Raw genomic sequence first — 144,179 nt, 5'->3', positions numbered from 1 at the left:
GTTGCGGACCGACCAAAGAATTGTACAAGATAATCTGTGGTAGGTGGGGGAGCTCACCATCCACTCACTCGATGTAGTGCTGCCCTCGGATGATGGCCCATTCCTCTCTTCCTTCCTTGTTTCCCTCCTTCCTCATCTATGTTTCTTTCTTTGATTATTTCCTCTACACTGAATGACAAGCCAAATGTACCCCAGGAAACTATTTACTACGCTGGGTTGTATCCATAAAATCAAATTATGGCACCTGGTGGTTTAGTGGGTAATTAAGGCGCTCCAGCCTGATTGAGCCTGAGCAGGCTTATATTCAGTGGGTGGTTGGAGTTTATTGCCCATGTAATGCCACTCAGGGATAAGTGAGGCTGGTCACTGTCATCTTAAATGTCAAGACCAACTTGCCTAGCCCCGGGCTCCTACGTTTCTCTTAGGGCAACACTGGGTTAGATGATGATTATGATGATGATGATGTTGATGATGAATATTTTCTTATTTGAATTCGAACGCTATCCCGGGAAATCCGGCTGTACTCAGTATTTTAAATTAATGTGAAGATGCACATGACAGGTAGGTGATGGTTGGCTGAATGCAACATGTCCGAATAACATTTACTAACCCAAATTTCCCTCTCAGATATATGTTGTCAGTTAATAATGCTAACGAGGAAAGAGATTATGAAGTAATGTTTCGTTCAGCCAATCATCACCAACCTGTCAAGTGCATCTTCGCCTCGAAAAAAGAAGCGAGTGTAGTGTATTACCTCTTTTTTAACGCTTTGGTGCATGTCGACTCATTTTACATATTTTACAACTGTTGTTCATTTTTTTTGTGTGTGTGTGTATACATGAGAGTTGAGAATTATTCATCTCGTAACTAAAGTTTTAATTTTTACTCCCAGTGTTTAGAGATGGATAGACCGACGGTTATATAGATGGATGGATAGCTTGATGAACAGATTAATATACAGGACGGATAAAGGGATGGATGGATAGATGAATGGATGGAGATGGATGGAGAGATAAATGGATAGATGAGTGGATAGTTGATGGATAGGTGAATGTATGGAGATATGGATGGATGCCCCTATTTGCTTTCATTCTAAAATGTATTAAAGCAGTGGTAAGAAATAGGGAGGTGAGCACGGAAGTGAAAAGGTCGCTCCATGATAGTATTGTCATACCAACTCTAAAGTATGAAATCGAAGCTTGGACCTTTTTCGAGAAACACAAGTCAAGGGTGAGAGCAGTAGAAGTGACTTATTGGAGAGTAGCATGTGGAGTTACATGGAGAGACAGACTGACAAATGAGGAAATAAAGGTATATTGTGGTGTGAATGTGGATGTGATAGCACTTCTAGAAAATCAGTGAGGCGGTTTGGCCATAGGAAATCATGGAGAGTGAGAAACTAACGAGGTGAGTGTATGTGAGTGAGGTGGAGGGAAGAAGAGGGTGGGGGAGGCCAAGGATGAGATGGAGGGATGGAGTGGAGAGGTATATGAGAGAAGGGTGTATGGGTTAGGGGGAGGGCAATGAAGTGGCGGAGGACTGAACGACATTGAGGCGATTGCTATGTGGTCATCCATTACGGGAATAAGGCGTCTGGCAATATATATATATATATATATATATATATATATATATATATATATATATATATATATATATATATATATATATATATATATATATATATATATATATATATATATATATATATATATATATATATATATATATATAATTATATATATATATATATATATATATATATATATATATATATATATAAATAATGTGTGTGTGTGTGTGTGTGTGTGTGTGTGTGTTTGTGTGTGTGTGTGGCCTCTGTGGTACAGTCGTAAAGTGTGCTTTTTCGTACACTGAAGAAAGAGGGTTCGTGCCCCGTCAGGATTATCAACTTTGGAAGCGATATTCCGACCACGTACTGCTTTGGCAGACTTAAGGGGTGCTGTGGTTGAGCCAGTGTCGCATACTATAAAGTATGCTTGCACCCAGTCAGCTTGCGCGGGCCGATTACACTTCGTTCACAGATTACACACGCATCCAAAGCCACTCCAAAACTACAGTGACACTTAAAAGCACTTCTCACCCTACATACAATCTCTACCAGAAAGTCTAAGCCACTTGGTAGAGATACATAGGCTGTATCGTCCCCACTTCGGTCGGGATAGGCCGGTCCTGCAGTGGACACTCAAAAGGATGATGATGATGATATATATATATATATATATATATATATATATATATATATATATATATATATATATGTATATACGGTACTCCTTCAACATCCATGGGGGTCAGGTTCCTGAAAACCACCTTGGCTGGGAAAACCGTGATTGGTGAAGTTAATTTTATATGGAGATAATAGGGGAAGGGAAATTTTGGTCGAAGGTAAAAAGGGTATAACATAAAAAAATAAAATGTACTGTTTTTCTGGTCTTTACTGCACAATATTGCATTATACCAAATGTAATAATAAATAAGCAAAGTTATGGTGCAAAGTGATTTACTCTACTACTTTAGAATTACGAAGGTTATCAGCTAGCTAATGTGCCCTGACTGTGGAAGGCTAGGGCCCATTATCAGCTGACTCGGATGATGGCTTGAAGCAGCACAGGAGAGATGATTGCTTCATTATATTCTGGAGATTCTTCTGGACCTGTGTGTATGGATCCAATTACGTGTCCAAGCCATGCTTGAATATTAAACTCCATTCTATGAGGAGATCTATGTCAATGAAGAAATCAGCAAGACCGCTGGGCATGAGTACCCCTTTGCTAAGGCTAGCAAAAGTCATTTTCAATAATTGTAGCCTTTATTTAAGCAGGAGAAAAACCTTACTCAGTACATATTCCTCGAGTTTGTTTGTTTTTTATTCATGTTCCCTTAGCCCGTACTTACGATTGTTTCCAGCGGAATGGAAGAAACAACGTACTATGTGATCGATTTCGTTTCCTAATTTCTCAACTGGAGGTTAGGTTAGGTTAGGTTTTATTAGTAGGTAGTGTTAAACTAGGGTAGGTTAGTTTTAGATGAACACTTAGGTTAGGACAGTTTCTTCTTTTAGGTTAGGACAGTTTGACGAATCAAAGGAGTAGTCACAGCAGAACAGCTAAAAACAACTGGGAAACATATTTAACAAGAAAAGTTTATCTGCCAAACCAGATATAATCAGAAATATCTGAGACATTAGGAAGAAGAACTGATTCAGGAAGGTGCTTTTATTGCTTAAAGCATATGTTTACTTCATTTGTTACTCCCCTCGTCGCCGTCCTCGTCGTTATCCTCGTCCTCACTTAGTTTGGCGTTGTGGGCCCATGATGACAACGGAACAAATAATAAACTGATAGAGATACTGTAACAGCACACTTTCTCAGTCTGGTCCCAATAACAGCGGAGACTGAACTGGAAGGTGAGACAGCTGCTAGCATGGGAGAATCGTTGCTGCCACCTACTGGCAGCCACTGCAAACTGAGCGTACTTGAACCAAGGACCCGAGGTAGGTGATCTGGTATACTTCATTATGAAAGAAAAGCATTTGGGAACCGCATGCTTATTGCCCGCAAGAATGTGCTGTTGGCCAAGTATATTATTTTGACCTTATCTTGATACCCCGCAGATTTCTCAATAGTTCAAGCCGTTCATGAGATATAATGATCCTAAAGGCAGGCGATAATAACTATTTGACCTTTGACAGCCGTTTTGGTGACCTTTACCTTGACCCCGAGTACCCATTTTCGAACTCGGCCAAGATTTTGGCCATATCCTGATACCCTGAATGTTTCACATTGATAGCTCAAGCCGTTCGTCAAATAAAATGGGAACACACACACACACACACACACACACACACACACACACACACACACATACACACACACAAAAGGCGGGCAAAAACATTATCGTTCCGCCTTGTAAAGGCGGGCGATTACCGCGTATAAATGAATTCCGCGGTGGGTGAACCTCATGGCTGGAGGGGGATTAGTATATATATATATATATATATATATATATATATATATATATATATATATATATATATATATATATATATATATATATATATTGTTACGGAACAGAGAAAGATAATGTACACTTTAAGTGAGAAAACTAAAAATCACTACTGTCCCGTAAAGTTCCAGGTTCAAAACAAAGAGTTAGGTAAAATTACAAGTTAAAGTTTAATGCTCAAACTAACAACAAAACATTCAGAACTCATAAGGATAATGTAATGGCAAAAACAGGTTAAATATATGGTTAACTGCAATAGCCTCTATTAACACGAAATTAGCAAGAATAAATTTATCTAAGTCAGCCCTGATAAAATGAGATACCAGATAATACTCAGTGAATGCCAGATAAATAATTACAGATACAAACTATTATCAAAAATGACTGACATAAAGAACGCCACACGAATTACAAAAACCTCACTAGGCCTACAAATTAAACTTATGCTATACAGTACAAGAAAAAATGCAACAACAGTTATACTCAAATTACACACAGCTGCTAGATGGTTGGAGATTTCTTGAGCACTCACAATAATAATATCTGTACAGGGGAGGACAGAGATGTGAACAAAATGAGGAGCAGATCTAAGTGGCAATGATGCAGAGACTGAGCTCATTATATAGGGGCCAGCAGAGCCTGATACAACTTGTAAGCAGGACGCGCAAATGAAGCCATGGGGGCAAAGAGCTGATAATCCCGCTCTAAGCAACAGAGAGAACGACTTACTCTACTATAACGGTAGAAGGGGGGAACTGAGGCAGAACACGTTCGTGATCAAACATGCAGCATACTGAGTGTTAAAATTACACAAAGGATGATGAAATCATAGGCTATATATATATATATATATATATATATATATATATATATATATATATATATATATATATATATATATATATATATATATATATATATATTAGACTCTGTACCTACCTGGATGGTTTATGTATGGAGGAGGTGAGAATTATAGATCAAAGAGAGTGGGCCTTTTGAGCCAGCGGAAAGAGAGGGAGGGTGTGAGGAGAGAGGAGTGGTTATCAAAGAGGGTAAGAAGAGAAAGATGGATAAGAATTGGAGACAATATCGAGCACATACATACAGAGAGAAACATGGAGACACAAACAGAGAAACAGATGCCAGGGGAATCAGTGAACAACAAGAAGCGGTGCTTGGCACGGCAAACCTGTCCCCGGTAGTCATTTTTGTGATGATGTTTAAACACAACAAGATCTCTTATCAAATCTGGAGTATATCATGTGGAAATTTACTTTATGTCCACTTGAAATTTTAGGTCCGACCCACCTGACACTAACCCCCCTAACGCTAATTAGGGGGGAGAACCCCCCTAATATGTAATGAGGCATGATATAGGATGCACATTTGAAAGCTGGACCTTTAGGTTTGGGTTTCATGTTGATATGACGAATTTGAAAGGAATTATGACGAAAATACATTTTTACATTTTACAATTTTTTACCCTACAGCCTAATCCTTGACCTAATTTGACACAAAATTTTATTAAAGTGATCGGAAGGTGATAGCCCATAATCCCTGTAATTATGATCAAAATCGCACCAGTGGTTTTTCCACAAGTTGTTAACAGACAGACAGAGAAAAGACGGACACAAACAAACAGACAGACCAAGTGAAAACAATACCCGTCCCCGAGGCTCTCCGGACCGGGACGGGTAATGTGTAGTGGAATTGACAGAGTTGTTGAAGGAAGGCGAGATACAGACAGATAAACGGACAAACAGACCGAAGCAGTCAGACAGTGTTATGCATTTATTTCCGTATTTACTTATTAATTTGCCCACCTATCTGTCATCCTGTCTCTATCAGTCGTTAAATCAGTCAACCGATCTATCTCTCTTTCAGTTCGTCTATATCTTTATTTCTCTTTAACTACCTATTTCTGTCTATCTATCTAACTATCTATCTATCTAGCTACATCTATCAGTTTATCTCTTCCTCTTCCTTCCCCTCTCCCTCACACTCTCCTCCAACATCCTCTCTCCCCCAAACTACCCTCATTTCCTCCCTCCCTCCCTCTCTCCCTCTCTCTCTCTCTCTCTCTCTCTCTCTCTCTTTCAAGTATACATCTGGATGAATATGTCTGTACCCATGCTCAGTACCAGTGGTGCATGAATGAAGAGGAAAAAAACTTACAGTTTTAAATTATTGAACTGTATTCAGTATGCTGAACACGTTTAACTGGCCGATTAAAACAGAAAAAATGAAGTATTCCCGAATTCATTTTGACCCCCATAACTGTAATGGGACAGTGTTCGCTTGTGGAGTGTGTCTTTTCTTGACCACAGCTGGTTCATTGTGTAAAAATCATGTTTATATTTTCCATAGTTTTGTACGCAGGCTACATAAAAATTCACAAGATTTTCTAAATAACATGCCAAGGAATATTAGCATTAAGACTTAATTTCACCAGAATAATATAATATAATATATATATATATATATATATATATATATATATATATATATTTATATAGATATAGATATATATATATATATATATATATATATATAGATTTCTCTCTCTCTCTCTCTCTCTCTAGATATATATATATATATATATATATATATATATATATATATATATATATATATATATATATAAATATATATACATATATATATGTATTTGATGGCGCTGGAATAGAACCCTAATGTTTCCCCAACCACAAAAGGGATTATGGAGACAGTATCAACAGTCATAATCTCATATGAGTCTCTCAGCTGATCAAAGTTATATGTGGTTTGCTAAAAAAAAAAAATAATAATAATAATAAAAAAATACTACAGCTGTCCCAGACACAAGAAAGTTAACGTTTAAGATGCAAAGCAAATCACTAAAGAAGTGACTGAAAGCCCACCAAGCTATTACTGACGATAATCAAAATAGTAGAGACACCTTTATTCTGAAAATTGGTTAAGCTACAGTGCACCCTCACACAATGAGAGTTTATGGGAGGCAGAAACCCTCGAATTCTATGATTTCGCATTGTGTGAACCAAAAAACTTATGGGGAAAATAGTATATGGTGGACAGCCCATCCAGAGCTTGGTCTTCGGGTCCCCTTCCAGCCTACTCTACCTTGCTAATACTTTGTCTAATAGTACTTCTAGTTGAACCAACAAATAAAACAACAATAGAACATGATGTACCTTTATTTAAGTAACTTCTGGGCTTGTTGAGAAGGGAGGGGGGTGGGTAACTGAGGCTCGGGGCATCTACTCTTGCCCCGTGGGGCGAGGCCAAGGCCACAGAGAAAGACAGGCCTGTACTATTTTGGGGATTGACCCGATGACGTGGGCATGGGTAGTGCTACCCGAGCGTACCTTCACCCCTCAGTGTGATGTATGGAGAGGTCAGGGTCAGAGCGCGCTGCTTTCCACGCAAATTTTCCCTTCTGATCCTGTGTACAGTGATTTAGACTTCGCTATTTATCGGCACTGGGGATGCCTTACACATGTGCTGTCCCAAATTGCAAGGGAAATTACAGATCAGGACCCAAAGTGCACGTGTTTTCCTTCCCTAAGGATGAGGAACTTGCCAAGAAGTGGGTGAGAGCAATTAAGAGGAATGGATACACACCAAGCAAGAATAGCAGGGTGAGCGCTTTTCATCTTTTTAATTTCCTTTTCGTTCTATCACTGTTAGTAATTTTTTTTTTCTTATTTTTAGGAGCCTCTTAGTATTACGATTTTCATTACTACTAAGTACCTATAGTGGTACATATTTCCTTTATTACCGTTTCCTAGTTTTGGTGTTATTTTGTTCTATTTGATAGTTTTTTAGTGCATTTGAGTGTTTTGAGGCCTCATTTTTGTGCAAATGAATAATAACTATAATATGACTATGACAGTCTGGAAATATTAGTAATGGTGGAAGGGACTGGCCAAATCTAAGTGTTTAACTTAACCTACCCTAACCTAGCTTAGTTGTATCTAGGAATTTAATCTACCCTAATCTAACCTAACCTAACTCAACCCAGCCTAACCTAACCTAACCCAGCATCCAGTTCGGAAGTTGGAAAACGAAATCCACCTTTCAGTATGTTCAAGCATGATTCGGTAATATTCATTTGCACACAAAGAAACACATACAGGCATACACTATACGATAGAACAAATCCACTGGGTATGGTAAGATTGCCCGCTAAAGAAACAGCAATAAAGGAAATACCTCTACAGTTAGTTACATTTATTAGCACAATGTTTACAAATTAGCTAAAATTAGCCATCATCGCCTACAGGTCTGTGAGCTGCATTTTAGGCCCGAGGATATCAGGCGAGAAACATCAATCTTTGATGTAAATAATGGGAGGAAAATTGTTCCGAAATTAAAGTTTCCTTGCCTGTGTGGTGGTGTTGTCCCTTTGCAATTACCTAACTGCCCTGCTTATTTGTCTGGACTATCACATTTTAGTTAAGCCCCCGATATGAAGAGGACTCGACTGGAAGAGTCTGCCATACAACCTGCGATGGAAAAGGGCATTGTTGATGACCAAAATTATAGGAGAGATAGAATTTCATACATTAGAAAAACTTAGGGAAAAGTTAAAGTTTACTGATTCTATTTACTGGACTGTAATTGATAATGGTGAAGTTTTACATATTTGCCATATTATCCATTCTCCTCAGCCTAAAGTTATCGTGTCTGTGGTAATCAAGATAGACTGCTTTGTTAACGCTCATGCACAAGAAGATAATCAGCTGGGAGACTATAAAATTCCTACAGAGGTGACTGACACAAATGCACTTGAACAGTTACTCATTAACTTGCGTATGTGCGACACTGAACGTCATGCCTCCAATTCATGTGATGTAATTGTTTTGATAAAGCTAGTAATATCACTTCTGTCCATAATTGTTCAGGATGAAGGATTCAAGCATGCGTGTACGCTCAGATCTGTACGTGAACAACTACACTTAATGACCCTCAGTATGTATGAGTACTCTTCAGAAATCTTGATATTCTCCTCTCTTCTACACACTTGTTCACCTCAAGGATACAGACTATTAAGAGTTAGGACCTTTCTAATTTTGCCTCATTACTGTACTATTAAAAGAATATTTTTTCCGAGAACATTCAGCCCAGGTAGTGAACAACATAACAGCAACTTTCTTATGAACATCAAACTAAAGCTTAAGACACTAGCACATAATGACAAAACAGTTACACTCATGGTTGATGAGATTCATTTAAAACCGTGTCTAGATTACAAAGGCGGTAACACTGCTAGTTCTGCCTTTGACAGTGATGCAATTGCAACAAGTGCCTATATATACTTGGGGGAGGCGGTGGCTCAGATGGTAGAGAGGTGGATTGCAGTCCTACCGGACCCAGGTTCAAATCCCTGCAGGGACAGGGAACAGTTTAAGGATTTGAATGTCATAAAATCAGACTTTCCTGATCCACCAGAAGACCCACCGACATGTAAAAATACCCCCGCTAATACCAATTCACCAGTCCTGTATGAGACAGCCCTAGCATGCATTCATTATGGACGGTGAGTGTTAGCGCCGAAGTGGTGCCATGTAGAGGTGTATAGTATGTACAAGGACTATTGGGCCTTGGGAGCAGGCTGTGAAGCCTATGCCCAGAGTCAGACATATAAATAAAAAAAAATTATGGTAAGTAGTATACGTTAAAAATTTAAAGATGTCCATATAATTCCTGCTAAAATCATGAATGCTGAGACACTGCACGATATTATGAAGAAGGTAATATTAGGGCTGGAGAATATAGGCTTCAGTGTGATATGTATTGAAATGGACAATAATCCAATCAACGGAAATGCTGTATCTTTGCCAATCCACCCAAACTGTCGACAGTCTACCCACATCCAGCACAAAGTACCAGACCTCTCTTTTTCATCTATGATGCTGTGCATCTCTTAAATGCATAAGGAACAATTGGCTTGGACAGAAAGATAACCAAAAACAATGAGATTCCAACAGTTTTCAGATGAAAAATCTTATAACGAAATGAGGATAATGTATGCTCCTTTCAGTACTTTGAAAAGACTATATTCCTTAGAAAAAGATTCGTTACACAAACATTCATATAGGCTAACCCTGAAAGCTTTATCTCCCTCCAACCTAGAGAAACAAAATTTAAATTTGGTTCTTCAGATCATTAACGAATGTTATACAAACCCTGCTAACTGGTGGAAATCAGCCCTGCCTTTGGTGATGTTGCTGGCAATATAGAAGTCATTCAGGAATGGTGGAATATAATGCACGTAAAAACACCCTTTAAAGGTATTCGGCTGAATGACAAATTTTCTTGTCCATTATCTAACAGTACAGGTGAATGATGTCAGTTCCTAGACAGTTTCCTTTAGAAATGTGGGATGCACTGCCAGAATCTTCCGGAAAATTAACTAAAGAAACATTTAGAGCTCTGAAACATACGACTTTCGCAATCTTAGAAATAGCCAAGTACTGCAGAAATGAATTAAACATGAGCTACATTTTCACCGGAAAATTTCAAACAGACAATATGGAAGCAAGGTTTGTCCAGTATCGGCAGTCAGCAGGAGGGAATTATAATATTTCTGTACGTCATATATTCGCGTGCGAAAAGAAGATAAGAATGATGACTGCATTAAAGCAAGGTTTACCCATCCATAACCTGAATGTTCTCTTCAAGAACTTTGAAGAAACTGACTTGGAGGAAGTAAATACAACTCGAAACTGGCTTCTGCCATATGAATGTTGACGTAACTAAGGATGACATTGACAAGTGTAATGATCTCCCAGTTATAATTAATTAGCTGGCTATTGTTGTTATGCTGTCACAAAGAAAATAAATTGTAACACTTGTAAAAAATTGATTACATGCCCAGATATTAGCGAGGAAATCCCTGATAGTCACAGCTATGTTGCTGGGATTAACAGGGGCTCTGTTTTATAACCATCTAGTATAACTGCAAACATGGTTATGTATAGTTAAATTGTTATTATCAAGCTAATTGAGTTGCCGGTTTCGCAGTGCTACCAGCCAAAGAAATCAAGCAATGAAACTTATAGTTATTGCTTTGATAGATGATGATGCTCTCTTCCCCAGTGATTTTGGTGATAATGGACATGACACTGAAAAAAAAAATCCTGGTTTATGCCTCCACAAATGCAGTTTTCAATAATTATTGTGACAAAGAAAATAATATCGTGGCGTGTAACAAATCTAACAAAAATATAGTACAGTACAAACTTCAAGCACTGGATAAATAGCGAAATTGTGAAATATGAGTGTGTTTATGTATACATGTATATACACATAACATTCAGAAAATTATATATATAGAAATAAAAAACAAAAAAGTTTGTAAGTGTGCATGCATGGTTGTTTTCTTTATATCAGTGATTAATGTGTGTATTTTTATATAATCATTTATATACTTATTCATTAACATGCTGTTAAAGCAAAACTGGTTTTGAACGCATAGCTACTATTATTATCAGCTTCATTGAAAGGATACGTAGAAATGAAATCCTGAATAGGAAAACAGTATTGTGAAATTTGAGCAAGAAAGGTGAGCGTACGACTAGCCAGTGACCATGGTGAGGGAGAGGCAGGGAGCATCCACTCTCACTACTCTTGCTGACATTATGGATGATCCCACAGGCCTGTCTTTCTTGGTGGCCTTGGTGGGGCACCCTGTTGTCACTGTCACTGTCACTGCTGAGTCTCCTGGAGGTGCCATAAACCTTCAAAGTTGACAGCTGAGACCATGATGAATAGGTGGGTACTGCTATGATGCTAAAGTGGACCACAGGATGCGAGGTACATGTGTTCTTACGGCAATATGGAGGAGAGGTGTCTGTTTACCCAGGAAAGTTGGTAGATGGGATGCAGATAGTTGGCCAGCCGCCCGACATTATGATCTGGCTCGTTGCCAACCACCTGCCTTCATGTGACTGACTCGCATTGTTCAGCCAGACACTCGTACTAATGGTGGGAAGTCCATTTTTGCCTTGGAATCATACGGCAGATTCGCATGTTGGAAAGTTCAATTCTAAGATTTCGCATTTGATAAAAATAAGGATTTTCTGGGTTGACCTCGCATTGTAGGTGATTTGTACTGTATGAGTTTGCATTGTGTGGGGGTGCACTGTACATGATAAATACAAACCTACTGACCTTGGCCTCGATGTGACCTGCTGTGTAGACCCCCGCGGTGTTGTCACAGTGCAGTTCAGTGTTTGTGTAGGACGGTTGGACAGCACATTCACGTTGGGAAAGAATGACACGAATGTAGGCTCAGGAAACACATAGTGGGAGATGGTCCTGTAGTCTATAATTAATAAATTTTTACTGCTTTGCATTTCTTTTACATATTTACATACTGTCCTCTGAGCTGCCAATTCACATATAACTGCTTGAGGTTGTCGGATCATAAGCACAATTAAGTCGCCTTCTGGTGGGGCATGGGAAACTGGAAACCTCAGCTGGAATGCCCAGTTGGTGGTTGCCAACAGTAGTCAGTATGTCGCCTGCTGCAGTCACCACTAGCACCACCATTAAGGACCACAACACGAACTGTATATATCTAGTTTTGTTATCATTGCTTTCATTTTAAATGTTCGGATGGTATCTTGAATTTACATGTATTAACTTTTATTTATGAGAACAGTATTTCTCTGCTTTTAGGCAAATACATAACCCTGTAACCAGGAGTTTTTGTATTAATATCCCAGGATGAAGATTCTCAACCCTGAAACCAAACATAGCCCTTTGAACCGGATCCTACACCTGTGAACCTGAAGCTACAGATCTAAACTAGTGAACCACCATGTGGCCATTCACTGCAAACAGCCAGTCAACCCAGCACTCTGTGTGGTGTACAGTGTGTAGTGTATGGTGTTCTATTACTACAGTGCATCACCATGGCTAAGGATACTCCTAAAGCTTTGAAAAGTCGAAGAACTACTGCACGGACATGGGCCACCAAACTAGTAAACGACCTGAAAGCAATTTGGCACCAACGGGAACAAGCAGAGTCTGACAACCTTGCTTACCTTATTAACCTAGTGGAAAATCACGCCACCTTCATGCAGTCTTCAGGGTGAACTGAATCATTCATGACATCCCTGGTGAATTGCACCACCTTTAAGATTAAGACGAAATTATCTCCCTGTAAAACACCTGCTTGCTCATCTGGATAAAGCCACAGAGAGTCAACCTAATCCTGGTCTCACTCCACAGTCATTCTGCATCACCAGTAAGTTCAAGCTCGACTTCCACATTCCTACCTTTAAGGGTGACATCCTTGTCTGGCTAGAGTTCTGGGATCTTTTCACTGTAGCGTCCAGGACAAGAATTACTTCCCAGTAGAGAAATTTGTTCATCTTAACCCTTTAACCGCGGGTGTCATTCCAGAATGACAGTGACAAAACTGGACCAAACCGCGGGTGTCATTCTGGAATGATCGTGAATATTTTGAACACTGCGCGTTTTCCCGGCGTGCAAATAGTCTCACGCAAGAGTAGCTGTCAAGTTCTTTCACGCCAGCCATCCCACACCTCCCTCCTCCAACCCCGAGGGGGCCCCCCCCACCCCTGCCCTGACCCACGTCAGTCAGTATCTGTCCAGCTCTGTGCATGATAATGACGCTCCGTCCCGACTCATCGTCGCTCGCTTCCTCCTCTACAGTGATTAGTGCTAGTGTTCCCTCTACCTCGACACCGGTAAAGGAACTGCCGACGGCGAGGCAGAAGGGGTTGAGCACTCTTGAAATTAGAACTGAGCTGGACAAAACTGTAAGTACTACTCTTGATTGTGGCAGTGAAAGTGACACACTCACAGCAAGCAGTGATGATTTGGCAGTGATTGGTGGTGAACCATTTTCCATTGATAGTGACAGTGATGAAAGTGATCGTGTTGATTCCCCCCCACCGCCCCCAACTTACTCTGGGAAAGGAAAGGCTCCTATGGGCAAATCTGGTATTGCACGTGGGAAGGGAGTGAAGCGCAGGCTCACGTCTCCCATACCAGGCCCTAGTACGCATTTCCCATCAATTTCCTGTTCCCCTAGCCCTATTGCCCTCACATCATCATCATCATCATCTGTCGTGCCCTCTCCTCAGTCTACATCATCTGAGGAGTACGAATTACCAAAGCCTGCAAAACGAGGGAAGGCAGGCCGTGCAGGCCGTGCAGGCAGGCCTAGAACAAAAGGGATGCGTGGCAGTTGGAGGGCAAAGCTGGGCGATAAGCGAGGTGATAAGCGGGGTAGAAAGGGTCAAGTTTCACCACGCACCAGGTCAGAAACCCCCCCGCCTGCCCCCCGCTCAGTTCCCTCACCCGCGCCACCCCCACTCACCGCCCCCGCACTCACCCCCCTCCCCGTTGCCTCCTGCCTCACCCACCTCCCGCTTGCCTCCTGCCTCACCTCCTGCCTCACCCATTGCCTCCACATCAGCTCCTTCTCACGGGGAAACGAGTGGAATGCAACCTGCCCCTGCCACTGAACCACGCACAGGGCAAGTGGATGCATTTGTTTGGTCTGACGGTGGAGACTTCCAGCCACACAATCCACCGTTTGATATGACAAATGCTGGAATACAGCCTGCCTTCCCATGCAACGCAGGTGATGAGTTTGTTGATTACTTCCTGGCCTTCCTTGATGATGAAATTGTGCAGCATGTCAGCGATGAGACCAATAGGTATGCAGCTCAATGTGCAGCAGAAGGGCTGGGACCTACTGGCTCACCAAAGCAAGTGTCGTGGTTGCCTGTCGGGATCAGAGAGCTGTATGTGTTTTTTGCACTCATGTTTTTGATGCCCCATATAAAGAGACATGAGTTGGAGGAGTACTGGCTCGTGGATGACATAACCACTATCCCAATATTCGGGAAGTATATGTCACGGGATCAGTTCCGACAGCTGCTTGGATACCTGCACTTCGCTGACAATGACAACCCGTCCCAAACTGACCCTTTGTGGAAAGTGAGGGATTTTCTCAACAGGATTAGGGATCGATTTATGCGATTTTTCAGGCCTATTCAGAAAGTCGTCATAGACGAATCCCTGGTATTGTTCAGAGGACGTCTCAAATTCATGCAGTACATCCCCAGCAAACGCCACCGCTTTGGGATAAAGTTCTTTGTGCTGTGTGACTGTGAGACGGGGTATATACTGGATTTTGTCATTTACTCGGCTAGCACAATGGATGTGAACAGGAAAGACCCCCTTGGCTTCTATGGCTCCGTTGTAAAAGTGCTGATGGAGAGGTATTTTGGTGGTAATCATGTGCTGTACACAGACAATTATTACACAGCACCGAAACTCTCCAAATACCTTGCTGAACACGGCATTGGCACTGTTGGCACTGTACTGAGCTATAGGAAAGAGTGGCCTAGTTTCCCCGAAGCATCATCATCATCCAGGGGAGATGTTCACCTGAAGAAGTCAGACAGGCTTCTTGCGATCAGGTGGCATGACAAGAAGGTCGTGAATATGATCAGCACCATCCACAAGGGGGAATTGAAGAGAACTGGGAAGGTCAGCTACAGGACGGGAGAGCCAATCATGAAGCCTGATGCCGTCATTGATTATAATGTAAATATGAGACTTGTTGATAAGTCTGATATGATGATTGGCGAAATCGACTGTCTCAGGAGAAATACCCAATGGTACAGGAAGGCTTGCCTGCACATGCTCGATATGTGCATGCTCAACGCCTTCATTCTCTACAAGACACAAGTCGGGGGCATAAGGCAACCATCACTGAGACAGTTTTCCAAGACTGTCGTGCAGCAGCTACTTGCACGATTTGGTCAGGTGACGGCATTGATCCCGAGGCGACACTCTGACACACAACCTGACCATCTTGAGTGCCGCAGTTACATGAGCCGGCACCAGCTTGTGAAATTGCCTCCTACAGCAGGCGGCAGGTTGTCACAGGGCCGCTGCAGAGTATGTTCAACCACCACACGGAGGCCTAGGACGAGAAAAATGAGCACACACCAGTGCCTTGAATGCCACGTCGCTCTATGTGTAACTCCGTGCTTTGCCGAGTACCACTCTCTGAGTAAATACTGAAAGTGACAGTGATATATAGTGATGCGACAGTGACGTGCTTTGCCAATAATTGTATAATGGATAATGTAGTAATAAGGGATATTTTGCCTAGAAAATAAAGGAAATATTGGCCAGTATAATAAGTGATATTGTAATAAGAGAATCTGCAGCACTTGTGGAATTCTGCGGCACTTATGTAATTCTGTGATGCGCCAGTGTGCAATATAGTAATAAGTGCATTGTAAATATAATGTATATTGCCCATATTATATGTAAAATAATATTAGAAGTTAGAAAGAATGAAAAGATCGCATGAAACGTCAGTGAGCAGGTGCCGCCGCAGTGAAGTGAGGCGCAGCTGCAGTGAAGAGCGGGCGCAGCCGCAGGGAAGTGCCTTTTACCTACCTCAGTGAACACAGAGTGGGTGTTTATCGTATGTACGGTGTTCATATATGTTTATATTACTATTATGAGAGGGTGGTTGGCATTTGGTACTGGTGTGTGGGGCGTAAAATAGTTATTTCACACCCCTCACTTCTAACGGCTCTCCCCGTCTTGTGAAAGTCAACAAAGTCATGAAACCTACATCAATGGAAAGCTGAAGGTTAGTACTTTCTAATGGTACCTTATTTTTTTCTCTAGCTTTATTCTGTGCAGAGTTATTAAGGTTTAAAGGTTTGTTTACATTTGGCTGAAACCCCTGCGGGAGAGGACAGTCAGACCAAAACAATACCCGCGGTTAAAGGGTTAAGGGACATTTCAATGGAGAACCAGCTAGGTTCATCCAAGGCTTGGCTACAACCAGTGATAACTGTGCCATTGTTGTCAACATCCTTCAGGAGAAGTTTTGGAGAGAAAAACTCTGAAAAGGGTCTCTAACGGTCAGTCTCCTGAACAGTGAACATTCCTCGTGTCACTTAGGCTACAGCTACACCGAATGCGACGAGCGGGGCGACTTGAGAGGGGAGGGATGAGACGACATAATAAAACACTAAATCCTATGTGGGTGGCCACACTGAATGAGTGGGGAGGTTTGTCACCCCGCTTACCCTCCATGCTCGTCACTACGTGATGCGGCATGTTCCACAATGTCGCCACCACCTAGCGACATCCCCACTTCCCAGGCATTTGCATCATCATTCAGTCGTGCTGGTACTGCATGTTGGGGATGTTGGGTTTGGTAATTATGTCTACTGAATACCTTATTGGAGTTGTGTACTACAGGAGTGCTGTATAGGATATAAATGATCCACTCCACAAAAATACTGGAGTGTTGAAGAAACACTGGGAAGATATTTGTGAATAATTGCATACAAATGGTAAATTATAATCGAGCATTATTTTCTCATACGATTGCTTAAGTAATGTTTGTTCCACCATTGTTATAAAACCTATACAAGCATTTAGTGCTCTATACCCTTTGTTACACCATAGGTTTAAATCTAATAAACAGATAAGTGTATACACTATATGTATGTGTATATGTATTATGTAATAAACACGAACAATTTTAATATTTATCAGTATATAAATCTATGAAATATAATTCAGTAGATAGTGAATTGTCCAGCGGATATTCCACTATAGGCATGCTTCTGACTAGCTGTTACCCACGAGGTTGGCATTTCCTATTTGGACATGCATCGCATTAACGCTCACCTCGCCGCTCATCGCTTGACGCTATCTCCCTGCTCGTCGTGTTTGGTGTGGTCACAGCCTTATGGTGAGAACCTTACGGTGAGACCTCACTGCCAATGTCAGGGCTCTTGGAGTGTTCAAAGTCCCTGAAGAGAACTTTAGTCAGCTTCTCCTGCCTGTGTTGATGAGTAGGAGCCCTGGAACCTGGAAACTTCAGTGGGCACAGTACAAGAAGACCAACACCATTTCAGATTCATATCTTACAGGCTTTCTAAAGTTCTTGCGACAGGAGGTGTCCATCCACGAAGAAACTTCACTGCTGCCTGTTGGGACATTGACAAATCCTGGATCAGCAATGTCTGCAGCGTCAAGAAAGGCTGTTACCAGTAAGTTTAACCTTCAACGACACTGACCAGAATCACCGAAGAAAGAATATTGGATCTGCAAAGTTTGTAACTGCACCCAGCACAGTATATCCAAGTGCAGCCACTATCAGAAAATATCTGTGGATTATCAATGGACCATCATAAGAAAGGCAGGTGTATGTGTCCAGTGCTTAGGACCACATAACTACCATTCTTGCACCAGCAACACATGTCCGATATGCAACTGGCCTATCATTCGTCACTCTGGCACCACAACTCGAGATCTCAGCTCTCACCTTTTGCTGCTCTGTACCAGCCATCACAGTTTTCCGAGAGTCAGCTTCCTTGTCTTGACACCAAAGGACAAGAGTACAAAGGAGTACAAAGGAAAGTAAACAGCAACAGACCTTATGGTCCTTTCGAGGCTGTTTGTTACAGAGTAGACTATGACTACAAGATCTAACTCTACATGCTGAAAGATAGGGATAGTAAAGCAAGAAGGCTCTCCTAGCCTCCAAACCCTCCAGTTAAAACTGGTAAGAAAAAGTGAGAAAAACCACCATGCAGCATGGAAAAACTGACATGGAAATTTCATAGGAAAGACTGAAAAGGAAAAGCTACATTCTATAATACTTTATCCATAAGCTACCAGTATGAATAACCTGAAAGAGAAAGAGGTAATGTAAAATGAATAATTGAATAAATAAATAATTCATGACACTATGTACGGGTACATTGAGTTAACAGGGCATCTGGGGACCCAGTGTAGAAATTGCACAGTGCACAGTGTGGGTGTTCAGGGGGTGGTGCGGCAGCCTTGCCTGGCGCTATTAAGGTAGGCAGCAATCAATCAGGTCCCAGCTCTGTTCATTCCACTGAGACTAGGAACTTGCCCATGTGTGACAGGCATACAAGTCACCTCCTGAAGCAGTGACCCCTGGTACATTAAAGAAATCCTGATGGTCGTCACCTAATTATCCGGGACCCTCAGTGATCCACAGCCCATCACAGGTCGAAAGCATGAGTAGTGACTGCTAACTCATGGCTATCTGTGCAAATCTTAGTCTGTGCATATACTATATTTGCATTAAAAATATTTATCCAGGCCCAAAAAAAATAAAATAAAAAAAATTATACATATACAAGTGTTTTATTCAGGGGTAAAAATATTAAGCTGGGGGTTAAACGACAAATACTTTTCCAGGCGACCTTTAAAGGTCATTACTGTATCACAATTTACTACAATGGAGGGAAATTTATTCCATATATGTACAACTCTATTAAAGAAGAAATACTTAGCTTCATGCGACTGGAATCGTTTGCCAATTATTTTATGCCCATTCCCTCTAGTATAATTCAGGTGATCAACTGTGAAGTATTTATCAACAGCCATGTTATCATGTCCTTTGAATATTTTGAATACTTGAATTAGATCTCCTCATAACCTCCGTTTAGTTAGGATAAATAGATTCAGGGCTTCAAAACGTTCCTCGTATGGTTTATTTCTCGATCTAGGTATCATCTTTGTCATCCTTCGCTGCACTCTTTCAAGCTTTTCTGTATCTGTTTTATAATACGGTGACCAGAACTGAATGCAATACTCCAAGTGTAGGCTTACTAAGGAATTATACAAAGTGCGGACGATATTATTGGATTTATATTCAAATGCTCTACCTATGAATCCAGTCAGTTTATTGGCGTTTTTCACAGCCTGTGTGCATTGTTTGCATGGTTTCAAATCGTTTGTTACTATGACTCCTAAGTCTTTTTCGTGGTTTGTGCTACCAAGTTGGACATTATTCATGCTATAACTAGCCCTTACATTTTTACTGCCAATGTTTAGCACTTTGCATTTATTAATATTGGTGGCGACCATCATCCACTCACTTGATGTAGTGCTGCCTAGTTCTTCCTTAGCCCTTATCATTCTTTTTCTGCACCTGCTCTCCTCTGTTCCTATTTCTCTCATCTTTCCTGCTACTTCTTATTGCTTTTCTTTCCTTTACAGGTGGCTTTACATCGAGTGACAAGCCAGTGGTTTCCTGTAAGCCAAGAAACCATTTACAACGCTGGGTGGTAACCATATAACCAAACCATACGTGCTCCCTACGTGTCAGCAAGTGGGTTGGTGGAGGGTTAGTGCCCTTCCCCCTAAAACAAATAACTCAAAGTCAAATGATCACCCCTTACGGGATTGTGGCGTCTGGCAATAGACAGATTGATAGATTTGCCAAATTTGGGCCCAGTTAAATAGTCGATCAAGATCTCTCTGAAATGCCTGCCATTATAGTGCTGTGTCTGCTCTGTTACCTATTTTAGTATCGTGAGCAAATTTTGAAATTTTACAACATAATCCTTCATCAATATCATTAATATATATTAAGAAAAGAATAAGACCTAACACTGAACACTGCGGCACTCCACTTGTAATGTTTATCCAGTCTGACTCTTTTTCATTTACTACAACGCTTTGCTTTTGTCCTGTGAGCCAATCTTCTACCCACCCGAGAACACTGCCACTGAAACCATGTGCCTTTAGCTTTTGAAGGAGTCTTTCGTGCGGAACTTTTGAAAATCAAGGTAAACAACATCAACAGATTTAGTGGCGTCGTACATGCTCAGTATATCTTTGAAAAAGTCCAGCAGATTCGTGAGGCAAGAGCGATTATTACGAAAATCATGTTGCAATTCTTTGATGAGATTGTTTGATTCTAAGTGTTTCACAAACTTGTCTCTGATAATAGTTTCAAAGAATTTGAAAATCACCAATGTTAACCCGCCCCGTCCCGACGACGTATGGGTACGTCACCACGATTTGCATTTGCCAGTCCCGGCGACGTACCAGTACGTCGTGCAATTGCAATGTGCATAATTTCGACAATTTTCAAATTTCGCGCTTGATTTGCGGTACGTACCCTCGCCTGACCTTCCCCTACCTGCCACCAGGCAGGGACACTCGGCGACCCCGCGCGACCCGTGCTAGCCCGCCACTCGTCCACTCACCTGGTAGCCACGGTCCTGCTCAGATATGGCTAAGAGAGGTCTCTCAGAGAGCGAAATTCAAGTCGCCCTGGACACCTTTACCGGCGACAGTGATTCCCCACTGGATGACGAGGAGATGGACAAAGATTATGTGCAGCCAGACGAGGAAGAAACCACCAGCAGTGATGAGGAAGTTCCGTCACCAAGGAAGCGGCAATACGTGACTTACCGTGCTGCTAGAGAGGGGCAGGAGGCAAAGAAGGCACGTGGTATGTCATATCCCTATCCCCAGCGTGCCTTGGAAGCCGAATTCGAGGTCGAGGACGAGGACGAGGACGGAGACGTGGGACGTGCTGCCACGTGGTATGGGCGGGAGGTGATTACGCATCGTGGCCCAGAGCGCACACCACGTCGTCTAAGCAGGTATGGGCCTAGCATTCTGTTTGGGGCAGTAGGAAGTGAAGTGGAGGGAGTGGGGAGTGAAATGGACATTCCTGGGATTAGGGAAAGTGAGAGTGAGGTGGGTGAGTCATTGCTCTCCCTACGCAGTGTGAGGCGGCAGAGTGGATCACGTGGGCCAGTGCGGGTGCGTTCCTTATCACGTGGGGTTGTGAGGGAGGGGGAAGGTGGGGAGGAACCACTCCAAAGCACGTCTTATGCTCCCCAATATCCCCTAACACGTGGTCGAGCAAGGTTGCGTGAGAGAGCACGTGGTGTGGTAATGGAGGGGAAGGTGGGGAGGAACCACTCCCCAGCACGTCTTCTGCTCCCCAATATCAAACTATTTCATCCCCACAGCCCCCTAATGTTCCTCAAGGCCGTAAGGGTAAGGGAAAGGGAAAGGGTAAAGGCAGAGGGAAGAGGAGTGACAGTGGGGAAGCCCTCCGTACTCCTTCTCCCCAACCTCCCCAACCAGGATCTCCTCCCCACCCAGACGAAGGCGGTGATGGGGACGAGGGATTTGTGTCGTGGGATTGGGAGGATGGGAGTGATTTTTCTCCCTCATTCACCCCTTCACTGAGCAGGGGCGATCTGGCTGCATTGCACCAGGTATTCACTGTAATTCAAGCAGGTTGGATTTTTCCACCTGTTTTTCAGTGAGGCCTTCGTTGATCAGATCGTGCTTCAAACAAACCTGTTTGCAAGCGGCCAGCGGCTAGAAAGTGAAAGATTGGGAACAAGGAGTAGGCATTCAATGATTTATGATTACACTGTCTCCATTCCAGAAATGTTCTTATTTTTTGCCCTTGTCCTTTTGATGGGTATAATAAGAAAAAATAGAATTCCTGCTTACTGGACTAGGGACCCTGTTATGTTTACCCCCATATTTGGTCAAGTGATGAGCCGTAATCGGTTTCAACAAATTCTAAGTCGCCTCCATTTTTATGATGCTAATGACCCTGCAAATGCAAACAACACGGACAAAATGAGGCGAATTAGGCTGGTCTTTGATCACCTCAGGCAAACCTTTCGATCCTCATTCTATCCCTATAGAGATCTCGTCATAGACGAGAGTCTCGTGTTGTGGAGAGGCAATATTTCATTCAGACAGTATATACCCAGCAAAAGGCACCGTTTTGGGTTCAAGATCTTTGTTATGTGTGACTGTAGGACTGGATACGTGCAAGACATAGTCTTGTACACCGGTGCACAGACAGACATAATAGAAGATCGAAGTATAGGACTTTCTGGAGCAGTGGTAAAGACGATGATACAAGACTACCTTCATCGTGGTCACGTTCTCTATCTCGACAACTGGTACACTAGCCCTCTTCTCGCTCGTTATCTTCACAGACATGAAACGGGAGTCTGTGGAACCGTAAAGGTGAACCGGCGTCACATGGTCAAGGTAGGGCGGAAACTTGCAAGGAGTGAGGTTGTCTTCTTCAAAGCAAACAACATCCTTGCAACAATGTGGAACCACAACAGAGAAGTAAGCCTCTTGTCCACAGTTCACCGCCCCTTGATGCACCGTACTGATTCTGTTGATTACCATAGCGAGAGCAGGCGTCGTGTTTGGAAACCTGAATGTGTCATGGACTATAATATAAACATGCGCCTCGTGGACCAGTCAGACTCCATGATATCGACGGTAGAGTGTGCCAGGACCACGATGAAGTGGTATAAAAAACTGTTCTTTCACTTGCTAGATATCACTGCTCTGAATTGCCACCACCTTCACGCCATGACCACAGGAGTTCAGGAAACCTTTGAAGGGTTTGTGAGGGAGCTCACACGAGAAATCTTTGCAAAATATGCTGTTGAAAGGCCCCAACAGCGCCCCCGCACTGCCCCTATTACCCACACTCCCCAGAGAATATCCGCCCGCCATTTCCCCACTCCTATCCCGCCCCAGCCCAACAGACCTAGGCCCCAGCGCAGGTGTCACGTGTGCAGTCATTCCCAGGTGAGACTCGCGACACAGAGGAAGGACACCCGCTATGAGTGCGTGCATTGTGACGTGGGTCTGTGTATTCACCCATGTTTTAGTGAATATCACACGTTGCTGCAATTTTAGCATGGTGTGATTGCGAAAGGACGCAGAAATTATGATGTAAATGCGACGCTATGTCAAAATATCAGTCATGTGGATCGCCAAATATTAGTATAAAGTGCCTACGGGTAGAACATAAGTGAAAACATTGGGTGTAAGTATATAAATCTGCCCTAAGTTGAAACTTACATAGAGAGGGTTGTTTGATGCGATATTCTGTCGCTCAGTGCAATAAATACGGCCCCTTATTATAAATTTTCTATTATGTGACATTCTTACGGGTATAATATAAGTTCAAATTATTATATATGATGATGAATTTCCTAAGTCAAATATTCATAGCGTGTCTATAAAGATAAGATTTCCTGACGCTTAGTCGAATGAATAAGGCACGTATTAGTCAAAATAAAAGTCAGCAAGTGATAAAGTGAATAATTAGTATATAAGTGTGTGAGTGAATTAGTATATAAGTGTGTGAGTATTATGTATGACGTAACATTCCTTGCGAGGGTATTTTCAGGCGATATTCTCACGCTCACTTGAATAAATAATGGCAGTAAGTATGTACAGTGCATTGGAGGGGTGTAAACGTGTGTAATGTAAGTGGGAAAATATAATTGGAGTGAATAAATAAAGTAGATGATGAAACACGAGTGTTTGAGATCGTGGTTGCTACGTGAATAGGCGCTAGCATATCGCTAAATGCCCTCGTAATGAATGAAAATAATTGAAAACCTTCACAGTGGTGGGGGAAAGGTTCTATGTAAATGGGAAAATAATTGGAAAGTGATAAAACAATTTGGTATGTTGAAATACGAGTCATAGCGAAAGTAAACACTAAGGTGATGTGCGCTAAACTTATGCTGCATGTCATCAAAATGAATGAAAACATCTGAAATTACTTACAAACAGTTGTAATTGGTAAATTGTCATTGAAACAGAAGTATACAAGTAGAAAAAATGATAGGTTGACTCATACCAGAAACTTAGCATATAGCATGTTACGACTCGGACCAAACTCGCTATGCTCGCGCGATGGTACAATGCTTATTTTTCCTATATATGTGTCTGAAATACATTATATTGTTACTGTTATTGTTTATTAGTACAAATTCAATAAATGTAGAGGTGTTGTGTGTTGTTTGTCCCATTACTCCTTACCATAGAAAACGTTTACGCATATCCAGCCCATTACAGAATACGATACCTGCGGGGGGAAACCGCACCTGTATAGACCACTTATAGACCGCAGAGACCACTTTCTTCAAGATTTTCCATAGTTTCTCGACCTAAGCGGAAGTTTCATAAGAAAAAAAAATTTTCCAAAAAGGCTCGGGACTGGGGGATGTCATAGGTGCGGAAAGGCTCGGGACGTGACGGGTTAAACTAAGTTGGCGGTTGTTTTCTGGCTGTGCTCTGTTGCCCTTTTTGAATATTGTGGTTACGTTAGCAAGTTTCCATTCATGGGGCACCTTACTGCTCTTAAGTGATAAATTAAAAAGTTCAGATAAAGGCTTTGATATATCATTCTGTAGTTCCTTCAAAATACGTGGAGATATTTTGGTCTGTGGTGGTGTATTATTCTCTAATAATTTGCTGATTGCAAGTAGTACGTCGCAATCACTAACTATAATGTCAGTGATTATGCTATCCTCTCCTATAGGAATGGGGAAACAGCAGGAATCGTATGTATATTTTCTGTTGTAAATACTGAAGCGAAGAAAGTATTAAGAATTTTCGCCATCATACTTTCATCATCTGTGATTAAGGGACCGATTTTCGGGGGTATTACCTTTTTGCTTCTTATGTAACTGAAAAATTCTTTGGGATTTGATTTACTGATACTTGCAATATGTGCCTCAAGGTTTTTCTTACTGCATTTAATTAGTTTTTTGGCTTTCCGTCGAAGGGCATTGTATTTATTTTTAATACTTTGGCTCTTTGTGGTATTATAATTTTTATATGTAAGATGGTTTGCCTCCAGACAATGTTTAAATGTCGGACTTCCATCATTTGGGTTTAGAATTTTTGGCAGGCCTTCTGTTGCGCATTGGAATACATAACCTGACACCACTGTTGAGAGTTTCTGTAAGAAAAATTCCACGTGTCATTGATATCTTAAGTATCGGCAATAGGATGCCAGTCACCTGCACCAACAATTGACTTTAATTTCTTAAAATTTGCCTTCTTAAAGTCAGGCACTTTCTCGCAACTGGCCCTGACATTGTCTTCACTGATTTTAATGTTAAATGTAACTGTGCGATGATCACTTGTACTAAATTCTTCTCCGATAGTAACATTACTCACTACATTTTCTGATGTGGCTACGACCAAATCTAGGATGTTAGCTCCATGTGTTGGATAATTTACAAACTGATACAAAGAACTTTCCGGCAAGTTTGTATATAGGTCTAACCCTGTGTGTGAGGATAGTGCTTCTCCCCATTTTGGAACTGGTAAACTTAAATTACCAAATATTACAGTGCTTTGCGTACAAGATATTTCGGCAATTTGATTGTAGATTTCATTATCGATGTTGAGTGGCTGACCAGGTGGATGATAAATTAACCCAAGTGTGATTTTATGACAAGATTCATTTCTAGCTGAATATCAATAGTGTCAATGTTTTCAATACATGGCTTGGTATTTGTGACTGGATGAAATCCTGATTTAATACATAACAACACACCAACTCCTGCTCGATTCTTCCTTTTGCAACTGAAAATGTGATTGCCTGGTAAATGAAACTGTGCTAGAAAATCTCTTTGCTGAGTATTTAGCCACTATTTTGTTATACCAATTACGTCATAATCTTCAGTACAGACAAGGACCTCTAAATCAGAAAATTTATTATGTAGACTACACACATTTACAAGAAGAACTTTAGTGTGTTATCCTTTCTGATGTGGGGAGCTTCAATTATTTATTGATTCATCAGATCGAATGACATCTACGTTTGCCTTCCTTGATGCTTGTTTTTTCTCCGGGAAAAACTTACTGCGTCACTAAGTAAACGACCGAGACGGGCAGAACCAATGACATTCAAGCGTAGTCCATCATTCACAAATAGTGTTTGCTGCTCATAAAACTGGTTCCATGTGTTGATGAACTCAACTCCTTCCTGCAGGCAAAGTGACCTGACCTTAATATTTATAGTAAATGCTTTACTGAAGAAGGCATTCCCTGTACCAATCCTTGGGAGTATTCCTGAAATTAAGACGTTGTTAGTTTTCTCCTTGTAGTGTCGAATCATCCTCCTGTACCTCTCTATCAGCTCCTCTGATCGAGTTCGTACAACATCATTTGTACTTGTATGAATGAAAAGAGGCTGTCATTTCCGCATTCTCAGTAACGTCATCCACAGCCTCTGTTACGATATCTACTCCTGCACCTGGGATACAAAAACGCTTTCAATTAGAGGGTGCCCTGCTAGGACACCATAGATTTGAGATGCAGTTAGCAAAGACAAGCATCCCATATAGTAATGCTCAACAGTTTCAGTGGTACAGTGTCACCACCCAAGGATGTTGCTACAGCCCGACAGCACTGGTGGTTGCAGTGAACAGTCAGTACACCTTGGTATGTCTCCTCATCGATGGTTGATCCAATTTGTCCTATATATGTTATTTGGCTGCCAGTGACTTGAAGCTTCCAGTGGTGAACTCTGATACCTTCACTTGTATCGGCTTTTACTAGAAAATGGAGAAGGTTCAGATGTATGACTCTGAGGGGTTGGAAAGATGGTCCTTCATTAGAATTCTGCTTGTGGAAGACAAAACACCTCTGTGCTCACTTTCCACCAAGAAAGCCTCCTCCTTTTACTGCTTTGGAAGGAATTCCGCTAGCTGACAACTTCGGTGACGGATCCATAGACAAATTGATTGGGACAGATCAGATGTATGATATCCTCTGGAACCAGATCCCTATCTCAAAGGGTCTTGAAGCTGTGGGGACGATCTTTGGATGTGTCGTGCATGGAGGTTTCAGAGAAGCAATACCACATCACCACTCCTACTACCGAAATAGGGTTGATGCTCTTTGGGATCTAGACTGTCTCAGAGTCTCTTACTGAGAACTCACAGACATAAGGAACTACCTAGAACCGAAGTGGAATGAAGATGAGAAGCGCTACAAAATGAACCTTGTTTGAAACTCTAAAGATCGACCAGCATCTAACTTGAGATCTACGAGGGTAAGGACTGACCAGATGATGAATTGTCTAGACGTAGCGAACTTTCAGGAATGGGGAGCTAAGAGTAGTGTTTGACGGCTCAGCCAAGGACGGCATGGGGAGAAGTTTGAATTTCTACCTTGACCCTGGTATCAACCTTCTGTCTTGCTATCTGTCGGTCATCCTGTACTCCCATGCTGATCTTATGGGCTGTTACAGTAACATAAAGGCAGAGTTTCATCAGGTATTCATCAGAGAAGATCGCCAATACGTACAGTTTCTGTGGACAGATGCGTTCTCAGGTTCCACTGAATCCCGTTTGGTCTCTCCTGTTCTCCCTTCATGCTGCTTCAAACAATCACCACCCATCTCCATCAACACACTGGCACAGAACCAGATCTTCATCACCTGATCGAGTGTGGGACCTACATGAATGACCTGCGTTGGCCAGCTCCATGCTGCCCTTATTGTTAGTCGCATTTTCATTCTGTCTTGTATTCTTTCTTGTTAAATTGCGGCATGCTCTTCTACTCTTCAGACTTAACTCATTCTGACCAAACCTGAAAACACTGACCAGCCTATGACCCAGTTGTGTCCAAAGGTTTTTCGTTGCTAGGCAACTAGGCTACTCATTGCCTAGCAGTGGCTGAAAATCCGTTTTTTTTTTTTTTTAACTTGTCGCATTTTGAGCTGTAGGAACATTACTAATGGGTGTAGAAAGCTCTGACATCTTTAGGCATAATCTTGAGGTCAGTCCCTATCGGAAGTTTACCATTCATTTTTCCCCTTCCTTCTCTAGTTTTTGATGGCAACCCCGTGAAGAATGGTCTCAGCATCCCTAGAAGTCTTGTTCAGTTGTGGCAGGCACTTCTACCCTTCAGAATTGATCGATTCTGACAAAACTTGGACACAATGACCAGCCTACGACCTAGTTGTGTCTGCAAAGTTTTGGTTGCTAAGCAACTATTCGTTACACAGCAACGGCCTGCTTAGCCTCTTCATGGCTGTGGTACCAAAAATTGTCAGGACCCAGTGGTCAGTCCTGGCACCATTTTCTCAGATTTCGAAAATCAGTTTTTTTTTTTTTTTTTTTTTTTTTTTTTTACCAAATTGAAGAGAAACGTCTGATGAACTTGGCAGTGCAATTTTTAGCTTCCTAAACCCTTCCTGTGTTTCGCAATGAAGTGCAAAACATTTCCCAACTTGACTGCACACACACCAGTGAAAACTAACGAAAAAAGTGAAAAATCATCACAAATAAATAAATATCCATTTAAACTAACCATATTTTCACTCCCAAAAGATTTCATTGGTGCTGAAAAGATTTGAGATGACTAGATATGTGTATTATGACCAAAATCAGTAAATAATATGGGAGGTTTCATGAAAAAAAATATTTTTTTAACAGTTATTTGTTTATTGTGTTTATCATGTATTGAGTTACTTCTGTCGTCTGGATGGTTTTGTCTGTGTCCAAAGAGAGGAGAGAGATGGTATTTTTAGAATCTAACCAGATAAGGGTCCTCTTTGTGTGTACAGGCAGAACCGCAATGGCCTGCTTAGAGCTGGCCATCATTACCTCCTGGCTTGTGTTAATTTTTCATCAGCTGACGAAGCAGTTACCAGAATGGAAGATATAAGAAGCATTTTTGCCACTGCTAGCATGGAGCTCCACAAGATGTGTAGGACAGGAACACCTTCTGAGAATTCAAAGGTCCTCTGCATGGGATGGAATACAATGACAGATCATGTGGCTGTAGTCATACCACAGCAACAGTCGCTACCTAACTCAAAGAGTGGACTGCTCTCTCTGTAATCAAAGCCCTTCAATCTCCTTGGCGTGCAGACTCCTTGACTAATCTGGGGTAAAATACCCTTCCAAGACACCTGGAAGGATCCTGCCAAGCTGTCATGGGTGGCAGAACATTCCCAACCTGTCCAAGCAGCAATAAGAAGATGGTGGACAAAAGCCCTTGACACCAGAGAGGTGTCACTTCCCTGCTACGCTGGTGCACTGATAGTGCCAGATACTGTTTTTTGTGTTTTTTATGCTGCATCTCAGAAGGTACTGTATATTGTACTTTTGTTTATGCTGTCCAAGATAGGAAGTCACACTTGCTGTTAACCAAAGGGAGACTAGCACCACTCTCCCAGACACTGAGCATCCATCAACTTGAGCTCATGACGGCTTTGGAGGAAAACTAATGAGTAATGGCGGCTTTAGAGGAAAGCTAATGAGTACTGTCTACCATGTACTAAATCTACATCACCCAAAGATTCTATACTGGGTTAACTCCACGGATACACTACTGGATAAAGACTGAAAAAACCCTGTGTGAAGAGGTCACTCCCGCTGCATCAGTGTCATCTCTCCTTAGACAAACTCATTACCACTAGAAGGTGAACTCTTCCTCCACTTGGACCTTCACCCCCTGACAAAGGACGACAGAGACTGTGCTCTGATTCATGCACACTTCCTCTTTGGAGTCACATCTATTTGAGGAGTCATCTCGCCAACTGTTCACCCACCAGCCACTCTGGACCCTGTATGACGAAACAGGAGACGAATTTCAGACCTTCCTACCAGAAGATGGACCAGAGAGTACCTACAGACTATGAGGATGTGGAACAATAGACCCCGTGGGCATCCTGTCCATACACCTTGTGTTGGAGAGGTCGTCCTGGTACACGGAAAGTCTACCAGGGGTCAGTGGCTGATGACGAAAATTGCATCCCTGATCCCAGGATGTGATTGTCATCCCCACACTGCCATGCTTTCCCTGCAAGGTCATTTTACACGTCATCCACTTAGTAAACTTTATCATTTGGAAGCATCGCCAGACTCGACCCACAACAAAGATGCCTCGGGTACAGAAGATGCCGAATCTCCTGTGTATGCTGCAATTGACTCTAGTGAGGGAATGCAGACTGTAGACACGGGTTCTCAAGTGGATGTGGGCACTGCTTGGTTGATGCCTGCGGCTCTGACTCTGATATCGACCAAATTGGGCCATCAAACTCGTCTACCAAAATGGTGTGATATGTAAATACTCTGTACTGCAGGTACAGGATAGGACTGCAAAATCCATATGTGGATTTTGAGAGGGGAGAATGTTCTGCGAACTTACAATTCACATCTAATTGATTGAGGCTCTCGGGTCTTAAGCACATTTAAGTGTCCTGGTGGAGTGTAGGAAGCACTCCACTAAGGACCACAGCACAAATTGTAAATATCTAGTTATTGTTATTATTGCTTGTTTAAAATGTTAGGATTGTATCATAAATTTACATGTATTTACCTTTGTTTTAGAGAAGTGTATTTCTGTGCTTTCAGGCAAATGCAAAAATCTACAAACGGGAGTTCACATATAAATATCCCAAGATGAAGATTCTCAACCGTGAAACCAAACACATACTTACCTGGTTAAGGATTTGTTGGCATGATCACATGCATTTTACATAATTCTGTTTCTAATGCATACTCTTCATCGATAATAACTCCTTTGCAAGGTCGATTTTGTTGCGTGTAGATACTAAATATCATATGCCATTATGATGGGGTGTTATAGGATTTACTCCACAACCCCTTTCTAATGACATGACTTTCCCAAGCAGTATACATTCTTCTGCACTGAGCCATTATTAAAAATAAGAAATACCATCGTAATAAACAGACCAGCTCGAACATCACGACACAGGAGGAGGAAAGAAAATAGAATAAGAAAATGATATTTCTCTGACACTCAATATGCAGTGCTCTTGTGGGGTGTGGATACTATACTAGATTTTTTTCCAGCTGATGATCCACTTTCGTGAATGTGGCACATGCGCACACCTGCCGCGTGATTGGTTGGTTTCAGTTCCATACCTGAAGTATCATATTTACAAAAAACAGTCGTACCTTACTTTCCAATTCTCATAAATGCTGTTTTGCATTGTCACTGTAGTATACAAACAGACAAGAAACGAGTATGTATCTGTGCTTCACCCAAACGGACAATGAATTTGAGGAGGTTGAATTTGAACTGAAACATTTATTGTTGTAAATGGTACAGAGTTGTTGCATCTCCCTATATTAAAAAAATAAAAAATGATAAATGCATTTGGCAGGGTAAGTGCAAATAAAAGGTATCTTAATACTTAGGCACTTGTTACATTAGACAATAGTAACATTCTAAGTAAATTAGCGGTTTTGTCAGCGGTAAAGTGGTGAAAGTGGAAAGGCGAAAGGAATAGTCGCTACAGAGGAGGGGGGGGGGGACACGAGAAACGGGCAGGAGGGAAAAACAAGTTGCCTTGTCTCGCAAGACATTAATAAAAATAATAAAAATAAAACTACAAAAAAATAATAAAAAAAAAATTATTATATATATATGTACGTGTGCATGAAAGTGTGTATGTTCATATGCATGGATGTGTGTATGTATGTATGTATGTATATATATATATGTTTGTATATATATGTATATATGTGTCAATATATATACATATATATATCTGCCTTAATGACCAGAGGCTCCGGCCTCAATGGTCGATTGGCAAAAAAAAAAAAAAAAAAAAAAAAAAAAAAAAAAAAAACGCAAGACATCAGACTTTATTATGGATCTCAACTATTGCTTCGATACCTTCGCCCATATATATATATATATATATATATATATATATATATATATATATATATATATATATATATATATATATATATATATTTAATAATAATAATACAGGGGTATATGGAACCTCCGTGGGACAGTGGTAGAGTGTCCATTTCGAACACGGGTGAACCAGGGTTCAGGGTTCGCTCCCCGCCAGGGTAATTTAAACTTTGGAAATATTCACTCGGCCACATACTGCATTGGCGGACACAAGGGGTGCTGTGGTTGAACCAGTGTCGCTTACTATAAAGTATGCTTGCACCCAGTCTGCTTGCGCGGGCCAATTACACTTGGTTCACAGACTACACACACATATCCAAAGCCACTCCAACACTACAATTACACTTACAAGCACTTCTCACCCTACAGACAATCTCTACCAGACAGCCTAAGCCACTTGGTAGAGATACATTGGCTGTATCGTCCCGACTTCGGTCGGGATAGGCCAGTCCTGCAGAGGAAACTCAAACGGCTGCTGCTGCTGATATATATATATATATATATATATATATATATATATATATATATATATATATATATATGTGTGTGTGTGTGTGTGTGTGTGTGTGTGTATATAATATATCCTACATACTAAATACCTCTACATGTCACCACTTCGGCGCTAACACCCATCGTCTATATTGAATACATCTAGGGCTGGCTCTTACAGGACTGGTGTTTTGGTATTAGCTGTGGCATTTTTACATGTCATCGGGCGTTCCGATAGATAAGTTAAGTCTGGTGTAATGAAATGCAAATTCTTAAACTGTTTCCTGCCCCAACCGGGATTTGAACCTGGGTCCAACTGCAGATCACCCCTCTACCGACTCTAGCTAAGTCTGGATCCTCAACAGATCTTACACTATGTACCAACCAAATTTTATACCATCCAAAATTTGTAGTGGGTCAGCCCCATCAGGAAATTAAACATTTTCTGAAATTGTGAATGAAAGGCAGACTTGGTTTTGATATCTCTGTACAGTCGTGGCCATAAATAATCACCTATCCTCCTGTATCCCGTGCCTTAGGCTGGCTCCTTTATATGCGGCAAGTCACACAGCAGTAAGAGGGGCTGAGAGGGAGGGGCCAGAGAGAGAAGGAAAGGTGGGTGGGGGGACGAGCGGTGGTGCTTGGGTGGAGTGAGGGAGGGGAGGGAGGGTATGTAGGGGAGGGAGAATAAAATGCGAAGCTGTGGCCACATAATATCTTTTCTTCCATTCAGGGCATCATATAAAGGAGTTACTATTCGGTAGATAAAGCTGCATTACACCTTGTATAGCGGAGTCAGATAACGAGCTTTAGATAGGTGGTGATATCAAGGACTGGCTCGTGAGAGAATTATACTGACGTGACAGATCAAATATTATTGCAGAGCTATCGAGACTGTGTGGGCCCAGATTGTCAATGAGCGAAAACCAGAGAACGACAGGACTCAGGCCCGCCTCCTCCAGCAAACTAAGGACGAGTGGGAGCTGTTAAGGTGAAATCAGCAAATAGGATAGTGTTTGGAAACTCCCTGTACTGTTGTTTGCAGATGATACTGTGTTGTTGAGTGAAGACGAAGGGGAGCTGCAAGGCTTGGTGGATGAGTTTGAGAGAGTGTGTAAGAAACGGAACCTAAAGGTGAATGTAGGGAAGAGTAAAGTGATGGTCTTTGAGAGAGGTGAAGTTAGTGAATGTACAGCGAGGTTGGATGGTGAGGAATTGGAAAATGTGAGTACGTTTAAGTATTTGGGTAGTGTGATGAGTAAGGATGGAGGTTTGGAGGGTGAAGTGCTTGAAAGGGTACAGCAGGGAAGAAAGGTTGCTGGTTCCTTGAAAGAAGTGATAAGAAACAGGGAAGTGAGCATGGAAGTGAAAAAGTTACTACATGACAGTATTGTGATACCAACTCTAACGTACGGAAGTGAAGCTTGGACATTGTTGGAAGGACACAAGTCAAGAGTGAGAGCAGTGGAAATGAATTACTTAAAGGGGCCTGTGGAGTCACGTGGAGAGACAGGCTGACGAATGAGGATATAAAGGAGCGTTGTGGTGTGGATGTGGATGTGATAGGAAGCGTTATGAGGAACACACTGAGGTGGTTTGGCCATGTGGAGAGGATGGAGGGTGAAAGACTGACGAAGAGAGTGTATGTGAGTGAGGTGGAGGGGGGAAGAGGGAGGGGGAGGCCGAGGATGAGATGGAGGGATGGGGTGGAGAGGTATATGAGAGAGGGGGGTGTGAGTTGGGAGCGGGGCAGTGAAATGGCGGGGGACAGAGCGACTTGGAGGCGATTTGTTTGTGGCCACCCCAAACGGGATTGAGGCGTCTGGCAATAGATAGATAGATAGATCAACAACCTTGTTTCCCCGGTGCCGCGAAAACTGCATGAGGTTTTTAAGGCATGAGGCCACTGGACTACTTACCAAAGCGTTCCTGGTTGCTTTTGCTTGATCAGTGTCGGTAAACATTGACATAGCTATATTTGGGGAGTTTGGTTAGGATTTTGTTCCATTTTCCCTCTAACAGATTATGAGAGATACCTTTATCAAATCCATCCATGAGCACAGCCATCAAAAATATTTCCCTTTTCTGCACAGTTATTTCAAATAGCCTTTTCATATGGAGATGTCATTAAATAATTACTGAATTGACATGATGGTGACTGTATAGAAAATGTATACTGCAAGGGTGATCATATCTACTGTGGACACAGCCATATCAAAGGCTGCATATAGTACTTAGTCCCAAAAATTAATTACATGTGAGGGTAGAGGACGTTTCTTACACAAACATTACGGAAGTCAAAGCCACCCAGATTCCATTCTGCTTCTGGTCAAAATACATGGATAAACACAAATATCACACTAATCTTTGATCTGCCATGTCAGTATATTTCTCACGAGCCAGATCTTGATATCACCACCTATTTACACCTTGTTATCTGACACCGCTAGACAAGGTGTAATGCAGCTTTATTTACCGAATAGTAACTCCTTTATATCATGCCCTGAATGTAAGAAAATAGACAAATTATGTGGCCACAACTTCGCATTTCGTTCTCCCTCCCCTACCTACCCTCCATCCCCTCCCTCACTCCACCTCAACACCATCACTCGTCCCCCCACCCACCTTCCCTTCTCCCTCTGGCCCCTCGCTCTCAGCCCCTCTTACTCCAGTGTGACTTGCCGCGCATAAATGAGCCAGTCTGAGGCACGAGATACAGGAGGATAGGTGATTATTTATGGCCACGACTGTACATGTTATACACTGGACTCTCATCCATAATGCGATATTTGAGTTGCGTGACCCCCCTCCCCCACCAATGATTCTTGGGGACTCAAATCCTTCTCTATCTATCTATCTATTGCCAGACTCCTCAATCCCGTTTGGGGTGGCCACAAACAAATCGCCTCCAAGTCACCCTGTCTCCCGCCATTTCACTGCCATGCTCCCAACTCACACACCCCTCTCTCATATACCTTTCCACCCCATCCCTCCATCTCATCCTCGGCCTCCCCCTCCCTCTTCCCCCCTCCACCTCACTCACATACACTCTCTTCGTCAGTCTTTCACCCTCCATCCTCTCCACATGGCCAAACCACTTCAATGTGTTCCTCATAACGCTTCCTATCACATCCACATCAACACCACAACGCTCCTTTTTATTCTCATTCGTCAGCCTGTCTCTCCATGTGACTCCACAGGCTCCTCTTATATAACTCATTTCCACTGCTCTCACTCTTGACTTGTGTCCTTCCAACAACGTCCAAGCTTCACTTCCATACTTTAGAGTTGGTATCACAATACTATCATGTAGTAACTTTTTCACTTCCATGCTCACTTCCCTGTTTCTTATCACTGCTTTCAAGGAACCAGCAACTTTCTTCCCTGCTGTACCCTTTCAAGCACTTCACCCTCCAAACCTCCATCCTTACTCATCACACTACCCAAGTACTTAAACGTACTCACATTTTCCAATTTCTCACCATCCAACCTCGCTGTACATTCACTGACTTCACCTCTCTCAAAGACCATCACTTTACTCTTCCCTACATTCACCTTTAGATTCCGTTTCTTACACACTCTCCCAAACTCATCCACCAAGCCTTGCAGCTCCCCTTCGTCTTCACTCAACAACACAGTATCATCTGTAAACAACAGTACAGGGAGTTTCCAAACACTATCCTCTCTCACCAGGGACACTCCAACATCCACTACCCTACCTTGTACCTCTTTTATTACCCCATCCATGTACAGACTGAAGAAAATAAAAAAAAACGAAGAGATATAGAAGTGAATACATGGGTTTTAACGAAGATTCTCAGATCATTTTTATGGTCCTTTGACAAGTACTTCCACTGTGTAAAATTTTCTTCCCCTTTTAAATGGAAAAGGGTCAGTCTCCATCCAACCTTATAAAGAATAAAAACAGGAGAAGGTGGACCGATACCTCATTGGAATCTTACTATATGTTAAAGAACAGACTCTCATCCACCGACAGTTACAACTAATACGACTACTACTACAAATGCTGCTTTTGAGACTACTACTACTACTACCACTACTACTACTACTACTACTACTACAAGTACGACTACTGCTGCTGCTGCTGCTACTACTACTACTACTACTATAAGTACGACTACTGCTGCTGCTGCTGCTGCTACTACTACTACTACTACTACTACTACTACTACTACTACTGCTGCTGCTGCTGCTGCTGCTACGCACTGAATGCATTCTGGAATATCACCCATTCACGTGTGCCGCAATTTTGATCTTGTGGCTTTTACAATGGGACACTAGTTTCTTTTATAAGGCAGTAATTATACTTTGGAATTTTTTTCAAATCAGCATACAAATAGCAGGATTGATTATGCAGTTTCCACATTTTCTGTAAATACAGAGGAAGAAACTGCATGTCTACTGAACTGGATATTTCAAAGTATTGCACTCCCATCCAAAACTCTTTAGTACTAAGCACTCCAGAAGCTGAATAAAATCGTGCGTAGGCAGCCAGAGTAAAAATGAAAAGAAGTTGGTGCAATAACATGTAGGACGTCATCGTAGCAGAAGATCTACTAGCACTTCAAGAACAACCGGGAGATAAGAGGAGGAAACAAATACAAACAACACTCACTTATCGATAATGTCATACAAATTATCATCATCTTCATCATCTGTACGTATGAAGTCCACTGTAGGACCCTATCTTCTCCGTCACGTACTATATGTGACGTCCGTTAGAGTTCCTGCATTGTAATATTGCAAAACAAATCATATTACTCCTGTGTGAACGATGTATTATTTTTATTTACTGGCACAATTTGCTTATCGTACAAAATGATGCCAGACCTATGTAGACGACCGAAGTCTAAATTATTGGAATTATATTTTTTCATACTGCCAGATGATTAATCTCAAGAGTCGCATCTCTTTTAAGGGTTACCGTGCAGAGAGAGAGCGAGCAAGAGAGAGAGAGAGAGAGAGAGAGAGAGAGAGAGAGAGAGAGAGAATGATTGGCAAAGGCGCTAGGGAGACTCCCAATTCCACTACAAATATTGCCTATGTAGTCGTGACCAGAAGCCATAACAGTGATTTACAGCTTCTCTCGCAATTCCCTGAATTATTCAGGTCGATGGATAATAGCCATACATTCTTTCTGGTGGTTTGGTGGTAGAGAGCTCGGATCGATAAGGACTATGTCCAAGTGCTAAGGTTTGAATCCCATATATTAATGAAAGCATTTTTATCACTGAAACCCAGACTCGGCCCCCTGCTTTCCATTGGGGATAGTATGGGACTGTCACCGTTAATTTTTTGCTTAGCTGAGAGAAATTCTGGCAGTCACAAGGTTGAATGAAGTGGACAAGATCTTATGACTCAAACCGTGAATAGCGTACAGTATCCATTGTTCACTAACCACTGAAATGAGTCAGAGGCTTACAACATCCCGTGTTAACTCAGGCTTATCTAGAGGTACTGGGAGTCGCCTGCGCCCATGAGGATACATTCCTCAACATCTTTCACAAAGATGATGTCCTCTTAGCCATTCTGGATACCTCGGGGAGATTATGCCTGTCTTTTGGAGAAGCATTACATATTACAAAGAGTTATTAAAGGTTTTATTTATCCCTTCCAGTTAGATAAGTCTTTCCTTTCAATAGCCGCTGGTATTGAACGATGCTTTACCGTACCGGTGTCGATGACATCGAGATAGCGGGAAGTATAAAAAAAACTGTGGACAATTATGGGAGAGGAACGAAGGTCACTAGTATGTTTTCATGTTTTTGCCCATATGTTTACATGTTAATGGCACATGCACCATAATTTTATGAATTCTTCCGCGAATCACAGCGAATCACAGGATATATTTAAGAAGCTAAAAAACACACTGTCAGGTGCGCCAAACGATTCTCTTCACATATATAAGAAAAAGAAATTGATCTGATTTGGATAAATGGTCCTGGGTTCGGCCAGGGGAGCACGCAAATTTCTCAGGGCTCGGTCATTGAGAGGTTAAGCTCAAACAGACCGCCTGGAAGTAGCAAGAACAGGATATAGAATTGGTGACTTCACACTGAAAGTTTTATTAATTTACTTTATTCTCACAGAAACGCATCACAGGCTCATAAAACCCTGTACTGACTCCACATTATCAAGGTGGTGGTAATCCCGAGTTATATCTGGGATTACACGAACAAAAAATCAGTCGTAACGAGAAAAAAACCTTCACATGATGAACGTTAATTGCTGTAAACAAAGACATTAAAGACATTTATTCTACGTTATTCAGAGGAGTGTCAACAGGCTCATAACTTTTGGGTTCGTACTTTCGTTGGCTTAGAAAGCTTTCTCGACATTTCATCCTTCATGATATCGTAACAGTATGTGAATTTTGACACTGAGTTTGTGGTTCTAGCCAGGGGACCCTGATTGTCATGGAGCAGCATTTCGAGGCCACGAGGTATGGTGTGTGGAGTGTGTGAAAGGAGTTTCTACACAGCTGGGGTACTGAGCAGCCAACGCAACTCCCACCACCACCAAGTTTGACAGCCGATTTTATATGCTGGCCTCGCATCGCCGTCCCCTTTGCCTTTCCAGCTATGATACTGTACAAGCTGTGCTTGTATGGGACACCTGTATCCACGCCTCGACTACAGTAGACACGAGGTGGCTCTACCTGATCCTGTTGGGTGTTGCTTGTCAGTACGTACACTGCTTCGTCGGCACTGGTCACTTTGCCCCTCTCTGGAGCCACGTCTTGTGTTGCTGTGGTGAGCGCCGAGCACTAGCCACAGACTACTAGTATTGTTATTGTGTAAATACAGTATGTGTTAAGATGGTGACAGAACTTTGTTGCATAAATTACATTAGTAAAGTATTTATAATCAGTTGGTTGTTTTGTTTAGATGGAACATATTACATGGTGAAGTGTGGCGAACTTTTGTGTGCTTACTATCTGTCACAATGCTGGATACAGTACCTCGTCTGCCTCCTGCAGAACTTAGTGCTGAAGAATGGAAGAAGTTCAGGTTCGACTGAAACAATTATATGGTTGCTGCTGAGCTTGAGAAGATAACCCCAGCTGTGAAGGTGGCGTTAGTATTATTTGTGCGTGATCCAGCAACGCAGGATCGGTACAAGTCTTTTGTGTGGGGAGAAGGCTATGCCAATGATATTGATAAACTGATGCAAAGATTTGAACAGGAGTGTATGCCTTCTGAAAATACGACTGATTAAAGGTTAAATTTTACACACCAAAACCTGGACAATCGATCAAAGAATCTATGGCAGAGTTAAGACGACTTGTTGGAACCTGCAGATATGAACCTGTGCCAAGTGAGGAAATACTGAACCAGTTAATTTGAGAAAAGATTGTGGTTGATTTGCCTGACTCTAATTTAAGGACTAGATTGTTAGAAGAAGGCAGTGATCTAACTTTAGACAAGGTTATCAAAATGATTGCTTGTTCTGAGTAAATTCAGAGTCAGTGCAGTGTCCTGATTCTCACTTGTTTAAAAGCAGTGCTGCTGGTGTCGGTGGTGAAGTGTAAACAGCCTGACAAGAAAAAAGCCCAGGATCATAAGGCTGAGGAGGAAATGTGTCGGTATTGCGGTGGCGTGCGTCATAATAAATCTGAGTGTCCAGTTAAAGATAAGTAGTGCTATAATTATAAAAAGATTGGTCACTGGTAAAGTGTGTCAAATGGGAGATTATCGTTGCTAAGATGAAGTACTTTTAAAGCACAATATCTGCACGTTCAGATGCAGTTAGTAAATAGAACTGACAGAGATGACGCCGTGGTTTGTAAGTACACGATCAGTCAAATGGAGGTATCCTTTTTGGTGGGCTGCAATGCAAAGGTGAACGTGATGACGATGCTGTTATATAAGAAAGTGACAGGTGACAGCCTGTTGAAACAATTGAAAAGACGAGAGGAATGACTCTGAACATATTTGATGAGAATGAAATCTTGACTACAGGGACGGTGAACCTCGACTTTGAAGATTTGTCAGGGTCTCATAAAGTTTTACACTACATCAGAGGCAGAGGGTGATCCCATTCTCGGACTGTCATCATCTGTAAAGTTACAGCTGGTGACCTTGAGCGAAAAGGTGGAGGTAAGAAAATCACCCCACCTGGTTACAGCACTAGCACCCCATGCTCTGAGTACTAAGGAGGAAGTGTTGCAGAGCTACAAGGACGTGTTTGGTGACACTGTTAGTGATCTTCATGTAACTCATCACATCAAAGTGGACACAGATGTTTATCCTGTTGTTGATGCTCGAAGGAGAGTGACCGAACCCATTCAACCAGCAGTGAAGTGTAAGTTGGATGAGAAAATGACCAAGAAGGTGATCCAGCCAGTGTCGTAGGCTACAGACTGGGTCAATTCCTTAGTTGTGGTCCCCAAAAAAAGACGGTTAGTGAGCCTGTGCATGGATTGTAGAGATCTTGACGAAGCAGTGAGTTGTGAGTACTACACTGTACCTTCCTATGATGAAATCAGCTCACGTCTGTATGGTACCAAAATGATTACCTTAGAAAATACAAAGAAAGTTTTTTGGCATGTCAGATTTGGTAAGGAGTCGACAAATCTCTGCACAGTCAGTACACCATTTGGCGAGTTGGTTTGAAATCCTCACTAGAAGTATTTCACAAACATTTTAGTCAAGCTTTGGAGGGCCTGGATGGTGTGTTAGTGCGTGCAGACAGCATTTTAGTAGTGGGTGAAGAAGCCAGTCATGACAGAAACTTCTGTGCACAAATGATGAGGTGTCCCCATAACTAGATTAAATTGAATGGGAAAAGTTACAGTACCATGTACCTGAAGTTTCTTACACTGAACACTGACTGACGGCCTAAGGAGTGGGTCCTGATCAACAGAAGGTCGCGGTAATAGTGGATATATCAGCTCCACAGGATCTCTCACACTTAAGGGGATTCCTGTGTGCAGTTAACTTCATGGCAAGATACATTCATAAAGTGGCTACAGTATTGGTACCACTGCATCGGCTGTTGAAGATCGGAGTTCCATACACCTGGTCTGATGCTCAACAGTATGCCTTTGAGGGTGTAAAAGACTTAGTTACACGTGCATCTATCCTGAGATACTATAACTTGAGATGAAGTAGTACTTTTGTGTGATGCGAATATGGGTTGGGAGCAACACTATTACAAACTGGCTGTCCTGCTGCTTATACATTAACAGCAATGGCATACATGGTGAAAAATGTGCACAAATAGAAAATAAGTTGCTAGCCATAGTTTTTGCTACTCAGAAGTTTGATCAGCACATCTATGGCTTGTCAGCAGTAGAGGTTCACACGGGTCACAATCCTCTAGAAGGATTAATGAGGAAAAACATCAATGAACTGTCAAACAAGAGACTTCAAAGAATTATGCTGAAACCTCAGACTGTTCAAGATAAACTGAAAAATTTAGCTACCTCTTCAGTAGTGTTAGAATGTCTGGTGCTGCTTGCAAGACATGGTGTGCCCTTGAAGGCTGTGGCAGACAGTGGCACACAGGTCTGTCAGCAGAGTTTCAGACGTTTGCCGAAGTTGGAATTTTGAGGTGATAACCTCCGGTCCCCACTACCACTAGAGCAATGGAAAGGCTGGAACTGCTGTTGAAACCATAAAGAAAATCCTAAGAAAATGTAAGTTGAGTAACATTAACCCCCTCTTAGCCATACTGGAGTGGTGCAGCATGCCCAGTGAGTCGAATAGAATGCCCCTAGTGCATAAGCACTCTGGACGTCGTTGTTGCATTCCACAACCAGTGAGCATGGGTATGTTTATGCCATCCGTTCAAGGCCAAAGTGAAACAGGAGTACTACTAGAACAGAGGAACGAAGTTGCCAGGACAAAATAAAGGACAATTAGTGACATGACAGGTACCAGGGAGTATTAGTTGGGTACCAGGCACAGCTATTAAAGTCCTTCCTCATCATTCTATCTGATGCAGTCGGGTGGTCATACTTACAGGAGAAACAGACGTTGCATATGACAAGGTCATCGTTCACAGGTGACTAAATCTCCATGGAGACACAAGTTGCAGAAGTGTCACATCAAGTGAGGGATACTGATATTGCTCACAGTAATCAGACGCCTGTGAGGAGTCATTCTTTTACAGATTCTCACCCTATGAGGTAAGCCCATCACCGGGACTTCTCAGCTGATTGTGCATCTTCGTCATCGTCACCTGGGCAGCTGACTACCATGACATTACCTCCCCAGCCACTCCAGAGATCCCAGGGTCACTTGTCCCCCTGAGCGTTATGAACCATAGACATAACAGTTACTGTATATGAACTGATGTTTTCTGGATTACTTGAATAAGGTGATCTTCGATACCTTGGGGGAGATGTAACAATATGTGGATTTCGACACTGATTTTGTGATTCGAGCCAGGGGACCTAGAGAGTCTTGGAGTGGCTGTTTGAGGCAATGAGGTGTTGCATGTGGGGTGTGTGGCAGGAGTCTCTCCACACCTCGCGGACTGAGTAGCCAACGTGACTCCCATTGCCACTGTCTGACAGCCAGTTTTTATATGGTGGCCTCTCCTCGTCGTTCCCTTTGCCTCTCCAAGTGTGCCACAAACTGTTCTTGTGTGGGATACCAGCATCCATGCCTGGACTGGAGTTGAGGCGAGATGGCTCAACCTGATCCTGTTGGTTGTTCCTTGGCGGTACGGACAGTGCTTCATCAGAGCTGGACACCTCCCCTCTACGTGAAGTCAGGTCTGCTGTTGCTGTGGTGGATGCCGATCATGACCCATGAACTACAGCTATTGCTATTGTGGATATATGTGCTAAAATGGTGATCGAATTTTGTTACAGTAATTACAATAGTAAAGTATTTAACCCGAGACGTCCCATTGATGTATGGGTACATTGCAACATTTTGCATTTGCCAGTCCCGTCGACGTACTGGTACGTTTTGCAATTGCAAGGTCCCTAATTTGCACAATTTTCAATTTTTGCACGTGATTTTTCATACGTATACACGGGACACCTTCCTCTATTCCTCTACAAGATGCCAAGCAGGGACAATGCCTTACACCGCATAACCTCCCCCTCCCCACACATGCCATTGTCTCGGCAATTCACCTGTTACCAGTGACCTGGCCAATAAAGACATTCAGGGCCAGAGTGATTCCCCAATCAATGACAATGTGGAGGACAAAGTTTACATAGCATTAGAGGAAGAAACAGTCAGAAATGATGATCAGGTAATGTGGCAAAAGAAGGTCAGGAATGGTGATGAGTTAGTGAGTGAAACAATGCTTATAATGCCTATATTACTGTTTGAAAACCAATATACTCTCGTACTACATATAAATTCGTACCAAATATAAAAATAAATACCGTTTAGGAGTGGTGTGGAATAGTTATCCTCCCATAGAACTCGTTTTCTTTGCAGCCAGCCTGATAGAAAACCCTGTAAGGTAAGGAGGTACTCCTACCTGTATCGAGTATTTTAAACCTCAGGTGAGCGATTTCTCTATGAATTTTCGATGTTTCTCACCAAAAGCGGAGGTTTTAGCAAAAAAAAAAAAAAAATCCAAAAATGGTTGGGATTGGGGGGTGTAGGAGGTGCAAAAGTGGTCGGGACATGATGGGTTAAGATGTGCTGGCTGTTTTGTTTAGACACAACACTTTACAGATATAGTTTACACATTGTGGTAGGTGGGGGGGCCCATCATCCACCCACTTAGTATAGTGGTACTCTGTTTTTAGGGTAACTCTACACTGAGTGGCAAGCCAAATGATTTCCTGTAAACTAGGAAAGCATTTACAGCACTGAGTGGTAGCCTAACCTTATAATCAACCAACACATGTTCCCTATGTGGCATCAAGTAGGTTGACGGAGGGTTAGTGCCCCTCCACGGAAAACAACTAACTAAAAATACAGACAAGAAGCCTTGGACCGGGACTGACCAAAAGTGACGACTAAGGACCAAACAAAGGACATGGTACGGATAGTTACATGGAATGTAAGGGGTGCAAATGATGAGGTGAAAGAAAGAGAGATTGTCCAGGTGCTTGAGGGTGCTAAAGTGGATGTATGTGGATTAACTGAAACTAAATGAAGAGATAAGAGTGTAAGAGAATGGGAGTATGGATGGGGTATATGCACGCGAGTAGGTGAGAATGACAGGGCAAAAGAAGGAGTGTGTATTTTTGTGATTGACAGATGGATAGAGAATATAAGAGAGGATGGATCAGTTGGGTCAAGGATTGTGTAGGTAAGATTGAAAGCTGGACTACAAATGTGGGTGATCGTGTGCGTGTATGCGCCAACGCAAGATCGTGCAAGCAGAGTGAGAGAAGAGTTCTGGACAAATGTGGAAGCATGCATGGAAAAGTTAGAAAGGAATGAGACATGTTTTTGAATGGAGTTATGAACGGAAAAGTAGGGAATGTGAAGGTGGATGGAGTAGTTGGTGAGTGGCATGTGCTGGCAAAGATGGAAGAGAATGGCAGTGCTTTAGTGGACATTTGTGCCGGGAGGGGGTTGGTGATAGCCAATATCCTCTTCAGGACAAAATGGTCCATAGGAATATGTGGCGAGTGATGAGAAGGGTGGGTGGTGAACTGATTGAATGGAAGGCAGTGACTGATTATGTGTGTGTGGATGAGAGGATAAGAAGGTGCGTAATGGATGCAAGAGAATATAAAGGTTGGGGAAGTGGACTTTCTGACCACCACTTGGTGGTGGTCAGAATCAAACTCCAAATGAAATGGAGAAATAGAAGAGGGGAAGGACAGGAGGAAGTAGTTCATACAAGGAGGGTGGAAAGGTTACAAGAGGGAAGTGTAGGAGTGATTGGGTAAATAAGGATTTGAGGAGATGGGGGACTTGGAAGGTGTGTGCAAAATATTCACAGAAGAAATATGTGCAGCATGTGAGGTGGTGTGTGGGATGAAGAGAAGACGAAAACGGGTGCAGGGAACAGCATGGTGGAATGAGGAGGTGCGAGAGGCTGTGGCACAAAAGAAGAAAGCAGATAGTGAGTGGATGAGAAACAAGGACGTGAAAGAAGTTAAGAGAAGGAAGAGAGAGTTATATGTGGAGAGGAAGAAAGAGGTGAAAAGATTACTAAGAGAAAGAAGAGAGTGAATGAGGAATTTGGAAGGAATTTGAGTGCAAAGTGGAGGGAATGTAAGAAAATGTTCTGGAAAGAGGTAAAGAAAGTTACAAATAGAAAGGGTGCCAAAAAAAAGTTAGTTGGGGAGTGAAAGATAAAAATGGTAGATTTCTAGTGGATAAGGGAGGAAAAATTAGCAGATGCACAGAACGATTTAAGGAATTGTTGAAAATAGAGAATGAAAGTAATGCAAGTATAAGTGGCTGGGGAATGGCTGGGAGAAGAAGGGAGGTGAGAAGACAGGAAGAAATCAGTAAGATGGAAGTTGTGGAAGCAACAAAGAAAGTTAAAATAGGGTAAGCCTCAGGAATTGATGGAGTATGTTGTGAAATGCTGAAGCATGGGGGAGAGATAGCAGTAGAATGGATGTGGAAGATGTGCAAATTGGCCTGAAGGGAAGGTAGAGTCCCGGAGGAATGGAAGTCAGGTATAATTATTCCCCTGTACAAAGAGAAAGGAGAAAAAGAAGTGTGGTAATCATAGGGGCATTTGTCTTCTTAGTGTAATAGGAAAAGTATATCGTAGGATACTTATTGACAGAGTTAGGGAAATAACAGAGGAATTAGCTGGAGAAGAACTGGGAGGTTTTTGGAAGGGAAGAGGTTGTGTCGATCAGATATTCATTCTTAGATCTTTAGTGGAAAAGTTTCTAGAGAAGAGAAAGAAGTTGTATGCGGCCTTCATGGATTTGGAAAAAGCATATGACAGGGTGGATAGACAAGGATTGTGGAAAGTATTAAGAATTTATGGAGTAGATGGGAAGTTGTTGAAGGCAATGGAGAGTATTTCTGAGGGTGCTAAAGCTGCTGTGTGTGTGGATAGTGAACTGATTGAATTTTTCTATTTGAAGGTTGGGTTGAAACAAGGATGTGTCATGTCTCCATGTTTTTTCAATCTGTATATGGATGGGGTTATAAAGGAGATACAAGTAGGGCAGTGGATGTTGGAGTGGCCCTAATGAGAGAGGGCAGTGTCTGGAAACTCCCTGTACTGTTGTTTGCAGATGATACTGTGTTGTTAAGTGAAGACGAAAGGGAGCTGCAAGGCTTGGTGGAAGAGTTTGGGAGAGTGTGTACGAAACGGAATTTAAAGGTGAATGTAGGGAAGAGTGAAGTTATGGACTTCGAGAGAAGTGAAGTCAGTGAATGTACAGTGAGGTTGGATGAAGAGGAAATGAAAAAATGTTAGTGCGTTTTAGTACCTGGGTACTATGGTGAGCAAGGATGGAAGTTTAGAGGGAGAAGTGCTTGAAAGGGTATGACAGGGAAGAAAGGTTGCTGGTTCCTTGAAAGCAATGATAAGAAACAGAGCAAGTGTGCATGCAAGTGAAAAAGCTACTACATGATAGTACTGTGATACCAACTCTAACGTATGGGAGTGAAGCTTGGACCTTGTTGGAGGGACACAAGAGTGAGAGCAGTGGAAATGAGTTATTTGAGAGGAGCCTGTGGAGTCACATGGAGAGACAGACTGGCAAATGAGGAAGTGATGGAGCATTGTGGTGTGGATGTGGATATGATAGTTAGCGTTAGGAGAAATACACTGAGGTGGTTTGGCCATATGGAGCGAGAGACTGACGAGGAGAGTGTATGTGAGTGAGGTGGAGGGGGGGAGAGGGATGGGGAGGCCAAGGATGAGATGGAGGGATGGAGTGGAGAGGTATATGAGAGAGGGGTGTGTGAGCTAGGCTCAGGGCAGTGAAATGGCGGGAGACAGGGCGACATGGAGGCGATTTATTTGTGGCCACCCCTTACGGGATGAAGGTGTCTGCAATAGATAGACAGATAGATAATTTACACATTGCATATTACAATTCTCTTGTTTGTTATTGATACCCTTTAATATCGACTTATATTCTATACTGCACTGTTTTTACTCTAAGCCCGATTTTTCATCCCCTTGCAGCTTATTTCATGATGCTCAGCGATAGAAAGAGTTAATGTTACGGTTCTTCATCCTTTCCATTCTACTGTGCTTATTCGTGATAAGAATTATAATGTCGTTAGTTTATTGTAACATTTCAGGATTCATGGGCGAAGGGTTGCAGTGTTATACCAAGCTAGCATAAAGAGTATAACATACAAGTGACATTAACGAACCATACGCAGAAAAAAAGAAATGGTAAGGAAGAGGTGCTAAAGAATCCCCTTATCTAACGAGAATACAAGTCTTGATGAATATGGTGTTATCCATCAGAACCCTGTTAAACCTGGCTTGGGAATGGCTCCACAACGCATTACTCATGAAGGATATTGATATATGATTCTAATCTTACTTAAAGTTGTAAATTTATTTGCCCGTCTGGACTGGACCAAATACTGGGTACTGCAGTTGTTTTTTGCATTGTTTTGCTGCTGCTGCCGCAGCCACTGCTGCTGCTGCAGCTTTTGTTGCCTGAACGTGAACCCGGTGGACTGCAGAGTGAAGGTATCCTCCCGCAGTCTACCATCATCTTTTCGGAGAATAAGGTACGAAGTTGAGGGATGTTTGTATAACAGGGCAGCGGAGCCGCCCGGTTATAGACAACAGGTGGCACCACTTAATGTCGTCTCTATCACCAAGACAAAAGTAACACTGCTGAGATAGGAAGCCCTTAACTCATTCAGTGTAATGACATGTCTTTAAGGTTTATTCTTGCTACCTCCAGGCGATTTTACTGAGTTCAGGAAAAAGTCGATTACTGCAGAGGATAAGCAATCACCATTAACCTTTTCAGTTCAGTTCATTACTTTTGATATTAGTGTTGCTGCTTCAAGATTATCTTCTTCCACACAGGAAAGACGTCATAAGACAAGAGATTAAATGTATTTTTATCCCAAGTGCGTAAGCTACCATTATGATATCTATGCACCCGTATTCTGAGTAATAATATGTGATCGCAAATCTTATCCATATTTATCACAGCAAAACTTTCAAGTTGCTCTCTCTGCCCCATTGCTTCCGCTTCAGCCACTCCATTTTATTCAGCTTAGGGAAGACCTCCGGTAGGCAGGAAGAGGATTGATTCCCATGTGGTAAGTGTGTGTATTCAGAGAAGAGCAGCAGGGAAGAGGTAATAGCACATCCTGTGATGTAGGCCTTTAATTATGAAAGCATTTATCATCTGTGCAACGTTACTTCCACACGCAAACTACACACGAACCCCAGCTACTTTTCTTAATCTCTCTCTCTCTCTCTCTCTCTCTCTGTCCATACATTGCACAATTAATTCCATCAGTATTGCTTTCTACTGCCATATATAATTATCATTTACCCTCTTTTGCTGCTCTAGCTCTCGCCACCACAGAAATATATTGAGCTGTGGATGATTTTCAGCAGTCACGGGAATTAATCGCCTTCAGTCCGATGACGTTATTTTGCATTCAGTTGTTGATGGCTCTAGGGGTTTGTATTAATCTTTGGATGAGGTTTCTGAACCAGATATGTACAGTATGTAAATATCGTTCAGTTTTAATGTATCAGGGAGTCTCCACTAAGCTGGAAAAATCGTCGGCTGTTAGTAAAAAAATGTCATCTAACTGAAAGAATTGGTCGTCTCTTTAACCTAAAATCGTCTGAGGTTAGCATGAAGTTTTAAATGTTATCTATTGGGAGACTTAGATCATCTCCTTAACCTCATCAGTGCTATGAATTTGGCCAGTGTACCACAGCAAAAACGTGGAATTCATGCTTTTCCCACGATATCTCAGGACGCCACGTAACCTCTGAGCCAAGTCTGCTGTATTCTTCTCCATCTCTTATTGCTGTTCCAATGATCATAGCTCTCTTGAGCTGTTTGAATTTCTCCTCCATTACTGCGGCCATTTAACACCTATCTATCACCGTACTATATGCGTTTATTTGATTAATTCTCTGATGCAAGAATCAGCCGATACTCTCAGTTCTTGCATGCAAATGATAATCTTTGAAATTTGCCTAAGTCTGTGTTTCCCCCTACCTACGACCTCTATCCTTTAGAATGCAATGTTTGCAGGCATTTCAAAACGGACCTTTTTTTGTGCGTTTTAATTTTCCTGGAACAGAAACTTAATCTCATGCATTCATTTTTTGGTTATTTCTATTTTGGATAAATAATCCAAAACAGTGGGGTATTGTTTCTTTCATATGTCTGCATATGTTTACATTTTGTGTGTTAATACCAGTGTCACATACCGACTGACACATACCAAACCAGTAGATTACTTCACCTTTATCATGCATCCATCTGAGTGCATGCATACATTCTCCATTGTTACTTCGCCAGCAGGGGAAATGATTGCCTCTGGCGACCTCTCTTCCCCTAGAAAGAAGATCCGGATCTGTAGTGGACGTAATACGCACTGCTGCAGCTACAGTGAACCCCATCTGTCTAGAGCAGCGGTTCCCAACCTGGGAGCCATGGCCCCCAAGGGGGCCATGGGACATTGACTGGGGGGCCATGGGGACTTATTGGTAATATAAGATATTATAAGGTATTTGGTCTGGGTAAAACCTGACAGAAATCAAGTATGAAATATACCATACTGTGCTAGTTTAGCCTTAAGTATATTGGGGTAATTACTGTTTTCTGCACAATATCAAATATTAAAAATATATAAATATACGATCTGAGTTATATAGGGGCCATGGAGCTTCTCATAATTTTCTCGGGGGGCCACAGGACCAAAAAGGTTGGGAACCACTGGTCTAGAGGGTCTGTGCTGAACTGAACAGAGTCAGTGTCAGATAAATATTGGATGCTTTGAAGTAAAACCATCTGATTTTGGTTTGATTGAAAAACTAAGTGCAGTTTTGATGAGCATGAAAATGAGAGAGAGAGAGAGAGAGAGAGAGAGAGAGAGAGAGCCCAGTTTGCTCGCTCGCTGTTGTCATGGGGGGCTTCTGAGAAGTCGATCGGGTCGACGTGTGGGAGAGTTATGGCTGGGTCTCTTACTCTGCTCTGCCCTCTCCCCTCTCCTTGGGTTCCTGTCGCTGCCTGAACTAATTTTGCAGGGCTCTTTTTCTTAATCTATCACTTCTTCCTTCCTTTTCCCCTATCGTCAACAGATAGTGGAGGTTTTCTGGTGATGTTAATGGTCTCCATCCCTTTTGTTATGTCGAGCAGGACTGTTTCCTCCCCACGTGTTTGTCGTGCGTGGCGTCCCGTGTATTCTCTGTGCCCCTCTCTCTGGGAGTTGAGTCCGCCATGGGGCAGGATGCAGTTCCTTGTGGTGGGCAACACGCTCCTTTGGTGGGGGGGTTGGGGTAAGACGGGCGGTCCAGTGTGGCCACACTGGGCGAATCGGCTGGTCTTGTATTGGCTAAGTCAACCTTGGCTAGGGTCACGTGGGCACTGTTTGGTGGGCACCGCATTGGTCCGTGGCTGCCATCCCACAAAAAGCAATGTCTGCGTATACCTCTTCTGCTGTCCACGGGGCTGTTGGGTGAGTTTCGACCCAACGTAAGCCTCCCCTCGTTGGGTTCCGTGGTGGGTGGGGGAGTGTGGGGGGTGAAGTCTACCTGTTTTCAATTGCATGGAATGTATTAATGCTTCTGGCTCGATTACGGTGGCTACCCAGGACTCCATTTTGACGTGGCCTCGACTTCCTCCCCTCCTAGACGTTTGGTTCCATTAACCGACCCATCCTCCTTGCCTCCTGTGTCTTCCACTACTCTAGCTCCTGTTCTGTCTGCTTCAGTCGTCCTCATCTATCGTCACACTTCACCCTTACCTTCCTCTTTCATCTCCTGTCTCTGTTCCTTCTCTGTCCTCTGTTTCCCTGTCCCGACCTCGTCCTTCTTTCTATGTGCCTGCCCCTTCCCTCACCTCCTCTTTATTTGGTTCACAGACATGGACGAAATTTTTCAGTATTCTTGATACGGGTGACGATCTCTCACTCCACCTCTCTGTACTTCAACAGGAAGGCAGGGATGTCACCTTCTCGGCCCGTCTGAATGGTTTCTGCATCCTTGTCGTCCACATGCTGCCCAAGCCAAGATGGTGACATCCCTGGTCAACAGTTCGGGACAACCTATCTCCATGTTCAAAGACATCCAGCTTAATTCCGCCAGTGGCATCGTCTGTCTACCATTGTCAAAATCCTTCAGCAAGAGAGCTTTTGCAAAATGCCCTGGTGATACTGAGGTCATTCTTTCTGAGCAGCACCATCCAATATGCTCAGTGCAATGTTACACCATTCCTTCTCATGGACACCGATAGGAGCCAGACATTATCATCAAAATTGTCTTTGCCTCTCACCAGCTGCCCCCTATGGTCATCACTGGGGACACTGTTCTCCAGGGCCTTCAATCTATTTCATCTCCTCGCCAATGCACGTGATGGTGGCACTTTGGCCACCCTGCCAAATACTGCCGATCAACTGCAATCTGTGCCAACTGTGCACTGGCTGGTCACGCTTCCTTGGACTGCATTCCACCATGTGGTGCTGCCCTAACTGTCAGAGCAGCTATTTTACCACCTACTGACAATGTCCCATTTACAGTATCTCTCTGAGGCTGAAGTGTCTAGCATCCGCTGAAAAACTGGCCTCTCCCTTCGTGAGGCCCGTTGCGGAGTTTGCAGCCTTGGTCACCAACCAACCATTACCTATGCATGTGTAGTCTGTCCTCCTCCCATGGTGTCACCAGTCTCCAGCTCCTCCAATGTGTCGGCTTCTGTCCCTGTATCAATTCTTTCTCTGCTCTTACTTCTCTTCCTGATTCTTCCCCTTCCCTCCTTTGTTCCTCGCCTCCTCCCCCACCTCCTTCTACCTCTGTATCTTCTCAGTCCTCTCCTACATCACTGTCTTATCATGCAAACAAAAGTCAATGTGTTCGCACTTCCCCGTCTCACGTTCCTGGTTTCTCCTCCTCCAACTTTTCCTGTGCAACCTTCCAAACGTTCCTCTCATTCCACGTCACCCAATACCTCATCCTCTCTCTTGTCCACCTGTCAGCACTCTTGGGTCATCTCGTCAGTGACCCCCGGCCCTGTTTCGTCTCCCATGGATACAGAGACTATCCCTTCATAAGCTGATGGTGTTCCTGCAGACCCCAGCATGTTTTTTAAATGTTGCCATTAACCCGCCCAATCCCGACGTTTTCTGAGCTTTGGTCCGCCCCAGTCCCGGCTCTTTTGGACCATTTATTTTTTTGCTCAAACATTCGCTTTTGGTCAGAAACTAAGGAAAATCACAAAGAAAGGTGTCCCTTGGGTCCAGAAATGGCTTACCTGGAGCATGTAAGTTTGACAGGTATTGCCAAGCTCTATGAGTAGTCTTTTCGCCGTACGTTTTTCTATGGTGGCACGGGTACTCTGAACTGATGCAGTATACGTTTATTATCATGTATTCATATGTTGGAAATATGTATACCAGAAGTATATTGGGTTTTATACAGAAAAAAATTAGAAATAAGGTATGTACCATTGTGCGACCCTAGCGAAATCGGTCGATTATGTCACCGATGGATAACAAACATCGTTATTTCATCAGCTATTGTATTTTTTCATGTTCCATATTACTTCCACAATAACATCATACCATTTTCAACTTTACATAATTGTTTGTACATATCTTGAGGCATTATGACAAGAATTAGCATAAAAGTAGTGCTTATTTACCAAGTGAGATCATATTATTTCATGCTTTTTTCAACTCAGATTCTATTTTTTCACCTTTTAGATTACTTATAACGTAATATATAACCCACTTACATGTTATACAATTAGTTTTATAGATGTACTTGCTTTACCGAAAAGAATTAGCATAAGAATAGCGCTTATTTACAAAGTGACAACTTGGTCTTTCATGCTTTTTGCAACTCAGATTCCATTTTTTCACCTTTTTGATTACTTATAACATAAAATATTACCCATTTACATGTTAGACAATTGCTTTTAGAGAAGTACATGCTTTATGAAAAGAATTAGCATAGAAGTAGCGCTAATTTACATAGGTAAATCATGTCATGTCATTATTTTTTCACCTCTGAATTTATTTTCTCCCCCTTTATAGTACTTCTCACATTACATTCTGGCCTTTTCCATGTTAGACATTTGCTTTCACAGTAGTACACGATTTACAGTAAGCCTTATCCTAATATATATATATATATATATATATATATATATATATATATATATATATATATATATATATATACATACTATATATACATAGAGAGAGAGAGAGAGAGAGAGAGAGAGAGTGAGGTGGGATGGTGGTACACTGGGAGACAGCTTATCCCATAATTGGTGGCTAAATTTAGAGCCCTTGGGGAATTTCCCACTCCTCTTACACTGTGAACAGAATTCTTCCTAGCGCTTATTTACCTGCTGACTGTATGTTCTGTGACTCAACTTAGACTATTTTTCAACTTACATACTAACTTTACAGTAATTATACAACCTCCTATGATTAGTATCACATAAGATAACATGGCACTATTATGATACTGAACGACACTTTATCGCGTATGTACAGGCCTACACACACTTTCAATAGTGCCTGTTATTATGAAACTCACGGAAGCACGGTTGCAGGCAGAGAGCAATGTTGCACTCCACACACTCGTACCTAGTGTCCCTTCTGACCTAGGTAGGTCACTCGAAATCTAATTATTCACCTTTTATAATACTTCCAATATAACATATTACCCCTTTACATGTTATACAATTGCATTTATAGATGCACATGCTTTACGAAAAGAATGAGCATAGCAATAGCGTAACTACGTGAGTTCAGGTCACTCGAAATCTAATTATTCACCTTGTAATAATACTTCCAACATAACATATTACCCCTTTAAATGTTATACAATTGCTTTTATAGATGTACATGCTTTACGAAAAGAATGAGCATAGCAATAGCGCTACCACGTGACTTAAGGTACCGTCATTATTTTTTCAACTCAAAATCTAATTATTCACCTTTTATAATACTTCCAATATAACATATTACCCATTTACATGTTAGACAAGTGCTTTCACCTTCTGCTAACCCACACCACGCCTAACACGAACACCACGTGGACGTGTTGCCTCCCCCACACCACTCTCGCTTTCACGAATCTGTCTGCGCTCTCCCACCCCAACACTTTCACTTTCTGCTGCCATCCCCACACCACTACTTCCTGCCACAGAACACATAGAAGGAACATACCTGTGGAACAGTCGCGATGTGACGTCTGTCCCAGTCCCATGTGGCGATATCTTTTCCTTCCCCAGTCAGGAAAATACGCCACCATGTACTGCTTCCTCATCCTCGTCCTTGTCCTCGTCCTCATCTGATGGTATGTGTTGCTGCCTAGATGCAGCACGTGGTGCAGGCTGGCTGTCCCCTGCCCTCCTATATGTTATATATTTGACCTTCCTTGGGGAAGGGACCTCCTCATCACTGCTGCTGGTAACCTCATCAGGCTGCACGTAATCGACATCGAGGGTGTCGTCGTCCAGTGGGGAATCACTATCCCCTGTAAAGGTATCCAGGGCGACTTGTATCTCCTCGTCTGACAGCCCATGACGCGCCATGTCTGACCTGGGTGACTGCTGACAGGTAAGTGGATGATCACAGGGTCAGGTGGGGTTAATCTGGGTCTAGGGGATTATCCACCTGGCGGCGAGTAGGTGAGGCTTGCATAGGCGGGTGAAACAAAAATCAGGCGCGAATTTTGAAAAATGTGAAAATTATGCAACTTGCAATGTTGCCGCGTTAATTCACGTCGCAGGGACATGAGTGCACATCATGTGCAGATGTTAATTCACGTTGCCAGGACGGCGCGGGTTAAGCCTTTTTTTTTTTTTTTTTTCCACAACCTGGCCTCCCATGACTTTTATTGTAGATGGTTATTTTATATGCACATAAAATTTGAGCAGAAAATTTCACACCATTTAGGAGTGACATTGCAATAAATGTTAGTGGTGTCTGCCGGGACCCCACCTGGCCTTTCGTGTGACTAATTTTCGTGTAACTAATTTTATATTGTTGGAGATATGTAAGAGGGCATGGATGAGTGAAACTGCCTGCAAAGTGGAAAGAGGCTGTGATTGTACCCTTGTACAAAAATAAAGGTGAGCAATGTGAGTGCAAGAATTATTGTGGCATTAGTTTATTGAGTGTGGTAGGGAAGGTATATGGAAGAATTATTATAAAGTAAGAGAGATATCAGAAGCCCTAGTGAGTGATGAATAGGGTGGCATTAGGAGTGGCAGGGGATGTGTGGATCAAATATTTGCAGTGGGACAGCACAGAAGGCTTGTGAGAAGGACCAAAATGTGTTTATGGCTTTCATGGATCTGGAAAAAGCATACGACAAAGTGGACAGAGAAGGATTGTGGAAAGTTTTGCACATATATGGTGTAGATGGTAAGCTGCTAGGTGCTGTCAAGAGTTTTTATGATGGTAGAGAGGCATTTGTCAGGGTTAATGGACATCTAAGTAAATGGTTCATGATCGGTGTGGGCATGCGACAAGGTTGTGTGATGTCCCCATGGTTGTTCAACATATGTATGGATAGGGTGATGAGAGAAGTAAAAATATGAGTAATGGAGAGAGGGATGGCATTGGTAATGAATGATGATAGATGGAATATCTCAAATTTGTTGTATGCTGATGATGCAGTACTGCTTGCAAGTACCGGACAAGAACTTGGTAGGATTTTGCTGATGTCTGTGAGCATCGTGCCTTGTGAGAAATGTAGAAAAGAGTAAAATGATGGTTATTGAGAGAGAAGGTGACTTTCAATGTGATGTTAGAGAATGGTGAGAGAATGGAATTGGTGAGAGAGTTCAAGTACCTGGGTACAATGATAGAAAAGAGGGGAAAATGTGCAAAAGAAGTGGAAAGTAGAGTGACACAAGGAAGAAAAGTAGCTGGTGCAATGAAGAACTTGATAAGAAACAGAGGTCTGAGTGTTGCAGCTGCACGAGGCTTACATGAGGGAGTGTTAGTGCCAACTTTAACATATGGATGTGAGACTATGGTGTGGCATGAAAATGAAAAGTCAAGAGTAAGAGCAGTGGAGATGGGACTGCTGAGGAATGTATGTGGAGTACAGAGGGAGGATAGGATACGAAATAATGTGAATCATAAAATATGTGGAGTGAGGAAGTCGGTGGACACCAGAATCGAAGAGAGTGTACTGAGATGGTATGGTCATGTGGAGAGAATGGATTACAACTGAGTGGTCAAAAATGTATATCTGAGCAAATCTGAAGGCGGGAGGAGGCGAGGTAGGCCAAGGAGAAGGTGGAGAGATATGGTGAATGAGTGTGTGAGGAAGAAAGGCTTGGAAGTCGGTGAGGCTTGGGAACTGACAAGAGATCGAGCTGGCTGGATGAATGTTGTGAGAAGAAGTGCATGATCAAGGATTTTAGCACCCCTTTTTAATGTGGCAGAGTCCGGATTGACTCAATCGGATATGTGTATGTGAAGCTACAGAACGTGGTGAATGTTTTTGGCGTATACGATAGAGCCAAGATTCTGGGAGCTTGAATGATGAGTGAATGGGAGCGTGGCCCATTGGATTGGGCAAATTTGGACTGTCTGGACATTGCTATTCCTCACCCTGCCTTAGGGTGGGAAAGGAGGTCCGGATGACCAGATGATGATGATGATGATGATATAATTTTTTCAGATATAATGGATTATAAACATTAAGGACAATGTTAATACCAGTATCAAAGTTTTATTCCTTAATGGCGGTGGCAGAAGGTGACCAAGAAGAAGAAAATGATTCAGACAGTGATTTATCTGTATATGACGCTGATGCTTAACGATCAGTGAAATTAGTGTGAGTAGTACTGAGTCTCCTGTGAGTGCTGATGATAATGATACTAGTAATGCAAGTGATGGTAGTAATACATAAGATGCTGATCATGAGGATGAAACAGAATCTGTGTATCAAATCTGAACATTATAAGAATAGTTTTATTTTATGATCATGCTAATTTACTTTATACATGAACTTGTTATTATGTTCAAAACCTGTTCCAAGAATACTGACAATCAGACATTCAAATGAATGTAGGACCAGTACTTCCATACTCAAACTTTAATAAGATTCTGGTAAAAATAATTTTGCTAAAATAATAATAAAAAAACACAAAAACCAAATTGGACACTTTGTGGGTAGACTCCACCTGCCGTGTCCTGGGCAACATATGTACAAAGTTTAATAGATATAACTGTATGCATAAGGCAGAAATTCACCATTAAGTTTTGGGGTCCGCCAGGACCCCATCAGCCTGCCGTGTAACATGGTAACCTCTGGCCCACGAAGGGATATTCAAGATATTGCTTCTTGCATTTGCCATACTTCCTCCATATCCTCCCTTGCTTCTGTGGACGTCCATCCACCTCCCTCTTTCCTTCTTCCACTCCTATTCCTTCTCATTCTCCTGAACCTTCCCCTCCCCCCAACTCTACAGTATCTGTCCTCCCCTCTCTGTGACTTCTGTCTTCTATTCTTTCGATCCTTGATCTCCCTATGTCTCCCGGTCACCCCCGCCATGACTGCCATGGGCGTCCGTCACCCTCTTCCCAATCTTAATTCTTGTTACTTCTCGTGGCCTTTCTACAATAGAATATACGAGGTTTTGTTTCTCATCGTCCTTCCTTACAATACCTCATTATACGTTCATGATCCTCTGCTTCTAGCTCTGCAAGAAATTTTTCTCCCTGCTTTCCCTTTTCCTATTCCAGGTTTTACTTTCTCCGTTCTCATCCTCCTTTTTCTGCTGCTCTTCTTATCTGCAACACTGTTCCTTTTGAACCCCTTTCTGTTCCCCTATTCCTCATGCGTCTGCCTGTCTTTTTCTTCGTCGCTGGGTCACTGTCTGCTCCCTCTGTTTCTCTCCTTTTATTCCTTTTGATTTTTCTGCCTTTTCCTCTTTACTTTTTTCCCTTCCTCCTCCGATTCTCCTCCCTGGAGACTTCAATTGCCGTCATACCCTATGGGGTGACTCCTTTGTCTCCCCATGGTGTCGCCTCCTTGAACAATTTCTTTCCATCCTCTGGTCTGTTTTTGCTCAATACTGGCTCCCCTACTCACTTTGACCTTCGTACTCATTCCTTTTCCTGCATCGATGTGTCTCTTTGTTCTATTTCCTTTGACTTCCACTGGTCGGTTCACTCTATTTCCCTTGACTTCCACTGATTGGTTCTGGATGACTCATTTCAGTGACCACTTTCCTATAGAGCTTTCCCCTACCTCTTTCTGTCCGATTTCTTGTCCTCCCTGATGGCAGTTCGATGCTGCTAACTGGAGATTATTTTCCTCTTTTATAGTTCCCTCTTTACCTCCTCCCTCCTTTTCTTTTCCCCACAAGTTGCTTTCTTTCTTCTTTGTCCTGGTTTTAGGAGCTGCCCTTACTGTCATCCCTAGAAATACCATACCTCCTACAGCTAAAACTGTGCCGTGGTGGACTCCTGAATGCAAGCATGCCCTCCATATTAAATGTGCTGCCTGGAAATGCTTCCATCATTGACGTTTTACACCAGACTGTACCCTTGGTCTCTAATTTTAACGTGCATCTGCAGCCCTCCACTGTACTATCCGCCAAGCTAAACACCACAGCTGGACGTCCTTTGTTTCCAGCATTTCGGTGGGCACACCCGTTGCAGCACTTTAGTTTCACAGTATATCTGTAGAAACTCTGGTAAACATATCCTGCCTCAAGCCCTTGTTCTTTCTCTAGATGGTCGTTCTGTAGCTAATTCGTCCTTGGTTGCTGAAGCTTGGTAGTTATTTTAGGCTTGTAAGTACAAGGTCCCACCTTTCTCCAGATTTTCACTGTATGAAGTCTCTTTCAGAATCTGTCCCGATTTCGTTTACTTTATCTGCCAAGGGAAATACCAATGCTCCTTTCTCTCTCTGTGAATTGTTGTCCGCCCTTCAGTTGTGTAAAGATTTCATTGAAGGCCTAGAATCTAATGGTATTCATTATAGTGTGTTGAAACATCTTTTTTCCAGTGCCTTGTCTTTTCTTTTGGCCCTTTGCAACAGGATTTGGTCTGAGGGTTTCTTTCCTCCTGCCTGGTGTGTGGCAGTCATTCTACCACTTCTTAAACCTGGTAAAATAGGTCGTCTTCCTCAAGACTACCATCTCATTTCTCTGACCAGTTGCATATGCAAACTGCTTGAATGTTTAATCAATCATCGACATATGTGGCACCTTGGATCCTGTTGTCTTCTTTCCCCATTACAGTTCGGCTATCAAAAAGCTCGTAGAACTTTAGGTCCTCTCCTTCATTTGAAGTATTTTATCCGTTCTGCTTTTTCTCTTCACCGGTCTGTCATTGCTATAATTTTTTTCTTCAACAAGGCTTATGATACTATGTGGTGCTATCATTTTTACATTGTCTTTGTTCCCATGGTCTTCATGGCAACACTAGTGTTTTTCTTCAAAATTTCCTTTCTCTCCACACCTTCCATGTCTGTCTTGGTGCCCATCTTTCTCATGCCTTCTCCCAGCAAGAAGGCGTCCCCCAGGGCTGTGTCATCATTACTACTCTTTTTCTTATCACAATTAATGGTACAGAGTGACCCAGAAAAGCCTCCCACATTTCAAAGGTAAATGAAAAAAAAAGGCTAAAGATAATCAAAATATTATTTGCACACATGAAACTTCATTCAATACACTTTTTATTCATTATGTTTTAAAGATGACATCCTTCAAACGGTGGTCGTCATTGTCTATAGCTTGGAGACGATTTCTGAAGGCTGCCATGGCTTGACGGGTTATGTCAGGTGGAACAGCGGCTATCTCCTGCTGAATAACGACCTTAAGGGCTTCAAGAGTTTGAGGTCGATGAGTATACACTCGTGATTTAAGGTGGCCCCACAGTGGAAATCACAAGGGGCGAGATTGGGGGAACGGGCCGGCCACCCAACATCGCCACACAACGAGATCACCCAATCCAGAAACATTTCCCTAAGAACTTGCAATGATCTTCGAGCTATGTGTACCGTAGCTCCATCTTGCTGAAACCACACATCGAGTTCTTCAAGCTCAAGGTGTTCGAGCTGTGGACTTAGAAAGTTTTCGAGCATATCAATGTAATGGTCAGAAGTTAGGGTAACAGTTACACCATCCTCTTCAAAGAAATAAGGACCCGTGATGCCAACATCGGAAACAGTGCACTACACAGTCACTCGATCGGAGTGCAACGGTCTTTCATGTAGCATGCGAGGGTTGTCTTCAGACCAATAGCCAAAATTTTGTTTGTTTACAGAGCCACTCAAATGAAGATGAGCTTCGTCACTGCACAAGAGAACAGCATCTTCCGGAACAGATAGCACAACGTTCTCGCATAACTCCCTGCGGCTTATCCAGTCTCTCGCATTGAGTTCTTGCACAACCATCATTTTGTATGGATGGAAGTGAAGGTCTTTGTGTAAGATTCTCCTTGCAGTTTCCCGGGATATCCCTACAGCTAAAGCATGCTTCCACGCAGAACGTCTCGGAGACTGCACAACAGATCGCCTCAATGCTTCAATATTCTCAGGCGTACGAGCGTTCCTACATCAACCAGGTGGTTTTCTTTTTAAAGCTGAGCCTGTTGCCCAGAAATTCTCAACCCATTGCAAGATGGTTTTCCAATCTGGAACGTTTTGGTTCCGTGGAATATTGAAACGTCTTCAAAAGGCCCTCTGCATGGTGATCACGGAATGGTTGTTTGTGAAGAACGCTTTGACAGAGAACGCACAGTGTGCTCCCGACCACTCCATGTTGGCGACTGAGGACGGTTGGGGTTGGGCTACCAACAGACTCTAGCTCCACCCCTCCCGCCTCACTACTGCCAGTGCTACAGCCTTTCGAAATATGGGAGTTTTTTGGGGTCACCCTGTATTGTCTCTTCTTTATCCCCTCCTCTGTTTCTGCCTCTCCGTATATTGATGATTTTGCTATATACGCTGTGGATTCGGATCTTCCCTGTCTCCAATCCCTTAGTCAGCCCGTCATTACAGCAGCCTCCACTTGGGCCACCATTCATGGTTTTTACTTCTCTACCTCCAAGTCTTATACAGTGTCATTTACCCATTCCTATACCATACCTCAACCTCCTCTTTACCTGTATGGCATCCCTCTCCCTTATCGGCCTTCGGCAACTATTCTTGGTCTTGTCTCTGACTCACGGTTAAATTGAAATGCACATGTTTCTTCCCTTCATTCTTCCACTCTTCATAACCTTCACATATTACAAAGTCTGTCCCATCTTTCGTGGGGCACTGATCACACCACACTTCTTCATCTCCACTCTGTCCTCATTCTTTCTAAACTCGATTATAGGTGTCAGATCTATTCTTCTGCCTCTGCCCATACTCTATCGAAACTTGATTCCCTTCATTGTGCTGGTTTGCATTTAGACATAGGTCCCATTCGGTCAAACTCAGCCACAAGCCTCTGCGTCGAATCGGGCGTTTCCCCCCTCTCCTCTCGTCGTTCTCTCGTTACTGTTAAGTCTTATGCACATCTGCATCAGTTTCCTTCTAACAAATTGCTTCATCCTCCTCCCTCTCTCCGTCATTCTTTTCAGTCAGTCTCTCATCTCCTTCCTTTCTCCCTCCGTGTCCCTGCTTTTCTCCAGGCTGTTAGTTTCACATTTCCACCCATTCTTCCCTTTCGTCCTGTTTCTTCCCCTCCCCCTTGGTTTTTACCTCCCAGTGGTCTGTTCTTCTATCCTCTCTTGTTCTCGCTGTCTTCTCTCTCCTCTTGCACTCCGCTCCCTTTTTCTTGAACACATGTCTTCTCACTCTTCTGCAACTCCTATCTTTACCGATGGTTCCAAATTCCTTCACTGTGTTGGTTTGGCTGTCGTCTCCCCTGATAATTCTTTTTCTAGTTCCTTTCTTCTGTTGCAGGTGTTCTCACAGTGGAACTTTATGCTGTTCTTCTCGCTATGAAGCCCATGTTTCATTCCTCTCCCTCCTCTTTTGTTATCTTCTCCGACTCTCACAGTGCGTGGTCTTCTCTAAAGGCCTCTTCTTCTTCTCATCCCCTTGTCACCCAAATTCAGGAGTGGCTCTTCCATTTTTCTGTGCACAAGAAGTGGATTCATTTTTGCTGGGCCCCTGGTCATGCTGGCATTGCCTGTAATGAACATAAAGACTCACTGGCTTCTTCTGCTGCTCGGTCTCCCACGTCTTCTCCTCGACCAATTCCTGCTTTTGATTGTTTCCCTCTCTCTTCCGTGACTTATGGCAAACATCCTGGGACTCCCAGATCACCAGCAAGCTTTATCTAGTTAAATCTTCTGTTCTTCTTTGGTCTATTTCCACTACTCCCAATCGTCGATGGGAGACTGTCCTTGCTCGTCTTCGCTCGGGTCACACTCGCCTCAAGGTCAGTGAGTGGTGAAGCCCTGCCACTTTGTTCACGCCGAGGGAGGCGTGGCTCAATCGGTAGAGAGGTGGCCTGCCGTTCTAACGGACCCAGGATCAAATCCCCGCTGGGGCAGAGAACAGTTTAAAGGATTTGAATTTCATTAATTCAGGCTTTACTGATCTAACAGAAGACCCGCCGACATGTAAAAATACCCCCGCTAATACCAAAACACCAGTCCTGTATAAGACAGCTCTAGCATGTATTCAATATGGACGGTGGGTGTTAGCGCCGAAGTGGTGACATGTAGAGGTGTATGGTATGTAAGAGGACTGCTGGACCTTGATAGCAGGCTGTGAAGCCTATGTCTGGAGTCGAACACATAAAAAAAAAAAAAAAAAAACTGCCCCCTGACTATCCGACATCCTTTTACTCGACTGCCAGTCCTACTCCACGTCCGTCGCTCTGCATTTCCCTTCCTCTCTTTATTACCCCGTCCCCCATTGTTTACTGATTTCCTTGGTAACTCTCCTACTTTTTTTTATTTCTAATATTATTGCTTTTCTTTCTACTCTGCGTATTTTGCATCTAATTTAATTGTCCTTCCTCCTTTGCTGCCTTAATGCCACACAGCTTCCCTAGGCTTGGTGCAAGTTTTTCTCACTATCCACTACTGAGAGAGAGAGAGAGAGAGAGAGAGAGAGAGAGAGAGAGAGAGAGAGAGAGAATATCTTAGCTCAATAACTCCTTGCCGAATTGGATGGATCTGAGAACAGAGTTGAACTTATTTTCTTAACAATACAGTTAACTTCCTATACTTCAGTTATATACAGTTTCTCAAATAAGTCATTGTCATTGTTATTACTACATCTTCATGCATCACTATTATGGTCTGGTTGAGCAAGTTTAATGTAAATGGAAAGGATATAAATGAAAGAAAACACACACACACACACACACACACACACACACACACACACACACAAAGCAAATTTGGAAAAGAAAAGAGATAAAGGTAGAAAGCAAAATGATGATTTCTACCAAGAACTGGTTGAAGTGGAGACTCACAATAGACCGGTTGAACGTGTACACAAACTAGAAATGGGTTTCAAAAATGAAATTGATGAAATAAAGAAGCAGCTGCACTTGCAAAAGGAAGAAATAGAAAAACTAGGAAGGGAGGCCAACAAGAAAGACACAACCATCAGTGAACTAACAGTGGAATTGAGTACACTTAGGAAGAAAATGAGTGAAATGGCAAGTACAGTAGTCAATCACGAGAGTGTTATGGAAGAGTTCAAAAATGACACAGAGACAATTAGGCAAGTAAGCAGTCTTATAGACCAGAGCAGTGGTATTGAGGAGAAGATAACACAGGTGAATGAAGCCGTGCAAAGCTACAAAAATGATGTGGAAACCACGTATGCTGAAATGGTGAAAGTAAAGAAAGACTTAGAAACAAGGGTGGAGGAAAAAAACATTAAATAGGAAGTGAAAAGAATAATCCAAAACAATCCAAAGTTAGTCAGAGATTCAGTAGATATAAACAAATCTATAGTAATCACTGGTATACTCGTATAAGAGGAAGAAGTAAAAAACAAGATCACAAGAGACAAAAAGGAGATGGCAAATGTAATGAGCTTACTGAGAGAAGTATCAGAGTTAATCTGTAGTAAAGACATAGAGGAACACAAAAGGTTAGGGAAATACGAGAAAAGCAAGACAAGACTTCTAAAGGCGATTTTACAGAGTGTAAACACTGTGGAAGAGATACTAAAAAATGCAAAGAATCTTATGGAAAAAGTGCAGTTCAAAAATGTATGGATAAAATGATGCCTAACACAAGAGGAACTGGAATTACTGAAAGAGAAAAGGGAGGAAGCAAAAACAAAAAATGGGGGAAGATCAGAAGAGGAGAAGAATAATTTTTTTTTTACAAAGTAATAGGATTGCAGGTACAAAAGTGGTACACAAACAGGATGGAATAAAAAGGAGGAAGGTAGTAAAACAATGTCATGACAAGTATATAAACAAGGTGATAAAGTTGATGTACTCAAATGTGGATGGAATGGTATCTAAATTACTAGAGATGAATGATTATGTCAGAGAAAATGAACCACAAATAATATGCCTAACTGAAACAAAATTAACACCAAGGATATCCAATGACATACTAAACTTAGAGGAATACAATATATGGAGAAGAGACAGAAATTTAAAAAAAAAGGAGGAGGAATTATAATATTAACTAAGAAAAATCTAAAAGTCAATGAAATAAAACTAGATATACCATCACAAGTAGAACTGATTGCAGTAGAGATCAACACATCTGAAGGGAAAGTAATTGTAGCCAATTTGTACATGCCACCCAGATCAAAAACATGGGAAAGAGATGAATATGAGGACCTGGCAGAGAGTACAATTCAGAGTTTAAGATCATTACTACATAAAATGGAAGAGAAATCGGAAAGAATTATACTAACTGGGGATTTTAATACAAATATAAATTGGAATACTCTAGATATAAATAGCCAAGAAAGCCATTGGGACCAAAAGCTCCTGGATCTCGTGCAAGAGTTTTTCTTAACGCAAACATGTGAGGGAAACCACCAGAAAAAGAGGACTTGATGTACCTTCAGTGCTAGATCTAATATTTACTAGGCAAGAAAATGATATTGACAGTTTAATATATCATCCTCCACTCGGCAAAAGCGATCATGCAGTACTAAATTATAACTTCAGGATAGCATATGACATAGTTAACAGCAATGACAGTTACAAAAAGAGCCTAAACTATAAAATGGGAAATTATCAAGATCTAAAGAAGTATTTCTTAGAAGTTAATTGGGAAAATGAGCTTAGAGGACAAGATTTAAATGCTGTATATAAAAAATTCTGTGAATTTTATGAAATAGGAGTCCAGAAGTACATCCCACAGCACAAAGAAGCAGATAAGAAAATACAGAAATGGTTCAATACAGAATGTAAAAAATCAAAAGAAATAAGAGATTTGTTGTGGAATAGATACAGAATACACAATAGTGAAAGGGCATATAATAATTACAAACAGGCAAGAAACGATTATACAAGAATAAAGAGGGAAGCCCAAAAACAGTTTGAGGAGGATATAATAAATAAAAGTAGTGATCAACCAAAGCAGTTTTACAGCTACATCAGAAGCAAAACCAAAGTAAAAGATATAATACAATCCATTACGGACGAGGGAATCACTTTTACACAAGAGAAAGATATTTGTGAAGCACTAAATAAGAATTTCCAATTAGTTTTTACAGAAGAAAAAATTTTTGAGAGGGACTATGTGGAACATGCATGTCCACACATACTACCAGATATACAAATAGCAGAAAAAGTAATACAGGAGGAGTTAAGTAGATTAGACAGAGGAAAAGCAAGTGGTCCTGATGAAATTTCATGTTGGGTACTATGAGAATGTGCAAAGGAGTTAAGTAAACCATTAGTTTTAATTTTCAAGAAATCCTTGAGTCAAGGTAAACTACCTGATATTTGGAAAATAGCAAATATTGTCCCCTTATTCAAGAAAGGAAATAGACAAAATCCACTCAACTACCGACCAGTATCACTGACCAGTGTTGTAAGCAAGGTATTACAAAAACTTATAAGAAAAGCTTGCGTAAATCATCTAGAAGAATACAGTATGATAACAGAAAGACAGTTTGGTTTCAGAAAAGGAAAATCATGTGTTACTAATCTGTTGAGCTACTATGACAGAGTAACAAACACAATCCAGGAAAGGGAACGATGGGTGGACAGAATCTATTTAGATTTCAAGAAAGCTTTTGACACTGTACCACACCAAAGACTTTTATGGAAACTGTACCATCAAGGAAGAATTCGAGGCAAACTGTTTTGTTGGATGCAAGACTTTCTCATAAAAAGAGAAATTAGAACAGTACTCAGAGGAAACTACTCATCATGGAAAGAAGTGACTAGTGGAGTACCACAGGGTTCATTGCTGGCACCAATCATGTTTTTAGTGTATATAAATGATATAAACAGTAACACTGGAAATGAGAGCTATCCGAATATGTTTGCAGATGATGCAAAAATACAAAGGAGAATTACTAACACAGACTCTTGTAAAAAGCTGCAAGAAGTATTAAATAACATTCATGAATGGAGTAGTACATGGCAAATGGAATTCAATGTGGACAAGTGTCATGTAATCAAGTTTGGTAAAAGTGGAAAAAGACCTGAATGGGATTATAAGTTAGGAAATAAAACCCTATACACATCAGAAAGAGAGAAAGACCTAGGTGTGATTATTAATAACAGACTATCTCCGGCTGACCACATCAGCGAGAAGGTACGGAACATGTATACACTGCTTGCAAATATGAGAATAGCATTCACATACATAAATGAAGACATGCTAAGAAGGATAATAACATCATTCATTAGACGAACCCTGGAATATGCATCATCTAAAAAAACACATAGCCAAGATAGAAAAAGTTCAAAGGGCCGCTACAAGATGGATACCAAGCTTAAGGGACCTAAGCTACGAAGAAAGACTAAATAAACTGAATCTACCAACACTACAGGAGAGAAGGAAAAGAGGTGACATGATAATGCTATATAAGTGCATACCAGGGAAGGAGAAAATAGACATAAATGATTACTTAACATATGGAGAAGCATCAGCAAGAGGACACTGCAAAAAAATGCATAAGAAGAGAGCTGATAAAGACGTAAGGAAATTCAGTTTCCCAAACAGAGCAATTGATCAATGGAATGCACTACCGAATGAAATAGTGTGTGCCAAAACAATTCACAAATTTAAGGATATGTACGATAAATATGGTTTAAGACACGGGACAGTACGAGCTTGACTCATTCCTGTAAAGATACAATTAGGTAAGAACAATTAGGTAAGAACACACACACACACACACACACACACACACACACACACACACACACACAGTTCAATTCTATCTCAAATTATTCCCTCTGTAATGTAGGGACCAGAGGCTAGGCATCTGTTGTCCACAGCATTAGATTTTGAAGCCGTTCTACCCTCTGGTAACGATTAACATGATAGAAAAACGTCTGACGGCTCCATGAATCGGTCCGTAGCGAGTAAGTCACATCTCTAACCGACTCCAGAGTTCATACCACCAGATCACTTGGACTCGTAACAGGAGAGAGAGAGAGAGAGAGAGAGAGAGAGAGAGAGAGAGAGACTGCGGAATGCAATGCTTCGCAACTACATACACTCATCGTTTAAGCCCATGAAACTCTTTAATGGCATGTGATAAAAATAAGTTAATAAAATGCAAACAATATTTGTAGGACTGCTTATATATATATACAGGGTGTAACGCGACTTATGACAAAAACTTACACCATTGATCTATCATGCAATTTGAGTATATTTTGTTCTATAACATATACTCTCTGTGACCCCAGTTCAGTACCCAGCATTCGGCTGTTTGGGTGTAAAAGTTTAGTGGCTGCATAGGTGCCATTGTGTGAGAGCTTCGCAGGGCGACGGGAGACGAGTATTATTAGCTTATACTGTTCTGTACATAAAAATCCCATATCCTATCAGTACAAACGAGTTTTAAGAAGAAACTTGACGAAGTCTATTGATTCTTTAACATCGTCATGCATTCCTGCAATTCTTTTGCACAAATCGACTGTAAATTAAGGATTAAATTCAAATTTTATGGCTTGCGAGAGAGTAGGGAGGGAGGAGAGGGATGGTGTGTTTTGCCAGTTTTGTAATGTTTAATTTGTAGGGCATCATGGCTTTGCTGCGAACTCCAGGGGCCGTCCTCTCCTCCATGATGGTCGACCCTCGGTTGTTCTACGCCTCCCAAATTGTGACCTAGGTGAATATTTATCACTATGCAAAATTTCCTGTTCTTTAGTGGAAAGCTTTGGCCGTACATAATGACTTTGGCTGAAACTGTTAGGGCACGTCCACACATGTACTCGAACATATTTTGGCAACACAGCTGGCAACATATTCGGGAAAATGGTTGCAGCAATATTTGGACAGATGTATGCAAACATGTTTCAGTGCAGCTTTGAACGCTAGCAGCAGAGGTGATGGGATATGTGTGTCCATACGAGGCAGCTGAGACTTCATCATGATGTTGTCAACATGATCTGGATGCTGCTGTTCCAAACATGTTTGCAGTGTGTTCGTTCCTATGTTGCTTACATGTAGCCAACACTTGTTTGAGCACACGTGTGGACGCGCACTTAGGGTCCAGCTCCCCTCCCCCCTGTTAGGGGCGTGTCCCACTATGCTTGTAACATGGTGTGAGTGATGCTCTAAAAGTGTGCAATAACTCATGTTGCTAGGTAAAATACTTGCTGTGTCTATCGGTTTTTCTATGGGACACCTGGGAGCCACTGGCCATGTGGGAGAGGACCTTTGAAGATCTCCTCCTGCCTGAAAGTTGGCCTTTGGTGGGGGAGGGTAGGTCGACCATTATACTATTCCTACCATAATATGTGGATTTCATTCTTCAAGAAAGTACAGTAACTCAGTGAGTGAATGAATGAGGAAGTGAGTGAGTGACATAGAGACAAGCATCATATTTGACCGCCCTTATGGGCACAGCTAAAATACGCTGTCAGACTGAAACAGCATCTATCTTACTGCCATTTTCTGGACAGAATAAGGAGCTGCTTGTTGAACCTGCCTGTACCTGTTCTTACAGGCATTTACCTGCATTTTTGTCCTAATTAATCTCATTTGTCCTTACTATCTATCTATCTGTAGCCCGACGCCCTAATCCCGTAAAGGGTGACTGCAGACAAAACGCCTCCAAGTCTCTCTGTCATCCACCATTTGACTGCCCTCCCCCCAACTCACTCCCCCCTCCCTCATATACCTCTCAACTCCATCCCTCCACCTCATCCTCGGTCTCCCCCTCCCTCTCCCTTCCTCCACTTCACTTACATACACCCTCTTAGTCAGTCTTTCATTCTCCATTCTCTCCACACGTCCAAACCACCTCAGTGTATTTCTCCTAATTCTCTCAGTGACATCCACATCCACCCTACAACGTTCTTTCACTTCTTCATTCGTCAACCTGTCCCTCCATGTCACTCCAGATGCTCATAATTATCAGGTAACTCATTTCCACTACTCTCACTCTTGACCTGTTCCCCCCCAAGCAAGGTCCACGCCTCGCTTCCATAAGTCAGGGTAGGGTTCACAATACTATCATGCAGTGAATTCTTAATTTCCATACTCACCTCCCTATTTCTCATTACCGCTGTCAGGGAACCAACAGCCTTCCTTCCCTTCTGTATCTTTTCAAGTACTTCATCCCCAGAAGTACCATCCTTACTCATCACACTACCCAAGTACTTGAATGCACTCACATTCTCCATATCCTCACCATCCAACCTCACTGTGCATTCTGTGACTTCATTCCGAAGACATCATAACTTTACTCCTGTTTACATTAACTTTCAGATTCCTCTTCTTAAACACTGTCCCAGATTTATTCACCAAAACTTGCAACTCCCATTCATCTTCACTGAACAATACTGAAACATCAGCAAACAGCAACACCGGAATCTTCCACAACCCACCTTCATTCATTAGAGCCACCCCCACACCCACTGCCCCACCTTCTACCTGCTTTACAACCCTACCCATGAATATATTAAACATCCATGGAGACATCACACAACTCTGTTTCACTCCCACATTGAGATCAAAGAACTCACTCAGCTCACCATCCATCCGCCTTAACTCCCTCGTACAGACTCTTCACAGCACTCAACGATTTCCCATTCACTTTGCCATTGCACTTGACATCTCAAAGGCTTTCGATCGAGTCTGGCATAAATCTTTAATTTCCAAACTGCCCTCTTTCGGTTTCTATCCCTCTATCTGTGCCTTCATCACTAGCTTCCTTTCTGGTCGTTCTATAGCCGTTGTTGTAGACGGCCATCGTACTTCTCCTAGATCTATTAACAGTGGTGTTCCTCAGGGCTCTGTCTTATCACCAACTCTCTTCCTTCTATTCATCAATGACCATCTAAGCTGTACATCTAACCCTATCCACTCATACGCTGATGACTCCACCCTTCACCTTTCCATTCAGTTCCCGCAACGCCCATCTCAGCAGTTACTTCAACAAACAAGGGATGAGGCTATGGCACACCTAATGTCTGACTTGGCTCGTATCTCTGACTGGGGTAAAAATAATCTTGTTTTTAATGCATCAAAGACTCAGTTCTTACACCTATCAACCCATCAAAATCTGCCACAGGTAAACCCAGTAATGTTTAATAATATTCAGCTTAATCCTGCATCATCCTTGAACATGCTTGGGGTTTCATTTACTCGGGACTTATCTTGGAAAGATCATATTACATCTCTTGTAAAATCTGCTTCCAAGAGATTGGGTGTGCTAAGCCGACTCCGTTCTTTCTTTACCCCTGCACAATTGTTGACTCTATACAGGGGTTTTATCCGCCCCTGTGTGGAGTACAACTCTCATGTGTGGGGAGGCTCCCCACACACAGCTCTTCTCAATAGGGTGGAGTCAAAGGCTTTTCGTCTAATTAACTCTCCTCCTCTTACTGACTCCCTTCAACCTCTGTCGCTGTGATTTGATTAATTTATTAGCGTGTGTGTGTGTGTGTGTGTGTGTGTGTGTGTGTGTGTGTGTGTGTGTGTGTGTGTGTGTGTGTGTGTGTGTGTGTGTGTGTGTATGTGTGTGTGTGTGTGTGTGTGTGTGTGTTTAATGTCGATTTTTTTGGTCCGACTCTGGGCATAGGCTTCTGAGCCCGTTCCCTGAGTCCCAGCAGCCCTCCTACATACTCCTTCACATTTTGTTTTATTTTTCATGCAAGGAAGAAGGAAGCCATTCCACAACTTCGGCGTTAACACCCACCGCCTGGCAAGGATGAGACTTGAATTTTAAGAGCAGTCGGTCGAAGTTCCAGATCACAAGGAATAATCAAACGTCCTGATGTTGCCCACTGTGAATGCTCCTTTCTGTTCTAATGAATCAATTACAAAACGGCAGTAGCTATATCTTAGGCACATTCTTTACCTCGTTCATTTTATTACCACCAAAGGATTGAAGAAAAGGGTAGACGGTGTTGTTATTTTATAGAAGATACCAGTGGGTAACATAAGATATTTTGTTTAGAATATGTGTTGCTTCTCTTACTGAATAAGACAAAAGCAAGTAGTGTAATTTGGTCCATCTTATATCATGTAGCGATAAGGCATTATCATATTTTTCCCTCACACACACACACACACACACACACACACACACACACACACACACACACACACACACACACAATTTTACTTACTTTTTTTTTGCCAGTCAAATGAAGCACGTTAAAATGTTTCGAACTTAGAAAGAGAGAGAGAGAGAGAGAGAGAATTTGTATGAGTGAGATATATGATTCCAGTAATGATGGTGTTATTGAAATGATGCGGTATAACGATAATGACGATAGTAATGATGATAATAATGATGATGGTGACGATGATTTTTTATGAATAAGGTTTCTTTACCTTAGCTGATATCCAGCCAAAAATATACAGGTCGTAGCAACAATTTCATAAAAATGGTCATTTTGTTATATTTAGTAAATATTTACCTTACTATTCTTGCACATTTTGTATCAGGCTATCTCTATATATGCATATTTATCTATCCATCAATATCTCAAGTTATATGTCTATTTTTCCCTACCTTTGTCTGTCTACATCCATCCGTCCATCAATCAATCTATCTGTCTATCCATTTATTTGTCGGTTGGTCTGTGTAAATATCTGTTTAGCTATCTATTTTAACATAATCCTTAAATATTGCTGAAGTTAAAAAGAAACCAAATTTTACAAAGGAAAGCAAATATATTAGATATATACATGGATTACTAACATGTTCAAGCATCATAATATAATGGACGTTCGTGACTGTGGAATGTATTGTGACATGTGCCATGAAGTGTGGCAATGTGCAGTGTAGTGAGATATGGCATTGTGAGACGTGGCAGTGGAAGGTGGTAGTGTATGACGGCATTATGTGTGTGTGGTGTGGTAGTGAGATATGGCATTGTGAGATGTGGCAGTGGAAGGTGGTAGTGTGTGACGGCATTATGTGTGTGTGGTGTGGAAGTGTGAGGTATAGAATTGTGATGGGCAGTAGTGAGCGCGCGCGCGTGCATGCGTGCATGCGTGCGTGTGTGTGTGTGTGTGTGTGTGTGTGTGTGTGTGTGTGTGTGTGTGTGTGTGTGTGTGTGTGTCCCACTGCGTAATGTAGTGAGATGTGGCATTACGAGATGTGGCAGCGGAAGGTCTGGCAGTATGTTACTGAATTGTGTGTTTGGTGTGGGAGTGTGAGATATGGAATTGGGATGGGTAGTAGTAGTGTGTGTGTGTGTGTGTGTGTGTGTGTGTGTGTGTGTGTGTGTGTGTGTGTGTGTGTGTGTGTGTGTGTGTGTGTGTGTGTGTGTGTGTGTGTGTGCCAACTGACGCGTACCAGAGTGTGCTGTATCAGTGCTTGGTGAGACCAGGGCTGGATTACCAGGTATAGGCAAAATAGGCAACTGCCTACCAGGCCATGGCCTTCCACAGCAGAATAAATATACACTTTGGGCGGCCAAATAAGGGCCATCACCCATCAGGCCATCAAAAAAGGCCATTATAGGCAATGCCATTATTTCACTGGAAATAACGGAAAAAAGAGATCTATATGTTGCAGGCCAACCGTCCGCGCTGCCTACCAGGCCACAGCAGAGTTAATCCGGCCCTGGGTGTGACAATGAGCTTTGATACTAAAGTGTGACTGTGAAATGTGATAATGCGAGATATAGAAGTGTGAAATGCGGCGGTGTTAGATGTACATGATTGTAATGTCGCATTGTGAGATGTAGCAGTTTGTAGTATGGCAATGTGATGTGTAACAATTTATATTGCGGTAGTGTTGTGTTAATGTGATGTGTGGCAGTATGGTGTACATAATAGCTATAATACCAAGGTTAACAACACACTGACTTTTCGAACTCCATTCATACCGGTAGCATGATAAGTTTATGTCAAAGTTGGATGTGTTGTTTCTTGAGCATATTCTTGTTTCCTGAAGCTAATTATATTCAGGTTAGGATTTTTTTTCTTTTTAAACTGAGAAGCTAGATACAGTCTTCAGTAATCTCTTTAATGTTAGAGGGCTTCTGTAACTCACATTCATCAGACCGCAGGAATAAATTACCAAAAATAAAATAAAAACAGCATTATCATTTTATTCTGGGGCTGTATGTATTGCGTGTTGTGTATCTCCTTTCCGTGTCCAAACAATTTCCCTCAGATTAGGGCCGACTTTTTGAACTAAATACTGTATGTCAGATACAGCTCTCAGTGACTGGTGTGGTATCAGGGAGCTTACTAAAATGAATATAATCGCCTGGTTGCAGCGCAAAATAATATGGTACATTAAAAGTCCCGATAATGAACCCAGGCACATGATAGTATAACCTCTTTAGAAAGAGGAGGCATTTTGTTTTATATACCTACTGTTTACAGTGATTTTATCACTGAGACTTTTATTCAGTCTCAGTGATAAAATCAAATTAGAGGACTAACACCCAAACTTCATTAACCTCTTCACTGTCAGAGATCTGTCCTATGCAGAATAAAAATGAATTGGAGATTGTATCATCACCACTCCGACATCATTTTCTCATGCATGGATGGGGTGAGGAAGGGAGAATGATATACTGAGTATGTCATCGTAGTGACGTTGTTAATACACAGTTGCTGGCGTTGCGTGCGGGTGTGATGGAACTGCGGTGTTGCGTGAGGGGGTATTGCTTACTAGCGTGTCACATTCTCCGAGTTTGGGTATTGTGGAAGTCATTTTATTAATTTATTGCTTTCTCTCTCTCTCTCTCTCTCTCTCTCTCTCTCCCTCTCCTTTTTGTGGTCTCCACACTGTGACGAAGGTCCATATTACTCTGTATTTGCCACTTTCATTTTGATTATCCTTTTTTTTTTTTTTTTACCATTTTGCTTCAGAGTTAATGGATGACCTTCCCTTAAGCTAAAATGTCCAAAACGTTCCAGCAACTAGAATAAAAGAATGGTCTTAGGCAGAGGTAGAGAAGTTTGAAAACAGGGAGGTGAGTGTCTGATGGGTAATATGAATTGAAAAGTGGTGAATACTTGTGCACTGTCTGTGCTGCGATTGGGCAGTGGGGTGTATCCACTGACGTGGCTGGGAATAGTAAAGCCCTCGTGGGCGTTTAGACAGGGAAGGGCTTGGCAATAGCTAATAACTTATCTAGATACATGATGATCAACAGCTAGAATAACTTTGAAATGACTATCAAAAGTGTCAAAATATTCGAAAATCTGTAAAAAAAGGGGGGTCTGATCATAGCTGAACGCATATTTGAATATTTATAAAATCAGAAAGACGATACAAAAAATCAAAAATCAACTAATTTTGTCTGAACAATTACAACAAAATCGTTTGGTGTTAGCTAGAATTTAAATATACAGTATAAATAAATATGACAATACCGGCGACAGGGTTACTTTGAAAACATGACGCAAACGTATCTGTTTGTGTTGGTGAACAGACGAGGTAAACACCCTACCGCACCTCACATGCTCCTCACAATGGCACACCACACATGATTGCATAAAGTACATTCCTCAGAGAAACAGGGTTCACATTTCTTCAATTCCGCACTTCTCACCACCACATCCCACACATTCCTCAAAATACCAACTTCACACTGCCACACCACGTTACCACACATCAAGTTGTCATACTTCACACTCCTTATGAATGAATTTTCCGTTAGTGACCAAAATTAACTAGCCAAGATAAAAAAAAGGAGGAAACTACAGCTTTAAAAATGAAGTGTAGGATCATAGACACTAAACATACTCTACATGGACAGTGATCTCCATTTAAACTGAGAAATGGAGTTAAGATGATGATGATGAGGAGGAGGAGGAGGAACAGTTGAGTACTCTCTTGATACATGTTTTACAGCATTTTGCTCTTCGTATTCCTAGGAGGGGATCATACAGTTACGACGACGACGATGGTGGTGGTGGTGGTGGTGGTGATGATGATGATGATGATGATGATGATGATGATGATGATGATGATGATGAATGAATGGTGATTATGATATGTTGAAGAGGAGGGGGAAGAGGAGGTGGAGGAGGAGGAGGAGGAAGGGGGAGAAGGAAGAGAATGAGGAAAGGGAGGAATGTATCTGAAATTTACTACTTATAGGAAAAAGAATAGCCTGTGTTATACACAACACCCAAAGACCTCGAGACAGGGAGGACAACACTGAGATGTGACAAAGGAGTGTTCGTTAAAAAGTTAGTTAATGTGGTCAGTGAATTGGAACGCTCATAATGTTCGACTACGTAATTATTGTGTGTATATTTTCTGAACTTTGGAGGATGAAGTGTGTGAAAGGGTACAGCAGGGAAGGAAGATTGTTGGTACACTGAAAGCAGTGATGAGAAATAGGGAGGTGAGTATGGAAGTTAAGAAGTCACTGCATGATAGTATTGTGATCCCTACCCTGACGTATGGAAGCGAGGAATGGACCTTGCAAGAGGGGAACAAGTCAAGAGTGAGAGCAGTGGAAATGAGTTACTTGAGAGGAGCATGTGGAGTGACGTGGAGGGACAGGTTGACGAATGAAGGAGTGAAGGAACGCTGTGGGGTGGATGTGGATGCGGTTGAGAAGATTAGGAGAAATACACTGAGGTGGTTTGGACATGTGAAGAGAATGGAGAATGAAAGACTGACTAAGAGGGTGTATGTGGGTGAGGTGGAGGGAGGGAGAGGGAGAGGTAGACCGAGGATGAGGTGGAGGGATGGAGTTGAGAGGTATATGAGGGAGGGGGGGGTGAGTTGGGGGGAGGGTAGTCAAATGGTGGGTGACAGAGCGACTTGGAGGCGTTTTGTCTGCGGTCACCCTTTGCGGGATTAGGGTGTCGGGCTATAGATAGATAGATAGATAGATATTTTCTGACAAAGAACATCCTATCTATCAGTAACGAGGAATCCGTGTCGACAAAATAAATAAACCGAGACTACAGTCTTTGCTACGTGGGCCGTATATCAGTGTTTATACATTTAGGAAAAGGTGGGTGCCTTTGTTAACCACAACACACCGCTGACAACGAATGAACACATGGCTGGGAGGAATGGGCTCAGAAAAGGAACTTGAGATGTGACAAGGCAGTGTTCATAAGATTGTCCTGAGAGAGAGAGAGAGAGAGAGAGAGAGAGAGAGAGAGACAGAGACAGAGAGAGACAGACAGACAGACAGACAGACAGACAGACAGACAGAGAGAAGACCAACAGAGTACACGATAGGGAGAAGGAGCTGCGCAGAAGGCCCTGGGACAGGACAAAGGACGCTCTGATGAGATTATCTTGGGAGGTGAGAATGCTGTCACCTGAGATGCTGTCAACACCCGTGATGTCTGTTGTTGTGACACTGTGTGCGAGATTAGGTGTGATATTACGAGTGAGATTTAGTGAGACAGTGTGAGATTGTTAGCGTGAGTGTGTGTAAAGCTCTAAGAGTGAGAGACTGTAAGAATGGTAATGTTATGCTACCTTTAGGTAGTGATACACCGAGTGGTTTCTTGTAGCTCAGGAAACCATTTATTAAGTTGGGTGAGAAATATTTAATCAAACGAACACCAGGTGGTCGATATGGAAAATAAGGAATTGCGTGTTGAGTTTTATTGTTAACATAACGCCATTCAGGGACAAACCATTGGGCACTCAGGCTTTAAAAGTCGGGACTAAGTAGCCTAGACCCGGCCCTCTGCACACTTGCTTGAACATTAAAGGTCTGGATAATGATGATGACTAATATAAAAACAAATGCTAGAAACATGTAAAAAGTTACCGGTACTTTTTTATAAGGAAAATTGAACTTAACTTATTATCCGTTTGTATCCAGATCCCTGAACACATTGCGTTTAAAGGAGTGAAGGTAAAGACAACATAGATTTAGAACAAGCTGGTAGGTGAACATGGCTAGCTGTAAGTGGGCCAAACTTTGTCAGTAACTGGAAGTGAGTCATTTCTATATGGAGGTCCTCCAGTGCAACATTCCAACCAAGAATCATGGTCCTGGTTTAATAATCTTCGGGACTTAACATTTCGCGAGAGGAAGTTCATAATTTTAGCACTTTTCTTATATCTTGCACTTGATGTTTGACCCCTGACCTGGCGGATATAGGTTATGCATGTACGAAGCACACTTGTAGTACTCATTAATGTTTATAAGCATGCAAACTTTCATTCGATTCCATCCACCCACTGAGGAGCTAAGAAACTTGAAATTCGCAGAGTGGCCCACTAGAGCAGCGTTTCTTAACCTCTTCTGACCTCAGCACTCCCCTTGTAATAAGGTCTCAGTCCAGTACCCCTCTACATCTGGTTACTGGGACTGCAGCTGCTACACTACTGCAGGGTTAAAGTAACGTGAAGTACTGCCTGACGGTTTACTTTATACTGTCTCAAAAAAAAAAAATAATAATAAAGGATGCCAATACTAAGCAAATCCAATAAGAAAAAATATAATGCAGCATTTTCAAGCACCCCCTAAAATTGATTTCAGCACCCCCTGGCGGTGCTAGCATCCCAGGTTAAGAAATGCTGCACTAGAGGAGCAACTTCTAGTCGGCGTTGCTAGTGACTGGAAGTGAGTTTCGACACTAAATGTCGTTTTTTTTATGGAGGTAAACCTATCCAACATTCCACCCAAGAATCATTGCCCTGGCATACTAATCTTCGAAGCCTTAGCATTTCGAGTGAGCATAGTCGTGATTTCAGCTATTATCACCGTTTTTTGCATTTGATGACCTTTGTCCCCTGACCTGGCCAATGTAGCACATAAATGTACATTTGAAAGTTGTAGTGCTTGTCAATATCTATAAGCATGCAAAGTTACATTTAATTCTATTGAGCCGCTGGGGAACTAGGGGGGGCATTTTTGAAAACCGGTACTGGTTGCTAGGGACGCTGAGGCCAATCTTTGCAGGGTTGCCACTCGAAATCTAGAGTTAACAAGGGAAAAATGGATGGTGCACTTCCGATAGTAAATGACCTCAAGATTACACCTAAAGTAGTCAGTGCTTTCTATGCCCTTTAGTAATACTTATACAGCTCAAAATGTAAAAGTATGAAAAAAGCGGGCTTTCGGCCATTGCTAGGCAATGAGTTGTTGCTTAGCAACCAAAACCTTGCGGACACAACTAGGTCACAGGCTGGTTATTGTGTCCAAGTTTGTCTGGAAATGGTTAATTCTGAAGGGTAGAATTGCCTGCCACAATTAAACAAGATTGCTAGGGACGTTGATGAGGCCAATCTTCGCAGTGTTGCCACTCGATAACTAGAGGAGAGAGGTAAAAAATGGATGGCACACTCTCGATAGGGAATGGCCTCAAGATTACACCTAAAAATGTCAAAGCATTCTATGCCCATTTGTAATGCTTCTACAGTTCATTCATAGAAGTACAAAAAAACAGGTACAACTAGGTCATAGTCTGTCATTGTGTCCAGTTTGGTCGGAATCGTCTAACCCTTTGAGATTCTGATGACGCGTTTTTGTACCATTTCAAATCCAACCTCAGAGATTCCGAGGATGTGTTTATGAATCATTTCATTATACTTTTGTAAAATATTTACTGTAAATCGCGTTTAACCAGATAGCTGCTAAGTACATCATATGAAGAATAGCGTGTGACTGCTATGTACATCGTATGATCAAGCCCTTTTTTTTTTTTAAGGTGCGCTACATTTTTCACCCAAATGTCCATAAATAGGGTACCATGGCGAGACTAAGGTAAATAATGAACTCATATTTGGTTTTCCTATTCTTTTCAATGCACTCTTTCATTTATAAGAGCAAAAATTATTTTTGAGGAAAAAAAAATCCCATTTTTTTGTGCATGGGGGGGATCTGCCACGAAACCTAATGTCGCAGTTAATGGGTTATGCGTCATAACAAAGACACTCGAGCCTGACATCAAGGAGTGCTTGCTCTATGTGTGGCTGGTACTGCACAGCTGGTATAGCTCATTGCTTTGTCTCTTTATTACGTTACTCTTGACTAATCTTTTTCTTTGGCAAGGTATAGTTGTTTTTATTTTTGCTTAATTTCAACTCGTCATTTTCACTTTTTATTTTGTTTGTTTTCCTTTTTTGAACACACTACAATAAAGTACAACTATTCAGCTTTAAAAGTTCACCAAAACCAGCATTCTATTATTAAAAGTGTATTTACACAGACCAATCAATGAAAAATATTGTGGCATGAAGATGCAGGTCAACACCAGAGTGGCCGACTCAAGGACAGATGTAATCTGACTGGGGCCGAAACCCGACAGTGTTAATTCTAAAGGGTGGGAGTGCCGACCACAATTAATCTATCTGTATACCTAGGCTGTTTCCCTCAAGGAAAGGGGGGTAGCCGAGACGGGACGACACACTTCCAATTTACTTATCCACTCAAACACATTCATTCGCTTCTCAGCCCCAAGGGAAGAAGGGACAGATCCTCACCGCACCACACCGCACGAGGGTCAATTGCACAATGCAATCAGTGACATCCTCAACAGGGCTTGACAGCAGAACTGGTTTACCGCTGCCACGTCATAATGGACCATCCCCTTATCCGCACCTGACCTAATCGGCTGATTAAACCAAATGTGGGAGAATATCCTCTCAGGGCTGCATTATCATTTATTCATTCACAATTTCACTCCAATCATTTCTATCACACGCAGCCATTCTTCCTTGCTCAACAGATATCCCTCTTACATCCAACGCTCTCTTCACACTGTCCATCCATCCTATTTGTGGTCTCCCTCCCAGCCTTACAACTCTCACATCGGATTCAGTTATCTTTTTCACGAATTGCTTATCATCCACTCTCTCCATATGCCCAAACCATCGCAACACCCTCTGCTCACTTTGATCAGCCATCTCCTGCACAACTCCAGTTCTCCTTTGCACTTCATCATTTCTCACTCGATCCATATGCGTCACTCCACACATACTACTCAGACACTTCATCTCCATTACATTCAAATTTTTTATCTGTGCTACACCCATATTCCATGTTTCAGCCCCATATAATGCAGTCGGCACCATAACACCGTCATACAACCTTCTCTTTACAACCATCCTAAGTGAATGACATCTAAACACTTTTTTCATTCCTCCCAGCACCTTTCTTACTTCATTCATTCTAAACTTCACTTCTGCATCTATTCTTCCATCCACAGCAACATGTGACCCAAAATACTTAAAACACTCTACCTCCTCAAGCAATGCACCATTCAAAACTATATTCATCCTCCTACGATGTACCAGCCTCGTACACTTCATCACTTTACTCTTATTCTTCATTACCTTCAATTTCCTCCTTTCACACACCCTTCCAAACTCCTCTACCAACTGTCTCAATCTCTCCTTTGAATCAGCCACCAGCGCAGTATCATTTGCAAACTGCAGCTGATTCGGATTCCACTCTCTACCATCAGCATTCACCAGGCTCAGACCTCCACTTAACACTCATGGATTCACCTCCCTTACAACACCATCCATATAAATATTAGACAACCAAGGCGACATCACAAATCCCTGCCGCAGCCCAACTCTCACGTGAAACCAATCACTCTCAGTATTTCCCACTCTTACACACGCTCAACTATTTACATTAAAACTGTTCACTCCTTTTAGTAACCTATCATAAAGTCCATACAATCTTAAAACAGTCCACAAAGCCTCCCTATCAATATTATCATACGCTTTCTCTAAATCCATGAACGCCCCAAACACATCCTAACCTTTCGCTACATACTTTTCACACACCTTTCTCACACCAAACACCTGATCCACACATCCCCTCCCTTTCCTAAAGCCACACTGCTCATCACCAGTCACTCCCTCTGTACTCTCTCTAACTCTCTTAATTAACACTCTACCATACACCTTACCTACAACACTCAACAGACTTATACCCCTAAAGCCAGTACATTCATACTTATCACCCTTACCTGTATACAACGGGACCACACAAGCACTTGCCCAGTCAATTGGCACCATACCTTTCTCAAAGCACACATTCAACAATCTTACTAACCAGTCAACAGTAGTCACTCCACCACCCTTCAGGCATTCCCAGCACACCCATCCATACCTGCAGCTTTCCCTGTTTTCATCTCCTTTACTGCCTCCTGCACTTCCTTCATCGTGATCAAAGAATCATTCAACTCTCCCAACTCATTTATTCCTTGCACCCTTCCATCTGCTACAATCTCAGCCTACCTTTCCTCCTCTACATTTAACAACTTTCAAAATCCTCTGACCTTCTCATCCTTACTGCATCCCTCTCAGTTAACATCCTTCCATCCTCTGCTTTTACTCGCTCTTCCTTCTCAGACCCTCCCTTTCACAACCTTTTCACCTCCTTCCAAAACATTTTCTTATTCTGTTGAAAATTCTCGGTCAACCGCCTACCCCACTTCTCATCTGCTGGCACTTTAGCATCACGCACAGCCCTTCTTAACCTATTCCTCTTTTCCTTATACCTCTCATATGACACCCCATCCTTCCTCTGCAGCCACACTTCAACAAGAAAGAAGAAAAAAGAAAAAATGCATGAACTGGCCAATGAAGAAGGCAGTTTCAGGAAGACAGCAAGGATATATGAAGGACTGAGAGTAACGGTTGTCCAAGAGACTTTCTGAGGGACTTTTTATTTGTGAGAGGGCCCCTGCATATTAAAGGGTGTGAGAAGTAATCCTTATGATGAAATGTGAGTGAGATATAATATGACACTTTGAAAGAAATTTTAAGTGCAGTGTAGATGGCAAGAGACAAATATTGGTGGAGAGAGTTCATCGAGGCCCTATGCATCCCGTGGCGTGCCACAGGAAATGATCGCTTGATTGTAGGAAACTGTATGAAAGGCTGGTAAACAGTGGTGTAGCTAAGGAGGAGCCAGAGGGGGTTAAGGCCTCCCAGTTAGACCCTTGGCATCTCCACTCGCTTCCCCCTTCCCACACCATTCTGAAACACTGGACAGTTCAATGTGTGGACACTGTATAGTAGTGAGCCTCTTTCAGATTAGGGCTTGGTCCCTCCTTGCCTCCTTCCCTCCCCCATTTGTTGAGACCTGGCCACGCTACTGATGGTATATGTCAAGGTTTCTCTGTCTGTCTGTCTGTCTGTCTGTCTGTCTCTCTCTCTCTCTCTCTCTCTCTCTCTCTGTTTTGCTATGGCTCCCTTCTTAGCCTCATTTACCTCTGTGCCCAGCCCCCTATAGCCGGTATTAGTTGGAAGAAAAAGGTACTTTACCGTTGCACTGGTTTTTAATCACACTTGTATCACATAATGGCAAAGCGTTTGTAGTAGCATACAATACCGATCAATTTTATGTAGACCTAATATACAGTGGCAATCAAAATTCTAAAGAGAATTAAAATATTTAGTAGCAGCATAGGGCCTTGAGCCTCCTAACAGAAAATAATCTGATATTTGGTACTTACTTCTAAGTAGCAAACAAAGGTTTGTAAAGACATAAATGTACAGCAGAAGCAGGAGGCGTGTTAATAAAAATTATCCAAATACTTAATACTGTACTTTACTTGAAATTAGAAAACAATGTTCTTATCACATAATATATATATATAGTAGCAGAACAATGCCTACAACCCAAAACATTCTAAGAAAAAGAACCTTATTTCTAAGCAGCAAGGAAAAATCTCTGTCTATCTATCTATCTATTGCCAGACGCCTCAATTACGTTCGGGGTGGCCACAAACAAATCGCCTCCGAGTCGCCCTGTCCCCCGCCATTTCAGTGCCCCACTCCCAACTCACACCTCCCTCTCTCATATACCTCCCCACCCCATCCCTCCATCTCATCCCCGGCCTCCCCCTCCCTCTTCCCACCTCCACCTCACTCACATACACTCTCTTCGTCAGTCTTTCACCCTCCATCCTCTCCACATGGCCAAACCACCTCGGTGTATTCCTCCTAATGCTTCCTATCACATCCACATCCACACCACAAGATCCTTTATATCCTCATTTGTCAGCCTGTCTCTCCATGTGACTCCACAGGCTCCTCTTAAATAACTCATTTCCACTGCTCTCACTCTTGACTTGTGTCCTTCCAGCAACGTCCAAGCTTCACTTCCATACGTTAGAGTTGGTATCACAATACTGTCATGTAGTAACTTTTTCACTTCCATGCTCACTTCCCTGCTTATCATTGCTTTCAAGGAACCAGCAACCTTTCTTCCCTGCTGTACCCTTTCAAGCAGTTCACCCTCCAAACCTCCATCCTTACTCATCACACTACCCAAGTACTTAAACGTACTCACATTTTCCGGTTCCTCACCATCCAACCTCGCTGTACATTCACTGACTTCACCTCTCTCTTTGAGAGAGGTGAAGTCAATGAAAAAAAATTCATAGTATATTTCAATACTTATGCTGTTGAAATTAGCATAGAGAATAGATTTGAGGATTATAAAACTGATCACACGCTGGCAGTAAAGTTTAGGTGGCTCCCTCAGAAACGTACTGTGGCTCCCTAATGTTCCTTTTTTTCATGTGGCCTCCTAGAAATACGATATGGCTCTACGGAGGGCCATATGACTCACGATGAGAACCACTTATTAATGTGACAGTATGTGGAAGAATATTGCGACTGTGACAAAGTTTGAAAGAGACGGCAAAAAGGACACTGTGCGAGAAACTAAGTGTGGTCCTGTGTTGAGAGTGTAACTCATTTTCAGAGGCGGAAAAGGCTCCTTAGCAACTCTTCCATGGTGGTTGATTATACATATTATTTTTTGGTTTTCTCTTGTATAATATTTAGCTACGTCTTTTTCACTAGTTATAGTTAAGGGACTTCATGTGGCAAATGGGAGCATCCACAATCCACTCACTGGATATACTAATACCTTCTGGTGGATCTACACTGAATGACTAGCCAAATGGTTTCCTGTAACCCAGTAAACTATTTGCTACTTTGGATGGTAACCAAATAACCAAATAGACGCCTGAGTGTTCATCCGAGGATGGCTGGGCATTTTTACTCACATAATGCCACACCGGCTTGTCACCTTTGCCAAAAACGTCGGGACTAAGTACCTTAGGTCCGAGCCCCTACGCTCCTTATGGTGCAAATAAAGGTTCAGTGAGAGAGAGAACCTCCATGATACCCCCTACCTTATGAAAGATCTTCCCTAACCAATTTAAACCATCTGGTGGCAACAAAAATATAGAGAATGAAGTCGTCGTAAAGAAAGTATTAATAGGGGCTGCGTTTTACCCACTTGTTCTCAAACTAGAAGCCATGGCCCCCAAGGGTGACACGGCAGGATTCTAGGGGGGCCGTGGGGGGCTGGTTTAAGTAGTAAATCAAGAGTATGTCTGTGATACCGCACTTACAGTCCTCCTGCCATTTTCCACAACATATTTATGTGAATCTGGTTTCTCCACCCTTAAACATATAAAAAGTGAAAGCCGAAACCGGATGGATGTGGACCAAGATATGAAATGTACTGTACGTTATTAGCGACTTCAACCTCGAATCAGTCGACTAACTGAAAACAAACAGTGTCATTCATCCCATTCATATGAAACAAAATATGCATTCTGACTGATAGTTGTAGGCATTATAAAGAGTGGAGAGAACCAAAACATTTTTTTTTTTTTCATCATTATTTGTCAGGGGCTTAAGAGAAAACGGAATGGGGGCCACGAGGACGTTTAGATCCCCACAAGTGGGGAATGAAGTGAACAAATTTGAGAAACACTGGTTTAATCCCTTTCACTAAAAGAGGTCTCCCCTGTACTGCATAGAACGGCACAGTAATATGAATACAGCAAAACAGGGAGAGAGAGAGAGAGAGAGAGAGAGAGAGAGAGAGAGAGAGAGCGATTACTGAAGACTGCCTGGAATGGAAAAAAAAAAAACTTCCTGTGGTAACAAGAATAAAATCACAAAATGTCATCGGAGAGAGAGAGAGAGAGAGAGAGAGAGAGAGAGAGAGAGAGGGAGAGAGTCAATTTCAACTCTCCATGGTTAACTAATTATAGTTTGTGTTAATTAAAGAATTAAAGTTAATACGTCATTAGCTTTTTTCGCTGGTGGTGTTTTTTTTGTTTCACTTTCAAACTCTCAGTTGTTGTGATGATGATGATGGTGATGGTGTTGCTATGTGATGTGATGAGCGATTAGGCATAGTGAAAATGAGATTATGTGATCGAAATGAGTGTTGAGATGGTGAGAAGAGAGGGTATTTTGGTGTTGTGGTGATGATGATGATGTTGGTATGGGATGGTGCCTGTGAAAGTTCCGGTGAGCGTGAAGATGGTGACGATGATTTTCCCATTGTCAGGCCCCTAGGCGATGTGGTGGTGTTTGGAAGGGTGAGGATGGTAATACTGGTGGGTTTGGTGATGACTGTGAGTGATTAAAATGGTGACAGTGAGAGCTGGGTGACAAAACTAAGTACTGTGATGGTGAATGTGGTCATGATGATGATGATGATGGGGTCATGGTGAAGGTGAGGTTGGTAATGGTGACGATTAATGCGATGATTGTGGTGGTGGTGGTGATGAAGTGAAAGTGCTGATTATGGTGATGCATTAGTGTTGTTACAGAGAAAGGTAAGGCACTGTTGTGTTGTGGTGGTGTTAATGATGTTTATGATGATGAAGGTAAGACTTGAAATGAGGGTGATGATTGTAAGAGCAAAGACTGTACTGGTGAGGAATGATTCCATGGCGGCGGTGATGAAAGAGGTGGTTGTGATGTAAAAATGAGGGCATTATGGTTTTGTGGTGTTGAAAGTCATGGTATTATGGTGTGGGATGATGTACATGATGACTTTGTGAAAATGAGGGACGTGGTGGGCCTTGTGGTGATGCATGTGATGGTATTTTGATAGTGTGCGGTGACTACCGATATAGGTGAAGATGTACTGATGTTTGTAGTGATGGTGATGGTGCTGTGATTCACGGCAGTATTCTATCTATCTATTGCCAGACGCCTTAATCCCGTAAAGGGTGGTCACAAACAAATCGCCTCCATGTCGCCCTGTCCCCCGCCATTTCATTCCCCTGCTCCCAGCTCACACATCCCTCTTTCATATACCTCTCCACTCCATCCCTCCATCTCATCCTTGGCCTTCTCCTTCCTCTCCCCTCCTCCACCTCACTTACATGCACCTCCTCTTCGGTCTCTCGACCTCCATCCTCTCCACATGGCCAAACCACCTCAGTGTGTTTCTCCTAACACTTCCTATCACATCCACATTCACACCACAACGCTCCTTCACTTTCTCATTTGTCAGTCTGTCTCTCTATGTGACTCCACAGGCTCCTCTCAAATAACTTATTTCCACTGCTCTCATTCTTGTGTCCCTCCAACAAAGTCCAAGCGTCACTTCCATACGTTAGAGTTGGTATCACAATACTGTCATGTAGTAGCTTTTTCACTTCCATGCTCATTTCCCTGTTTCTTGTCACTGCTTTCAAGGAACCAGCAACCTTTCTTCCCTGTCGCACCCTTCCAAGCACTTCACCATCTAAACTTCCATCTTTACTCATCACATTACCCAAGTACTTAAACGTTCTCACATTTTCCATTTCCTCCCCGTCCAGCCTCACTGTATATTCACTGACTTCACTTCTTTCGAAGACCATATCTTTACTCTTCCCTACATTCACCTTTAGATTCCGTTTCTTATACACATTCCCAAACTCATCCACCAAGCCTTGTAGCTCCCCTTCGTCTTCACTTAACAACAGAGTATTATCTGCAAACAACAGTATTTCATGTGGTTCTGATTTTATTGCACTTCTTCCTCAAGGAACTTTTATGCATATTTAACCTCAGTATTTTCTTTTATGTAATGTTGCAAACTATGCAGTTTTTCATGCTATATTAAGGTGAAATACACAAAATATAGAGCTAAGGATGATATGACACAAAGCCTCTTATATCATCAAAAGGCTGTTATATAAGGGAGAGGTGTTTGGAAGTTTCCTACTCTGCATAATAATACTGTCCATAAAGCCCATGTTTCTGAAAGATAAAAACTGAAGCTCGAACAATGAACAGATACAAATGTTCCTAAACGTGATCACTATTATGTTAACTCTCCCAGGCTTCTCTGACTCACTTTCTGCTGATTAAATATTCTGGATTTAGCTGGAAAAGAATACTGTATTTGAATTTTCCCGAGCGTGGGATGGTTAATACTCAAGCGAGATGATGCAGATAAGAGAAAAACATTTCTGTTCGTGAGGCAGCGAAGTTCACTAGCATGAAATCGAGTCAGTAAGCGTATGATACGGCTTTCAAGTTGGAATGGATCTCGATATGATTGTTAGTGCAATGTAAAATGGTGCTGGTGCTGTTGTTTCAGGGTTCTGTTGGCCCGGAATGATATGAAATAAGGTAGACACACACACACACACACATATATATATATATATATATATATATATCGTCAGCCGTTTGAGTGTCCACTGCAGGACCGGCCTATCCCGACCGAAGTGGGGACGATACAGCCAATGTATCTCTACCAAGTGGCTTAGGGTGTCTAGCAGAGATTGTATGTAGGGTGAGAAGTGCTTGTAAGTGTAATTGTAGTGTTGTAATAGCTTTGGATGTGTGTGTAGTCTGTGAACCAAGTGTAATCGGCCCACACAAGCCGACTGGGTGCAAGCATACTATATAGTATGTGACACTGGTTCAAGCACAGCACCCCTGATATCCGCTAATGCAGTACGTGGCCAGAAGAACGCTCCCAAAGTTTATTACCCTGGCGGGGCGCGAACCCTCGTTCTTCAGTGTACGAAAACGCACACTTTACCACTGTACCACAGAGGCTCCATATATACCCGGTATATATATATATATATATATATATATATATATATATATATACCATGGTCTTGTGGCCGAATGGTTACAAGAAAATTGTTATCATTATTTACATTAATTTCTATTTTCAGTGTGATGGTAAACCTTCATAAAAGCGGAATCTATTTAAATGGGAAGTAAGTACTGAGGCACCACAAACGACCTGCGAGAGGGAAACAAACCCATGCTTCCACAGTCTGGAATGTTGCTGCCTTCACTCCTATCATATTGCAGCACTGTAACCTAACCTAGCCAAACCTAGCCTAACCCAATCCAACACATCCTAACATAACCAAATCTAATCCAGTCTAATCTAACTAATCCTAACATAACCATACCAGCCATCAACTTAGAGAACCATCCTCCCCAATCCCATGATATTTATCGTTTAGAGAGAGAGAGAGAGAGAGAGAGAGACTTTTTAAAAATCTTAATAGGAAGGACCACCTTATTTTGCAGTTTTCCTGCTTTTTCCTTTACACTAGCCCTTTTTGCAATTCTTTGAGCATTTTCCGAGTGGGTTTCGAAGTTTAGATGTTTTTTCTTACTTTTAAAAGTGATGAAGAGCTTTTTAAAAAGAGTTTGGTTGGTGGTGATTGTCACGAATCAAATTCGCGACATTTTCCTTTTGTGAGAAACCACGAACTATTAGTGGAAAACTCACTGTGTATCGTTCAGTTAACCGTTTCTCTCTCCATTTCGGTGGTATACTTTTTTCAAAACATTCGTCACTGTTTCAAAAGTGACCGATCTAATGCACGTCATTAAGTACTCTACTGAGCGATATTATTGTTTCTTTATTGTTCGCCCCTGCTTGCCTCAACCGTTAGCCATGCCTTCTTCCGCTGGCCTGTACAATATCCTACCACACGCATCATATTTGAATGAGTCTTTCGTCTGTTGCGACGGGATGTGGTTCTGTGCTCCAGTAGTGAGAGAGGTCATCTAGCACCCAGACTCCACTAGACTACAGTTCTCCAGGCTCCCACCCTTCCTTGGTGATATGAAACATTGACCAGTATTTCCTTTTCGTATTTTTCTAGGTTTAAGAGTTTAGTTAAGTGTGCTGTTCCCTCACATGTCGGCCGGCTGCACCGCATGTTGTTTCCCATGGTTTAAGAATTTAGCTTTTGAGTGAGCGAGTGAGTGCGATCTCTTTATTTTGAATTCACTTTGAGATGTAACGTTGAATTTGTTCCTTTGTAATTAATAAATTTAACAGTTCTTTTTCTTTCAGCTTAATGTAATGTAAACTAGTGTTTCATTTCTCCATAACTAAGCTTAATTCCCTTATAGCTCCTAGCTTGCATAAACGCTTTGCTATTTATAACTGGTACTTAAGCCAGGCTTGTTGTATTAAGCTTAAAATCCGTTGTGCCTTCTAGGAGTTAATGCATCCGCAAGAACCTGATATTCTTAATAGTATTAGTTATTTATTGTCAGGGGTGAAGTAACTTTCTCCAGAGGCTAACAGTACTAATAAACAGCAATTGTGAGTAATTGGTCTCTGCTGTGTACTGTTGAGAAAGTTTTTAAATTCTCGTTCTGAGAGAGTCGGCGAAGCGGGCCGGCATAAAGTAATCATTGCTTGATTTAGCAAGATAATTCATTGTCCCTTCTCTTCAGTATTATTGAACATTATCCTTTAATATTGCATCTATTTTAAAAACCCCGTGACAGTGATGACCATCATCCACTCACTTGATGTAGTGCTGCCTGTATCTTCCTTCGCCTTTTCATTCTTTCTTTGTTGTCAGCATTCCTTACTCCTTATTTTTCCTATCATTCCTGTCAAATTTTATTACTCTTCTGTCCTATTCAGGTGGCCTTATATTTTGACTGACAAACCTAACAGTTTTCTGTAAGCCAGGGAACCATTTAAAATGCTGGGTGGTAACCATAAAACTAACCTATATGTGTTCCCTACGTGCAGTGCCATTTCTAGCCTTTGGGGGGGCCCTATGCGAAATGCTGTTTGGGGACCCATTACTTACAGTACTCACTTTGTAGCACTTACAATAATTGGCGGGGCCACCATACCTCCTACAAAATTTATTTCATGAATATAGAGTGACTCAACACACTTTTTAATTTCTAAAAATAATAATAATAATAATAATGACAGCTCTGGGGCCCTCACGTGAGCCCAGTTTGCTTTAGGAAGTCATGGCATCTACTTGTGGTCCGCTGTGTTCGCCCCAGCCTTCAACTTCGCATGTTGTTACCAGGAAGAGGTGCTAGAGGTCGTATTCTACAGAAAAGGAATTATGCACCTACTAGTGGCAACGATTCTAGTTTTTCTAGTGTGGAATATACTGTAAAACTTCTGAAAAAACAAACCAGCACACCACACTTCAAGTGACACCAACCCACCTATGTTACACCATTGCGACCTTCACACAGTCTAGCCCCTCTAGAAAACTAACGACAAATGTTACTAAGTGATAGACAGTAAGTGTGACTAAAATATAAGGAAAATTAAAGTGTCTGATGTAAGCTAAATGAATATCTTTCGTTAAGATTAGCATTATTTACTATTACTGAGTAGTTTTTCATAGTTTAGTATGGCACTATTTTATTATACGATGTTTGTAAAATAGTAATGATTTCGAAGTGCTAATTGAACCATTCAAGTTAATGCAAAGGAAGTGATGTGTATAATGACGCGTGGTTGGGAAATGAAGTGTGGTGAGCAGCGGCATATGCGGTAGTGTGTAACGGACAGCTACGGCGTCGCAAAAAAAAAAGAAAAAAAAAATGGTGTTGCTTCCATTTCTCTCTACAGGTACAGCATCGTAAGAGCATCTAAACATTCACTGACGTGCTCAGAAGATAACAGGTTTCACTTTCTTGTGCATTTTTTTATATTGTGTATTAGTATGAAAATTACTGCACTGAAACTGGGTAACTTTGTGTGGATTGCTGCAACAGGGGTATCGCTCTCGACACAATAGCCACAGGCAAGTGGTTAATATCTCGGAAAGTATAGCAGTTAGGGAAACAAATTAAAAATCTATATTATTCACTAACCCTTCTTCTTTCAAATAAAACCATCCCCAGGTCAGTGGGTGGTCACACTGGTCGCATTGATGAATAAGGACGTGAAGAATATACGAAATTTTTGGCCATGAGGCAGGCTGTATTCATGCGTGTGCACTTGGTACCAACTTTTGCTTTGCTCTCAACTTGCTAACTTCTCCATTACTAGATGAACAAGACACCGTTGTATCCATGACACACCCTATGGCACTATTATTTAACCCGCCCAGTCCCGACGACGTATGGGTACGTCACCACGATTTGCATTTGCCAGTCCCGGCGACGTACCAGTACGTCGTGCAATTGCAATGTGCATAATTTCGACAATTTTCAAATTTCGCGCTTGATTTGCGGTACGTACCCTCAACTGACCTTCCCCTACCTGCCACCAGGCGGGGACACTCGGTGATCCCGTGCGACCCGCGCTAGCCCGCCACTCGTCCACTCACCTGGTAGCCACAGTCCTGCTCAGACATGGCTAAGAGAGGTCTCTCAGAGAGTGAAATTCAAGTCGCCCTGGACACCTTTACCGGCGACAGTGATTCCCCACTAGATGACGAGGAGATGGACAAGGATTATGTGCAGCCAGATGAGGAAGAAACCACCAGCAGTGACGAGGAAGTTCCGTCACCAAGGAAGCGGCAGTACGTGACTTTCCGTGCTGCTAGAGAGGGGCAGGAGGCAAAGAAGGCACGTGGTATGTCATATCCCTATCCCCAGCGTGCCTTGGAAGCAGAATTCGAGGTCGAGGACGAGGACGAGGACGAGGACGGAGACGTGGGACGTGCTGCCACGTGGTATGGGCGGGAGGTGATTACGCATCGTGGCCCAGAGCGCACACCACGTCGTCTAAGCAGGTATGGGCCTAGCATTCTGTTTGGGGCGGTAGGAAGTGAAGTGGAGGGAGTGGGGAGTGAAATGGACATTCCTGGGATTAGGGAAAGTGAGAGTGAGGTGGGTGAGTCATTGCTCTCCCTACGCAGTGTGAGGCGGCAGAGTGGATCACGTGGGCCAGTGTGGGTGCGTTACGTGGGGTTGTGAGGGAGGGGGAAGGTGGGGAGGAACCACTCCAAAGCACGTCTTATGCTCCCCAATATCCCCTAACACGTGGTCGAGCAAGGTTGCGTGAGAGAGCACGTGGTGTGGTAATGGAGGGGGAAGGTGGGGAGGAACCACTCCCCAGCACGTCTTCTGCTCCCCAATATTCAACTATTTCATCCCCACAGCTCCCTAATGTTCCTCAAGGCCGTAAGGGTAAGGGAAAGGGAAAGGGTAAAGGCAGAGGGAAGAGGAGTGACAGTGGGGAAGCCCTCCGTACTCCTTCTCCCCAACCTCCCCAACCAGGATCTCCTCCCCACCCAGACGAAGGCGGTGATGGGGACGAGGGATTTGTGTCGTGGGATTGGGAGGATGGGAGTGATTTTTCTCCCCTCATTCACCCCTTCACTGAGCAGGGGCGATCTGGCTGCATTGCACCAGGTATTCACTGTAATTCAAGCAGGTTGGATTTTTTCCACCTGTTTTTCAGTGAGGCCTTCGTAGATCAGATCGTGTTTCAAACAAACCTGTTTGCAAGCGGCCAGCGGCTAGAAAGTGAAAGATTGGGAACGAGGAGTAGGCATTCAATGATTTATGATTATCCTGTCTCCATTCCAGAAATGTTCTTATTTTTTGCCCTTGTCCTTTTGATGGGTATAATAAGAAAAAATAGAATTCCTGCTTACTGGACTACGGACCCTGTTATGTTTACCCCCATATTTGGTCAAGTGATGAGCCGTAATCGGTTTCAACAAATTCTAAGTCGCCTCCATTTTTATGATGCTAATGACCCTGCAAATGCAGACAACACGGACAAAATGAGGCGAATTAGGCTGGTCTTTGATCACCTCAGGCAAACCTTTCGATCCTCATTCTATCCCTATAGAGATCTCATCATAGACGAGAGTCTCGTGTTGTGGAGAGGCAATATTTCATTCAGACAGTATATACCCAGCAAAAGGCACCGTTTTGGGTTCAAGATCTTTGTTATGTGTGACTGTAGGACTGGATACGTGCAAGACATAGTCTTGTACACCGGTGCACAGACAGACATTATAGAAGATCGAAGTATAGGACTTTCGGGAGCAGTGGTAAAGACGATGATACAAGACTACCTTCATCGTGGTCACGTTCTCTATCTCGACAACTGGTACACTAGCCCTCTTCTCGCTCGTTATCTTCACAGACATGAAACGGGAGTCTGTGGAACCGTAAAGGTGAACCGGCGTCACATGGTCAAGGTAGGGCGGAAACTTGGAAGGAGTGAGGTTGTCTTCTTCAAAGCAAACAACATCCTTGCAACAATGTGGAACCACAACAGAGAAGTAAACCTCTTGTCCACGGTTCACCACCCCTTGATGCACCGTACTGATTCTGTTGATTACCATAGCGAGAGCAGGCGTCGTGTTTGGAAACCTGAATGTGTCATGGACTATAATATAAACATGGGCCTCGTGGACCAGTCAGACTCCATGATATCGACGGTAGAGTGTGCCAGGACCACGATGAAGTGGTATAAAAAACTGTTCTTTCACTTGCTAGATATCACTGCTCTGAATTGCCACCACCTTTACGCCATGACCACAGGAGTTCAGGAAACCTTTGAAGGGTTTGTGAGGGAGCTTACACGAGAAATCTTTGCAAAGTATGCTGTTGAAAGGCCCCAACAGCGCCCCCGCACTGCCCATATTACCCACACTCCCCAGAGAATATCCGCCCGCCATTTCCCCACTCCTATCCCGCCCCAGCCCAACAGACCTAGGCCCCAGCGCAGGTGTCACGTGTGCAGTCATTCCCAGGTGAGACTCACGACACAGAGGAAGGACACCCGCTATGAGTGCGTGCAGTGTGACGTGGGTCTGTGTATTCACCCATGTTTTAGTGAATATCACACGTTGCTGCACTTTTAGCATGGTGTGAATGCGAAAGGACGCTGAAAATATGAGGTAAATGCGACAGACAGACGCTCTGTGAAAATATCAGTCATGTGGATCGCCAAATATTAGTATAAAGTGCCTACGGGTAGAACATAAGTGAAAACATTGGGTGTAAGTATATAAATCTGCCCTAAGTTGAAACTTACATAGAGAGGGTTGTTTGATTCGATATTCTGTCGCTCAGTGCAATAAATACGGCCCCTTATTATATATTTCTTATTATGTGACATTATTACGGGTATAATATAAGTTCAAATTATTGTATATGATGATGTATATTCTAAGTCAAATATTCATAGCGTGTCTATAAAGATAAGATTTCCTGACGCTTAGTCGAATGAATAAGGCACGTATTAGTCCAAATAAAAGTCAGCAAGTGATAAAGTGAATAATTAGTATATAAGTGTGTGAGTGAATTAGTATATAAGTGTGTGAGTATTATGTATGACGAAACATTCCTTGCGAGGGTATTTTCAGGCGATATCCTCACGCTCACTTGAATAAATAATGGCAGTAAGTATGTACAGTGCATTCTAGGGGTGTAAACGTGTGTAATGTAAGTGGGAAAATATATTTTGAGTGAATAAATAAAGTAGATGATGAAACACGAGTGTCTGAGATCGTGGTTGCTACGTGAATAGGCGCTAGCATATCGCTAAATGCCCTCGTAATGAATGATAATAATTGAAAACCTTCACAGTGGTGGAGGAAAGGTTCTATGTAAATGGGAAAATAATTGGAAAGTGATAAAACAATTTGGTATGTTGAAATACGAGTCATAGCGAGTGCGCTTAATAAGCTGATGTGCGCTAAACTTATGCTGCATGTCATCATAATGAATGAAAACATCTGAAAACACTTACAAACAGTTGTAATTAGTAAATTGTCATTGAAACAGAAGTATACAAGTAGAAAAAATGATAGGTTGACTCATACCAGAAACTTAGCATATAGCATGTTACGACTCGGACCTAAATCACTATGCTCGCGCGATGGTACAATGCTTATTTTTCCTATATATGTGTCTGAAATCCATTATATTGTTACTGTTATTGTTTATTAGTTCAAATTCAATAAATGTAGAGGTGTTTTGTGTTGTTTGCCCCATTATTCCTTACCACAGAAAACGTAAACGCATATCCAGCCCATTACAGAATACGATACCTGCGGGGGGAAACCGCACCTGTAGAGACCACTTATAGACCGCAGAGACCACTTTTTTCAGGATTTTCCATCGTTTCTCGACCTAAGCGGAAGTTTTAGAAGAAAAATTTTTTTTCCAAAAAGGCTCGGGACTGGGGGATGTCATAGGTGCGGAAAGGCTCGGGACGTGACGGGTTAAGCCCGTTCCTATATAGTATCCTTGGAAAGGGGCTTGTCAGCGGTGGATGAGGCAAGGGTCCATGTAAGGTAGGAACAGGATCAGACGAGATACTTAAGAAAAACATTGTCCTTCACATGGCAGAGTCACAGAGACAACTGAGATATGCTTGCCTCGGGTGCCAGGAGGCTAACTCCACCCTTTGGTGGTGTGAAAATACTTGTAATTATAGCCATCCCCCGGCTCCCCCAATCCACCAATTTCAAGTCAGATATAACAGTCACCCGGTGCTTAGGAGTTTATTATCTGACAAACTCAGACTTATTTATCTTAACCTAACCTATTTTATGCTAACCTAACCAAACTTATTTTAACCTGTTTAACGCTCATCTACCCAAACTTGTCCTAACCTAACCTATCCCCTATGTAATCATACTTTCCTTGTTTACTGATGGATCCTCGTCGTACTCGAACAAGCACTCTTGTACTCCAAGTCATTGAATCAGCTCAGTGGTGTTTTTTTTTTTTTTTTTTATAAGTGGTCCTATGTCTCCTTATGGACTACCTACTTATTGTTCACTGCATTCATGCTCCTCGGTTATTTCAATGTGCCCTGATATCACGAGTACCTCTCTAAACTCGGGGCAGGTGCCTTCCCTATGGCAAATTGTTGCAAATGCATCATCATAATGGTCTTGTTTTCATCCTGTACGTAATTTCTACAAACAGACGAAAAGTAGTTGATTCAGTTAGTCTATGAGTTAAAGCATGACTTCTTGTAGGCTGAGTAGTGCCAAAATCATAACTGCAACACAGATACATTTTCCCAGTGGCTAACATAATGTTATTGTCACCTTCAACTGGGAGGAAAGAGACCTCTTCCTTCCAGTTCTGTATTGTAATTTACTCTGTATTACTAACACAGTTGATTTGGTATCGTTATATTATTTCTTGATCATTATATTCATTAAATGTGTCTTCTTTCTCAATAAACACATTGCTCCCACTGTTGATACTGGTGTTAGTTTGCCATGGTATCAACTAGCAAACGTTGTTTATCCCTAAACGCCGGCTTTATTTTGATGCTGATGCACTCTCACTGTGGGTCATTTCACCCAAATAGCCTGTTTTCAGAACTTCATCTCTGGAAAAGTAGAGCAATAAGGGATACAAAGTTAAACAAACTTATTCCTCATTGACTCTTTGTCTTGCGAATGAAACCATCCCCAGGTCTGCAGGTAATCTAGTCGATGAATATGGACGAGATGCTTAGGAGTATCTTGAGACAATAAAGTGGGGCTGTATCCACGATGCAGCGCGTGGCAGTGACTTAGGCTGTAGGATGGCACTCATTGAAGCAGTACTTGAGCCTGCTTACCACCGTATGGTAGCACTCTGCTGGCAGGTTTGTCCCCACAATTGCAATCGTTAGTACTCGGGAGCAGGGGATGCTGAGAATGTCGGGGGTTGAAGGATTAGGGCACCATAGGTTAATGGATATCTGCATGTACAATATATGGACTATTAGAATGGAAGCTGATCTCCTCGTATTGCTTGAAGAAATATATACTGTCAGGTGCGATATTGTATTATTGTAGTGAAATGAGATTTTAGCGGTAGTTGGGGGCGCTCACCATCCACTCACTCGATGTAGTGCTGTTCTTGGTTGTCTGCCCTTTCCTCTCCTCCCTCCATTCTTTCCTTCCCCTTCTGTCTTTCTTTACTTCATTCTTTCCTCGTCCTTCTGCCTACAAGTGACTTTACACTCCCTCTTTTGTCTTACATTCCTTCATTCTTTCCTATTCCTTCTGCCTGTGGGTGACTCTGCACTGAGTGACAAGCCGAATGGTTTCCTGTACACCAGGAAACCATTTACTATGCTGGGTGGTAACCATATAACCAAAATATGGTGCCTGGTGGTTTAGTGGGTAAATGCGGTGCTCCAGTCGGATTTAGCCAGTGAAGATTTATATCCAAGGGGTGGTTGGGGTTATTGCTCACTTAATGCCACTCAGGATTAAGTGAGGCTGGTCACTCTCATCTTAAATGTTAGGACCAACTTGCCTAGCCCCGGGCTCCTACGCTCCTCATGGGGCAACGCAGGATTGGATGATGGATGGGTGGATGAAATGAGATTAGGTGAGGAGCAGAAAGTATTAAACAGTGGACATACATTACTCTGAAGAGGAATATCTGGGGGTAGTATGGGACAGCGTGGCATTAGACTCGTATTTGATAAACATCTTATGAAGATAACTGGTGAATTTTATAGTACAAAGGAAATGGTGGCTACTGTCATGATAAAATTAAATGGAAGATTCAAATTAAATGTAGTTCAACTATATTTGCCAACATGAAGCTATAACAATGATGATGTTGTCATGTTCTATGAAGATGAGGAGCTCTTGTCAAAGGAGAGGCCCACTGTACCATGGTCAAGAGTGAATTCAATGCTAAAGTAGTAAAAAAGGTAGCAGGGGAGACTTCATTTGGGAATCATGGTACAGACTCAAGAAATGAAAGAGTATTGGGACTCCGTATTATAATTGCAAATCATAACAGATAGATAGATAGATAGAGAGACAGATAGAAGCAGGGAGTCAGATGATGAGAAGGTATTGTGTCTGCGAGAATCGGGCAATGCTAAACATGCTTACACACTCTTAACTCAAGGAATGCTTATTAGGCACACGACAGCGCCTAGCGACCATACACACACATAAACACATACTCACATACAGGCTTCTAGAACTTTCCACTCACAAGGAACACACGTGATACAACCCCTGCTACACCAGAATTTAGGAAAGAGAGGTCAGAAGGAGGTTAGCCACAGAACAGGCAGGAGCAGAAGGAGAGAGGCCTTAGAAGAGACAGGTCGCAGGGAGAAGGGCTTGGTAACTTGAGAGAGAGACAGAGAGAGCGAGACAGAGAGATAGCTAGCGGGACTGGACTCTATACTTCGCTCTGTGTGAGAGACTTGTTAATATTTCCAAGACAAATAAAAATAGTCCCATACTATTCTTTACCTCTCCTGTCACTACATGACAAATGGGAAAGAAGATTATCTACTCACGAAGCTACTCCAGTATAATAACCGCTCGTCCACAAGTCTAATATATATATAACTCAACCACAAAGGAACCACAAAGTCTTTTATGACATTTGGTAGCAGCGAATCTACGGACATCGTCTCCGAATCAAAAGCAAATTTCTACAAAAGCAGGAGAGACTCTACAAGATTAGCTTCAGTTCTACAATGAATTCCTACAAAATATAGCCTACAATGCAAATAGCCTACAAGTCTACAAAACAACTCTATAATCTTCACGTAACTTCAAGCAGCAGCAAGAAGAATATAAAACAAAGCAAGTAAAGAAGAGGAAAGACCAAAGCAACAAGCACACAAACCCCCACCACTCTCTCCCGCCTACTTCCATCGCTGACGCAGAGGTCAAGACGACGAAGCAAACACCAAGTCCATATTCACAACTCATCTTACTCACTCGTCTTCACTCAAGTTACTCATCGCTACTCATTCACTCACCACAGTTACCAGTGTGGGAAGTCGACGTCATCATGCGTGCTTGCTGAAAAGAAGCCACGTCAGTCAACTCACCACCTGCACCATCACCAACACCATTCCCACCACGGTAAAAATTAGTGAGTTACATAGTTACTTCATTTATACAATACACAGTGATAGACAATAAGCTTCTGCACAAACATATAAAACGTGCTGTATAGTTACAGCTTAAATACACATACTTACTACAGTTATCTGCATAACTCAAACACTAAATAATCACCAACAATAAATATTCTACACTGTATATATTCATTCATTTATTATAACATTTATTTACTACCAACGAGTGTTACCATTTATACCTACATAAAATACGTGTTTCATACATACAGCTATACATTATTATATCTACAAAGTAATAAAGAAAATATACCATCACAGTTACTCAGTGAGCGATTAAAAGAACTGTATTAAACATTTATTAATTAAAGCTACCTAGTGGAAACATATAAATTAAGTTACAAAGTAAACTAGAAAAAAAAAAAAAATGGCCAACACAAATGACGTTAGCAAGAGTGAACATTTTCAACACAATCGTGAAGACAATGATTTCCACACAGAATCTGCAGAAACCCGGTCACTGAAAATCATGCATACCCTTTTTGAAAAGGGAAATGTAGAAAATAGATATGGAAATCACCAGATGGTGTAAAAAATTGGGTTGAATTCATTTTCACAAATCGACGGGATATCATTCAAAATGAAACAGTCGTCAATACAGTAAATGCTGGCAGTGGTCATAAAATGATTAACTATAAACTGAAAATTAATTTAAGAAGAGAAAGGAATAACCTCAGACGAACAATGCCTTATAACTAATTTGCGTAATAGGGAAACGGGATCTATTATCAGCATCGTTAACATACCCTGGGAAAATCTGGGGGAAATGCTGAAACGGATTTTTGGCATAGTTCTTGTATGACAATAGTTTTCCTAATTTTACCACTTGTATATTAAACAATATTATCTATTTCCAAAAATATTTATTTGAAAGCAATAATTTCCTTTGAAATTGAAAGCTAGACAAAATATTATAAAACCCTTGAGAAAAAATGACCAGTTATAACTTAACAGTTTTCCCCATCACCTTAGATTATGTGGTTAATATTAGAGCTCTAATGATGTTTTGCACTTGAATCCTGATGAGGTGTAAAAATGGCCTTCCTGTCCCCTCAGCCACATCCTCTCACCCTGCAGCCATATCCTCACACCCTGTAGCCAGTTGCAAACAAATACTGTATAATTATTGTTACAAACAACTGAAACAAGCAGAATTTTTGAAGACTGCATGAAGCCATTTTGATCACCTCAGACTACATTTTAGAAGGTAAGCAGATATAAATATGTGTGCCAGGGGCCTCGTTTGGGTGGGGGACAGGGGGACGTGCCCCCACTACTTTTTTGGAGCCTGGGGGACAGAGTATCTTTTGTCCCCCCCCACCCGACTTTTCTAGGTAAAAATTTTCAGGATGAATAGCTTTACGCCGTTCTTCCTTTTTTCCTTAGTGGAAAAATCCTTTCTATACAGTACAGTACAGTTCAGGTGATATGAAAATCATTCCCTGCTGAGCTGGGCAGGTCCAGTGGTCATCTGAGTCAAGCTTTAAGAGAGGTTAATCCCACCAGATGTATTTACTTAGGTCAGTTTTGACGTATGCACCACCCCTGAGGGCCCTGATGCCTGAGCCAATGTGAATCAGACTAAAAGAATAGGTAGCGGAAAACAGAATTTCTGTTGGCTACCACTACAGCATTAGTACAAAGAATTCCAGACTGAGGGTGGATGCGGCAGAAAATTTTAATTTACACATATGAGCTGACTGGAGAGAGAGAGAGAGAGAGAGAGAGAGAGAGAGAGAGAGAGAGAATACAAAACCCAAAAGGAAAATAGAAAAAAGACGATAGCATCACGAAAGTGGGAAAGTGTGTGTGTATTCTGGACAATCACGCCTGTCGGGTGACAGATATTTTTGAGAAATATTCCAAGTGATTTCCCTCCCCTCCCTGGTAAAAATCCTGGATACGCCACAGATCGTTAACAGATATTGTTCTCAACTATGAAGAAAGCCCCGATGTCGACCAAATAGATGAAAACTGTACCAAGATACTGACAGAAACGCACTTGAAATAGGAGGGAAGGTATGAAAGCAAAAAAACATTAAACTCTCAAACGAAACGAAATTATTATTGCAGAAAAGTAGAAATATGAAGATAATATCCACTAGAGATAAAACATAGCAGGAATATTAATAAGGACAATAAAATTAATAAGAAACAGCAAGATGTGCAGGAATTCGACATGCAGAAAATAAATCAGGTCTTAACTTTAAGAACTAGTGTAAAGACAGCAGAGAGGAGACTGGGGAGAGGAAAAAGTTAGATGTATGTTTTAAATAAACCAAGTGGTGAAATGTTACATGATAGGCGGAAAAATTATTAAAATGGTGGAAGAGTTCTACGTTTGACTATACACCTCAGGCGACACACCACGCATTGCAGGGAACCCGTTATCTTCAGAAATTCCAGTTGTAACTGTAGAAGAGACAAAAACAGCTTTGAAAAGTATAAAAATGGGTAGGACATCAGGGGAGGATGGTATTACAGTATATTTAATCAAAGATGAAGGAATGATTGCCCTCGAAAAACTATCAGAACTCTTTTTGAATTGACTCAGAGAAGTAAAAGTCCAAACAGCCCGGAAAAATGCAGTAATTATCTTATATATGAAAACAGACTTGAATGAGCTTAAAAACTACCGACCAGTTAGCCTGTTGTCAGTTATGTACAAAATTTTTAGAAAGATAATCACCGATAGAATTTCAAACGTGGTAGACTCTAAACAAACTAGGGAACAAGCAGGCTTTCGATGTAGATTCTCAACTATCAACAAGTCTATTTATCTATCTATTGCCAGACGCCTCAAACCCGTAAGGGGTGGCCACAAACAAATCACCACCAAGTCGCCCTGTCCAGTGCCATTTTACTGCCCTGCCATCTTATCCCTCCATCTCATCTTCGGCCTCCCCCTCCCTCTCCCCCCCCCTCTCCACCTCACTCGCAGACACTCTCCTCATTAGTCTGTTGTTCTCCATCCTCCCCACATGGCCAAACCACCTCAGTATATTTCTACTGTCGCTTTCTATCGCATCCACATCCACACCACAACATTCCTTCACTTCCTCATTTGTCAGTCTGTCTCTTCACGTAACTCCACATGCTCCTCTCAGATAACTCATTTCCACTGCTCTCACTCTTGACTTGTGTCCTTCCAACAAGGTCCAAGCTTCACTTCCATACGTTAGGGTTTGTATCACAATACTGTCATGCAGTGGCTTTTCCACTTCCATACTTACTTCTCTGTTCCTTATCACTACTTGCAAAGAACCAGCAACCTTTCTTCCCTGTTTTACCCTTTCAAGCACTTCACCCACTAAACTTCCATCCTTACTCATCACACTACTCACGTACTTAAATGCACTTACATTTTCCAGTTTTTCCTCATCCAGCCTCACTGTACTATTGCGCCCAAAAGTCCATTGACAAACCTGAAACGCTAGTGTACTGGTATGAAGCTTCGGACCCTGGGGCCTGTACTGCCATCTAGGTTGTGGCTTCCAAGGTAAGAAAGCACTGAAGCCTCCACATTTCTTTAGCGTGTAGTGGCATGCCAAGCACTCGACAATCACCAGTCAAGGTCATTAGGATACACCATTTAGTAACACTGCCACACACACTCATATGTCCAGAGAAAAGGAAAAGTTGTCGGTATTCATACTGTATAATAGGTGGTTGTATAATCCACGTCTGAACACACCCCAAACCCCAACCAACAACTCACACCCACCTATGCACTTAACACACATATTTTTATGACAGACCTCTCCGATGAGACGCAATTATGACGTTTGTCTTGCTGATCAAAGATACAAATTACCTCACACTGTTCGTCAAGACACTGAGAGATGGTCATATTAAATTACATGGCATTAGCAACACACTAACAGGGCTAAAGGGATAGTGTAAACACGTGCAACATCCTTTGAGAGTGGCACACAAAAAGAACTAGTTTTTGTCCCTTGAAACAATATATTTAATCGACGGTTGGCAATATGTGAGTGAATGTAAATGTGCGGACAGAGGTAATAATAAACATGATGGTGGGCCATAACGCCACCCAAAGTAAACAATGCCGCACAAGTTGTGAGTGAAGTATACTGCTTCAGTGTGTATGAATTAAAAGGCAAACCCGGTAGGTTTAATAATGGGTGTGCTGACTAGAAGTGTTCACAATAGCTGTAATTTTAAAATAATTAATTCACTAATACATCAGGTGGTGGCAAAATCGGTAGAGAGGCGGCCTGCAGTCCTAATGGACCCAGGTTCGAATCCCGGCTGGGGCAGGGAACATTTTAAGGATTTGAATTTCTTAATAAGCAGGCTTTTATGATCTACCAGAAGACCCGCCGACATGTCATAAAAGTACCCACGCTAATACCAATACACCAGTCCTGTATGAGACAGCCCAAGCATGTATTCAACATGGATGGTGGGTGTTAGCGCCGAAGTGGTGACATGCGGAGATGTAGGACTACTGGGCCCCAGGAAGGTCTAGTGGGACTTGGAACTTGGCCCTGAAGCCTTTGCCCAGAGTCAGACAAGTAAAAAAAAAAATGCGTAATTTAGATAATGATGAATGCAGTGGATCCTATAATATGGTAGTTAACATAGTGTAGAGGAAAAGCATCAAAGGGTCGATGGATAATAAACAGTTCGTGTCACATAACAGTCGTCCATACTTGTCCCCCGCCCTTGCATCTCGTCATCCTTCTTATCTCCAGCCCTTTAAACCTGTCGCCCCTCTTTATATGGCGACGAAGATACACAAGGTGGTTGCACAACCAGTTTGCGCGACAGTGATGCATACATTAACGCATATGTGTGAATAATGCTATTATAATACTGCATCAGAGAGAGAGAGAGAGAGAGCGAGAGAGAGAGAGAGAAACTTGCAAAACCAGAAACAACCATAAATTATTATGCATTGTTGTCATACTGTAGTCCATGATTTAAATCATAGGTTTTATGATATAAATATACCGTTACCATATAATAACCTAAGATCATCAAGAGTCACATTTATCGTGTTCTTATTGGGCTACCCCAATATGCATTCTGTGGTCGATTACATTGTATCTATCCTCAGATACTGGCACTTTTTCAGCCATGCCACAAACTCTACCAAGCCAGCACAAGGCTCCTCGACTCAGTGGCGCTCATTTTGAATAGCTCTACGTCAAATATGAAAAAAATCAACTTCCCAATAATTATTAGACACACAGTGCTTTGCCTACCCAGTTTTTATACTCATGTATGGACGGATGTGAGGACAAACTCCATGCCGAATAACTGGATGAGTGGGGAATACTTAGGAGGGATGTGGTACTGAGTGGGAGGGAGACATGGGGAAGTATCCATCCATCATATAAACATACAGGGGCACACACACGAGGCGGTATTGCTTAAAATGTTTTCATGTTTACTACTTCATCACATTGTTAAACTTTGAGCCATGGGTTTTGTTCTGAGTATACTGGAGTAGGATGCTTTGGGATCTGTGCCAAGAAATGATATACTGTTATAATAAAACAGCCTGTTGGCATTGATTGAGGTCACTGTGTTCACTGGTAACATAAAACACGTCTGAAATAAGAAACATTTACTCTGTATTTGTAATCTCTAGTTCTCATGTCAAATCACATGGCTCTGCATGACATATAGACATAGAATTAATGTATTTAAATATTATTTATCATATGAGCTATTATATATCATATAATATTATTAAAATAAGGCTACAGATTCTGTGATACTAGCAACAATAGCAATGACTGCAAATACAATGTATATAGAGCAAAAGTAATCTGTTACTCTTCCCAGTGAGGTAACATTATCCAAAGTAAGCGCAATTCCTACCGTATATCAGTATCTGTATGTGTATTTCCAGTTTAACGTTAACAACCAACACACCTTCATATGATGTCCATCCTCCCTCAGCATCCACAACCTCCTTCAGCCTACGAGGAAGAGACTGGACGAGGTTCATGCAAATTTCAGGTCGTCGTTGAATGTTGTTCCACATCTCAAGAGCCTTGAATTCGATGGCCAGAATAGTTTTCTTCTCATCTACGTCCCAATCCTGCTTCTTTAAACTCCATGTTTTATTATGTCCAAAGCAGCGCCCTTCGGTGCCAGTCCAGGATCTCTACTTCCGGGTGTCCGTGAAACCACTCCCTTGCCATCCCCCTCATGTGGGTGGGACTTTTGTCCTGTACCAACCTAATAGTGTCAGGAGCAGAAATAGCCATGGCTCCGACAATTGGAAGGGATACCTCTTCAAGGATGTTCACATACTGTTCACCAGTTAGATGCCCTACAATCCTAAATAGTTCACTGGGTCCACATTGCCACATCCATCCCCAGAAGGGGACATCTCGTTCGTCGTTGTATGGCTGCTGATAGCGTTTGTTCCTTGGCCTCCAGATTACCCTCGCTGGTGCCTGCAGAATGCAGAACATTGTTTCACCAGTGAATATGAAACTTTCCCAAAAGTCATCAGGGGCCACAAGGTGCTGGAGTGAAAACCCATTCTATATTGTTTCTGTGCAGGAGTCAGTTGGCCTTTGTGTGCAAGAACAAAGCAATGTATGTTGCCTTCATGCAAGACGCCTCCTCGTAGTTTTGGGGTGGCAAGGTTGTTGCAACTCTTCCATAAGTTTTATGACTATGGTCTTTGGTCGCTCACGAGCAATATTCACATGCTGTTGACCCTGTTGCTGTGTTGTGATGTGAGGTCTGCTGCTCCATGGTCTGGTTTCCACTGAACTCTCAGCTTCCCATCGCTCTATCCACTTACTCGTATATACTGTTTGCCGCCTAAACACTGTCCGAGCGGTGGTTTCAGCAACCAACAAACCAGCATCATGCAATCCAGAGAGGTGGCCTTGCTGAGCAATTACGTCAGGAGCGTTGGCTCGTCACCCTGCCATTCCTACCTGGACACAATATAAATCACCAGTATCCGTTACTTCTGACATACTTGCATTAATGCCATCTCAGTCTGACAGTAACCATACATCTTTCAGACACACTACCACCAACACGTCCAGACATAATCCATTCAATCACTACCATCCCCTCACCAGTACAATCAGCACCTCAGCATTACAATGACCTCCATAATGAAATCATTCATCCAGTACAAAATAACATACTTGTTTACTACTGTCCATATGCCAACCTCGTCATTCCGACCCAAGAAATTGACGTCGACACCACAAAACAATACCAGTTTCAGAGAGATTTCCATGGACACTTATTGCAACATCTGGCAACTCAAGCCGCACTCAGATTCTTATGTTCAGTTTCAGTGCTCAACATATGATATAGGTAGGATAATTTTATAGCATATATTATGTTTTCTCCTCATATAGTATTCATTTAACATGATATACTACTTATGCAGAGAGGTAAATAAAGGTTTGTATGCCAGCTTACTCACCCAATCATACACCATACATTCCCTCCCTTTCATTCATGGATTTTCGTAGTAAAATCTGGGTGGGGATTGCCATTTGTCGCAAGAAGTGTCCAGGGAATTCTGTCCGAAACTTACACTGGAAGGTAATTAAAAATAAAACTGAATACTATAGCAATGCCACCCAATTCCTTATTTCCATCACCAATTACTTATTATCATCACCATTACCATACACCATAACACTTCCACGACTCTTAACACCATATGCACAGTTACTCAAATAAGCAACATGTACAATTCACTGAATGACCGAAACGATCATAACAGGGCCGCCTATTTATGAAGCAATTACTTAGGCACACATTTCATAAGAAACATACAACCTCCAATATCAGTATCATTGTCACCGATTGTGGGTGTATGTTGCTTTTCACGACTCTGCGTGGGGTTTGGGGCGTTCCTGAGACTGTGGGTGGGTCCGGGAGGAAATCACCAAAGCTTCCCCTCCTCCTCTGTCCACCCCGTGAGCGCTATGTTACGTCAGGTTAGCGTAGTTTGTCAACACAACACAAACATGGTCATGTAGAGAGGATTCCCCCTCACTCCCAGCAAGGCACCCAAAACAGCGCCAGTAGTTGTGGACAATCCGCACGACCGGTCACTTCACGACTGACAATGGTGGGTGTTTGGGTTTATTTAATATGTGTGGCTATGAAATATCCCAGGAACCACCCATTTGCCACTATTTACCATACTAACAACAATTTATTGAAATCAGCGTAGTATACCCATATACACTAAATAGCATATGACAGGACCCATAAACATACAAATGATTGACCACAGTCGCTATAAAACAGTGAAACCACCGTTATCACCCCATATCCCCATGTCATTCTCTGAGGCCGCTGTCACGCTTATGGTAACAAATAGGGAAGGAACAGGGTAGGGGTGTAACGTGTACTACAGAGTGGCGAATACACCTGTTATATAACGATGACGGGTAAAGAAATGGATTGGGAATGAGAGAGAGACGTGAGAGATGAGCGCTACATGCGTGTGAGTCTGTGACAGTTAATTACCTGTGTGACAGTACAGATGATAAGAGTGACAGTTCTGACAGTGGGATCAGTGCAGTTGGTATTGTGCTGATTATTTTACCTGTATGATAGGGGAACGAGTTATTCTCGATGACTTTATTTGCCACATCCTATATTACATTGGTTGTTGTTACATACCTCACACCGATGGGAAACATATACAATGTTCAGAACACGATTCTTCATGAATACTATCTGAGGCATGTAGTTTAGGATCCTGAGTAGAGATGGTTCTGTATTAAGAGTATTGGTGTCAGTTTCGGGATGGCCTCATTCAGGTTTGTCAATGAACTTTTGGGCGCGATAGTACTATTGGCAACATATGAACCTGGTGCGGTATAAGAGTGTGGCTTGGGTCAGGCAGTTGGTACGCCTGCAGTCCGTGAGGTATTCACACATCTGTTGTGTCTAGGAGGATGAATGAATGAATGGGTTGCCAATCACTGTTTTAAACTGACACATAGCTACGAATCATATTTTAGAAGACTAACAAAAGTAACCATACTTACGAGTGATTTTCATTATTGTCATAGCTCATTTCATTGATAGATAAACTTCAACTGCAGTGATAACCAAATGATATAAAGAGATTTCCGTATCATAGACTGATCTAGCTGGTGCTCACACACCTTCAAATCGCTCCTGTTCTTGCCTTGCCAGATAGTAGAGCACACTCTTCATCAATGATTTATTTGATACAAAAGTCAGATTGTTTCCATAAACTGTATACTAGCATCTTCTTTTTGTAAAATTAATAAATCATATGAAGATGTAGATACTGGCTGCTACTGCCTTCATAAATCAAAATCCTCTTTTCCCTTTCTGCCAACTTCCGTTGCTGAAAACTCACTTCCATCTTCCCCTCCCCACACTCCGTCCCTCGAACCCCTTACCTCTCTTACTCTCCCCCTCCCCCTCTAAACAGCCAGTTCGTCTACCCCCTACCACGTGGCTCGGGGAATAAGGTCGCAGAATCTACTCTCCTTACATCTTAAACCTATAGTGGTTATCTCTCCTAATAACCCCACTGCTGTCATTTAGCTATTCCTATTGACAGTCTCTCTCTCCCTCTCTCTCTCTCTCTCTCTCCCTCCCTCTCTCTCTCTCTCTCAGGCAACCTCACATCAGATGTTACCCGAACTGTGTGACGCCAGTTCGTCGTGCCACAGGGTGCTCTGGGAGCAAGCGAGGATAATGTGGAAGTCGCTAGCCTCTCGCTGTCTCTCTGATATGTATTTGCATACGTGCATAATAGGATAAATATAATACACTGGATGTGATGAGATTTCAGCCAAAGTTTGTACTGATATGGTTAAATGAAGTAGAAAAAGATCCATTTTTTAAATCAAAATTAAGGAGAGGTTCAAGGTGTCGTACTGGTGTATTAATATGACCTTATATTCATTCTGCAATAATTATAATAGACTAGATGTGATGACAGTTCAGCCATATATTTCATTCATAAGATGACTCATATGTGTAATAACATAACTGTAAAAAACAACTTATATTGGTAATGCTGTTTCATCAGATCGATCTGAAATGTGTATGACTCTTGCTTGCCGTAATCTGTCGCAGCTGTCCCCCACTGGAAAGAGGCGCACCATCTACACACGGTAACGAGAGCTTCCCACATACGCTTCACCTCTCCGTGGCTCATAGCTGCCTGGCGCAATTTCCAAAAGAGGCCTGTCCAACGCACCCCAGTTGACGTGGAACCGATATCTCTGTGGTATGGAACGGAATTTGGAGATTTGGCCTGCATTCTCGCCCTGGGGATCGAATCTTCCCAAGAGCTGAAGTGTTCGACTGTATAAAAGGAAACCAGCATAGGTGTCGTTTATATGTTCATGATTATGATAAGTAGTCTATTGCTCTATACACTGGGATTACAGATGATCCTGTTTAACACATACAGAATCATACTGGTTAATCCTGTCTCCAGGCCAAATGGGCCATTATCATCAACAACAGCAGCAGGAGCAGCCTATAGCGGACTACAGCAAGCAGAAAGGCTCTCCTTAATGTAACTTATTGATTGTGTGTGTGTGTGTGTGTGTGTGTGTGTGTGTGTGTGTGTAATTCACCGAATAATTCACCGGGTCGGTCAGGATCACTTGATGGTCGTGCGATGGTCAGCTTTTACCCTCACGGGAGGGAGCTGAAAGCTCATATAGTCCGATCTAAGGGCAAGGCTGTGACTTTCACACACGCATACCCCCGTCCTCTTGCTCAAGGGGGACAGTAACCACCCACTTCGTCAGTGAAACTTTTCGCAACCTGAGCGAGGCGCGAACTCCCGTCCACCAGTTGGCAAGCGAGAACGTTACCACTGCACCAGCGAGCGGTGTGTGTGTGTGTGTGTGTGTGTGTGTGTGTGTGTGTGTGTGTGTGTGTGTGTGTGTGTGTGTGTGTGTGTGTGTGTGTGTGTGTGTGTGTGTGTGTGTGTGTGTGTGTGTGTGTGTGTGTGTGTGTGTCAAAACATACGGCTAACAGCCCATTCCCTGACGGCCGGCAATCTTCCTATAAACCATTCATTTCCATATGACACCATTTCGGTGCTAACACCACCGTCCATTATAGGTTGCTCGTACTGGTGTATTAGTATTAGTTTCGGTGTTTTTGTGACATGTCAGCAGGTCTGATGGTAAATAATTAAAGTCTGTTTTTAACGATATTCATGCTTGTATACTGCTCCCCGCTTCAACCAAGACACAAACCTGGGTCCATTGGAACAAGAGACCTATTGACTGTGTCACCGCCTTCCCCATTCAGTCGTAGTAAACAGATAATATTCATTCCCTACCAAGGTTACTCGTCTCTTCCTCTAATTTTATTTGTTCTTTTCCTTGAAAAAGGGGGGGGGGCGATTTTACCCTTATAATTCTGAGGGCGATTTTACCCTTATAATTCTGATGCTTTTATCGTCCACTAGTTGTGTTAATTTCTCTTCGTCATATACAAACAGATTAATGGCAGAATGAATTTATGTAGGTTATGTATAACCGCATGACACCGTACCAACAATATATGAGGCAATGTGTTTTTTACTGAATGACGTAAAAATTCTGCAGATCCCACCATGTTTGTTAATACTGTATAATATTCATACATCAAAGACGGATGATAGTTTTCATGTGCCATTTATATATATCTGGCAATACGTTGCCTGATATTCACCCTCTCCTTCACTAGTACAGATTATGTTGTTAAAGTATCTGCGAATATAAGGTATATTTAATGGCAATACTTTAACCTAGAAAATATATTTCACATTATGTAACTTAACTGCATATGGACATCATGACCGTGTAGCAGAAACAGTTGTTATGACAGTTATCTAACAAAGTAAATTCAGTGCTTTCTAAGTCCCCTGTAGACACCTTGTTTACGAATATAACATACAGGTGTAAACCATTATGTATCTAATATTTAGTCCACGCATCATTTGCAGCCATCACAGACTGCTGTGTCGTTCGTTCCCCTTCTGCTTACTATATGTATACCATGTTGCCCCACAGGCTTTCAATGGGGCTCATATCACAACCCCGACTCGTCAAGTCTAGTAGTTCCAGGTTGGGGTGTTCTTCAAACCATCTCTGGGAGATGTGGGATGTGTGCACAGGGCAATTGTCATGGGCAACAGCATCCGCCCGGGAAAAGGGCAGTCCTGCTCAAGGAGAGAAGGCAGAAGTTCCTCTTCAAGAATTTCAAGATACCTTGTTGTTGTAAAGGGTCCGTCAGTGGGAGAGAGACAACCCACCCCATGGAGACATGCCATCCCCACACGTTGCGCAAGACATGCCCACTACATGTTTTTTTTTTTTTAAGATGTTTTGACCGCTGTATCTGTTACTGGGAAAATAGAACAAATAATATTTGGTGTGTTGTTACACTCGTACGTGTTACGCAAGGGGGTATGTGCTTAAGTAATTTTGGTTCGCCTGTCAGTCCTTCCGTTTGTGGCAATATTATGGAAATCCTACTGAAGAACGGACAGTATCTCAGATTATTGAATTATGACCGAACAAGGTCATATATCTAGTGCATGATCAACTATTATTATTTTTTTTTTTACCAGGTTTAGACCAAATGTGGTAATAAGGTTGAGGATGAGCATAGGATGAAGTGAATAATATTTTAGAACTGCTGGAAAGAGGTTATGGCTATGATTCGGTCCTTTGTCTCAGCTTTGACAGAGCCTGGGAGGGGCTAAGATCAGACTAGGATGAAGTGACTGTATTTCGAGAACAGCAGGACATCTCTAATCGAATTCGTACCAATATTTGTTGAATGTCTGAGGGTTCATACATACAGTAACTGGATTTTACGATACTCAGTCGACGGTAAAGGTTACAGGATAGGTTCAAAAATTACAACCATACACAAATTGTTTGGCGCTGATGTTGCACTCTGAGCTCTTATTGTTTACTCTGAAACCAACTTTGTATGCATATGGAAGATGTTCTGATTTACACAGCAGGCTTAGATATGTCTTATTCAGTACCTAAGTGAAATACACTCATATTTACTTGCATATAAACAGGTATGTGTGATGCCCTTCCAATATTAAATCTGTTGTTATTCTCCTCCAGCAGTGTGTCTTCCCGCATGTTGTTGAAGAGAATGTGTTTTGTCGGTGACTATACTGCAACACGAGCCCAGTAAATAAGATCTACCTGCACATGGTTCTCTGCGAATCTACACCTGCCCTCATAGTACCTAGGTGATATTTGCTGTTTTTTGGCAAGTGTCCTGTGGTTAACACCATCGACAACTCGCAGAGTTTGAACTGCCACATCTAGCTGTAGTTGTTCTCATAAGGCCGCCGCGTTGGTAAAAAGATTATTTCTGCAGCTTCTCGTATCTGTTGATCAACTTTGGCTGTGGTCTTCCTCGGTGGTCATTCTCTCTGTTTGTAGTTCAGGTTTCCACTTCATACCCAACGCGTCAGCCATAATGAAACTGTTGTCTCTGATGTTCCTAGGGTATTGCCAAGCCATAATGAAACTGTTGTCTTTGATATTTCTAGGGTATTGGCAATCTTCCTTACAGCCTTTCCATTTTCTCGCTTGCCAGCAGTTCGATCTAGAAGGACGAGAGTATCTTCATGCCGGTTCATAATTTTCATTTCTGCTCTGTGCTAGGTTTGTGATAAATATTGGCAACGTCCTAAAACTGTAATACAAACAGCTTCAAACGATCATTAACCATAAAAGAATTCCCATCAAAGAGACGGCAACGTAGTGGCTTCCCTGTTATCCCGGCTTCCCCTTGGAGCACCCTGTGGCACTACGGGCTGGTAACACACAGGTTGGGTAACATCTGGGGTGAATTGACCTGGGCGACGGAGAGAGAGAGAGAGAGAGAGAGAGACTGTCAATAGGAGTGGCTAAATGACAGCAGTGGGGTTAAGGCAGATAACCACTATACTGTAGGTTTAAGATGTAAGGAGAGTAGATTCTGCGACCTTATTCCCTGAGCCACGTGGTAGGGGGTAGACGAACTGGCTGTTTAGAGGAGGAGGGGGAGAGTAAGAGAGGTAAGGGGTTCGAGGGACGGAGTGGGGGGAGGGAAAGATGGGAGTGAGTTTTCAGCAACGGAAGTTGGCAGAAAGGGAAAAGAGGATTTTGATTTATGAAGGCAGTAGCAGCCAGTATCTACATCTTCATATGATTTATTAATTTTACAAAAAGAAGATGCTAGTATACAGTTTATGGAAACAATCTGACTTTTGTATCAAATAAATCATTGATGAAGAGTGTGCTCTACTATCTGGCAAGGCAAGAACAGGAGCGATTTGAAGGTGTGTGAGCACCAGCTAGATCAGTCTATGATACGGAAATCTCTTTATATCATTTGGTTATCACTGCAGTTGAAGTTTATCTATCAATGAAATGAGCTATGACAATAATGAAAATCACTCGTAAGTATGGTTACTTTTGTTAGTCTTCTAAAATATGATTCGTAGCTATGTGTCAGTTTAAAACAGTGATTGGCAACCCATTTATTCATTCATCCTCCTAGACACAACAGATGTGTGAATACCTCACGGACTGCAGGCGTACCAACTGCCTGACCCAAGCCACACTCTTATACCGTACCAGGTTCATATGTTGCCAATAGTACATTCAGTGCCTTCATTTCTCTTGAAGACCACAGATTTAATCTTCCCTACATTCACATTTAGATTCCGTTTCATACACACTCTCCAGCTCATTCACCAAGCCTTGCAGTTCCCCAAAGGCTTCACTTAATACAGTGTCATCTGCAAACAACAGTACATGAAGTTTCCAAACACTGCCATCTCTCGATAAGGTTGCTTGTACCTCTTTTATAACCCCATCCATATACAGACTGAACAACCTTGGGGACATGACACATCACTTTTTTCAATCCAACATTCAAGTAGAAAATTTAACTCAGTTCACTATCCACACTTCTTAATCCTCTCGTACATACTTTTCATGGCATTCAACAACATGCCATTAAATCCTTGTATTCTTAACACTTTCCACGTTCCTTGTCTATCCACCCTGTTATATGCTTTCTGCAAATCCATGAAGACCACATACAACTTCTTTCCCTTATCAAGAAACTTCTTTACTAAAGACCTAAGAATATTTATCTAATCCACACAACCTCTTTCTTTCCTAAAACCTCCCTGTTCTTCTCCAACTAATTCCCGTTATTTCCCTAACTCTATTAATAAGTACCCTGTCATATACTTTTCCTATTACACTAAGAAGACAAATGCTTCAGTGATTACCACACACATCTTTTTCCCTCTATCCTTTGTACAGGGGAATAATTATACCTGACTTCCAATCCTCCGGGACTCTACCTTCTTCCCAGGCCAATCTGCATATCTTCCAAATCCATTTTACTACTCTCTCTCTCCCATGCTTCTGCATTTCACCACACACTCCATCAATTCCTGGGGGGTTCCCCATTTTGACTTCTTCATTCCATGCACTACTTCTCTCATACTAATTTTTTCCTCACTTCTCACCTCACTCCTCTTACCCATTCCCCAGCCACTTATACTCGCATTACTTTCATTCTTTATGTTCAACAATTCCCTAGAGTGATCTCCCTATTTGCTTACTTTTTCTCCCTTCTCCACTAGTAATCTACCATTTTTATCTTTCACTTCCCAACTTATTTTTATCACCCTGTCCTACTCTCTTTTCCTCTTTCCAGATTTTTTTTTTTTTACATTCCTTCCACTTCACACTCAAATTCCTTCCAAATTCCTCATTCACTTTCTTCTTACTCACTCTTACTAATCTTTTCACCTCTCTTTTCCTCTCTACATATAAAAACCAACAACTTACATATTATAATAAAACAGTTAAGAAGACTAATGAGTTCAGGAAACCTTTGCTTATGGATTTAACTAATTTGAAAAATGCCTTCGACTTATTAAAAAGCAGAACCGGTATGGAGTGCAATTCCTAGAAAAGGTGTAGATGAGATCTACCGTAGAATGTTGGAAGGCAAATACACAGGGCCGGTCCTTCCTAAATGCTCACTACGCTCAGTGCGTAGGGCCTCCAATCTCTGGTGGGGTCTCCCGTCCTCAGGATGTGTATTAAAAAAATGAATAAATAATTAAAAATAAAAATAAAATTACGTCAAGAATGGTGCTTGTATTGATTATTTGGTTCCACGTGCATGAACGCTGTATAAACAATATTAACTGAATGATTGCTGGCAAAAATTATGTTAATCTTTTAGGGTAACAAAAAATAGTGGTAATTAGAAATTTGTTTAGTGGGATTTAACAATAAATTCTGATGGCAATACTGAGTGCTGCACTGTAGGAGATCAGCCGAGTTGCTGATAGTGTTGCCACACGTACGATAATTATTGTATGTTTACAATTATATTGCCTCTGGAATGATGTACGATACCATTTTCTATTATCGTACGATTTGTACGATAATTTTGGGTTGAAAGCTAGCATGGCAGTATATTTTTTGGCCACACATTCTAATGCTGAATGTGAAAGAGTGTTCAGCAAAGTTAATCTTCTCAAAACCAGGCTAAGATACAGGGCAAAAACCAAAATTGTAAATGGAGTTCTTCTTTCATCAGAATGCCTAAAAAGTTCATGAGGGTCATGTGTCAAATTTTCTCACTCTAAAGATAAGCTAGCGCGCATAGCTAATCATGCACAGTTGTTCCACAGTTTGATAGATGAGGATCTTAAAGGCTGATGGAATGGTGATCACTGCAAATACTTTTTTTTTTTTAATGGTCTTGCCGAGTTATTATCTGCAAGAGTAAGAGCATTTCCATGAATTATCTACTTAAATTCTATGGACTGCATTCTGCTGCTATACAGCTACCCCATTTCATCGAGTCTGGCACCATCAGTGATGTCCTCAACACCTATAGCATTGATAAAGCACCTCAGCACTGGATGCACCTTTTTGTATTGCCTTTATATAGGTTCTAATGATAATATAACAGAGGCTCACCTGGTACAGAGGATTTACATCAACAGTACAGGCGTTGAGGACATCACTGATGGTGCCAGACTCGGTGAAAATGAGAATAGTTACCGGACGGCCACAGATTATGTTGAGTGACGGTGTGATAACTTGGATTACTTACACTGCATGTCTTGGTGTGATCACAGTATTTGGTCTCCTTACCTCATTTCACTTAAACTTATGCCTGGCTATGGTTTCTAAGAAAGATGGAAGTGTCAGTGGTGGTGTCAAGCATAAACACCAGTCTATTCCATTGAAGTCAAGCCTCCTGGATCTTGGTTAATTGGTCCGCCATACTACCGCAAAAATTAAACCCTCCTATAACCAGATACAGTGGCTGCCAAATACCGTAGGAACGCTCCTGACCAGATAAAGCAAACGGAGTATAGGAAGATTGATTTTCTAGTGTGGCAAAGAGGCTATTTCTTTTCCTTGTAATATATATATTTTTTGTAATAAAAGACTGATTATATTATTTTAATAGTATTATTAATATGAGATTTTCATGGTATGCCTAATTTTGATACAAAATAAAAAGGGATAAAAATACACATGGGTATAGCCTACGTCAGTACCTTACAAAATTACGGTTTTGATAAAGATAATTTTAATGGTTAAGATTTCAGTAAATACACCAAGGTATCGGCGACTTTTTAAAATACATAAGATTATTAAACACTATAAAAAACGAATTTAATAGTTTACGATAATTCCAGCGGAAAAACGATAATTTTGAAGAGCCGGTACGATAAGTCCCATTTAAAAGTGTGGCAACAATCAACAACATGACATCGAGGCGTAAACATCTCTCAGATTCACAAGAACGAACAAAGAATTGGCTACAAGAGGAAACTCATGCTAACAGTAAAGGTTAGTAATTGAGTTAATGTTGCCACTCATCATGCGATTAAAGTTACTGTTTTTAGAATATCGTAAGTGGCTAAACTGACCAAACTTTATTAACGTTCCTGACAGATGTTTTAGTGGCACCGCCCAGGAATCGGCGATGGGGTGCTCTCAAAGCTAGTATTCTGGTAGATGGATCCACGATTTGGATAAACACATTCCCCGCGCTGTTTAAAAACCATATTTTTCCTTTTTAAATATCTACACTGTTGTGTGAAACTGAATCATAGTTATGTCATATACTGTGTTATAAATAATACAAATAGAACACGTATATATAACTTAACGTGAATTGTTTATATTTATCTTAAACGGAAATTAAAATACCACTGATGGCATGTGATGGCAACCCGCTCTTTCAGTGGTCCTAAATTATTTAATTTCTGCTACATTTAATGCAAGTTTTGGTAAATAGTTTGTTCAGACTAAACTACGCCCAGTAGGTATCTTGACTCATTCAGTCTTTATGTGGGCAAAAATTTAATGTTAAGTAAATACTGAGACTCAGTATTTTGCTAACTCCCTTCACGCATGCCGACCACAAGATATGACCATTTATGTTTTTATATATCTGAGTAATAATTGTTTGTAAATTATAGTTTCGCACAAGGTATCACTATTATATTTTTATTCAGAGAATAAAAGATTATGCAGTGCAAGTTTTTTTTTTTTTTTTTTTTTTTTTTTTTTTTTGCTCAGAATAGGGGTATAACTTGAGGGGTGAATATACAGGGTAGGGGAAGAAATGTAAATAAAGAGTGGGGGGAGGGGCTAAAAAAAAAAGAATCCAGCGTAAGGCCTCAGAAAGGTAGGACCGGCACTGCCAGGGAGGTATGGAAAGATCGATGCTACGAATCACTTTAAGAGATAGGAAAGAATCAATTTGGATAAGGAGCCGAATGGGAGTAGAAGACGTGATAAATCAAAAAAAATAAAATAAATGACAGTGGGTGAGCCAGAGCTGTTGACCACATGACTACAGATGAAACGGAAAGCAACAGGCCAAGAGCAAGACCAAGTACTAGGTAGTGTGATGAATGAAAAAGAAAATACATCGTGAGATGCGGGGCTGTGGAAAAAAAAAAAAAAAAAAAAAGAGAGAAAACGATGAAAACAGATGATTCTCTTGAGATCTTATGGTTCTGGAATGGAAAGAAATAGCATGACTGGGAAAAGTAAAAATGTTTGGGAGAGCCCTTTGTCCTGCATCTTGCTCTGAAATGCTACTGGCTGATGATGATGTGATGATGATGATATACACCCACACAGGTTGATTTAGTCAGCCAGTTTCTTGATTCTGTCTAGAAGCTTCATCAAACCCTGAAAAGGTGTTATGCTATCCTTTCTATGATAATCAAGAGATACTAAACATAGTTTCATTACTTTGCATATCGTTTCTAAGCTGTGCAGATTTCTAAAAGAAGTTTTGCCAAACTGCTGAGTTTGAATCATGCTTCCTTTGCTTCATCGCACTCTCTGAAAACTGTCATGCTGCCGATAGACTGTTATATCTAAAACAGGAGGGACTTCTCACACTGGAAGGGCAAGTTCCCTTACTGCTTGGCGCTTTGCATCTCTCTCATTTCTACTCCCCTTACAACCCAGCACGTCACAACTCAGACCGTGCCGTGCGGGGTGCCTGAATATTGCTAGACTGAGGGGCTCTGTGGCCAGTAACTACTGTTGATATTACCCATACCAGCTGATGTAACACTTGCATTTAACCTCCCTACCATGATGACGCCTATGTTATTTTACTCCTACTACCACCACACGTTTCTCTTGGGCATCAACAACCCTCGTCACTTACAGTTGTAAGAACAAGGGTTAGGAGAATGATGGTGATGATGATCATGGTAATGAAAAAGGGCTCAGAGTACAGTATATGATACTGTAAAATTAATTAACTTGTGTGTCTTCATGGCTTCGTTGTCTGGGATCCCGCACAGGCTGAGTAAAATTGCCTTTCAATTGCGTGAGTTGAAGATATCTATTGCCGAAAGGGACAAAGCAGCAAGAGTGTCTAATTATTACTTGGAACTGAGCGCTATTTTTAGTAATTTTGTTATATGGAGGAGGCAGTGGCAGAGCCTGCAGTCCTATTGGGCCCAGGTTCGAATCCTCGGCTGGGGCAGGGAAGAGTTTAAGGATTAGAATTTCATAAAAGCAAACTTTTCTGACCTACCAGATGACCCGCCGACATGTCATAAAAGTAACCCCGCTAATACCATTACACGAGTCCTGTATGAGACAACCCTAGCATGTATTCAATATGAATGGTGGGTGTTAGCGCTGAAGTGGTGACATGTGGAGATGTAGGAGGACTACTGGGCCCCAGAGAGAACTACTGAGACTTGGGAATAGGTCATGAAGCCTTTGTCCAGAGTCGGACAGGTAAAGAAAAAAAAAAAAATCTTTCTTGGTTTTGAATGCTGATTGACCCCATCCTTCAAGTGGAAATTAACATTATTTAAGATGTATTTACATTGAAACAGCGGTGGACAGTGTTATGTATCAAAGTGTTTATCATGATGGCAAATAAAATTCCTCCTCAAACATATTACTCGTGTTTATTTCTGAACCTTTCGTGTTAACTGTAGCCACTATATATTTAGCTAAACATATATTAAGCACAGAAAGTGAGGTGTGGAGTGTTGGTGTGAAGGCAGTGTGGCTTGAGTTAAGGCTTAGCGTGGGACTCCATCAGACAACTCATTCTATCTGTCTCATTCCTCTTAGTCACTCCCACCACCACCCTATCCCTCTCTGTGTGTGACCTGACTCGCAACATTATAATACTACCACTGCTACTATCATCACCATTGTTATTAACACCACTACTAAAACACTCTGAACACTTTTATTCCAAACTACTTTCAAATAAATCAAAGAAATACTCTTAACCAGCCTTTCTTTGAGTTATGATTTCTACCAGTACTGCTACTACTTCTTCAATTGTTGCTGTTAACACTACTGCTGCTTTTCATTCCATCATGGAGCGCTTAAACAGCCTCATCCCACTCACCCCTCCGCTCCCCGTCCACGAGTATGACCTTATTCATACCACTGCTACCAAGCTTATCATACTACTGCAAATACAACATTGCCACCACTACAGACACTATTTTATCATTACTGATACAATTAACGCAAGTACGGTGTCTATATTTCACATTATCGTGAACTGTTCGAATGAAAGAATTATATACACCCATCCTCCCACCCATCATCCGTTCCTGCATTGCCTCATCAGAAGTGTAAGAGCCCGGGGTTAGGGCGCTTCGGTGTTTAGTCCTGGCATTTAACGCGTGGGTAACCGATCACTCATCTCTTAACGGTGTTATGTCAGCAAATTGCAATATATTTCACCTATACTTTGCAACTGAACTATTAAGGACAACAAGTCGAGCCAAAACTGTTATACCCTGACAAATACACAATAACGTCCCTTCAACTACCACTATCTCTACTATTTCATTTCATCAAACAATTCTCATCCCTGGTAGCCATCCTTTCCCAGCTCTACGTGACCTAACTTATACCACTGCTCCCACATCGACTAATAGCAATTCTGCAGAAAGCAATACTACAACAACAACTACTACCTCTACTGTTGGTGCTGTTGCTGCCACTGCTACCTAGCTACAATTACTGCTGCTACTCAATCCATCCATCATCCAGTCCTATGTTGCCCCATGAGGAACGTAAAAGCCAGGGGATAGGCAAGTTGGTCCTTACATTTAAGATGAAAGTGACCAGAATGCTCATCCCTGAGTGGTATTACGTGACCAATAAACCCCAATCATCCCTTGGATATAAACCTGCACAGGCTCAATCCGATTGGAGTGCTGTAATTACCCACTAGATCACCAGCTGCCAAAATTTGGTTATATGGTTACCACCCAGCATAGTAAATGGTTTCCTGGTGTACAGGAAACCATTTGGCTTGTCACTCAGTGTATAGTCACCCATTGGCAGAAGGAAGAGGAAAGAATGAAGGTAAGAAAGACGGAAGAGGGAGTGTAAAGTCACCCATAGGGAGAAGGAAGAGGAAAGAATGAAGGAAAGAAAGAAGAGGAAGGAAAGAAGAGAGGAAGGGGCAGACACCCAAAGAGAAGATATATCGAGTGAGTGGATGGCGAGTGCCCCCACCTACCACAAACTACTACTACGACTACTACTGCTACTATGACTACTTTTGCTACAACTATCACTGCGACTACCACTACAAGTACGACTACTGCTCATTTTCAACATATGTATTTTCGTGGATTTTAAGCATGTGAATTTTAAAAGGATTTTTATGTTTAACGATCGTTAACGATGTCACAGGAGCTCCGTATTATGTAGGTCCTCTTTAACTAATTATCGTCATTTTCCATCCAGCAGTATTTTTTTTTTAAATACATTATTTTAATACCCTTTTCCTGCATGGGTTATTTACGTTTTTTTTTTTTTTTTTTTAATAACAAAAGCGATGATATCTTGGGCTGGTGCCAGTACTGTCAAAGCAGAGGGAGAGTCGCCGTGTGCTGTTTGTCACAAGGGTGTGGGAAGTAACTCCACCTAGTGATAAGTGGGTGCATAAGAGATATAGTGGTATTAGACTGCGAGATTTTTTTTTTTTTTTTTGCAAGGAAGATAGAACCAAATGCCAGAAGCCCACAAACAGTTCGCTCCAAGAAAAAAAAAAAAAAAAAAGAGAGAGACAAATTCAAGATCCGATCATTTCGAGATTCCTGGACACACTACATTTTAAAGACTGGAGATCATAGGAAGTAGGAAATACAGACAGAGGGAGACAGTTCCAGAGTTGGCCTGTTGCATAAATGAAGGACTGGGAGTAATGGTCAACTCTTGCATTAGAGAGCTGGACAGAAAAGGGATGAGAGTTTGTTGCTAGACGGGTGCTACGTACCAGTCGTAGAGGTGGAGGGATGCAAGCAGACAGTTCAGAGGAGCAGTGACCATTGAAGTAGCGACAGAAAAGAGATAAAGATGCACTAGTGCGGCAAATGGACAGAAGTTGAGGGGAGCCATTAAGAGGAGGAGAATTAATGAGACGAAAAGCCTTTGACTCCTCCCTATTGAAAAGAGCTGTACGTGGGGAGCCTCCCCACACATGAAAGTTGTACTCGACGCAGGGGCGAATAAATCCCATGTATAAAGTCAACAACTGTGCAGGGGTAAAGAAGCCACGAAATCGGCTTAGCACACCAAATCTCTTGGAGGCAAAGCATTCCACTCGTTCTGCATGGCCTGCCCAGTCGTTACTATGCTCGAAACTAACGAGACCTCCAGCTCATCTGCTCACGCCTTGACCCGTTGAGGGGGACACCCAGCAGCAGATCAGAGCCGCTAGAGCCACTTCCGTCCAGGGAACCGTGAATTGGTTCAACGTGAGAGCGTGTTACGGTTTCATCAAGCGCCGGGATACTGGCGCTTTTGTTTTCGTACACATTTCTGTGATCGCAGTACCAAATCCACGGCATTTCCAGCGCTCACTTGGCGATGGGGAGACGGTGGAGGTCCGTGTTGTTCAGGCTGCCAAGGGTCCCGAAGCTAAGGATGTCTCTGGGCCGGGTGGTGTTGCTTTGAAGGGCTCTGCCCATGCACGGTGGCACCCCCTGTCCCAGAGATGCCGGCCAAGGGGTCCTGGGAGTTCTGCTAACACTAACACACTCATTGCGATGTGTATCGCGATGGCCGAAGCTTTTAGTGGGGGTGACAAGGCAGTTCTGGCTGTTCTCCTCCCTCAAATCTTTGAGAAGAACGGCCTTCCACGCCTTGCCATTCCTCGAAGCTTCACCCGTGATACACGTCTCCCCCCTCATCAGGAGCATCAGGCCCGGGCAGCAGCCATCACCATCCCGCACGACACCGCGGAAACGGCTGCGTCTGGATGCCCCTCTCAACGGGGTGACTGGCATCACTATAACTGACCCCCTGATCACCGACCCAGAACCGTCTCAGGCCATGGAACTCGATCTCAACCCTGGGAAGACTGTAGTGGAGGTTCACCTCCCTTCTACAGGAGCTGAGGAGGAGCAGCTATCCTCTCCCATCGCTCCCGTACATCTAGACGAGGAGGAGCCTTCCCTCTCGCCCTCTCCATCTGCTCCTGAACTTGGGGAGGCACCTCGTCCACCTTCACCACCGCCTGCTGCCGTTGCTCGCCCCTCTTCTCCCCCTCCACCTAAGAAGAAGAAGAAGAAGAGCAAGGCTCAACCCGACCTTTCCTATTATACGCGTCACCAGGCGCATTGAGGCTCTTCTTCCACCCTTTGACAGTGCTAACCTCGATACCTGCATGGATACTTACCTCCAGGAGCTCTTGTCTGACCTCACGACGCCCATTAACGAGCTAGATGCACTGCCTTCCATCTATCAGCAGTTGTATGACGGTTTCTGTGAGGCGTACATCTCTAACTCTCTCCTTCCATCTCAAGAGAAAAGTCTTCATGCAGCCGTCGCCTGTGATCCACCTCGTGCCGCCATGGTGCATTACATCACCACCAGGCTCCTCTCTTAACTTTGCTCCATCCAGTGCCATCTGCTGCTGTAGCCCTTGACTCATCTGCTGCCTTTTGTGGGACCTTGTTTGGCTGTTCTCCCTGCTTTTTTTTTTTTTTTTTTCCCGGCTTGTCTCTTTTTATTCATGCTACTGTCTGATGGGCTTTCTGTTTGCCCGTGTCCCTACCATTGTTGTGGGGCGAATCATACAGCAACAACATTGGAGGCAGATTTTACAAGATATGTAATATGATCTTTTCAAGATAAGTCCCAAGAGAATGAAACCCCAAGTATGTTTAACGATGATGCAGAATTGAGCTGGATATTATTAAACATTAGTGGGTACTCCTGTGGAAGATTTTGTCGGGTTGATAGGTGTAAGAACTGAGTCTCTGATGGATTAAAAACAACAAGATTGTTTTTACCTTAGTCAGAGATAAGAGCGAAGTCAGACATTAGGTGTGTCATAGCCTCATCCCTTGTTTGTTGAAGTAACTGCTAAGATGGACGTGTCAGGAACCGAATGGAAAGGTGAAGGGTGGAATCATCAGCATATGAGCGGATATAGTTAGATGTACAGCTTAGTAGGTCATTGATGAATAAAAGAAAGAGAGTTGGCGATAGGACTGAGCCCTAAGGAACACTACTGTTGACAGATCAAGGAGAAGAATGGTGACCGTCTACAACAGCAGCTATTGAACGACCAGATATAGCTGAAGGCACAGGTGTGTGTCGGCAAGAGCATGTAGAGACTGTCAGAGATGAAAGGATTGATCTTCCTCATGAGTCAATTGAGTGTATGGAAAAGTTTTATTATCTGGGGGACATATATGCTGGATATGGGGCTGGGGCTAGCTTTGGGGCTTGGGTAAGGAGTAGCTGAAGGAAGTGTAGGGGGTTGTTGTCTCTCCTGACACCGAGAGGGCTCTTCGTCTGTGCTAAGTCATCATTGTATGCAGCATATGTTAGGAGTGTAATGCTGTATCCCAGTGAGATATGGGCAGTAAAAGAAGAGGATACACGTAGGTTCAAGCGTACAGAAATGACAGTGATTAGATGGATGTGTAGTGCGTCCTTGAACGGAAAGCTTGCTGGAGGGGGACTGGGTTTACGAATGAAGAGTTGGGAGGAAGGATGGGATTGGAGTGTATTGGTATTGTCATGAGGAGGGGAAGATTGAGATGGCTTGGCCACGTGGAGAGGAAGGAGGATTACACTGGGAGCGGAAAGTGAGAGAACTGTGAGCGTCGGAGGTAGGTCTGTGAAAAGCAGATCAAATAAGACCTGGAATGAGGCCATAGAGTTTGACCTCAGGGACAAGGGACTGAATAGGAAGGCTGCCAGAAATGCAGCAGAGCGGAGAGCACGTTGGGGTCTTTATGCACGATACGGTAAGTCATTTAATGAATACTTTATAATTAGATTATTATGTTGTATATTCAGTGTTTTACTTAAACAACATGCATTATGCATCGAACTTCTGTACTTTTTTTTTTTTTTTTTTTTTTTGCTTATATGCATTTATTTTTATAAACGTTCGTATTTTTAGTTAGTCATTTTCCGGGGAGAAGCACTAACACTTCCCCAACCCACTTATTGCCACATAGGAAACACGTGTTAGTTGCTAAGGTTGCCACCCAGCGTTGTAAATGCTTTACTGGTTTACAGGAAATCATTTGGCTTGTCACTCAGTGAAGAGCTACCACAAAAAGAAAGAAAGAAAAAAAAGAGCACGACTACACTAAGTGGGTGGATGATGGGCGCCCTTACCTATCACAAGCCTGGACCTTGCTGGAGGGACACAAGTCAAGAGTGAGAGCAATGGAAATGAATTATTTGAGAGGAGAAAGTACAGCCACATGGAGAGACGGACTGACAAATGAGGAAGTGAAAGAGCGTTGTGGTGTAGATGTGGATGTGATAGGAAGCGTTAGGAGATACTGAGATGGTTTGGCCATGTGGAGGGGATGGAGAGTGAGAGACTGACAAGGAGAGTGTATGTGAGTGAGGTGGAGACAGGGAGAGGGAGGGGGGAGGCCAAGGATAAGATGGATGGATGGAGTGGAGAGGTATACAGTATGAAAGAGGGGATCTGTGAGCTGGGAGCAGGGCAGTGAAATGGCGGGGGAAAGGGCGACATGGAGGCGTTTTGTTTGTGGCCACCCCTTACGGGATTAAGGCTTCTGGCAATAGATAGATGTTTATAAACGATAATGTTATAATTCTAATGTTAGACTAAAACTGCGAAAGTGTATATTTTTATTTATTACAGTATTTTTCTTTAATATTTTATTTCATACTTTATAATTCATTTTTATATTTTAATTTCATGTTTTTTTATTGTATATTCCGTTATCAGGACAAAATTATTTAGTAGTAGTGTGTTTATTACATTTTTAAATTGCAGTGTGATATCAGACGGGTACTCTAATCTTCTTTTCCGGTTTTTATACCCATTTGTCATTTTTTCTAATTCTTATTTCAAGATCATAATTTGAGTTAACGTTCATGGCGCAGCAGCTTTTAATCTTTGTAGATTTGTGCTTTATCATTCGAGGTTTTCTATTCTGATGACATTTTTGTTAGAGTTATTATCGCCCACCTTTACCAAGGCGGAGCGATAATGTTTTTGCCAGCGTCAGTGTGTGTGTGTGTGTGTGTGTGTGTGTGTGTGTGTGTGTGTGTGTGTGTGTGTGTGTGTGTGTGTGTGTGTGTGTGTGTGTTCCCATTATATCTCATGAACGGCTTCAGCTATCAGCATGAATCCTTCAGGGTATAAAGATATTGCAAAAATCTTGGACGAGTTCGAAAATGGGAACTCTGGTCAAGGTCAAGGTAACCTAAATGGCTGCCAAAGGTCAACTAGTTTTTATCGCCCGCCTTTAGCACCATTATATCTCATGAAGGGCTTTAGCTAATCAACATAAAAACCTTCAGGGTATCAAGATATGGCAGAAACCTTAAAAGAGTTCGAAAATGGGCACCCGGGGGCATGGTCAAGGTCATCAGAAATGACTGCCAAAGATCAACTAGTTTTAATATGAATTGGCATTTTGTGAAACGCGGTGACTGAATTCCGCAGATTTTTGCGAATTTTCTACACTTTTGGTTTGTAAGTAGCTTGTAACTTGGCCAACAACATATTCTGGCAAGCGATTAGCATTCGACTCCCGAATGCTTTTCTTTCATTTTTTAAGTAATTATATGCTGTACTCTGTTTTTGTATTTATGAATGTGAATTTGAATGTATATGTAATATCACTGTACTGTATATTGGGAAGTAAAAGTAGCTGAAACTGAAAATATTACTACTACTACTATAGAATTTGTATAACATTCACTACATATAGCACTCATGTCTACATATGTGTAGTGTGTGGGATTGGGTAACGCCTGACCCCGAGAAGCCGCTGATTGCGTGCTGGGGTGTTGATGATGGAAGAGCGACAGAGTTGCTGACTTACGCTGAGGTATGGGTTCAGTGCCATGACGCCACCTCTGTCTCACAGTCAGTCTTATGCACAGTATCCCAGCGAAAGGACTACACAGTCTCATCTTTCCAACCGTCAGATAATTATGGACGGAAACAGGACAGTGTTACTTTTAATAACACTGCAATAAATACATCCAGAAAAACTGATTCACTACCACTACTACTACTACTTCTACTACTGCTGCTGCTGCTGCTGCTGCTGCTGCTGCTGCTGCTGCTGCTACTACTACTACTTCTACTACTGCTGCTGCTGCTGCTGCTGCTGCTGCTGCTGCTACTACTACTACTACTACTACTACTACTACTACTACTACTACTACTACTACTACTGTTACTACTACTACTACTACTACTACTACTGTTACTACTACTACTACTACTACTACTACTGCTGTGATTACTACTACGACTACACTACTTTCAATTCGATCTTATTAAGCTGTTCACTACAGTGACGTCTTTTAAATGGTGTTCTTGTTATTACCAATGGATACTGGATAACAAAAGACGTTTCATAATGAATTACATGCAGCTTATTTTAACCCTATCAGTACAACCTAAGTTGCCTTAAATCGTCTGGAAGTAACAATGATAACATAAAAAAGACGTAAATTTACCCCCAAATTATGATACTGGCAGGTTGGGTAATATTTTCGCTTCATTATCCCGGAGCTCCTGCCGTGTAAAGGGCCTGTTAAACGCGACTGTCCACTGGACGTACCATATACCCGATAATTTCCCCTCAGAGAATGACCCCTGTACAAGCTAATATTCAGGCAACTGTGAATAATTTATGACGATATTGGGATGGTGGGTGGCAATGCAGACAGAATTATAGCAGCAAAGCAGAAACAGGGTGGGATTAATGGGTGTCAGAGCAGTAAAAAGACGACAGATAACAACAAACACAGGGCGTGAACACAGTAAGATAAATGCATAGCGGTAGCTCACCACGTATCCAAAATAAGAACTATAAAAAGAAATAATAAAGTTGATATCCATCTGCTACAAGAGAGTAATTATTAAGGCAACAAATTAATATTAGCTAAGCTCAGTCTTGCCCTGGAATATGACAGACAACCAATAGTTTTACACCCAGGTCCCTAATCGTACTGGTAGAGGGGACAAGGAAGAAACAAACTTCTTTCAAGAGTCTGACCGGTCCAAGAACGTAACTTTATGTCTCACGGCTGCGAGTACGAACTGATAAGCAAAAACGCACCTGTAGCAATCAGCAACAAAGTATAACAACTGACAAAGCAAAGTGGGTAGCAATTAGCAACACAAAAAACAGGCTGCTATTTTTTTGTGTCCGACTTTGGTCATAGACTTTGCTGCTCGTTTGCTGAGACCCGGCGGTACTACTACGTACCCCATACCTTCACATGTCACTACTTCGCCACCAATACCCGTCGTCCATACTGAATAATACTAGGACTGTGTCCTCCAGGATTGCTGCTATGATTTACCAGTAATATTTTATGAAAAATCGGTGGGTTTTGTGCAACACCGGTTAAGTCTGTACTCCGTATTCTGTATCTCTGTTACCTCATATTAGGTCCAGTGAATGTCAAGATCTTCTTCTCGGAATGAGAGTGATTGCCAGAAATAACAATCTTCCATAATGGCAAACTGAATGGAAAAGAAGTGTCTGTAGGAAGAGTGATGCACGTGAAAGCGGTATTTTTACTGGCTATGTTTTTGTGTTTCAGAGCCAGCATAGTGCTGGAGAGGAACGCCTTCATGTGGTGGCGCTGGACTCCTCTGGTGTTCGGTTATATAAACGTCCTTCATGTCCCTCCCTGTCTTCCAGAAAAAAGGTGGTGCGGTACAGTAGGAAGGCATGTTCAGCCTGCAGTCCACCGGGACGAGACTTACTTGGGCCTGCAGTTGCAACAACAACAACAACAACAACTACTACTACAACTACTACTACTACTACTACTAGTAGTAGTAGTAGTAGTAGTTGTAGTAGTAGTAGTAGTTGTAGTAGTAGTAGTAGTAATAGTAGTGGTAATATTACTGCTACTACTATTACTAGTGCTGGTAAAATCTGTGTATGCTATTGATGCAACTGACATGGTGCCAACATATGTAAGCATATTAACTTCAGACTCGAAGCAAACGCACCACGAGATGAATACGCCACCAACGAGCCTCAATCTCTATTACTTTCCTGTTCGAAACTCTGCACCTCAGTCATTTCAGATGCCTACTTTGATTATGTATTAGCCATGGCTGGGCTATTTACTATGCCATAAAATTTAGTGCGGCAATAAATATCACGCCGCGGGTTCAGTGCTGTATATATTTACCGCTTGCTGATTGTGTACTGGATTCCGGCAATCAAATGCAACAGAATGAGGTATTGGTGGCGAGGGAAAGAGATTATTGGTGACTGTGGATTCGTTTTGGCGCGGGCTTTCATTGACCTATTTTATAGTTTAACATGTACCGGCATATTTTATTCATGTCACCTCTTGTCTTTATATGGAGGTAATGAAATATCTCTTGTAGTACATGGCTTAAGGGCATTGGCGACGATTTATTGTGATTTCTGTAGGAATGTCTTCTGAAGTTAAATAGTGCCTCGATATTGACGGAGGTGCCATCGCCGAAAGAGAGGTGTTACCGCTGCTTGTATGTAATAGTATGTTTATCAGCATAAACAAACTATCCTTTACGGAGCACTGCAGCATGAAATGTATTAAAATTCGTTACGTATAGCTAACTCCGAAAGTCACAGTTGAATTCATTTGACAGCTAAGTTGCTACGGTGGATCAACTTATATTTACTGATGTTATCTCCACTGGGGAGAAGGATAAAGAATACTTTCCCAGTATCCCTGCTTGTCGTAAGAAGGGACTAAAAGAAGCCTTTTTGTCTCAAGTTTTTCTCTTCTAACTGTTTTTTTCTTCTCCTCTGTTCCATTTCTTTTCTAGATAGTTCCGTGTTTCTTCCGGCTTTTATTTTCCCTCAACCCCCTTAGTGCCATACACCCATATTATGGCTGGGTGCTAAAAAATAAAAGTGATTTTTTTCAGGAACTTCAGTGTTCCTATGTTAAAATAACTTTTTTCAGTGCGAAGACTGTAAGTGTTGTGAAGGTCATTTTAGACTTAACTACATTTTTTTTCTCAATTGCTTGAACCGCAGGGAAGGGGGATGAGTACATAAGGTATCCGAGTAATTCTCCCCGGCTCAGCTGTAGGAGGGGATTTATCCCTCATCCCGATCTACGCCTATGCTTAAGGGAGATTAAACCATTCAAGTACGGAATGCCTCTCTCAATATTAATTAAATTAACTATGGATAGCAATAATTAAAACAGTTAAGTTGTCCTAGTGGTAAAGCGATTACCTGTTTGATTACTAGACGATGACGTCGTTGTATTCTGTTCTTGCTGCAACTGGACTATACGCGTTTATTCAGCTTTGGATGGATCTCTGGGACTGAAGGTGTTAGCGAAGAAAGTGTTGCATATGTTTATCGTTAACTGCGGGAGGATGAGATTCTGCATCCAAGTGCATGTACAACAGAGTGAGTTATTGCAGGGAATTGTGTACCATTGTATGTGTTTTAGATTTTTTTTTTTTTAAGATGGTGTTTAATTTTCGTTTCAGTAAAAGAGGACTTTTCTGAGCTGTATACCACATCGGTAACGGGAAAAATGTTAAAATGTCGTCATTATAGTGGAGGAGTTAAGCCATTAAAAGAGATGACGTATTATCTGTTATAATGTTACTTTCTACAGGTGATTTCATTCAGCTTAGGAAGATTATATGGGACTGAAGATGTTAATTATGACAATGTTGCGCATATTTTCAGTTTGTTGGTGGAGGACGAAATATCTGCACTCATGTGCAAATGCAAGAGAGTATGGGATTGATTGGAGACTGTATGAATTGTTAAGCTTCTGTCTAGTTTTAGGAATATGTTCAGCATGATAACGCGTTATTTTCTTTCTTTTGAAAATTTTTCTAAACTCAAACTCTGATTAGATCTCTTGTGTCATATTGTTGACCATTCATACGATTCTGTTGTACCTTTTGGAAAACTCCTGTAGTAAGGAAGCTAATGAATACCCCCTCTTCCAGTAAAAAAAAAAAAAAAAAAAAAAAAAAAAAAACCTAAGCTGAATGATATCATCTGGCTATAACAAGACAGGAAAACAACTTATCGTAGTGAAGGAGTTATGCAGCCCTTTCAGTATGACGACCCTGCACTTCTCTTGGTTTATCTAGATGACTCGGTTCAGATTAGGAATTACCTTTATGACTAAAGGAGTTAATGAAGACAAAGCTGCTTACAGGGTGGCCCATATTTTGTAACGATCCTCTTCCACTCCACTGAGCAATATTATGTGTTGCGAGGATGGTTTAGTCAGCGTCATCAGTGTTTGCCTTGAATCATTTATTCATTTCGTACTTCTACTGCCACAACCACGTAGACGCCAGCGAACTTACCCGCTCCCACAACACATAAGATCCAAGAGAATTTCTATTGGACCACCATTAACGGACCAAAATATAGTTATCGTCTGTTTATAACTAACATGATTTTTGCATTAAGTCCAAATGCAACAGTGTGAAGCCCTTGTAAATAATGGTAGATTTGATTTCATTATGTGTAGCCTATTTTAGAAGCTGAACAAAATAACAGGATTAATATCAACACGCGTGTCTGCATGTAAGTAAAATAACTATTCTGATCTGATGTAGATCAGTCTTAGTGGATGAGCTGAGATTTTGAGAACAGTCACTCAAAGGTCAAGGTCACATGGCAGAGTCAACTTAAGCAGTTTAATTTGATGTAGACTAATTTTGTGGAATGATTCATGTTAAATTCATCATTATCATCATCCGGACCTCCTTTCCCACCCTAGAGCAAGGTGAGGAGTAGCAACGTCCAGACAGCCTAAGTTTGCCCAGATCAATTGGCCATGCTTCCATTCACTCATCATTCAAGCCCACGGAATCCTGGCTCCATCAAATAGCCCAGAAAAATTTCGCCAGTTCTGTAGCTTCATATATACCTGTCTGATAGTGTCAATCGGAACGCTGTCACGTTAAAAAGGTATGCCAAATCCCTGGTGAAGTGCTTCTGTGCACAAAATTCATCCAATTAGCTCGGTCACTTGTCAGTCCATTAGCCTCACCTACTTGCATACCTCTTTTCCTCACACACTTATCCACTATATTCCTCCACCTTCTCCTTGGCCTATCTCGCCTCCTCCCTCCTTCAGATTCGCTCAGATATACCTGTTTCACCACTCTCTTGTTACCCATTTTCTCCACATGACCAAACCATCTCAGCACACTCTCATCGATTCTTATGTCCACAGACTTCCTCACTCCGCATCTTTTAGGAATCATATTATTCCGTATCCTATCCACTCTCTGTATCCTTCATACCTTCCTGAACAGTCCCATCTCCACTGCTCTCACTCGACCTTTCATTTTCATGCCACACCATAGTCTCACACCCGTATGTTAAAGTTGGCACTAAGACTGCTTCATGTAAGCCTCGCTTAACTGCAACACTCAAGTCTCTGTCTCTTATCAAGGCCTTCATAGCACCAGCTACTTTCCTTCCTTGTGTTTCTCTACTTTCTACTTCTTTTGCACATTTTCTTCTCTTTTCTATCACTGTACCCAGGTATTTGAACTCTCTTACCAATTCCAGTCACTCCATTCACTGTCATATCACACTGGGAGTCACCTTCTCTCTCGATAACCATCACTTTGCTCTTTTCTACATTTACTCTCAATGCACGATGCTCACAGACATCTACAAAACTCTGCACTAGTCTACTAAGCTCTTGTCCGGTATTTGCAAGTAGCACTGCATCATCAGCATACAACAGATTTGAGATATTCCATCCATCATCATTCATTACCAAAGCCAGCCCTCTCTCCATTACTCGTGTTTTTACTTCTCTCATCACTCCGTCCATATATATATACAGTATATTGAACAACCATTGGGACATCACACAACCTTGTCGCATGCCCACATTGATCGCGAACCAATGACTTACATAATTTTATTCGGTTCTGAAAACAATCAGTCACGTCAAGGTCACGGGGAAAGGTCGAATGTCAAAAGTCAGCTCAGACAGTTTTGCTTTTTTGAAAGCAACGACGGTGGAAGGGGTAAAAGGTTCGGCAACAATGACGTAATTCGGTTTTGTGACAAATCTGCCAAGGGTAAAGTTCACAGATAAAAGTCAAATTTTCGAGTATCAGTATTCCTTCCTGTTTTTATTATATATTGTAGAGTGGACGTTGGATCATAAATGTGTATTATAGATATTTCTATCAAAATAACATTAAGGAGGATTTCATGTAGTATATGAAATGCACAAAGCCTTCAGAAGTTGCCTTACCAAAAAAAAAAAAAAAAAAAAAAAAAGATGAACAAAGCCCCCTATCTGCTTCTCTTCTGGTGACGACCAAGCGAGATATCTAGTACCACTGTCTTGACACACTTCTTCAATTCTGCAACTTTCGCGGGCGTTCCTCAAACTTTCCCTCTGTTGAGCACCACCTCTCCTCCTTTAAACCTCACCATCTCATCCTAACTGAGGCTCAGCTGTCTGAGGCGGCTGATAACAAACCCTTTTCTGTATCTTCCTACTTTGTCTACACTCATTTAAAAGCCAAAGGTGGCTGTTGTGTATATGTATGCAACAACGTATCTTGCTCTCGTGTGCTCAAATTCGAATCTTCTAAATTGTCAAGTCACTGGTATCTGCTTATATGTCATTCTCTGACGTAATATGTCTGTGCTGTTTTCTTATCCCCTAATTCTTCTGACTATGAAAAATTTTCCGACTATCTTACTTCTAAGATGGAACACATCATATCGATTTCTCCCTTCTCAGAAATCTCCATTCAAGATTTCAATGTTCACTACCACCTTCGTCTCTCTTCTCCTTTCACTGATCCACCTGTTGAACAAGCCTACATCTTTTTTAACTGTAATGACCTAGCAGCACCCTACTAGTGTCTCTCTACATAATATTCGAAGGAGTTCCAGCATACCTGACCTCTTCTTTACAACTAGTTCTTCTGCTTATGCTGTTAATCTTTCCTCTTCTCTGGGCTCCCCTGGTCACAACCTTGTCACTTTAACCTCTCCTATCGCTGTAGTAAGGCCTATGGACTCTCCCAAAAAGCGTCAGTTGTGGCACTTTGGAGCTTCTGATTGAGAGGTCCTCAGGCTGTAATTCTTTGATTTTTCTTGGAATGATTATTGCTTCCACAGCCGAGGGCCATCTGAGTGTGCCTTGCGCATTACGGAGGTTAATATCTTGGGCATGGAAGCATACATTCCTTTCTCATATCCTATGACTAATGCAAAAAAGCCTTGCATTAGTTGCACTTGTTCTAATGCTGTCCAAAACAAGAAGGCATACAACAGGTACCGGAGCCAACCCTCCCCTGAATCTCATCTCGTTTATGCTTCTGCCCAGAACTGTGCTAATTCCGTTTTTCTCTCTGCTGATAATAATTTCATTTGTACTAAATACTCTGAACTCTCTAACTCAAATACTTCCTGCATCTTCTGGCACCTTGCCTAAAACCTTTGATGAAGCAGAACTCATCTCTCAGACTTTCTTCTCCAGTTCCACCTTAGACGATTCCGGTGCTGTTCCTCCATCACTTACCCCCTCTGACATCTTCATGGCTGACATTAAAATTTCTTCAGTTGATGTATCTTCTGCCATCACTGGCCTCGTTATTAACAAGGCATATGGGCCTGATAGGGTCCCTCCTGTTGTCCTCAAGAACTGTGCTTCTGTGCTTACACCCTGCATAGGTGAACTCTTTTGCCTTCTTCTGTAAACTTGTACCATTCCTTCTTGCTGGATGTTTGCTTCTATTCAGCCTGTTCCAAAGAAGGGTGACCATTCCTAACCCTCTAACTATTGCCAAGTTGCTTTAACATCCTGTGTTTCAAAAGTTTTTGACTGTATTCGCTAAATAAAAAGAACACATCATTCCTATTTCAAGATTCTTTCTGATCGTCAGTATGGGTTCCATCTGAGATGCTTCACTGGCGATCATCTCACCTACCTTTCAGACTCATGGTCATATTCCCATCGGGACTTTGGCGAAAGCTTTGCCATTGCACTTGACATCTCAAAGGCTTTCCATCGGGTCTGGCATAAATCTTTAATCCCCAAACTGCTTGCTATGGCTTTCATCCTTCTATCTGTGCCTTCATGTCTAACTTCCTTTCTGGTATTTCTGTAGCTGCTGTTCTAGGTGGCCCCTTTTATTCTTCTAGAGTTGTCAACAGTGGTGTTCCTCAGGGCTCTGTCCTATCAACAACTCTTTTCCTCTTATTCACCAATGACCTTCTAAGCTGTACACATACGCTGATGACTCCAACCTCCACGTTTCCATTCGGTTCCTACAGAGTTCATTTCAGAAGTTACTTCAACAAACAAGGGATGAGGCTATGGCACACTTAATATCTGACTTTACTCATATCTCTGCTTGGGGTAAAGGTAATCTTGTTTTTAATGAATCAAAAACGCAGTTCTTACATCAACTGAACAAAATCGTCTGCAGGAGTACTCTCTGATTTTTAACAAAATGCAGCTCAATCCTGTATCATATTTAAAACTAGTTGAGGGTTGATTATCTCGGGATTTATCTTGGAACGATCATATTTCCTCTCTTTTAAAATCTGCTTCCAAGAGATTAAGTGTGCTAAGCCAACTCCATCCTTTCTTTACCATTGCATAGTTATCTACTTTATGTACGGGTTTTATTCACCTCTGTGTAGAATACGACTCTCATGTGTGGGGAGGTTCCCCATATACAACTTTTCTCAACAAGGTGGAGTCAAAAGCTCTTCGTCTCATTGATTTTCCTCCTCTTATTGGCTCCCTTCAACCGCTGTCTCTTCGCCAGAGTGTTATATTTTTATCTCTTCTATCGCTGATTCATAGGTCACTCCTTGTCTGAACTATCTGCTTGAATCCCTCCACCACAACGGTGGGTGTGTCACACCCGTCCAGCAAAGAAGTACGAGTATTATCCCTTTCCTGTCCAATACTCTAATGCAATAGATAACCGTTACTGTACTCTCAGTCCTTCTTGTATGCAACAGGTCAACTCTCGAACTGTTTCCCTCTGTCTCTAGTTCGTACTGCCTATAATCTTCAATCTTTAAAACGCTGTATGTCCAGGTATCTCGAAATAAACGGATCTTTAATTTGGTTCTCTGTTATATACATTTTTTTTTTTCCAGGAGGGAACAGTTTGCGGGCCTTTGGCTCCTCATTCCTTGAATTAAAAGAAAATAAAAGCAAGAATGGTAAGATCCATGTCATCGTCCAATAAAGAGGATCCCTACCACTTTCTATGCAGTTTAACTCTGCATATGAAATATTAATATTAGCTAGTACAGTACTGTATTTTGGATGTCAATTATTAATTGCTAAGAGAGTATAAAAAATCTGAAGATAGAGACACAATATATTGTCAGTATAAACAAACGGTTCATGTAAGCCTACGGCGAGAATACAACCCTACGTGTGAAACCATCGGTCACCTGAGTAAGGACATTTCCTGTATCAAGGTAACACATTCGCCTTTCTATGTGGCAGATGTTGCCAGGATTGGGGAAGGGGGATCCTGAACACCTTCAGTTTGGCGACGAGTTGTTTAGGTTGTTTTTGTTTCCTTTAAGCGATGTAATTCTATTTATAAGATATTTTCTAGTTACGTGGGTTATACTCGTATATAGTTCACACCCATGTCCTTTCCTATGAAATGGGTCCCTTAAGATAAATAAAATTGCCTAGAGATAGCAAAATGTAATTAAAAACTACTCTTCGGGTCGTAATGAAAGCCACAGTAAACCTCAGCGATGCGTGCTGTTCCACAGGAACACTCGTGGAGAATCTGAACAACTGCTTACATATTTACGGTAAATGATACTGATACATATTTGAAGTTAGCTGCAGCTTAAGTAATAAGTAATAATGTCATATTTCTATTCAGAATGCACAAGCAGTGCTTTCTAGTCGCGATCTCAACACACATCATTTCCACCCTTGGTAATGGCATGGAGGCATTTTCACACTTGAGTTCATGTTTGAATTTTCACCCACCACAACCATCATCATCATCATCATTATTCCCACCTAAAGATCAGATGATGTAGAATCCTGAAACAAGGAAGCAAATTATAAAGCATGGATAAGAAGAATACAGCACTCAGAGGGGACATACTTCCGCCAACATCTGTACAACTCAAATTGCCAAAAATTAGTAGTTTCTTCCTTGGCCCATGACCCCTGTGTCCACAAAAATTTTATTGAAATCCATCATTAATTTTTTGAAATGTCTTGTTGACAAAATAACAATCTTGCAGACAAACAGAAATTAATAAATAACCTCCTTCAACTTGGTTGGCGTCAGTAATAAGATAGACAGCGCTCAGGGAGCGTGTACTTCCTCCAACACCTATACCAGACAACCCAGATCATCACCACAGTTTAATCAACATTTTCTTGGACCGTGATCCACATACCCACAAAATATCATGGAAATACATGGGTAACTTTTTTAGATATCTTGTAGAGAAAACACACAAAAAGCAGTCTTGAACATGAACTCGAACTAAGATCATTATCAGAATTAAATAATAGTTTTCGTAGCTCATGATCAAATGTTGAAAAAAATTTATATATTTTTTTTAGATACCTTGCGGACAAACAAACAAGTAGACAGACAGGGGTGAGTACGTAACCTTCTCCAGCTCTCGTTGGCTGAGGTATCAACAGTTTACATCGTACAACAGCTCACAATCGTTTACACATTATTCAAGCCTCCTTTACTGAAGCAAAAGTCCATTTACATTCTTTCTCTTTTTGTTTTCTTTGTAGTTTACTTCTCACACACCAGTCAGATAAACAGCCTTATGAAAAGTAGCTTTGAAGCTTTCAAAGCCCCCCTCGGTAGCTATGTATATTGCACACTGAGCCTCAATATCCCTTTGTATCAAAAAGATGCAAGCTATATCGCTGTTGAAATGATGTAACTATCATTACAATGTGAAGATTATAAATGCAAACTTATTCATTAAGAAAGAGGTATAACGATGCCTCCTACCTACCTTCTGTAGGGTACTCCCCAAATCGGCCATCTAGATAAACAAAGAATACCAAACCCTTGTCCTGCGCTTCATCGTATTCATATATAGCGTTTTTATTTTTTTTTTCCTTACGCCAGGGATTTTTTACAAGTTGGAATTATACACACTGGATATTTCTCACACTTTGTTTTTTCTTGTACGTCTTATATATATATATATATATATATATATATATATATATATATATATATATATATATATATATATATATATATATATATATATATATATATATATATATATATATATATATATATATATATATATATATATATTGTGTGTGCAGGAGTAGGTGAGAATGAGAGGGCATAGGAAGGAGTATGTATAGTTGTGAGTAAAAGATGGAAGAAGAGCATAAGACAGTATGGATCAGTTGGGTCAAGGATTGTGTGGGTAAAGTTGAAAGTTGGAATACAAATGTGGGCGATTGTGTGTGTATGCGCCACCGCAAGATCGTGCTAGAAGAGTGAAAGAAGAGTTCTGGACAAATGTAGAAGTGTGCATAGAAAAGTTAGAAAGGAAAGAGAGAGTGTTTTTGATCAGTGATATGAATGGTAAAGTTGGGAATATGAAGGTGGATGGAATAGTTGGTGAGTGGGGTGTGCCTGCTGAGATAGATGAGAATGGGAGTGCGTTAGTGGACATTTGTGCTGGGAGGGGGTTGGTGATAGCCAATACCCTCTTCAGGCATAAAATGATCCACAGGTATACATGGCGAGTGATGAGAAGGGTGGGTGGTGAACTGAATGAAAGGAAGGCAATAATTGATTATGCGTGTGTGGATGAAAGGATGCGAAGATGTGTAATGGATGCAAGAGCTTATAGAGGTTGGGGGAGTGGACTTTCTGACCTCTACTTGGTGGTGGCCAGAATTAGGATTCAAGTAAGATGGAGGAATAGAAGAAGGGAAAGACGAAAGGAAGGAGTAGTTGCAAGAAGAGTGGAAAGGTTACAAGAGGATGAGAAAAAGGCAGAGTATAAGAGAGAAGTGGAGGAACGATTGGGCAAATATGAATTGGAGCAGATGGGAGACGTGGAAGGTGTGTGTAGGATATTTACAGAAGAAATATGTACAGCATGTGATGTGGTGTGTGGAAGGAAGAGAAGACGGAGGGGGGTGCAAGGAACAGTGTGGTGGACTGAAGAGGTGAGACAGGCTGTGGCACAAAAGAAAAAAGCATACAATGAATGGATGAGAAATAGGGGCGTGGAAGAAGTTGAGAGGCGGAAGAGAGAGTTATATGTAGAAAGAAAGAGAGAGGTGAAAAGATTAGTAAGAGAGAGTAAGAAGTGAGTGGATGAGGAATTTGGAAGAAATTTGAGTGTAAAGTGGAGGGACTGTACGAAAATGTTCTGGAAAGAGGTGAAAAGAGTAAGACAGGGTGGAAGTGAAGTTAGCAGGGGAGTGAAAGATAAAAATGGTAGATTACTAGTGGAGAAGGGAGAGAACACTTTAAGGAATTGTTGAACATAAAGGATGGAAGTAATGCGAGTATAAGTGGCTGGGGAATGGCTGGGAGACGGAGAGAGGTGAGAAGACAGGAAAAAATCAGTAAGATAGAAGTTGTGGAAGCAATGAAGAAAGTTAAATCGGGGAAAGCCCCAGGAATTGATGGAGTGTGTGGTGAAATGCTGAAGCATGCGGGAGAGATAGTAGTAGAATGGATGTGGAAGATGTGCAGATTGGCTTGGGAGGAAGGTAGAGTCCCGGAGGATTGGAAGTCAGGTATAATTATTCTCTTGTACAAAGGAAAAGGGGAAAAAGAAGTGTGTGGTAATCATAGGGGCATTTGTCTTCTTAGTATAATAGGAAAAGTGTATGGTAGGATACTTATTGACAGAGTTAGAGAAAGAACAGAGAAATTAGTTGGAGAAGAACAGGGAGGGTTTAGGAAGGGAAGAGGTTGTGTAGATCAGATATTCATTCTTAGATCTTTAGTGGAAAAGTTTCTAGAGAAGGGAAAGAAGTTGTATGCGGCTTTCATGGATTTGGAGAAAGCATATGACAGGGTGGATAGACAAGGATTGTGGAAAGTGTTAATATATGGAGTAGATGCGAAGTTGTTGAATGCTGTGAAGAGTATGTACGATGGTGCGAAGGCTGCAGTGCATGTGGATGGTGAACTAAGTGAATTTTTCTCTTTGAAAGTTGGGTTGAAACAGGGATGTGTCATGTCTCCATGGTTGTTCAATCTGTACATGGATGGGGTAATAAAAAAGGTACAAGGTAGGGTAGTGGATGTTGGAGTGGCCCCGGTGAGAGAGGATAGTGTTTGGAAACTCCCTGTACTGTTGTTTGCAGATGATACTGTGTTGTTGAGTGAAGATGAAGAGGAGCTGCAAGGCTTGCTGGATGAGTTTGGGAGAGTGTGTAAGAAACGGAATCTAAAGGTGAATGTACGGAAGAGTAAAGTGATGGTCTTTGAGAGAGGTGAAGTCAGTGAATGTACAGCGAGGTTGGATGGTGAGGAACTGGAAAATGTGAGTACGTTTAAGTACTTGGGTAGTGTTATGAGTAAGAATGGAGGTTTGGAGGGTGAAGTGCTTGAAAGGGTACAGCAGGGAAGAAAGGTTGCTGGTTCTTTGAAAGGAATGATAAGAAACAGGGAAGTGAGCATGGAAGTGAAAAAGTTACTACATGACAGTATTGTGATACCAACTCTAACGTATGGAAGTGAAGCTTGGACGTTGTTGGAAGGACACAAGTCAAGAGTGAGAGCAGTGGAAATGAGTTATTTAAGAGGAGCCTGTGGAGTCACATGGAGAGACAGGCTGACGAATGAGGATATAAAGGAGAGTTGTGGTGTGGATGTGGATGTGATACGAAGCGTTATGAGGAACACACTGAGGTGGTTTGGCCATGTGGAGAGGATGGAGGGTGAAAGATTGACGAAGAGAGTGTATGTGAGTGAGGTGGAGGGGGGAAGAGGGAGGTGGAGGCAGGGGATGAGATGGAGGGATGGGGTGGAGAGGTATATGAGAGAGGGGTGTGTGAGTTGGGAGTAGGGCAGTGAAATGGCGGGGGACAGGGTGACTTGGAAGCGATTTGTTTGTGGCCACCCCAAACGGGATTGAGGCGTCTGGCAACAGATATATATATATATAAAGAATATATATATATATATATATATATATATATATATATATATATATATATATATATATGTATATATATTAGTTTATTTAATTATTTATATACATTTTCCCTTTGCGTCGTTTTCATCTTTTACTCTTTCAACTTCTACTAGCCTAGTTGAAATCAATATCCTCCATTATTATTTTCTTTGGCAGTAGATTCCACATTTCGTGTCTTTTTTTTTATCGTAGATTTTTAAATCCTTTAGCTCTGGTTTTTATTTTCACCTTCTTTGTCTTATTTTCATCTCTTTACTTTTTTTCTTCTGTCGCCTCGAATGAGAGAAGTGAATGTAGATGCCGTAACCATTTCTGTGTGCCGCGATTCCTGTTCCTTGGTTTGCTTTTATTCGTGTTATCACAAGACGATTTTGTCCTTGCTACCTTAACATATTCCTGCCAGACGGTTTCATTAATGTTGGCAAAAGATTATTTTATCCTGCTTTTTTTTAATTGTGTTTAATCCGTTAACTTTTTGTTTATATTATTTTTTTTATCTCGCTCGTAACATGAGTATAATCTGCTTTGTCAGATGATTTGATTCCTGTTTCTAACGAGATAATTTTATTCAGACCCGATTTCCACTGCTATGGACCTGAACAGGATGAAGTGGATACTAGTGGAGCCCAAAATGTTGTACTGAATCTTCCTTATAATTATTTTTTCTCAAAATTCGAATAATACTGCCTCCCCATTTTACATGTTCTAAGCATGTCTCCCCTATTCTCTGTTTTCTACTAACAGAGTCGAATAGAAAGGCTTTCTTGGGATTCCCTCTGGGTTGTACACAGGATAAACTTTTTCTGCGTTGACTCTTACACCCAGTAATTGTCGGCTTGAGAGAGAGAGAGAGAGAGAGAGAGAGAGAGAGAGAGAGAGAGTGCTGGAGCAAGAGTGCTGTGTGCTTGTTTAAGTATAGTGTATATTATACTTATGTTCATGTAAGTATGTATGTATGCTTGTATTTATGTAGGAATATATGTATGGATGGACGGATGTGTGTATGTTTGTATGTATGTATGTACGAATTCATAAATGTATGGGTATGTGGAGGGTGAGCGCATAGAAAATGTGTGTGTGTGTGTGTGTGTGTGTGTGTGTGTGTGTGTGTGTGTGTGTGTGTGAGGACTAGGTGTGAAAGAAAAGAAAAAGGATGCCAGTAGCTTTAAACTGACTCTCTCTCTCTCTCTCTGGCTGAAATCTCTTCAATCCTTTTCTTTGTTGCACCCATTCAGAATAACGGCAAACGATTTTACAAAGCTGACGGAAAAGACTCACAGTGAAAGGCTTGGGAAAGGTCGTTATTAATATCTTCAGCAGGGCACCTACACTTATTTTGTTCTTAGTACCTTTAAACGGTATTGAATGAAAAAAATGAAATGAAAATGACCATTGTTTAAGTTCAAAGAAAAATCAAGATTTTTTTTTTTTTTCTTGCCAACACATAAACGATTTTTTACCTCCCATGACAGTTTCTTCGAACTGTAGGAGATAGATATAGCCTTAATAAACCCATTCAGTTTGCGAGGTCTTTCTTAAGTTAAATATAATGATTTGGAACTAGCGAGAACAAGCTAA

This window comes from Coenobita brevimanus, chromosome 53, assembly GCF_032717465.1.
Source record: "Coenobita brevimanus isolate Jiangsu-jjx chromosome 53, ASM3271746v2, whole genome shotgun sequence".
NCBI classification, from domain to species: Eukaryota; Metazoa; Arthropoda; class Malacostraca; order Decapoda; family Coenobitidae; genus Coenobita; species Coenobita brevimanus.
Note: the sequence above shows the minus strand (reverse complement) of the source record.